At 44.5% G+C, this 144,179-nt stretch overlaps 2 protein-coding genes and 1 non-coding gene across 3 annotated transcripts; all 3 read left to right on the top strand.

Moving 5' to 3' along the window:
- The first annotated feature begins 3,489 nt into the window (after positions 1 to 3,489).
- LOC137571731 (5-hydroxytryptamine receptor 3A-like) lies at positions 3,490 to 31,059 on the top strand. The gene is made up of 7 exons (XM_068281296.1): positions 3,490 to 3,529; positions 7,095 to 7,204; positions 19,405 to 19,574; positions 25,556 to 25,716; positions 27,194 to 27,404; positions 29,669 to 29,944; positions 30,702 to 31,059. The coding sequence occupies exons 1-7, from the start codon at positions 3,527 to 3,529 to the stop codon at positions 30,968 to 30,970; spliced, it is 1,200 nt and encodes a 399-aa protein (XP_068137397.1). The 5' UTR covers positions 3,490 to 3,526; the 3' UTR covers positions 30,971 to 31,059.
- A 21,912-nt stretch (positions 31,060 to 52,971) lies between these two features.
- EIF2B5 (eukaryotic translation initiation factor 2B subunit epsilon) lies at positions 52,972 to 121,357 on the top strand. Its single transcript, XM_068281299.1, has 16 exons — positions 52,972 to 53,143; positions 69,013 to 69,137; positions 70,062 to 70,247; positions 70,339 to 70,516; positions 75,396 to 75,476; positions 75,599 to 75,676; positions 86,667 to 86,979; positions 88,572 to 88,717; positions 90,244 to 90,382; positions 96,450 to 96,566; positions 101,494 to 101,601; positions 101,748 to 101,838; positions 107,477 to 107,600; positions 110,878 to 111,003; positions 119,175 to 119,285; positions 120,695 to 121,357. Exons 1-16 carry the CDS (start codon positions 53,021 to 53,023, stop codon positions 120,752 to 120,754), a joined length of 2,106 nt encoding a protein of 701 aa, XP_068137400.1. The 5' UTR covers positions 52,972 to 53,020; the 3' UTR covers positions 120,755 to 121,357.
- On the top strand, positions 90,418 to 90,549 carry LOC137505458 (small nucleolar RNA SNORA71). Its single transcript, XR_011020071.1, has one exon. It is a non-coding gene; the product is annotated as a small nucleolar RNA SNORA71 (small nucleolar RNA).
- Positions 121,358 to 144,179: the final 22,822 nt, after the last annotated feature.

Raw genomic sequence — 144,179 nt, forward strand, 5'->3', positions numbered from 1 at the left:
AGACTTCAGGCACCAATGCACTGATAAGCAAACAGCTCATCTCCAGAGCCAGTTGGACTGCAAATTCTAATGTTATTCACAAATTGAGATATATATATATATATATATATATATATATATATATATATATATACACACACACCCTGTGCCTGGTATGGAATGCTAAATTTGTAGTTTTATTATTATTTTTAATTCAGTATTTATATAGATCCAACATCTTCTGCAGCGCTGTACAGAGTATATAGTCTTGTCACTTTACTGTCCCTCAGAGGGGCTCACAATCTATTCCTTACCATAGTCATATGTCTATGTATGTATCAAATAGTGTGTGTATCATAGTCTCCGGCCAATTATAGGGGGAAGTCAATGAACCTATCTGTATGTTTTTGGGATGTGGGATGTGCCCGGAGGAAACCCACGCAGACACGGGGAGAACTTACAAACTCCATGCAGATAGTGCTCTGGCTGGGATTCTATCCACAGACCTAGCACTGCAAAGTGAGAGTGCTAACCAATATGCCACCATGGCCGTGCTGCCCAGTCAGATTCTTCACAGGTTACCTGCTACAGCATAAAAATACGGTATTCATGAAACGTACAGTCACCACTGGATAATGTCAAGCCTGCAACTCTGTAACAGTGATTACTAGCTGGTTAGAACACAAATCTCTGTAGGTAGAGGTTGCTGCACCAGATAACAGTAGTAGCAACTACAGATGGAGCTCTCTAGCTGCTTTAAATCTCTATTTGTGATGTTGCCCATCCTAAGGAAAAACACTGCCATGTGCTTATGTCACCTTGTGGAAAACACAAGTGTTGTCCATTTGAACTGCTGTATTCATTTTAGGCATAGAACTGTTATTTCCTGGGCCATATGCTGTGGAATCCTGAGTTCCAACTCTGAAATGAACACCTAGTGTTTTTACACCCATACACACATACTGTACAGCAATAAATTATTACATTAAAACTACTGACAGGTAAAGTGAATAGTAGCAAAAGATTGACGATACAGGCACTTGCATACACTCAAGTGGATGTAACCGATAACAACCAGCTGCCAGAGGATTTAACTTCCACAAATTGTATGAAGCAAATTCCGAAAGTTCATTAACACTAATGTAGTATACAACCAGAATTCAGTCTACCTGTAGCCTCCCAGTGTTTAAAGGTACATAGAGTCTCAGGTGTCTGTCACCATACAGTCAAATGGCACCAGATACTGGTCATAAAGTCAATTTCTAAAACATTGAAAAGTTCCCGTAATAAAACACACATAGTGGGTCTTTGCAACCAGGACCCTTTTGCATAAAATCACATTTTAGTATATTGCACAACCAAAGTGCTGTATACAGATAGCAGATACACTTGCCCACTCTCCAACTCGACCAGCATTCGCCCTTCCGCCATCAACAGGGGTAATAGACTTTGGTGTCTTCACAGCAATATGCTGAGATGTTACACAAAAATACAAGAGAGTTATTTTCTGTAGAGCTATAAGAAAAAGAAAACATGTTTTAGAGATTTCATTTTGCAGAATAAAACTAGTATTATGTGATTTGATGAAGAGAAATAGAATATCATTTACTTATTCACATTTAGTTATAAAAAATAAAACATGTTTAAATGCAATTTGTAATGTTTTTTTTTATTTTTCAGCTTTTGGTCCATAGTAAAGAGTTTAATTACCAGTTGCTAAGACTAGAGATTTTTTTTTCTGTTAAGTTAGAAACGTGTTCACTGCAAATAGAGGTGATATACTGTGTATACTCTTTTATCCTGATGTTGTAGTCACCTAGCAGTCAGCACTGCTACATCTATCAGCAGTGCTGTCTTTCTGGTCCTTACCTAAAACCACACTATAAGGCCATTTCAAGCCATCATCCCAGGCAAGAAATCCTGTGTCAATCCCCACTGTACCTAAAGAAAAACAACAGTATACAAGTTCCGACATCATGTCCCTACAGAACAGTTTCAGATATCTTGTCCTTCACACTGCAAGATTAGATTATCAAGCAAGACAGTCTTAATTTCAGAATACTTTTTCACAAACATTATGGGCTATGCAAATATGGTACCGCCTGTTAGGATAGATGTGGACTGGATTGGGTATATCATGACATTGAAGGGCTGACATAGTGAGATGATACAATAGTTTAGAGATGTATAAACCTTAATGTGCCTGATCTTTAAATTACCTTGGGAGACACCTGTACTTCACTAGATTCTTGGCCGACTGCCATAGCTAAATTCTGTAACGCATTTACAAGACTAAAAGTATACCATAGGGGAACAAAAATTCTCCCCTTCACAGTGCCTTCTGGTTCAAGTTGGAACAGTGAGTTAGTGCTGTCCACTCCCTGTGGACTCTTGGAACATGGCCTCGAAAGGCTGTACACAGCAGACACAGCTCAGAGCATCCTTGGCATGGGCAGTTGGAAAACATTCGTAACCACGTATGCCCAATACGCTCCCAGCGGTAGTGGCTACACACAGCCATGAAGGAGTTTGCAGAAAGAGGGTGTGGGGAGTGAAAATAATATGTGCTATGGTGGGGCAGGGCAGGGAGGCCAGTGACAAGAAGGGGCCACAAATTATCTGATGATATAAAGAATATACACAGTTCTCACATTTTACTTTAAGAGCTTTAGAAGATGACTTTCCCATGCGGAATGCCTGCTATGCAATGCAACATTTCCACAAGCCCCCGGGCAGCGACATTTACTTTCACTGCTGCTAACCAGTGTCATCCGGGCACCAAAATTTACCTTGCTTGCCGCATATCGTGGCTTTGCTGCAGTGGGAGAGGGTTAAGATTTAGAACAGGGAGTAGGTTCAGGCACCCCGGGGGGAGGGGGGGGGAAGGACATTAGGCACCGGGGGGAGGAAGCTTAGAGTTAGGCACCACCAGGGAGGGTCATAGGGTTAGGCACCACCAGGGTAGGGGTTGGGCATCGGTAGAGGGAGGGTTCTGTGCGAGAGTAGGGGTTAGATATAGTCACAGTAAAATATCGGTAAACATTAACAATATTCTACTAGCGGTAATCCCCTGCGCCCTTTTTTCCAGGCGCCTTTTTTTCATGTATGCAATAAACATACTTGTCAAAAATGTTTAATAATAGATCAGTAATTTTTTTGTAGAAAGTTTATTTTTTATTACTTTTTATTTATTATTATTTTTGTTGTTGTTGTCTTCCACTTGTTATAATAGTTGCATCAGAAAGTGCTGAACTGCCGTGTTCAGGACCTGAATCTGGTCCTTCTTATGAATCCCTGCAAAATGTGTTTGACAAGAAGTCATTCCGTCCAACCTTGAATTACAGCCGACCGACTAGTGTGAACATATCATTTACACTATATGCAGTGCTTGGAGTGGTAAGACATGATGGAGAGGAAAATATGGAACAAACTATTTGCATTTCTGACAACTTCAAAGTTATTAAAGTTTTATCATTTCGCTTAAACTCTCATTTTCTGCCTTCAGAATGAAAAAACTCAGATTCTCACCACCTTTCTTTGGCTACGTATGGTATGTGGCATCATTTCTTTGTCCACTTTTACATAGCAATTAAAGAACTAGTTAGGTATTTTTATGTCTCTAAGAACTGCTTCATGTTTGAGCCACAGGTACATTTGGTTCATGCAGGTAATAGCTACATACACATAAAACTGAAATACAACTTTATTCAGAAGATTATTTACTAATTAGAGCCCAGTCAGCAAGAAAACATTTTTTTGTGATCTGTGCATTTCCTAATATGTTTTATTATTGTACAATCTGTTGTTGTTATGTTGCAAGAGTATTGCTGGACTGTTTTTGTTTTTTTAAGAAGTATAGTTTAGCACTCTCAACATATTGTGTAGCTGGTACAGTGTGTGTACAATCATACTAGCCTACATCACCTTTAACATAGACAGCTGGCCATGTACTGGTCGATGTGGCCCAACAGATAGATCCCTCTCAGATCATTATCTGATCAGAGAAGGATCTATCTGATTGAACCCCTCCACACACAAAACACAGTTTTTCAGTAGTTTTCAGCATTAAATATATTGAATGAAGATCTGTGTGCACCGCCTGATGGGTCCCCAGGTCTCCTTGAAGTCCCACCCAGGAAACAGAGACATTTTGCCTTTGTGTGCGATTTTCATTTCTGCTTTCTCTCTGTGGTTGAAACATCGGACAACCATTGTTTATTTCTGCATACATCACACATTTCAAATTTTATTGTATTTTGCAGCAACCCCCCAAAAAAACATTAGCAGAAACCCCAAATGAAAATGTGATTGTAGAGGGAAGAGACGGACCACCAACTCTGCTCATAGGATTTATTGTGACAATACAGGCATACCAGAAGAGAGTACAGGCAAAGATACCGGCCTTACAGCTGTTTCACGGCAACCACCGCTTCCTCAGAGACCACAACGGTATGATACCTTTGTGGTCGCTGAGGATACCTTTGTGGTCTCTGAGGAAGCGGTGGTTGCCACAAAACGGCTGTAAGGCTGGTATCTTTGCCTGTACTCTCTTCTGGTATGCCTGTATTGTCACAATAAATCCTATGAGCAGAGTTGCCCCTCTGTCTCTTCCCTCTACAAGCTGTATTGAATTGATCTTCATGAGCACAACTCCTATTGGTGTGACATACAGAGCCCTCCTGCAGCCAGCATCTAGTGCCAACCTTCCTGTCCTCTAATTACGTTATGAAAATGTGATTGTACAGCAACCAAAAGCCTGACAATATTTGCCACTACTCTCACCTTTTTTTTGTAACTCCCAAACTTTTGTTTGTAACTTTTACTGAGTGATTGCTGCTACCTGCAATAACAGCAATCATTCATTGTTAAGCGGATGTATGAGTGTTAGCAAAGGGTGCACACATGTGCTCTTGCAGGAGCATGCATGCACATGTGGGAGTGCGCTGCGGCAGCTTTCATCGATGGACCTTAAGTTACCATCCAGGAACCTGAGGTGGTGAAGCATGCTTCAGTATACCATCAGGTCCATAAATATTGGGAAATCGTCACAATTCTAACATTTTTGGCTCTATATACAAGCATAATGGATTTGAAATAAAACCAACATGATGTGCTTTAACTGCAGACTGTCAGCTTTAATTTGAGGGTATTTACATCCAAATCAGATGAACGGTGTAGGTATTACAACAGTTTGTATATGTGCCTCCCTCTTGTTAAAGTGAATGGGAACCGCATTTTTTAGAAAATGAAGCAAATACTTACCTAAGGAGAGGGAAGGCTCTGGGTCGTATAGAGCCTTCCGTCTCCTTTCTCGCTGCTCTCTAGCCTGTGCTGGCCCCCCGTTTCAATCCCCTGCCGAAAGGGTGTTTGGAAGTCTTCGGGAGCCGTGTCCTCCCGAAGACGTGCGGCTCCATACTGCACAGGCGTGAGCGTGCAAGAGAGCGTGCTTGCGCAGGTGCAGTACAGGGCTGCCCTTCTTCAGGAGCACTCGGGCTCCCTGAAGACTTCTGAAGCCTCCTTCGACCGGGTAAAGCAGTATTTGACTAAATTAGTCAAATACTGCTACCGGGCGATCCAGCACTGGAACGAGGGGACCAGGAGAGGAGCGGGAAGGCTCTATAGGACCCAGAGCCTTTCCTCTCCTTGGGTAAGTATCTGTCTCATTTTTTTAAATGCGGTTCCCATTCACTTTAAAGCCCCAAGGACAAGCAGGAACTGAAGACAGTTGCAGTAGAAACCAGGCAGAGGATCACCATAGATGAAACCCAGCGTCTGCTGCTGTCTATGTGTTCCAGACTTCAGGCTGTAATTGACTGCAAACAATTTGCAACCAAGTATTTAAAAGTGAAAGTTATATTTATGAATGTATTATGTAATAAATGTTGGTCCTTTAATAAAAGGGAGGCACATATGCAAACTGTTGTAAGCCCTACACCGTTCACCTGATTTGGATGTAAATACCCTCAAATTAAAGCTGACAGTCTGCAGTTAAAGCACATGTTTGTTTCATTTCAAATCCATTGAGGTTGTGTAAAGAGCCAAAAATGTTAGAATTGTGTCAATGTCCCAATATTTATGGACCTGACTGTAAGTACAACAACATTTTAAGGGTGCTTTAAAACACTAGCATGTACAGGTTCAGGAAAGAACATCAAATGTATTTGGGGTCATACAGAGATAAGATCTTAGAGGTTGTACTCTTCTTATTTATTATTAGAAGTTGTCACTGAAATGCAAATAATTCTGATTCGTTTGCAAATTTTATGTAAACTGCATGCAGCTTAAAATTGGACTCAATGCACTGTTGATTTTGGTTGGCCCAGGTAAATGTAGATCATTAGAACTGTGGGAGTCTATTTAACTGAATAGTAATGGATCCGACTAGCAGGTGTGTTCCTTTATTGGACAACCTGTTCATAGCAGAACAACCACAATTTATTATAGAAAATAATCTCACTGCACGTTTGCGCATGCAACTGTAGTTTCACATTTTTTGTTTTACTAAATTTAACAAGCCTTCTGATCTGCACAGCAGGTTAACCACTTCCGTACCAGAAGTCTCTGGACCCTTAAGGACCACCAGAGACTGCTGGTACGAAAAACCGCAGCATACCAACGCATCACCGCACAATCCCGCCGCTCTCGACGGTCACGATGCTGTCCCATCGTCGCAAGCCCCTCTCTCTGCCGTCTCTCTGACGGAAAAGCTCTGTCAGCTGGTCAGGAGCCGCTTTCATTGGCTCTTGACGCTGTCTATCAATGTGAGCCAATGTGCTTGGCTCTCCATGATCATGTTAGGAGCCAGTGAAAGCGGCTCCTGACCTGCTCACAGAGCTCTGCCGTCTTATAGACAGCAGAGCAAGCGAACTGCGGCATAGATAGAGCGGCGAGATCGGTGTAGTGATGGGGATGTGGAATACCAAAGCAGTAGAATTTACATCCAGTCAGAGCCGCAGTACCACCTGCTGGACGTAGATTCGTACTGCTTCGGTCCAGAATCAGTTAAAAAGTGTTTAGTAAACAAAGTCCCCACAGAGAAAGAAAAGTAAAGTATGTATTCCATAGCACGCAATAATAACAACCCTAGTTTTGCTTTTGTTTGGTTTTTTTTACAGTTTTGGCAGCATGAGTTCCTTACTTGGACACCAGCAAAATGTGGAGCTGTGGAAAAAATTTCTCTTCCAGTAGAAAATATCTGGACACCTGACATAATTGTCTACGAGTTGTACGTAACAAATACCTTCTAAATAAGATATCACGTAGGTTAAAAACAGGGAACATGATCAATACCTGCCAATTGGAGAAATTATAAATAACATAATAGTGTCTTCTGTTTCCTGTACATGATTTGTCTTCTATAGAAATCATGTAGGAAAACTGATCTTTCTATTATAAAGTATGTTAAAGTGTATAATATGTAAATAAAACATATGGGGCCTGATGCATGGAAGGCTGGTAACTCTATTATGGCCACGTGCATTGTCGGAATAACAGGCATGTTGCTATGGTAACTTGCATGGTGCTACTAGAGTAATGGGTGATGCTCCCCCGGTGTTAAAGCGGATCCGAGATGAAAAACTAGATATAATAAGTGACTTGTCTATATATCTTATCTAAAGTTTAGAAAGTTTACACAGCAAATCTATCTTCAAACAGCTTCAACAGTATATTAATATTTTTTCCTGTGATACAATGGGAGCAGACATGTTTTCTGCTTGTCACTATTACACAATTAGACAACCAAGAAAGGAATTTCCCTTAGAAAACCGCACCACTCAGACCATAATGAATGCAACTCAACTTTATTCAAACAAGCAATAAAAACACTTAAAAACAAATAGGCTGGCTGCCATGACAAATTCATATGAACAATGAATTCCCATGCATACAATAAGTGTAATAAAATACAACAATGTCAAATAACAATTATGTATATATATATATAATCACATGTAAACATGCAGGGAATCCTAATGCGATAATAAGTCCCTTCAGGTCCGTTTGCCTGGTAGGTTACAGTACTCAGCAAATCAATAATATAATAAAGTGCATGACAGGTAGTGTAACACAATTGGTGCTAAGAATAATGAATGAGGGAAACAAATCCCAAGCAGATATAAAGTGACAAGTGCAAGATTCACCAAGGTGAGATAAGGTGCAAAGTGTGCCAAAAAGAGTGAGATAAAAGAGAGCACCGAGCACTTACCAAGACAAACACCTAGATTAACAAGTCATGGCTTGCAGCCGTGGGGCCATCGCGATTCGCCGCTCTGCGCTATGGCGGCTTCCTCTGGGCATATACTACCTCTGGTGTCTGCGGCTAATAAATGCTCCGGCCAGGAGCGACCGGATATAAAGGGGCGTGGCCTAACGTAATGTGCGCGGCCGCGCACAATGGGGGAAGAGAGCTGCAGCGTAGTATAACGCTGCATCACTTCCCCTTCCTGGCACTAAGGAGCATGGGAGTTGTAGTATGCCGCAATAAGACTAAAAGTCAGAATAAAGGTCAGGAGTAATTGCTGGCTAAAGAAGCCAAAATTCAAGTAAAAAACGCACTAATGATAAATTATTAAATGAGAACAAACCTTGCTGCTCTCAAACAGCAACAATCTAACATACATCACTGTTTACAAACACGGAGCTAGAACATAATGAAATATCGCCATCATGTGGTGAAAATTTATAATCATTATCCACACTATTACTGAAACAAGAGCTGAAAAATGCATATGAACTGTCACAGATGTCCAGTGATCTTCAATTAGTGCTCTGAAGCTTCATCGCATGGATCGGGATACAGTATTGCCTTCTGCAAACGGATCTCAAAGTACATGGTCACCTAGGTTAGGGTCAACTATAAGAACAAACAAACATATAAAATTAAAATCAATGACCAATCAAGTCTCCCCCGACACATCATGAACCATACATATATATTAATATATACCCATAAATCCATATCAATATAAGAATAGGATTATCTCACTATATTGGAGCATAAACATGGATGCTAATAGTAAACCAAGAAGTTCTCAACATAAATAACCCTGTATAGTACAGATGAGATAAGTGTGTGCAGAGAGAAACTCACAATTCCCCCTGTACTACAGATGTTATGGCCCCAACAAGAACATGTATACATGTAGATAATATGACACTACAGCGGCAAAGTTAATAAAAACAGTGGACTACTCACTTAATCCACTGTGGTAGAATGTCGCAATATAATATCATACAATGTCACAATGTCACAAGCTGTGCCCATCACCACACAGCAAAACAAAATCCCCACACAGAACATGTGCACAGATGAACAAATGAGCCCTCAGGAACCCCTTACTATTACACAATTACACACACAGGCAAGCTTATCTGTATCTAGGCATGCTAATCTGCATATTCTGTGAAAACTCCACTCTTATCTCCTCCATTACACAGGCAACTGATCTGTATCTGCACTGCAGCTCTCAGATTGTGAAAACTCTGCCTCTGAAATTTATAGCTAGTAACACCTTTTTCATCTGACCAGACTGAAATCCCACAATCCCTTGCAAGCGCCAAGGCACTCTGGAGAAGCTGTGGGTGTGGCTTGTTTAGTTTATAGGAAATTAGGGTATTAAAACAAAACAAAACAAGTATTTTGCTTAAGGAATGCCCTATAAACTATATGTAAGGAACACAATTATGCAAGGAGTAAAAGTTCATCTTTAAGACCAGTAAAATTGCAAAGCGCCACCTGCGCACAGCAACATTTCTGGCCTTTCATGCATCAGGCCCAAAATCTGTAAAGGTGGCAATAATGGTACAATTTCACGGCTGATTAATTGTTTCCACTAGCCAATTTGATCATGTGAATGGAATGGATCCAATTTTGGAACCCACCGATCCAACTGTTAAGCGGTAATTCAGCCGTTAATGGGCGTGTTTCCAATCAATTACCACGGTGATCAGAATTGATCAATCAGCGGTGAAATTGTACCATTAATAGGCACCATCTCAGGAGCCAGGAGATCAAATTAATAAGGCCACCTGTGGAGAATTTAACATGACAAACCTCTACTGTACCCAGTAGTCTGTGGCAGCTTTACTGTGGTCAATATGGTCCTAGTACTCCTATACTGTGTCCCATCTGTTTTGCAAAGTGTGGCCCTGCTCTGCAGAACCACCAATGCCTCTTTTTTGGCAGAGACTCCTGTATTGTTTTCCTGTCTTAGGGCTCTTTTCCACTATGAAATGCGATCGCGATCGCAATCGCGTTTCAATTTCCACCATGCGATTGCGATTGAGCTACTATACTCATTATAGTCTAGCTCAATCGCATACAAAACGCGGCAGGACAACGATTGCGCTTTGACCAAAATCGCATCGCAATCGGATCGCACTAATGGAAATTGCTGCTGCAGTTTCCATTAGTTTAATGTACCTTGCGATTTACAATCAGAAGCAAATCGCAAATCGCAGGCTAGTGGAAAAAGGCCCTCAGGGCCCTTTTCCACTATGAAATGCGATCGCGATTGCGATCGCGATTGCAATCGCGTTTCAATTTCCACCATGCGATTGCGATTGCGATTGAGCTACTATACTCATTATAGTCCAGCTCAATCGCATACAAAACGCGTCAGGACGACGATTGCGCTTTGACCAAAATCGTATCGCAATCGGATCGCACTAATGGAAATTGCTGCTGCAGTTTCCATTAGTTTAATGTACCTTGCGATTTGCGATCAGAAGCAAATCGCAAATCGCAGGCTAGTGGAAAAAGGCCCTCATAGAGTTCATTAACCACAGAATGAGACTGGAACCACCTTTGACTGCTGATGGAGAATATGGTGCTGCACTATGACAACTATCACAGATCTTGAGGCAGTAACGTGGACTGTGACATTTAACAGATTTTGGGTGGAATAGTCACTGATGACAGATAGAAGACTGTGACTATACTGTGTCTATCGTGAGGTAACAGTAAACAACTCTGTCATGCTAGCCATCTTATGCCATTTACTGCAGTTTACCTCAAAGCCCCTGGGACTACATACCCAAGCATATCTGTTTAAGTTTCATATTGCAGAAATGTGCAGTGACCTAACATGCTCCCATAACATACAATAACATCATTTTACCAAAAATTCCAGGGACTTTAAAAGATACAAATATTTCACATGTTAGCATGCAAAATGACCTCACATATTACTAGAAAATGAGGTGACCTCACATGTTACCAAAAAAGCTCAACGATCTCATCTCATGTTACCAGAAGACACAATGACATTATGACTACTGACATTCACAGAGACTGTAAACACTCTGTGACTGATGACAGACAGTTACCATGGAAAGGAAAATACCAACAGGCAGATAACCCTGACAGGGCAGAATCCACTGATAGACAGACACTGATGGGCAGATACCAATGAGGGGGATTTTTGATAGACAGAGTTTAGTAGAAGCACATTCTAGTTATAGAGAAACATTCCAATGACAAGCAGACAAATGCTACATACATCTGTGGATAAATGTCACCTGAAAAACAATCCTTTGTGATTGCGTGGCGCAACATTTTACTCCGTTTACAGATCAAATGATTTCTATTGAGCTGTTTTATCCTGAGAAGCAGGGAGAGGGAAGGATGAATAATAAGCAGTTAGGTGCAGCTCCCAGCAGGAACTACAGTAGTGGTTGGATGAGGATATTTAGATTCAATAGATAAGCTGAAACGGAGAGAGCTAATGTTGGAGGCAATTGTATACATGGTAGATTGTCACTTGAAATTATATTGAAGAAAAATATTTCATGTATGTTGCTCACTTATAGACATATTCTACTGACAGGCTGACATTGGTAAGCAGATTTTTGATAGATTCCTTCTATTCAGCAACTGTCTCTCTCTGGTAGGGATTAGGTTGTGAGTCCTGTGAGGGACAGTTGAGTGACAAGACAATATACTCTGTACATCCCTGCAGAAGATGTGGGTTCTATACAAATAATAAATTATAACCACTGATATGCACTCACATAGACAAGTTTCAGTGATAGGGATTTTCAAGGGATATCAGTGACAGCCACATTCCATTGACAATCAGATTAAAGCAACATTGTAAAGTAGAAGAGACCTGCAAAACATTGGGGAACATTTATCAAAGCGCATGCACTGAATCACAAATACTTTCTTATCATAAATGTAGTGCTACGCGCATAGACCCTGCTTTTGCAATGGATTGCAGGGTGCTTGTAGCTGGCAGGTTCCCAATGATCTGCAGTGGATTTGCAATGAAAATGTGGACCAACAACAAGTACAGAAAATAAGTAGTTATGAGGCCCTTCTTATTTTTGCACAGCTACAAGAATGTGAGGTACATGTTTGAGATGTTTGTCACCAAACATAATATGTAAAGATAGGTTTGGGTGGCAGTTTGCTATTTGGCTCCCAACATCAGCTTCTTCTGCACTATGAAGCAGAAAAAAAGAGACATTGGACAAGGCAAGTATGTCTGTCCTGTCCATCTGTCCCAGCAGATTGTGGAACAGGAAACCAGCAATGTCAAGCAACACTTGTACTTGTCTCTGTCCAAAACAAGGATTGTTTGGGCTGAGAAAAATCTAAAATGTGTACTTATCATTACTATGCAGACTGCAATACACTGGATAACCCATCTTAATGCAGCATCACTTGCGGGAAGGTTTAACGTTTGTGTCAGCTGTAGTACTGACATAGAACAAGAGCAGTTGTAGAGACTATAGGAAGACCACCCATGGAGAATGAGCTATGGCAGGTGACAGAGCAGTGACACAGAAGAAGGAAGGAGGAAACTAGAGAAGGGCACACAGAGGAAGGAGAGACTGTGCCTAAAACTGAACTGTCTGACATGACAGGACTGAACAAGTCTGGGGTACCTGGCTGAAGTCTTCACTGGCACAAATGTTAACCACTGTGTCTCGTCAGAATCAAATTTCACAATTGTGCTTAAAGGGGCACTATGGCGAAAAATTTTAAAATTTAAAACGTGCTAACAAATACAAATTAGAAGTATATTTTTTTCCAGAGTAAAATGAGCCATAAATTACTTTTTCCTATGTTGTTGTCACTTACAGTAGGTAGTAGAAATCTGACAGAAGCGACAGGTTTTGGACTAGTCCATCTCTTCATGGGGGATTCTCAGGGATTCATTTATTTTCAAAAGCACTTAGTGAATGGCACTTGCTGTGTCCAAATGCCAAGAAACTGTGTAGAGAGCAGGAAAGCTGGCCAGCATCATTGTTTAAATCATTTTTACGGAATTTCTTTATAAAGAATAAAAGCCTTGCTGAGAATCCCCTATGACAGCGCTGTCCAACTGGCGGCCCGCGGACTGCATTCGGCCCGCCAGGCCTCCTGCTGCGGCCCGCTCTTCTCTCTGAGGTGCAGGCATGGCTTGCGCTATGGGCGCCATGCCTGCTCCCTCCTATAGTGGCCTTGTCCCCGCTGCCTGTGTCCCCACTGCCTGTGTCCCCGCTGCCGCTGCTTTACAGCTCAGACCTCAAAGATCGCGGCGACTGAAGCAAGGAGAGTACGCATGGTATCCGCATACACACGGAGTACGTCACATGCGGAAGTGACATCATTAGTCACTTCCGCATGTGAAGTTCAGCCGCGCGGGTGCCATGCGCACTCTCCTTGCTTCAGTCGCCGCGATCTGTGAGGTCTGAGCTGTGAGGCAGTGGGGACACAGGAGAAGGCATTGGCGGGCAGCACACGGCAGAGGTAACGGCAGGGTAGGAGGCGCTGGACACCTCTCGCTATCTAACGTTGGGGGGGGGGTACCTGTCACTATCTAACTAGGGGGGGCACCTGTCACTATCTAACTAGGGGGGCACCTGTCACTATCTAACTAGGGGGGCACCTGTCACTATCTAACTGGGGGGGGCACCTGTTACTATCTAACTAGGGGGGCACCTGTCACTATCTAACGAAGGGGGCACCTGTCACTATCTAACTAGGGGGGCACCTGTTACTATCTAACTAGGGGGGCACCTGTCACTATCTAACTAGGGGGGCACCTGTCACTATATAACTATGGGCACATGTCACTATCTAACTGGGGGGGCACCTGTCACTATCTAACTAGGGGGGCACCTGTCACTATCTAACTAGGGGGGCACCTGTTACTATCTAACTGGGGGGGCACCCGTCACTATCTAACTCAGGGGGCACCTGTCACTATCTAACTGGGGGGACACCTGTCACTATCTAACTGGGGGGGCACCTGTCACTATCTAACTAGGGAGGCACCTGTCACTATCTAACTGGGGAGGCACCTGTCACTATCTAACTAGGGGGGCACCTGTCACTATCTAACTAGGGGGGCACCTGTCACTATCTAACTGGGGGGGGTACCTGTCACTATCTAACTGGGGGGGCACCTGTCACTATCTAACTGGGTGGGCACCTGTCACTACCTCAACTGGGGGGGGGGGGCACCTGTCACTACCTCATCTGGCCACAACAGAGCATCACCGCCAACCCGGCCACAGCATCACCGCCAGCCCGGCCACAGCATCACTGCAAGGCCTTTCAGCCCACACATCATCCCCAATCCGGCCAAAAACAGTATTGCCAGGCGCAGGAGCCCGTAGAGGAGAATTTAGAAGCCAGGTGAGAGGTGTCTACCATTTTAAAGGGGCATTCTGCCTATTTATGTGAAATGCTGTCTATTTATGTGCCTCATGACTGCTGAATTTGTCGTGTTGGGAGCCTCATGATTGCTGAATTTGTCTTGTTGGTGGGCCTCATGATTTGTTGGGGGCATCATGATTGCTGAATTTGTCTTGTTGGCGCCTCAAGATTGCTGAATATGTCTTGTTGGGAGCCTCATGATTTGTTGGGGGCCTCAGGATTGCTAAATTTGTCTTGTTGGGGGCATCATGATTGCTGAATGTGTCTTGTTGGGGGCATCATGATTGCTGAATGTGTCCTGTTGGGGGCCTCATGATTTGTTTGAGGCCTCATGATTGCTGAATTTGTCTTGTTGGGGGTCACATGATTGCTAACTGCGAGACTATGGGAAAAGCTGAATCATCATCATATGAGACAATATCATTAAACCTACTTTTTTAGCTTTTTAAAACGAAAAATAAAACTGGGAGGTTCTAAAAAAAAATACATTTTTCAGGAGTAGGATGGATGAAATAGTTTATCTTCACAGTTTATTTTCAACGTGGATTTTCCATAATGTTCATGTATGAGTTAAAACGTTTGTATGTAGTTTAAATTGCTGTTGCCACTTTGCAATAGAATCTATCGGATAGATAGATAAAGTGACTTTTGGGTTGCAGTTTGGGCACTCGGCCTCCAAAAGGTTCGCCACCACTGTCCTAATCTAATGTCCCACATTGCTAAGTTCATGTAAATTTGTCTCCACCCGTGGCCACACCCACATTCTGGTCCATGGCCACACCCATTTTTCGGCACGGCGCGGTACGCACAACGGAACCCTCATGTTTTTCACACAACTTCACCGAAATCTTGAATTGCATTTTGTGGAAAGTGCTGCCAATCTAATTGTCCTTTAATTGCATTTTTTCCTTTTGGGGGGGGGGGGGGGGGGGGCTGCGGCTCTAGCAAGAACCTTCGGCCCTCCACCATGGGGTCTGAAAAAAAATGGCCCTCCATGCACGTGAAGTTGGACAGCACTGCTTTATGATGAGATGGACTAGTCCAAAACCTGTCGCTTCTGTCAGATTTCTACTACCTACTGTAAGTGCCAGCAACATAGGAGAAAAGTATTTTATGGCTCGTTTTACTCTGGAAAAATTTACTTCTTATTTGTCCATGTTTGCACATATTTTAAATTTTACAATTTACATCATAAAAAACATAAACCAACATAAAACAAGAAGAAACTTAACATTTTGAAAGCTTGCAATAAACCATGTACAGTTAGTCATGAAAGGTATCACCAGAATCAATGTTTGTTGGTCTGATTTCTGCTCCTCGACTAACACCGGACAACACTAAACTTGCAAAACAACCTTGTGAAACCTTTAACTTTTTTTTATATTTTTTATGAATGTGACCTAAAACTTCATCTGATTTTCAGACAAGTATTAAAAGTAGATGAAGAAAACCTAGTTAAACAGATTAAACAAAATGCATTTGGACATGTTTTTACTGTTTTTTTGCACGTGGTAAGTAAATTAATCATACTCTCAGTAGTTTCTGAGACCTGCTGCTTGTGCAATACCATTATTTGATTTCATCTTCAAATTATATTCCCTTTCTTCTGCCACCCACAGATATGTTATTAAATTATTTTAAATAATATAAAAGTGTTGTTTCATTTGTTTAACTAGGTTTTCTTCATCTACTTTTAGGACTTGTATAAAAATCAGATGATGTTTTAGGTCACCGTCACATAAAAATATAACACTGATTTTTCAAGCTTTCCATGAAGATGACCTGTCTGCACCACTGAATGCTTCTTAAGCTGCAGTTGATGAACAACAGGAGCTGTACTTACCTATGGTGCATCGGCTCGCACTTTAGGTTAAAGAGGAACTGTTGCAAAAATCTTAAAATTTAAATCAAATACAAATAAGAAGTACATTTCTTCCAGAGTAAAAATAGCCATAAATTACTTTCCTCCTATGTTGCTGTCACTTACAGTAGGTAGTAGAAATCTGACATTACCGACAAGTTTTGGGTTAGTCCATCTCTCCATAGGGGATTCTTAGCAAGGCTTTTATTCTTTAAAAAGACACTCCCTGAAAAAGATTTATACAAAGATGCTGGCCAGCCTTCCTGCTCACTGCGCACTTTTTTTGGCAGCTGCCATTCACTAAGTGCTTTCAAAAAAAAAAAAGAAAACCCTAAGAACCGCCCATGAGAAGATGGGCTAGTTTAAAATCTGTCGGTAATGTCAGATTTCTACTACTTAAGCTGGCCATACACTAGGCCGATTCTCCGCCGATCGACAGCAGACATCGTTCACGCTACACGCTAAATTTCAATCTAGTTCGTTACGAAATAGATCGATCCCGTCGATCGCTCCGTGCAGGAAATTACCGTCGATCGCCCACGGGTAGGGAGCACATCGCTAGCGGCGTTCGAGTGCCCGACGACCGACGCAATAGAGTGGCAATACATTACCTGCTCCGCCGGCGCGACTCACCCCGGTCACCGCTGCTCCGTCTCCGCTCTGGTCTGGTCTCCGGGTCCGGCATGCTTCACTTCTTCTAGCCCGGCAGGAAGTTTAAACAGTAGAGGGCGCTCTACTGTTTAAACTTCCTGCCGGGCAGGAAGAAGTGACGCTTGCCGGACCCGGAGACCAGACCAGAGCGAAGAAGACAGCGGAGACCTGGGGACTGGAGTCGCGCTGGCCGGAGCAGGTAATGTATGCAGGCGGGGGGAGCGGCAGCAGCACCACCACCACAGATTGTGAACGGTTTCAGGCTGAAATCGGTTCACAATCTGTTTGCAGTAAAGGCAGCCATCTGATCCCTCTCTGATCAGATTCGATCAGAGAGGGATCTATCTGTTGGTCGAATATGATGGCAAATCGACCAGTGTATGGCTACCTTTACTGTTAAGGTAGCCATACACTGAGCAGTATTAAAAAACAAATTGTCAAATGAACCTCCCCCTATCAGAGGTTCATAAACTGTGCACACTGTGGGGAATAAATCAGGCATTTACTTACCTAGGGAGGCTGCTCTGTAGCCCCCTATCTTCTCTCTCCCCTGCCACACAATCTGCAAATTCCATTGGGTTATCTGTATGTTCCCTGTTGTGCAATGCATGCCGGGGACGCGCGATGCATGCTGGCAGATGTAGTTTCCATTGATGTGGTTACAGCTTCGATAAGAGCAAAGCAGCTCCCCTAGGGGACGGGAGCGCACAATGCATGATGGCAGATGTAGTTCCTATTGATAAGGTTATAGCTCCGGTGTTCCAACATTTTAGCATACCCGACAGAATAGCATACAAATGCTACTGAGCATGTGCAAAGTCATGCAGGGCAGACATTAACCCCATAATACCCATCAGCAGCATTAACCTTTTCAACCCCGGTTAGCTGCCTGTGTGCTGATGTGCAATCTCCACTATCCAAATGGACATAGAGTTAGAATAAAAAGTTGTCCGAGCGAAGCGAGGACCGAGCCCGCAGCCCAGCGAGCGAAGCGAGCGGGCAAGGGGACACTGATTCTACTAACAAGGGGTATATCACTTTAAATGTATGCTATTCTGTCAATGTATGCTAGTTAGTTGGAACACCGGTATGGGTGAAGCAGCCCACCTAGGTAAGTAAATGCCTGCTTTATCCCCCACATAGGATACAGTGGCACAGTTTATGCCTTAGGGGAAGGTTCGTTTTTGTAGAAGGGGGGGGGGGGGGCATGCTGCATTATTTTTAAAGTACTGCTCAAATCCCTTTAACATTAAATATCCTGGTTTCAGCATCAGAAACACTTCCTACAGCTATATATTGCTGTATAATGGTGTGTAAGCCACCCTCCCATGGAGGCTTAGCCTAAGCTTTTTATTATGCAGAATTATCCTCCTTACAGAGCATCCTGGGAGACCAGAGATCTTTTCTACTGGCTTTAGAACTCTTAGTAAACAAACATTCCGTAGAGATCACCTGCCAGTACTATAGATGTTGCCGTCTGTGATAAATTTCAGAAAGTAAATCAGAGAAAAGAAAGATTTTACAATGGGCAAACACTGACTAAATCATTCATGAATAAATATTGTAAAAAAAATAAGCAATTTTATCAGTTATGTTATTTTGACTTTTTCCTCTCTAACATAGCAATATACTGTATATTGTTGGGAATATTAAAGTATTATTTAATTTTTTCACAGGTATCCTATGACCATCTGCTTCCCCCACTACTACTTTGCTTTCATTCACTAGTATATAGAGCAGGGCATTGAACACTATGGTGCACTCTATAGTCAGTAGTAGTGTTAGGGAGTCTAGCCCAAGGACTCCTTACTGAATATGTGCTGGCTTACTGAAGAGGAAAAGCTGAGATTCAATCCCAGGTCTCCTGTATCAGAGACTAACTAACTGACTGGCTGCTAATGATAATTACCCTAATACTATGGGAAAGGGTCAACAGCTAACTCCACGGTATTGCAAATCAATGAGGGCCAGTGTAATTCTGGGGTCTGACTTTGGGGGCGACGAGAGGTTTGAATCCAGACACCCCTTGCTAAATATACCCATGAGTTGCGAAAATGCTTACAGGGATCTGAGCACTTCCTGTTCTTCTCTCAGTTTTGTTATATATGATGTTACATTAAGGGAAATTTTACAGGGGGGAAAAATCTCATTTTCTTTTCTCACAATGCAGTTTGACAGTTCAACTATATAAACTATCTGTGTGTTAAATATCACTTTACTTAGTTTGGCACATAAATTATATTATGTGATTTGCCTTCTTCAGTATAGATGAGGACAAATCGCAGCGTACCCCGTTTGTTTATGTGAATCACACAGGACGTGTGCGGTATGACAGAATGCTTCGAGTGGTCAGCTCATGCAATCTGGGGATTTTCAATTTCCCATTTGATGTTCAGAACTGCTCACTGACTTTCGGCTCCTATATGCACACAGGTAAGCACAAATATATCATGTTATGCAAACATAACAATCTACCAATGCATTTTCATACAGTCCTGTTGTATTCACTATGATATATTTCCATTTCTTTTAAAGTACACCAGAGATGTTTAAATAAGCAGCGTTTATACTTAACTGGGGGTTCCTCCAGCCCCATGCCAGCCGTGGGCTCTACCGCCGTTTTTCTGGGCCCCTCCATTCCATGTATAGCTCAGTCGCGGCTAGTCATGGGTCACCGCACATGGCCCGGCGGCAGTGCGCGTTTAGACTAGCTCAGCACCACTCTGCAGTTCTCACTGATGCCAACCACAGTTTTTTTTAGACTACTAGTGCGCAGATTTGTACTTTTTACCACCCAAGGCCCACTATCAGAGGCATCCAGCAAAACTGCAGAGGCTACAACTTCGGAGAGGGAGGTGGAGGAGGGTGAAGACGCACCTGGCCAGTTGTAAGCAGCACAATTTAGTAAATGACAGGCATAAGTGCCTGTGATCACAGTGCTGCACTGACCCTTTCTTCCCCCTGCCAGACTCAGCCATCTGTAGCCGCCCGCTGCGATGTACAAAGGCTGAAGCAGGGCGGCCGCGGGATCAGGTCTGGCTTCTATTATTATGTGAGTGTCTGTGGATCCCATGCATATTCGGCAGGTTACCTGCCATTGCAACCCGCAGTCTGCCCCTTGCTCTTTGACGCCCTAGGTCATGACCTTGGAGGCCTTGCTAGAAAAAAAGGCATAGAGGTGCGTGTAATCTGACAGGCATCCTTCTACTCTACTGTAATGTACTTACATTGGCCCTGACCCCCACAGAAAAACACAACATAGCACATGTTCAGGTGGTTGCCACCTAATGTTGCCTTCTGGGAGCTTGGACCGCTGGAAGTAGACAGGGTTGGGCTGTCATTAAGACACCCCCCCAACACACAACACCGCACCTCCAGGTGGTCACAGTATGGCTAAGCTCATGCTTGAAGAGGAGCATGGTCGGGAACTTGGAATCCAACAAGAGCTTCACAGATTCCTTTGGGGGCAGGGGCGTAGCAATAGGGGTTGCAGAGGTAGCGACCGCATCGGGGCCCTTGAGCCAGAGGGGCCCCGGAGGGCCCTCCCTTAACTACAGTATTAGTTCTTTATTGGTCCTGTGCTCATAATAATCACTTCTATAGATTCTTTGAATAGTGGTAATCAGTAACAAACTGTTTCCCATCCCCTTCTTGCTCCTCTGACACCGTAGTTGCCATTGGCAGGTTTTGGTGCGCTGTTCCAATTTTTATGTATAGAGTGCTTGGGGGGGGGGGGGGGCATTGTAAAACTTGCATTGGGGCCCACAGCTCCTTAGCTACGCCACTGTTTGGGGGATCTGCCCTCACCAACGGTAGACAGGAAGATGTCATGGGAAGCCTTTACAGGATTCAGAGGCTTCCCTCTTCTTAGGTAAATATTTGACCCAAGGTTTGGTTGATGATAGTTTGTTTTGTTTTTCTCACTGGTTGGTTATTACTATACAGTTTATCCTATCCTACACTGGAATACTCCTTAAAGGGAAACTAAACTGAGAAGGATATGGAATTTCCTTTTAAAATAATACCAGTTGCCTGACTCTCCTGCTGATCCTGTGTCTCTAATACCTTTAGCCACAGCCCCTGAACAAGCATGCAGATCAGATGCTCTGACTGAAGTCAGACTGGATTACCTGTATGCTTGTTTCAGGTGTGTGATTCAACTACCACTGCAGCCAAAGAGATCAGCAGGCCTGCCAGGCAACTAGTATTGTTTAAAAGGAAACATCCATTTCCCTCTCAGTGTAGGTTCCCATTAATGATTAATGTTTGAAAATAACAGTTCAAATATAATTTCAGTACAGACGTATCAGTTAATTCTAGCACCACATGATCTTGGCACCAGGGCTCAGTTGAATGCTGTTTCTGGTGACAATAAGTGATTTTGGCATCAGTTGTTTATCTACTGCATACCCCAAGCACCCAGCATTAACTCCCCTGGCGGTATAATTCCCGCGGCTACGCAGCCGCGGGAGGGTTTTTTTCACTTTTTTTTTTAGCATGTAGCTAACCTAGCGCTAGCTACATGCTTCCCCCCCTCCCCGCGGCGTCCGCCCGTCCCCTCCGGTCGCCGCCGGCGCCGCTTGCCCATAAGGAAATCCCGTTCTGAACGGGATTTCCTTGAGGGCTTCCCCCGTCGCCATGGCAACGAACGGAGTGATGTCATCGACATCATAGGGAGTCCCGATCCACCCCATAGCGCAGCCTGGCGCCGATTGGCCAGGCTGCGCAAGGGGTATGCGGGGGGGGGGGCTGTTTCCGCGGCGGGTAGCGGCGCATCGGCGGCGGGCGGCGGCGATCAGACCAAACACGCAGCTAGAAAAAAAAATTATGTAAATCAGCTCAGCAGGGCCTGAGCGGCACCCTCCGGCGGCTTACCCCGTGTCACACACGGGGTTACCGCTAAGGAGGTTAAAGGGACCCTGAGTAGTAGGTAAAATAAAAAATGTCACTTACCTGGGGCTTCCTCCAGCCCACCCTAGGCCGCAAGGTCCCCTGGGGTCCTCCTGGCTCCTCTCCGGGTCCTGCTGGCAGCTCAGTTACCGGCGACACCCAGGCTGGATCTGGACTCTCTGCGCCATCATGCCGGCCACTGCGTGTCATCACGGTGGCCGGCGTGACAGTCCTGCACCTGCACGGTTTTCTAGCTCTGAACCGCGCATGCGCAGGACTGTCATGTGGCCGGCGTGAAGACGCAGAGCGTCCAGATCCAGGAAGTGTCAGCCCGACACCCAGCCCGGGTGTCGCCGGTAACGGAGCTGCCAGTGGGACCCAGAGAGGAGCCAGGAGGACGCTGGGGAACCTTGCGGCCTACGGTGGGCTGGAGGAAGCCCCAGGTAAGTGAATTTTTTTATTTTATCTAATGTTCAGGGTCACTTTAAAAAAAAAATGAAATGTAAGCATCTGTAAAGTTTGGGTTGGGCATGGATTAAGAGAGCTGGACCTAATAAAATAAAAAATAAAAAACACAGTCTACAGGTGCCCATTAAAGGGAATCTGAAGTAAAGATAAACTAAAGATAATACAAAAAATGAGATAATTTATTGTATGTGTAGTACACCTAAAAAATAGAACATTAATAGTAAAGAAACAAGTCATATATTGTTTCCAGTACAGGAAGAGTTAAGAAACTTCAGTTGTTATCTATGTAAAAGAGCTTCTCTGAGCTCCACCTCCCAAATTGGATTCCTGTTTTCTGGAGCACAATACATCAAATGACAGACAGCTTCAGAGAAGACTCATTTCTTTACTGCTAATGTTCTATTTCTTATCCGTACTACACATACAATTCATCATATCATACGTTTTTTTTTTCGCTTCAGTGTGTCACTTTAACAATGTGAATTTTACCAAAAGTTCTTAATTTTAATTAGATTATTTGGATTCAAAGAAAAGATCATATTTGATTGCAACAGTTTGACAGAAATTGTAAAGAAAAAGGTTCATTGACCACAGCAATACAGAATCTAACTTGCAATCGTATCTAAACCAGCTACGATGGAATAGATGATAAAATCCACCATGCCAGTCGACCATTTCTTTAAGAAAGAAATCAAAAATGCAATCATGCAATCATTAAAGATCAACTGGGCCCACCAGCTTCTCTGTTGCCATTGAATACGATCGTAAAGTAATCGGAAATAAGATTGTTCACTAAAAATAGTATCATTAATGGGCACCTTTAGTGGCAGGCCCTATTGTTTATTAAGATTTAACATTTATTTAACAGTCTCAAATTGACAATGTGTCAGACAGAAATATGAATGTGCAACAACCTTTTCCCTTAATAAACGATATAAAAGTATATACCTGCTCTGCTCATGCACATTTAGCAAGTGCATTTTTGAAGCATACTAAATGCACATGAGCAGGTGCCCTTATGAAAAACAACAATAAGCTTGAGCGATTTCTTCTGCCTTGATAAAACTATTTTTCACTACTGCATCATTTTTGGCAATAGCTTTAGTTAAAGCCTCATTCCCATGCGGCGATACTTGCTGCGATGTTTCCCGACATCGGGGAACATCGTTTAACATAAGCATGCATCGTGAAGTGACGGACACGGCGGATCGGCTGCTTAAGATCCCCGACGACTCCATGCAAAGTATCGAGCTCGCTAACTTCCCACTCGTGCCCGTCGTGTGAAAAGGTGTCGCTTAACGACCGTCGTCAAGGGGATGCCGCTGGACCTGTCAGGTAGTGAGTACATAGCTTAAAGAGAACCCGAGGTGGGGTTCTGACAATGCTATCTGCACACAGAGGCTGGGTCTGCCTATACAGCCCAGCCTCTGTTGCTATCCCAATCCCCCCTAAGTTCCCCCTGCACTCTGCTGGCCCCAATAAATCACAGCCGCGCTGTTGACACGCAGCAGGCTGTGTTTACCTCTTTACTGTCACTCTCGCCACTCCCCCGCCTCCTGCATAGCTCCGGTCCCCACCCGCGTCCCTTCCCTCTAATCAGCGGGGAGGGAAGGGACGCGGGTGGGGACCGGAGCTATGCAGGAGGCGGGGGGAGCGGCGAGAGTGACAGTAAAGAGGTAAACACAGCCCGCTGCGACACACTGCGTGTCGACAGCGCGGCTGTGATTTATGGGGGACAGCAGAGCGCAGGGGGAACTTAGGGGGGATTGGGATAGCAACGGAGGCTGGGCTGTATAGGCAGACCCAGCCTCTGTGTGCAGATATCATTCTTAGAACCCCACCTCGAGTTCTCTCTTAACACTTCATGCTGCAATTGCAGTCTGAATTTTAATTCTTGGACTATTTGATGTTGTGTTGTCAAAATACCAATGTATATTGTACTCTTTCACCACTGACACAAAACATTGTGTTTGTGTTTCTTGAAGCACAGGCACATATTCTTTCCAGCTTTCATTAAATTGCCTTCCTTCAGCATCAACTTTTCTCTTCGACATTTTGGGATTGTTTGATATTTCTAACCACCACTTATTGTAAAATTACTTGAGAAACTTGAAAGTAGCACAGACTTTATCAGACTCAATCATTTAAAGCTCTCATGAGCCCCATAAAATGATGAGGTCGGCCTTGAGTTTTATTTGAACAATAAAATCTAACAAAAATCTATTGGTTCATGTCTTGTCGTTCAGACAGTGATCAAGGAAGGATACTCTCCATTAGATGTAGGCAGGAGGAGTGTGCATGGGGAATGGGCAGGCAAGAGAGCAAGGCTCCATATTTTTGTACTTCACTGAGCAGTGCAATGATAGCAGCTGTAAAGGGGTGACACACAGAAAGGCACAGCGAAGTTAAGCACACAGAAAGGCACAGCAAATGATATCAGGCAGATATTGATTGTTCAAATATTGATTGTTCACCATGTTTTAAAAGTGTATGCCTGGCTTTAGGCATCAGACTTAAAGCGGACCTAAACTCAGAGATTCCTCTCTGCTCTAACAGCAACAGCATAATATCCTTTAAAGAAAAACATTTCTTTGTTACAACTTACAGAACTCCCGCAAACATTGAATATAATCTGCAGTGTGTCTACTTCCTGCTTTCATGGATGCAGACAAAGGGTTAACATCCCATGTTTACATATTAGCTGTGTCTGTTGAGGCTGCCAAATTTCTGTGCTGACACAGCTGAGAGATCAAATTACACTTGTGATTATTTACAGATGGAGGGGATTTAGACAGGCTCTTCTCTCTAAAAACAACCAGGGTGCATTTCTCTCTTGTGTTCTGTGCAAGAGTTCAGGTCCACTTTAACATTAATGGAAGAGGTATATATCTAGGCATCAAGAAAACTTCAAGGTAGGAGGTTAGTATTAGGCAAAGGGAAGCAATTAAAGTTGAGAGGAAGGTTCAGGTTAAATATGGGGGAAGTGTTAAAAAGGAATATTCTTACCGTTTTTTGCCATAGTAAGTATAAACATTTACCGTACATTTTTCATGTAGTGCGTGATGTGCGACTTGGATTGGCTCTTCCTGTAGAACAGATTCTACAGAACTCTCTACAGTACTTGGAGACCAGTGGAGAGTGGGAGTTGCTAAGGATTGAAGGAACCCCTGATATCCTGAGATTTGGCATTGATGAATGGGATATCATCACATTCTGGGTGAGGAAGGATTTAAAGCAAGCCTGAACAGAAAATAAACTTTAGAGATAATTAATTGTATGTGTAGTATGGTATATAGATTTTTCCTGATTTCATATTCTTTTATTTTCAGTTTAGGGGTTAAATATTTACTCTGACAAATGTGCAACAGCCATGTAAACGTGACATGAAATTTGTTTTACTTAGCTCCCAACAAATAGAAACAATTAGCTTTTAAAGAGAATCTGTATTGTTAAAATCGCACAAAAGTAAACATACCAGTGCGTTAGGGGACATCTCCTATTCCCCTCTGTCACAATTTCGCCGCTCCTCGCCGCATTAAAAGTGGTTAAAAACAGTTTTAAAAAGTTTGTTTATAAACAAACAAAATGGCCACCAAAACAGGAAGTAGGTTGATGTACAGTATGTCCACACATAGAAAATACATCCATACACAAGCAGGCTGTATACAGCCTTCCTTTTGAATCTCAAGAGATCATTTGTGTGTTTCTTTCCCCCCTGAGGGGGCAGTTCATAGCAGAACCACAACACTGAAGAACTTGGCAGCCTTCCAGACACAGGCTGACAAGTCTGACAGGGGAAAGATACATTGATTTATTACAGAGACTGTGATAGTACAAAGTGCTGCAGTAAGCCAGAACACATTAGAATAGCTTTTGGAACTTGTAGGATGATAAAAAACAGGATGCAATTTTTGTTACGGAGTCTCTTTAAGGTTTTTATCACTATTTTGTTCATAGGGTTGTTCGCTCAGCCTGAAACTTTTGGCTTCTGTTTACTTTTCCGTAGAGCTGCTGCTGCATGCAATTGCAGCTTGTCTCATTTGCATGCATAAAGCACTGGGTTTATTAATACTTTAAATCAAATAAGTGGACATAATCAAGTTCTGACTAGGCTTGATACTATATTATTATTGATTTATAAAGCGCCAACATATTCCGTGGCGCTGTACAAAGTAAGAAACAAACATGGGGTACATAATACAGACAATGGTGTACACTAATATACAAGATACATAATTAGTGACAAAATACAAAAAATGATACAGCATACAGAATACAAAATACAGAAGTGGTAATGACAGTGATAAAAATAACATGATGAATAAAATGTATAATGATATCCAAGACACAAAAGGGGAGAGAGCTCTGCCCTTGCGAGCTTACAATCTAAAGGATGCAATATGTTTATCTCATCATGTTACACATCAGTCCAGGTACACTTTAAAATTGAGTTACGGTAATTACTATACTTAGCATTTTAATTTAATTTGCTTGAGTCTGAATACTGTGTTCTACATCCAAAGATTAAAATCCATGCATTCACTTATTATACTGTATGTCTTTGGTTGTATAAATGCAGAAGAAATGTGGGCAAAAGTTTGCAAGAAGTTGTTAGAAAAGGTTCAGTGATAAATGTATATAGGGATACTTTCTCCATGACAACTTTTTTGCCCATATTAATATTTATAATATAGGTGGTGATCAGACGGCGCCCACTCCTGTACGTGGTGAATCTTCTCATTCCTAGCGCCTTTCTTATGCTGATTGACATCTTGAGCTTCTTCCTACCACCACATAGCACTGATAGAGCCTCCTTTAAGATGACTTTGCTATTGGGATACACTGTGTTCCTGCTGATTATGAATGACTTGCTACCCAGTACAGCCAATGGGACACCTCTGATTGGTAAGAGTCTTGTTAATGTACATGAAGCCTTACACTGATGCTAGAAAATCACTGCAGTGGTTTTCTTATTAGAAATCACTTGAGGTACTTGCATGCTTACATTTCAGCACCCTTCATTGAAGTGATACTTTAATGTCGGCCATAACAGAACATACATTACATAAAAAGCATAAATAACATTTCTGCAGTAATTCAAATGAAATATATATATATATATATATATATATATATATATATATATATATATATATATATATATATATATATATATGTATAGGTCAGGTCTAGTTGTAAAGAAATTACATTGGATACTAAATAAATAAATACACCTTTGTGGGCATCAAAAATAGCCCATCAATGGTTGAACCCGGGTTCAGTAAAGTGCAATAGTGAAAAAGCATGTATTCACTAACAGAGTTTTGGAACTTGGATCTTTGACTCTGCCTAAATTGGACTTGGACCCTTTAAGGATGGAACATACCCATGGACTGTTCGCTTGCTTGAACTGTGGCCCTTTAACCCAATTGAAATGTAACCTTGTTTGCTTATTTGCCCCTTTAGATATATGTTGGCTGTTTCTGAAATCTGGTACTAACACACAGATATATATGTGTTTCAGAGGCAGGATGTGGTCTTTATGCCCTAAAATTCAAATTACTATTGCAGTATATGGTTATTGTACATGTTTATATGTCTACTTGTATTGCAGGCATGTGTTGTTTGGGGCTCCTTTTATCTCTCCCTCTTCCCTTCCTTTGGTTGCGGTTCGCGTGCGCTTTCTGCTCTGTACACATTCATTCTCTGCGCGATTACTCACCTATTGGTTCTTCTCTATGCGCTCCAGCGTGGTACTCACTTCCTGGTCTCCTGGTCTTCCTCCCATACGCTGAGTTGCATTGTTTCCGCCTCCGTGACGTCACTTCCGTCTGGCGCATGATGGTTCCTGGGCTGCTGCCCGCCCTCCAGCTGCATTTAAACGCCGATCTGGCGTTGTACATCTCACAGGTCCTCTCCTCCTTTCAAAGCGGGGTGACGCCCGCGGAGCTGCTGGGAATGTTCTGAGGGGACCCCTTTCCCATCTTCAGCTGCACTGCCTGGTCCTTCTTTCATTGCTCCCTGGGCTAAGTATCTTCCTTGCGCACATCCTCTCATGCACTTTAGATATAGGCTGCTCCTAGATATATATAATTGTTTAAATTGTTTTGCAGCCATTTGGCATTTTTCACCTGTGTTTTGCATCATGCACTTTGTGGTATATGTAGTTCATGTGATCTAATTTTTGTACAATACATGCTTTTTCACTATTGCACTTTACTGAACCCAGGTTCAACCATTGATGGGCTCTTTTTGATGCCCACAAAGGTGTATTTATTTATTTAGTATCCAATGTAATTTCTTTACAACTAGACCTGACCTATACATATATGTGATTCAATGGTTTATACACATATAAATACATGTATGCACCCCATTGTATAGGTTATTCATCTATTTGGCAGGATTGGTTGCAGCTGTTAAGAATGGGAATATGTGGTCTGTTTTTAGTGTTTTTATTTATTTGAATATTCAATAAATTTCCTATAGAGATTGTAATCATGTATCAATAAAATTTGTTTACCCTTGAGCGGTGCTGTTGTTGTGGGCTCTCTTTCTCTCTCTTTTTCAATATTGTCCTTTTGGGCCCTAGCACGCTCATTATCTTTATATATTGCCTAGTGTTGCGGACAGTATTTTTCTTGTCAGTCAGATTAGATGGACAGCGTTTGTGAACAGCAGTTTTCAGATCTTGCCACAGATTCTCGATTGGATTTAGATCTGGACTTTGGCCGGGCCATTCTAACACTTGGATATGTTTTGTTTTTAACCATTCCATTGTTGCCCTGGATTTATGTTTAGGGTCGTTGTCCTGCTGGAAGGTGAACCTCCGCCCCAGTCTCAAGTCTTTTGCAGACTCCAAGAGGTTTTCTTCCAAGATTGCCCTGTATTTGGCTCCGTCCATCTTCCCATCAACTCTGACCAGCTTCCCTGTCCCTCCTGAAGAGAAGCACCCACAGAGCATGATGCTGCTATTAATTAGTAAATAATATATGTAAACATCTATGAAATGTTTATTAATGCAGATACAGTAATGCCACCATTTTTTAAAATATTTTTCTAAATGATCATGAATATCAGAAAGTTACACAGGCATCACAAGTCTATGGGACAATAATGAGAGCCTACCTAATGTCTAGATGGTTATGCATGGTTTGTCTTTCCTACAGGTATTTATTTCTCAGTTTGCCTGGCTCTTCTTGTACTTAGCTTATTGGAGACAGTGATTATTACTCATGTACTACATCGTGGGACACTACGCGGTGGCTCTGTACCTTGCTGGATTCGACGCTTTGTCCTGGGTTTTCTAGCCCAAGTAGTCTGTTATGATGTATCTGTTAGTGATGATAACCCTGCCACTAACAATCAGGTCCAGCCACCCAACAATGGAAATGTACTACCAAGACCACCACCAAGTCCTTGCCATGAGAAAGTCAGCAACACAGGTAATGTCTACACACAATAGATTACATAACGTACCTACTTTTCTAGGTTCAGGGAAAGCTGGTGAAAGTGGGGAATACATTCCACTGTGTACTTTGCACATTATACAAGAAGGGGACACCAGTAACTACAGGCCCGATGCAGGGGAGCTGGGAGAGATGCTTAGCTGTGTACTCTGCATTGGCCTGAGTATAAACTAAGATTTTAATTCATTTACAAGTGCATTTTGCTGTGATTACGGGTGTGATCAGCAAACTAAAGCCCATAGACATTATATATTCTATGAACATGCATAAATTAATGCTAGCACATGTATTACATATTCAATGAGCCTGCATAAATATTTCTAGTGCATTTATTCATGGGCAAATAATCTCATCATATCACATATCACATCAGATATGCTTTAAAGATGTATACAGTATATGAGCATCTACCAGGCAATGTATAAAGTATTTTTACCTTCTGATGTACTTTCTGCTGTAAATGTTTTTCATCACTATCGATAAGTGGAAGTGCAGCTCAGGCTTATGTATAGGACTTTTGACAGTTCAATGCTGAATATTTGATGAGCAGAGATACTCATCTGAGTGAAGTGACATGAAACACTGGCGCATGTTCCTAAGTCTGCAGCATCTGCTGTCCTAGGGAAATTCTACATAACAAGACTTGACACTTTGATACATGAGGTTGTAAATGGCTTGCTACAGTAATCAAGGACACAAATATTGCCCTCATCTATCTATTCTTTGTTTTCAGAGAACAGGGAATTCTTACCACCTGTTTTAAAGCTGCTCACCCCCGAAGAACTGTGCCCAAGTGCCGAAAGACATCTGGCACTTATCAGCCAAAACCTTCGTATGGTGAGAGACATGTTAGAAAGCAGGCAACAACTGCAAGTAAAAGAAGAAGAATGGGTACAGGTCGGCTACGTCTTGGATTCACTGCTCTATCGTCTGTACCTGATCTTTATGGGGTCATATGCTATTATTATCATTAGTGTGTGGTGTGTCTGGTATAATATATAATAGTACAAAAGAAACAAAAATGCATGTAACCTCAAAGGAGGTGAAAGGAGAAATATACTTTACTAGCCAACCCGCGTCGTAGCATACACCGCATCTATCTATCTAATAGAGTACGTGCCTCAACCTTGAAGCAAGAAGAAGTATGCTTTCCATGAGAAAATGTATGCGTGCTCAAACACCAAGTTTAACCCTAGCAAGTCTGGCTTTGTAAATCCGGCCTAATTGGCTATTCATGAGGCAATGCTCATGCAAATATACATTTGCTTTTGCATGCCAAACTATGCAGGGTCAAAAAAACCAATACTGCAAAGTGCTCTCTCGTTGCCTGGGAACCACAGCGGCACCCCGGAGTGGGAGGCTGGGTGGCGCAGTTGCCCCCCCCCCCCAACGTGGCCAGCGCTGGGGAGAGCCGTCCGCACCCACCTCCTAATATTAAAAACAGCCACTTACCTTAACGTCCATTGGGTTCTGCTACATGCGCATTAATTTTCTCATGGAAAGCATTTTGTGCAGTTTGTATCCTTTGGAGGCAGGTGGTGGATGGCTTGCTCCGGTGGTGTGAACCCTGGAGTGAGTGCGCCTGTCCTCCCCCCCCCCCCCTCTGGAGTGCTGTATGTGAGCCAGCCCTGAGCTCAGCGGCGTAGAAATCGCTATAGCAACCATAGCGTTGCTATAGGGCCCGCGGCAACCCTACGTCACAGGGGGCCCGCCGCCCTCAGCTAATAGAGGACTTTTTTTTTTATTATAATAATGCCGGCGCTCCGGCCCGGGCCCCCCCCTCCCTGTCTCACCTCGGGGCCCCCCTCCTCCTAATATGAGCGGCGCGGGAGAGCGGCATATAGAGCAGGCTCCGGCGGGAGGTCCAGCAGGCTCAGACGCTAGAGGTCCAGCTGCCTCCGGGCTACGGCGTCTCCTCTGTATGCTGCTCGAATGCGAGCAGCATACAGAGAGAGGAGACGGCGTAGCCCGGAGGCAGCTGGACCTCTAGCGTCTGAGCCTGCTGGAACTCCCGCCGGAGCCTGCTCTATATGCCGCTCTCCCGCGCCGCTCATAATAGGAGGAGGGGGGCCCCGAGGTAAGGCAGGGAGGGAGGGAGGCCCTACCCCACTAAGCCACTCGTCTGCCCACTCACCCACCCGCCCCGGCTACCTAACTGTCCACCCACCCGCCCCGGCTACCAAACTGTCCACATACCTGGCTACCTAACTGTCCACCCGGCTACCTGGCTACCTAACTATCCACCCACCCGGCTACCTGGCTACCTAACTATCCACCCACCTACCCGACTACCTACCTGTCCACCCACCTGGCTACCTAACTGTCCACCCACCCACCCGGCTACCTGGCTACCTAACTGTCCACCCACCCACCCAGCTACCTGGCTACCTAACTGTCCACCCACCCACCCGGCTACCTGGCTACCTAACTGTTCACCCACCCACCCGGCTACCTGGCTACCTAACTGTCCACATACCTGGCTACCTAACTGTCCACCTACCCGGCTACCTAACTGTCCATCCACCTACCTGGCTACCTAACCGTCCACCCACCTGGCCACCCAGCTACCTGGCTACCTAACTGTCCACTTGACTACCTGGCTACCGAACTGTCCACCCGGCTACCTAACTGTCCACCCACCCGGCTACCTACCCGCCCACCTGGCTACCTAACTGTCCACTCACCCACCCGGCTACCTAACTGTCCACCCACCCGGCTACCTACCCGCCCACCTGGCTACCTAACTGCCTACCCGGCTACCTAACTGCCTACCCTCCCACCCGGCTACCTAACTGACCACCTGGCTACCTATATGCCTTCCCTCCCATCCGTCTACCTATCTGCCTACCCTGCCCGCCCGTCTACCTATCTGCCTACCCTGTGGGGAAATCTGCTGACAATCTGGTTGCAATTTGTGGGGAAATCTGCCACCAATCTCGTTGCAATTTGTGGGGAAATCTGCCACCAATCTCGTTGCAATTTGTGGGGAAATCTGCCACCAATCTCATTGCAATTTGTGGGGAAATCTGCCACCAATCTGGTTACATTTTATTGGGAAATCTGCCCACAATCTGGTTGCAATTTGTGGGGAAATCTGCCAACAATCTGGTTGCATATTGTGGGGAAATCTGGCAACAATCTGGTTGCATATTGTGAGGAAATCTGGCAACAATCTGGTTGCATATTGTGGGGAAATCTGGCAACAATCTGGTTGCATATTGTGGGGAAATCTGCCAACAATCTGGTTGCATATTGGGGAAATCTGCCAACAATCTGGTTGGATATTGTAGGGAAATCTGCCAGCAATCTGGTTGCATTTTGTGGGGAAATCTGCCGACAATCTGGTTGCATATTGTAGGGAAATCTGCCAGCAATCTGGTTGCATATTGTGGGGAAATCTGCCGACAATCTAGGTGCATTTTGTGGGGAAATCTGCCGCCAAACTGGGTGCATTTTGTGGGGAAATCTGCCGACAATCTGGGTGCATATTGTAGGGAAATCTGCCGACAATCTAGGTGCATATTGTGGGGAAATCTGCTGCCAATCTGGGTGCATTTTGTGGGGAAATCAGATTTCTCCACAAAATGTTTGGGTGGGAGGTCTGAGGTCCGTGGGGTTGGAAGGTTGTGGGGGGGGGGGGGGCATAATTTTTTTTTTGCTATGGGGCCCAGTCATTTCTAGCTACGCCCCTGCCTGAGCTCTAAAGCTCGGGGTGACCCATGCTTCTCTCCTTTCTCATGTGGTGCCCCCAAATTAATGCGCATGTAGCAGAACGCAATGGACGTTAAGGTAAGTGCCTGTTTTTAATATTGGGAGGTGGGTGCAGACGGCTCTCCCCGGCGCTGGCCACACTTGGGGGGGGGGGGGGGTCGTCCACGCCACCCAGCCTCCCCCTCCGGGGTGCCGCTGTGGTTTCCAGGCAGTGAGAGAGTCCTGTGGTCCCCCCAGTTGTATAAAAAGGGGGCATTGGGAATCCTCCCCGTGGCGCTCCTGGAGGCCTGGAGCACACCAAAAACTGCTAGCAGATCCGCAAAATGCTAGCAGATTTTGAAACGCTTTTTCTTATTTTTCTGTAGCATTTCACCTAGCATTTTGCGGTTTTGTAAAGCGTTTTTGGTGTAGTAGATTTCATATATTGTTACAGTAAAGCTGTTACTGAACAGCTTCTGTAACAAAAACGCCTGCAAAACCGCTCTGAACTGCCGTTTTTCAGAGCGGTTTGCGTTTTTCCTATACTTTACATTGGAGGCAGAAACGCCTCCGCAATCCAAAAAATGCCTCACCTCGGGAGTATGCGTTTCAGCAAAACGCCTCCCGCTCTGGTGTGCACCAGCCCATTGAAATACATTACCCAAGCGTATCCGCAGCCGCAAGTGGATCGCAAAACGCTGCCGAACCGCTCTGGTGTGCACTAAGCCGGATAGTGCTAATGTAGCATGTAGCAGGGTGACTGCTTTGTGGTATTGGTTTGTGCATGCATTTGCATGAGCATTGCCTCATGAATAGCCAATTAGGCCAGATTTGCAATGTCAGACTTGCTAGGGTAAGGCCTCTTTTCCATGGACTGTGAATAGGCAGTGAAATGGCTCTCAAACTCTCACAACTGCTCACTGTTGCCTGGTAACTGCTCACTGCTGCCTGGTAACTGCTTGCTGCTGCCTGGTAACTGCTTGCTGCTGCCTGGTAACTGCTTGCTGCTGCCTGGTAACTGCTCGCTGCTGCCTGGTAACTGCTTGTTGCTGCCTGGTATCTGCTCACTGCTGCCTGGTAACTGCTTGCTGCTGCCTGATAACTGCTTGTTGCTGCCTGGTATCTGCTCACTGCTGCCTGGTAACTGCTTGCTGCTGCCTGGTAACTGCTTGTTGCTGCCTGGTATCTGCTCACTGCTGCCTGGTAACTGCTTGCTGCTGCCTGGTAATGGTTGTTGCTGCCTGGTATCTGCTCACTGCTGCCTGGTAACTGCTTGCTGAGCACACAGCTCAACAGTCCGTGGAAAAGAGGCCTTAAACTTGGTGTTTGAGCACGCATAAATTTTCTCATGCAAAGTACTTCTTCTTCTTGTTTGAAGGTTGAGGCACTTGGTCTATTATATATATAGATGTTTTCTGTTATGTAGATTTTTTTTAAACATGTTCAATATTTCTATCTGGTTATTTTTGCATCTCATGACACCAAAATATTAAACCTGATCTGCAAGCAAAAATTGTATTTTGTCACTTGAAGGACACCCGAGGCGAAAATAAACTAATGAAATAAACAATTGTATCTATCTTCCTTCTCCTAAAATGACTTTGTAAGATATTCCACAGGTTTATTTTATGTTTAAATCTACTTTTTACGTTTTAACAGTTTTATTGTGTTTCCTCAATGACACATTAATTGAAGTATGCCAGAGCTAAAATCTATGAACTGTTTACCTTTTTTTATCTCTTTCCTGCTCTCAGAAGCCATTTTCTGCTAGTAAAGTGTTTTATAGTTAGAATTTCTTATCAGTGAGAGTCACAATGTAGTCACTTCCTGTCTGAGTCAGGACTGAGTCAGCCACTTACATACCTGATATTTAACTATTTCAGGCAGAGAAAGAAAAAAAAGGAACACAGCATAGTTATTTGTGCCAGGCACTGTACAATACATAACCATGTCTATCTATTCATGTCACATCGGGTATCCTTTAAAGCAAGAACTCAGTTTCATGTACTCTGTATCTATTGAGGAGGATGAGTCTATTGGGATTAAGAGACTGCAACCATGAGGTATCAGCTGTGCTACATTGAAGTGTCTTGTACCCTCCCAGAGAGTATGCTTTAGCACAGTACATCGGTGTCCTAACAAGGTGTGAGTACAGGGACTGCACTAGGCCCTTGGCCTAACACTTTGATACAATGTGCTAATGCACTCATTATCACATTATGCCAATTAGTTGTGAAAAGTCTGGATAAATGTAAGGGATCCAATTATTACTAATTGGAAAAAAACAACAACAACAACCAAATTCATATAATCAAGTAAAGCAGAATACTGTTTTATTGGATTAATTAATAAAAAAGATTAACATTTACAATGTATACATTTCATTTGTTTCCGTCCTTCAGAAGTTCCTAGCTGGGGAGAGTTTTTCTTTATATTTTCCAAACTATCTCCCTAGTCATTTGCCTGACTACCCTGGGTACATTGTCAGGTCTCCTCAACTGCCTGACTGAATTCTTTAAACACAGTGTGATGGGTAGGTTCATGGTCTGAACTCTAAAAAAACAGAAAAGGCGTGTTCTACAAAGAAATTGTTTAACATTGTTTCTTCTATACAGGACTTGAGTGAAACTGTGTTTTTGTGCTCTGCCATACTAACCATACCAGCCCACATAGTACATGATATGGGGTGGGGTTCTCTAAGAGAGTGGAGACAAAACCTCGCCCTCTTCTATAGATCCCTTGTCCATATCATGAACAAAGGTCTCTTTCCCACCTTTTGAGCCCTAGAGGAGGTGGGGTGGATAGGTGCCAGGGGACTTATATTGGAATCTAGGAGCTCCCTTTAACCACTTTCCTACCCTGGGGTTTTCCCCCTTAAAAACCAGAGCAATTTTCTACATTTCACACTCCCCCCATTCATTAGGCAATAACTTTATCACTACATATCACACATAAATGAGCTATACCTTGTTTTTTTCGCCACCAATTATGCTTTCTTTGGGTGGTACTTTTTTCTAAGAAATATATTATTTTGTATGTAATTTAAAGGTAATAAGCAGTAAAAAATGAAAAAAAAAGACAATTTCTCTGTTTTCAGCCATTATATTTTAAAAATAAAAGGTGCTACTGTAAATTAAACCCACACTGTAAAGATCGGTGTAGCAACACAGATGTCTGATTATGTGTGATCTGCAGAATCACCAATAATACAGACACTATACCTAATTATATGGTGATCTGCAGAATCACCAATAATGCAAGTATAGCTAACAGGATAATGCAATAGTGTATAGTGCTTGGTGCAACAGTAAAAGAGTACAATAATTAGGCCTCACCAGAGGAGCTGGTGGGCACTATTAGAACACAGTATCGGATAGATAGAACCTCACCAGAGGAGCTGGTGGGTACTATAGAACACAGTTACTTGACTAGTTAGGCAGAACTTCACCAGAGGAGCTGGTGGGCACTGTTAGAACACATTAACTGACTAGTTTGGCAGAACCTCACCAGAGGAGCTGGTGAGTACTATTAGAACACAGTTACTGACTAGTTTGGCAGAACCTCACCAGAGGAGCTGGTGGGTACTGTTAGAACACAGTAACTGACTAGTTTGGCAGAACCTCACCAGAGGAGCTAGTGGGAACTGTTGGAACACCTCACCAGTGGCAAGGGCCCACTGGTGAGTAGAGAGGTCAGACAGGCTGGGTTCGGCAACTGAGAGACAGATACAGTACCGAATCAGTAAGCAAGAGAGTAGTAAGTATTCAGGCAGTGTTTCAGCAACTAGATCAGATGGGCAGAGGTACAGAATCAATAAGCAAGACCAGAGTCAGAGATAGCCAGAGTCATACACAGAGTATCAAATATACAGTAATAATAATAATCCTAGTCTTGTGTGAAATCCCTCGTTTCCTCCCAGATCAAAGCACACCGGATACTAGTCTAAGGTCTGAGCCCAGCCAATCCCGAGCGGCGGTCGCGTCCTATGACGACACGCGACCCGTGGGTCAGGTGACGCGCCTCCTCGCGGCATAGAGGTCGCCCCACTGAGTGCACGCACACGCTAGGCCGACATGACGAAAAACAGAAAGATCCGTCCTCTGCGAGCTAGACGCCCGAGGTACGGGAGTGTGACTGGACCGAGAGGCAGAGGCAGCTGTGGCGGCGGCACCGTTCGCCGCAGCTGCCCTAGTGATATTTATTACACACACATTTTATTTGCACATTTGTCCTGGTCATTACAAAATTACGATCCTAGTACAATGTATGTCGACAATAAATTATTTGGAAATAAAGTTGCATTTTTTCATTTTTGTCCAATCTTCCCCCCCCCCCCTCTGTATTATTTCCCCCCGCCCCCAGTTAGCCATATGTGCTTCTACATATTGCCCCCTCCCCCATAGTTGGTCAGATGTGCTCCTGTAACTCCCCCACCCCCCCAGCTAGCCAGATGTGCCTTTGTACCCCTCCCAGCCAGATGTGCCTCTTTATCCCCCCAAAGTTGGCTAGATGTGGCTCCTTAGCCCCCCAGCCCCCATGGATAGCCAGGTCTGTGCCCCGTTATCTCCCTCCCCATCATGGATAGCCAGTGTGTGTGCTGCTGCTCCCCGCCCCCCCCCCCCCCAGTAGATCGCTAGGTGGTCTTGCTCCCCCTCCCCCCCCCTTTCACTGCAGAGATGTACAGGGAAGCATTGTAAAGAGAACTCTCTCACCTATTCTTGTTCCTGCGGCGGTCGATCGGGCTCCCATCCATTCAGTACCACTGTCAGCCTCATTATGCCGAATGGATCGGGTCCCGGCTTAATGGCTGTCAGTGGTACTAAATAGAGGGGAGCCCGATCGCCGCCGCAGTAACAAGATTAGGTGAGAGTTCTACTTACTACATAATCCTCCATGCTGCCCGATTGCAGCATGGAAGGGGGGGGGATTGGACACCTGGGAGGGGATCCCTCAATAGTGTAGTTAAAGGGAGGGGTTGATGAGCCCAGGCGCGCTGTGCTCATTTAAAGAGGGCAACTTATATTAACGTCGTGTGGCTTTCAGGAGCCACTTGCAATGACGTGAATATACTTTAGGTAGGATGTTAAGTGGTTAATAAGGGGACACCCAGATGACCGGCTCCTTCTAGGTAAATAGGTATAGAGAGTCACTTTTGACCCTATACCTATTTAATGTTAAAAAATAGAATAATAAACGTTATTAGGTTAAAAAAATTGTTCTTCAGTATTCTTCTGTTTTTCCTCTGTCACTTCTTTTTCCTTCTTTTACTTCTTGCTTCATTTTTCATCTATATATATCTTGATTGAAGAATCTTCTTTGACTGCATCACTTCAGCCCCAGGCTCCCCAGGGCTCATCCAAGGCACGCCACTGCATGCCAAGCTCTCCTGGCACCGTCACTTTGCACTGCCTCGCTGGACCTGCTGTGACCATCGCTGCTGCCCTTCTCTCGCACAAATCTCCCTGGGGATCAGCAGTGCAGTGGTGCTGAAGGACAGCACAGATATTTCACTCCCTATCACTTGGCATACAGGAGCATCACTCCTGTATGACAAATAGCTACTATTCGCCTGAGTTATGCTCTTTCCACTCTGACATCACTCAAGTAAAGCTGGCAATTGATTTTGAAGAAAATGTCAGGTGATAAGAAGCTCACACGCTACAAGTTTCTTATCACCTCAAATTCCATATAAGTTCTAGCTGCGCCTCTTCCATGTCTCCTGGTAACTGCCGTCACACCTCCAAAAGATAAACAGAAGCCTCCAATAGCATAAAGAAATACCCTTTATTTCCAGGTAAAAAAAAATCCACACAGAAATACAAGCAATGTCGATGCACTAGGCTAGGTGCAGTCATGTTCATGTTTAAGAAGGACCTGTACTCATATTGATGATTACCAGGTACAGTTAAAAATGTTGGCTGAAAGATTTGCTGAAAAGGGGCATGAGAGAGAAAATGTGGTAATTTTATCTAGGCACAGTAAACAGTTCCATTTCATGACAGACAGGCTATAAAAGACACTACAGACAGGTGGAGCAAATCTGTAGGTAGCATTGGGGAATATTGAAGAAAGACCCTATTTTGGGGAGACATATTCCTCATGGGTCAAAATGTATACAGCATCCCAGAAAAGGGAATACACCTCTCACCTTTGTAAATATTTTATTTTATCTGTTCATGGGACAACACTGAAGATATGACACTTTGGTACAATGTAGTCAGCTTGTATAGCTTGTATAACATTGTAAATGTTCTGTCCCATCAAAATAACAAAACACACAGTCATTCATGTCTAAATCGCTAGCATCAAAAGTGAGTACATATCTAAGTAAAGAATGTCAAAATTCTGCCCAATTACTGTAGATGGTTATCTTCCCAGAGTTCATGTTAGTTGTTTTACAAGGTCTTAGGTGTGAATGAGGAGCAGGTGTGTTTAATTGGAAGTTCAACACTGCACTTTATGGCAGAGAACTCTCTGAAGATCTTAAGAAACGAATTGTTGCTCTTCATAAAGATGGCCTAGGTTATGAGAAGATTGTCAACACCCTGAAACTGAGCTGCAGCATGGTGGCCAAGACCATACAGCGGTCTAACAAGTCAGAATCAACTCAGAACGGGACTCGACCAAAGAAGTTTAGTGCACATGCTCTGCATCACGTCCAGAGGTTGTCTTTTGGAAATAAACGTTTGAGTCCTGGCAGCATTGCTGCAGAGGTTGAAGGGGTAGGGGGTAAGCCTGTCAATGCGCAGTCTACAAACTGCATACTGCATCAAATTGGTCTGCATGGCTGTTGTCCCAGAAGGAAGATACTTCTAAAGATGATGCACAATAATTCTACATCAGCTGAGAATTATTTGCATCTCACTGACGATCCCTACTGGAGATGAACAAGCAGGCAGTTAAAGTATGTACACAGGTTAGGCTAGTGACATGGTCTGTTTCTATAGAGTGGGGCGGAGGGCAGCGCCGTGCAGAGGGTCCTTAAGTGGGGGGTGCTTAAATTTAAAAAAGGGGCCTGGTAACACGCCTTCCCTCGCATGTCCCCCCCCTCCTCGTTTCTGGCTGGGGGGGGGGTACTGGCTGTCATGTGGGTGCTGAATGCAGATGCTGGATGCCATGTAGGTTCTGGGTGTAAGTGCTGAGTTTCATGTGGGTTCTGGCTATGGTTGGGTATCGAGTGTCATGCGGGTGTTGATTGCAAGTACTTAGTGCCATGTGAGTTCTGGGTGTAAGTGCTGAGTTTCATGTGGGCTCTGGCTATGGTTGGGTATCGAGTGTCATGCGGGTGTTGATTTTAAGTACTTAGTGCCATGTAAAATCTGGGTGCATGTACTGGATGTCATGTGGGTGCTGATTGCATGTACTGGATGTGACATGGGTGCGAATACTTGGCACCATGCTAGGTGCTGGCTATGGGTGGGCTTTGGGCATCACATGGGTTTTGAATGCAGGTAATTTGGGTGTGGGTACGGGTTAAGTGGGTGCTTGGTGCAGTTAGTGGGGGCCATGTAGAAGCTGTGTGCAAGTGTGAGTACTGGGTGCAATGTTAGGCCTGGGTGTAGATACTTGGTGTCATGTGAGTGTGAGTACTGGGTGCCAGCTATGAGGGGAAGGGGTGGCTGATGGGAAAAGTAGAGGTCAGTGTGGGTGCTGCAGGAAGAGGCAGGGCCGTGCAGAGGATCCTCAAGGGGGTGGTGCTCAAATTTGAAATCAATAAATTGTGATAAATTGTGCAGTGTTCTCCCCAGATTTTTTCCCCAGCTGGGTGGCATGAAAAAGTAGCCGGGTAATGTGTATATAATACCCCCTCTCCAGAAAGCATAAAGAAGTCTGGATGTGTGCCATGGGAGATTACTGAGTCTCATATGGTTTTGGACCAAGGATGGGTGCTGGGCACTATTTGGGTGCTGGCCATGGACGGGTACTAGGTGCATAAAATGGCTTTGGAACTTGGTGACGTTGCGAGTACTGTGCCATGTGGGTGTTGATTATGGGGGTATGTGGGTCTTAGGTGCAAATACTGAGTGCCAAGTGGGTACTGGGAGTGAGTACATGGTGACATATGGGTGATGGGTGCTGGCTAGTGGGGTATTTGTTGTCATGTGGGTGCTAAAGGCAGATGCTGGGTGCCATGTGGCTGTTGGTTGCTGGCACAGGGTGTCATATAGATTTTGGCAGTATGGGTGTGTATCAACCATCATGTAGGTGTTGATTGCAGGTACTCAGTCCCTTGTGAGTTCTGGGTGCAAGTACTGGATCTCATATGTGAGTGCTTGGTGTTTGTACTGGGCACCAAGTGGAGGCTTAGTGCAACTGGAACTACTGCAGATGAAGCATGTGGGTGTTGGGTGCAGGTACTGGGTATCACATAGGTGTGAATACTTGGTGCCATGCCTGCACTGGGTGCTAGCTATGGGTGGGCATTGTGTGTTATGTGGGTTCCGAGTGCAGGTCTTTCGGGTGCTAGTACTGGTTATGTGAGTGCAGATAGTGGGTGCCATGGGGAGGCTGTGTGTGCAGGTGTAAGTAGTGAGTGCCATGTTGGGGCTGGGTGCAAGTACTGTGTCATGTGGGTGTGAGTACTGGGTGGCAGCTATAGGGTGAATGGTGCAGGTACTGGGTGTCATGTGGCTGTTTGATGCAAGTACTAAGTGCCATATTGAGGCCGCAAGTGAGTATTGGGTGCAAGGTGCTTGATGCAAGCACTGGGTGTTTGCTATAGTGGGGGTTACTGGTTCAGTGTAATGTGGGTGCTGAATATTGGTGGGATTGTTGTGGGAGCAGGGGGTGGGAGATCACTGTGGGTACTGCTATGAATGGCATAGTTGCTGCTAGGGGAGGTAGAGGTCAGTGTGGTTGCTGTGGAAGGTAGAGGTCAGTGTGGGTGCTGGGGGAAGGGTAGGTCACTGTGGGTGCTGGGGGGGGGGGGAGAGAAGTAACTGTGGGTGCTGTGGAAGGTAGAGGTCAGTATGGGTGCTGGAGGAAAGTGAGGTCACTGTGGGTCCTTTGGGGGAGGTCACTCTGGGTCTTGGGGGAGGTATAGGTCATTATGGGTGCTGGAGGAAGCGGAGGTCACTATGGGTGCTGTTATGAATGGCATAGTTGCTGCTAAGGGAGGTAGAGGTCAGTGTGGATGCTGGGGGAAGGGTAGGTCACTGTGGGTGCTGTGGAAGGAAGAGCTCAGTATGGGTGCTGGAGGAAAGGAAGGTCACTGTGGGTGCTGAGAGAAGTCAGTGTGGTTACTGGAGGAGGGAGTGGATGCTGGGTGTTGGGAGAGGCCACTGTGGGCGCTGGCAATGGGAGAGGTCACTGTAGGTGCTGCTTTTGGGATGGGAGGTCCCTGTGGGTGCTGCAGGGGACAGGATGGTAGCCACTGGGGAGGGAAAGATCACTGTGGGTGCTGGGGGAGGGATAGGTGAGTGTGGGTGCTGAGGTAGGCAGGATCACAGCTAGAGTTGGGGAGGGGGAGGTCACTGTGGGTGCTAGGTGGAGGGAGAGGTCACTGTGGGTGCTGGGGGAGGGAGAGGTCACTGTGGGTGCTAGGTGGAGGGAGAGGTCACTGTGGGTGCTAGATGGAGGGAAAGGTCACTGTGGGTGCTGGGTAAGGGAGAGGTCACTGTGGGTGCTAGGTGGAGGGAGGGGTCACTGTAGGTACTAGGTGGAGGGATTTGTCACTGTGGGTACTGGGGAGGGAGAGGTCAGTATGGGTCCTAGGTGGAGGAAGAAGTCACTGTGGGTGCTATGTGGATGGAGAGGTCACTGTGGGTGCTAGGGAAGGGAGTGGTCACTGTGGGTACTAGGTGGAGGGAGAGGTAACTATGGGTGCTGGGGGAGGTAGAAGTCAGTATGGGTCCTAGGTGAAGGGAGAGGTCAGTATGCCACACTAGGATTCCTGTCTGGGCCTCTTCACTTGAAAGTGTCCCAGGTGGAGCTTCCCTCGGGTGGGCGGGGCTTATCACGGTCAGGGGCGGAGCTTATTTTGCACGGCGAGAGGGGCCTTTTTTGAAGATTTTAAAAAGGGGGGGGGGTGCCTGGGCACCCAGAGCACCCCCCTCTGCACGTGCCTGGCGGAGGGCTGATGGTGCAGAACAATGCCCTTAGCATGCACTCAGCCTCCGCTCATTCCTCGTCATTGCATAAAGGGGGTTTAACCACCCACCATGGCCAAGAACCATCTAGAATGTGTGCAAGACTTTAGTAGATGGACAATAAGATAGAAATAATTGTGAGTTGATGTAAATTGTGCAAATATATGCCACAATTTGCATAAAATGAATGGCTCTGAAACATTTCTATGTTATTGACCATCTTAGTAGTTAGCTAATTATGGAAATTTGGAAATGTTTGGACGGAAGGGGGAAATAGGGCAGTATCTGTAGAAATCTGTGCAATCTAGGGACTATTTTTTCATAAAACTCATGAAAAATATATTTGTCTGTGTGAAGGCTGGGATCCACAAGGGTATTTTTGGCAGTGTTTTGGGATCGGCGACAATTCCCAAAAACACTTTGCCAATGAAAGTGGCTGATGGGGAACCCACTAGTGCGATTGCGATTATAGGTTATCGCAATCGCAGGACATGCAGCATTTTGAGTGCTCAATGCTGTATATAGAAGCACTGCAAAATTGCTTTGAAAACCGATTTTGCAGCGATTTGGGAGGGGGGGGGGGGAGCAATTGTAAATTTAAATAAAGATATTTATATTTACCAGGTGTTCGTATTGCCAGCTTCCGTCCATAGCCCTGACCCCTAGAAGAAGAGGTCACAGTGCAGGTTGTGGCAGGGTCAGACTTGGGGATTCGCATGTGTTTATCTACAATGCAAAAATGCATGTAATGATTTTATATTGAGATTTGCAGACACAATAGTGCAATGAACTTTTTACTGCTGCAGGGAAAAAATATTGCCTCTGTGTAATTCCCTATTGCCGACAGTCCGCAACTGTCAGCTAAGTGTGCCGAGACTGCAAAAAAAATGTTTGTAAAAAAATGCAACAGTTTTCTGCAGACTCAAGTGCGATCCCTGCCTGTATCTTTTTTTGTAATTTTACAGACAAATTGGAGAGGTTTCCTAAAAATGTAGCAGGCCCATCGGAAAGCATTACTTGCATTTTGTTGCGGTTTTGCACTGCAGCAAAACAGCTAGGGTTTGAACAAGTTTAATCATTTGGGGACCGGCCGCCTAACCCCCCTTAAGCACCAGGCGTTTTTGCATGGGGGAGGCGCGTTTGGGGGGTCAAGCAGCCGGATCCCCAGTTCTGTGTGCTGGGCTGTGTGTCCCCATGGTGGCCAGGTGTCCCCCCTGTGCGCAGCAGCCTTCCCTCGCCTTCCAGGCTCCGGCGATGAGCTGTTGTGGACTCCTCTGCTCCGGCCGGCATCTCTGCTCCTATTGCCGCTCAGTTCCGGGTCGCGGCTTGATGGCGTCATCAAGCCAGGACCCGGCGCTGACGTTAGAGGGAGCAGAGAAGCTGGATGGGGAGCGCTGCTCGTCGCCGGAACAGCAGGGAGGTGAGTGGATCCTCCTTTCCCCCCCTACACTGCAGCCGTAACTGGTGATCACTACGATCCTCCGGGCGATCATAGTGATCACGCAGTGATCACGTGATCAGCACGTGATGGTTGCTGATCACTGAGGGGAGATGTCAGCTGTCAGACGACAGCTTAATCTCCCCTCTCATGTGTGCATGATCGTGTCAGGGAGCTGTAATGGCGGGCGGCGTAGATCCTACGCCTCATCAAGCTAGAACAGCCACAAGTAAGTGCGGCGTAGGATCTCATATAGGCGGTCCGGAAAAGGTTAAAGAAAACCTGAGGTGAATTGAAAAAAAAAAGATTCATATATACATTGGACTTCCTCCAGCCTCCTTCGGCCTGATTGCTCCCCCACTGTCCTCTTCCACCTCCTGGATCCTCCGTTATAGCTCCGGTAACTTCGGGAGTCGGGGTTTACTGCGCCAGCGCAGAACATTCCTGGCTGTGGGACCGCGACAAAGGAGCACTGCGCCTGCGCCAACTAGCCGAAGTTTCCAGGAGCTATAACGAAGGATCCAGGAGGTGGAAGAGGATGGCAGGGGAGCGACACATCCAAAGTTTTGCAGGGGGGGGGGGGGGGGGGGGCCAGTGATTTCTAGATACGCCCCTGTGTCATTTATCTCCGGTACACTTTGATGCTAGTGGTGGCAGCTGGATCATACCCAAAGTGTTAAATCTGCACTCTATTGATATGGAGCCCCAAAACAGATTAAGACAGCTGCAGTATCAGAGAGGTGTAATCAGAGTAAGGAAACAGTTTGTTAACCTATTTTGGTTCCTGGACGTAGAAACTACGTCCAGGAACCATGCGCGCTACTGCGCACTCCCGCGGCCGATCGCGCGCGTGCACGCGCACTCCCGGCTGCGGATTCGGTAGCCAAGGAATCAATGTATCGGGCTATGGTGCCCGATCACTGATTCCTCTCCCCCGCTGAAAAAGCGACAGCTTCTCTCGGAAGCTGCGCCTTTTCTGGCCGTTCCCTTCCCGATGAGTCACTCTAAGCGTGAGTTACGCTTAGAGTGACGTCATGTAAACAAACTCATCTTGTGGCCAAAAAGTAAAACTACAACTAAAATTAAAAAAAAGTTAAACATAACACACAATTACATTTTAAAACTATACTTTACATCCCACCCTACCAAAAATACCCAAATAAAATGTTTAATATAAAAAAAAAAACATTACAATAAAAAAAACCAAACATGTAAATATTTACCTAAGGGTCTAAACTTTTTAAATATCAATGTAAAGATGAAATATTTCTATATTTTTTTTATTTTAAACTTGTTAATAGTGATGGATGCAAAACGGAAAAAATGCACCTTTATTTCCAAATAAAATATTGTCGCCATACATTGTGATAGGGACATAATTTTAATGGTGTAATAACCGGGACATATGGGCAAATACAAAACGTGAGTTTTAATTATGGAGGCATGTATTATTTTAAAACTATAATGGCTGAAAACTGAGAAATAATGATTTTTTTCCGTTTTTTTCTTATTCTTCCTGTTAAAATGCATTTACAGTAAAGTGGCTCTTAGCAAAATGTACCCCCCAAAGAAAGCCTAATTGGTGGCGGAAAAAACAAGATATAGATCAGTTCATTGTGATAAGTAGTGATGAAGTTATAGGCTAATGAATGGGAGGTGAACATTTCTCAAGTGAAAACGACGGAACCTGAATGGGTTAAAGAGAACCCGAGGTGGGTTCTAAAAATCCTAATTGCACACAGATGCTGGGTCTGCATATAATACCCAGCCTCTGTTGCTATACAGTCCCCCCACAGGCCCCCCTGCTCTCTGCTGTGACCCCATAAATTGTACGCTGCGCTAAGCGTCACGCAGCGTGTCGATAGCCGGCTGTTTATGTCTGTACTGTCAGTCTCGCGGCTCCCCCGCCTCCTCTATGTCGCCGCTCCCCGCCCGCATCCCTTCCCTCCCCGCTGACTGGAGAGAAGGGACGCAGGCGAGGAGCGGCGACATAGAGGAGGCGGGGGAGCCGCGAGACTGACAGTATAGACATAAACAGCCGGCTATCGACACGCTGCGTAACGCTTAGCACGACACATGATTTATGGGGTCACAGCAGAGCGCAGGGGGGCCTGTATAGCAACAGAGGCTGGGTATTATATGCAGACCCAGCATCTGTGTGCAATTAGGATTTTTAGAACCCACCTCGGGTTGTATTCAATGCACATATAGAGGTATTCATTACCAGCATAGCACCAATGCAACGCTAATAAGATGGATGAAGAAGGGCCCCTCTTGTCCAGGCCAGGGGCCCCGGTGTGGTCACAACTTCTGCATCCCCTATTGCTACACCACTGTGTGAACTAACTCATTTCCTGACAAGAAAAAAAATCAAGGAAAATCGGGGCAACAGACAGGTGATTTGGCTATTATTTTAAAATGCTGAGGAAGCTGTATACGTCGTTTATAGGTGTATACTGATAATACTATAATACCATGGTGTTGTAGTGGTTAGCGCTCTTGCCTTGCAGTGTGGGGTTTAGAGTGACCATACGTCCCGGATTACCCGGGACGTGTCCCGGATTCGGGGTCCGCTGTCCCAGGCAGCATGAGGTCCCGGGAAACGTCCCGCTTTCAGCAGCGAGATGTCCCGGCCTCGGGACTCTGGCCACTCTCTCCTCATGAACTGGCAGCGGCGTCTATAGAAGCCGTGCCAGTTCATTACCTGCAGCCCCGCTCCAGCCTCCTCTTCCATTGTCTGTTCCGACACCGGCAGGCGAGCAGGGCTACGGCAAGATGGCTGCCGGAGCCCTGTACTGGAGACTATTTGTGTCTCCAGTACAGGGCTTCGGGCGCCATCTTGCCGTAGCCCTGTCAGCGCGGGAGAGAAGATCAGCAGCAAGATGGTCCCAGGAGCAGCGCGCCAGAGGCGGGAGACTTATGCCAGGTGAGTAAATGCTTTCTTTTCCAGGTGTAATGTTTGCCCGCATTGGCCTCGATTCATAAAAGTGCTGTCGGGAAGGTAACGTCGAGCGGGGAAACACCGCTGTCGGTATTTCCGCCTTCAGGGTGGTAATTCATAAAAATTTTGCTACTTGTGACAGGCGTGCGGAGATATTCCGCTGTAGGCAGGCGTTAGGCTGTCGGGAGACATGCGGAAACAGGAGAAGCAGGCGGAATCCCTCCGTGCGGTGTTCTCTCTGCAGCTGCTTGGGAGGTCTGTCCCATTCACTGCACTGTATTCCGCACGCTTCTCGCCACATCAGAGGTAGCGGTAATACCCGTCCGCATACCGTTACCTCTAATCTTTATGAATTGACATTTGTTACTTTTGCTATGATAATCACCGCGCAAGGCGGTGATTGATCACTCTGCTCGCGAATGTCGGCTTTTCATGCGGAAAAAGCCTTTATGAATACATATTTTGCTGTGTGGTCGGTAAAGTGAGCGGTTTTCTGCATTTCCGAATGCGGGAATGCTTTATGAATCGAGGCCATTGTGCTTCTTTTCCAGGGGAAATGTTTGCCAGCATTGCGTTTCTTTTCTGGTAAAAATATTTGCCCGCATTGTGTTTCTTTTGCAGGTGAAATGTTTGCCCGCATTGCGTTTCTTTTCCAGGTAAAATGTTTGCCCGCATTGCGTTTCTTTTCCAGGTGAAATGTTTGCCCGCATTGCGTTTCTTTTCCAGGTAAAATGTTTGCCCGCATTGCGTTTCTTTTCCAGGTGAAATGTTTGCCCGCATTGCGTTTCTTTTCTGGTGAAATGTTTGCCCGCATTGCGTTTCTTTTCTGGTGAAATGTTTGCCCGCATTGCGTTTCTTTTCTGGTGAAATGTTTGCCCGCATTGCGTTTCTTTTCTGGTGAAATGTTTGCCCGCATTGCGTTTCTTTTCTGGTGAAATGTTTGCCCGCATTGCGTTTCTTTTCTGGTGAAATGTTTGCCCGCATTGCGTTTCTTTTCTGGTAAAATGTTTGCCTGCATTGCGTTTCTTTTCTGGTGAAATGTTTGCTCGCATTGCGTTTCTTTTCTGGTGAAATGTTTGCCCGCATTGCATTTCTTTTTCAGGTGAAATGTTTGCCCGCATTGCGTTTCTTTTTCAGGTGAAATATTTGCCCGCATTGCGTTTCTTTTTCAGGTGAAATGTTTGCCCGCATTGCGTTTCTTTTCTGGTGAAATGTTTGCCCGCATTGCATTTCTTTTCCAGGTGAAATGTTTGCCCGCATTGCGTTTCTTTTCTGGTGTAATGTTTGCCCGCATTGTGTTTCTTTTCCAGGTGAAATGTTTGCCCGCATTGCGTTTCTTTTTCAGGTGAAATGTTTGCCCGCATTGCGTTTCTTTTCTGGTGAAATGTTTGCCCGCATTGCATTTCTTTTCCAGGTGAAATGTTTGCCCGCATTGCGTTTCTTTTCTGGTGTAATGTTTGCCCGCATTGTGTTTCTTTTCCAGGTGAAATGTTTGCCCGCATTGCGTTTCTTTTCTGGTGAAATGTTTGCCCGCATTGTGTTTCTTTTCCAGGTGAAATGTTTGCCCGCATTGCGTTTCTTTTCCAGGTGAAATGTTTGCCCGCATTGCGTTTCTTTTCCAGGTGAAATGTTTGCCCGCATTGCGTTTCTTTTCTGGTGAAATGTTTGCCCGCATTGCGTTTCTTTTCTGGTGAAATGTTTGCCCGCATTGCGTTTCTTTTCTGGTGAAATGTTTGCTTGCATTGCGTTTCTTTTCTGGTAAAATGTTTGCCCGCATTGCGTTTCTTTTCTGGTGAAATGTTTGCCAGCATTGCGTTTCTTTTCTGGTGAAATGTTTGCCCGCATTGCGTTTCTTTTTCAGGTGAAATGTTTGCTCGCATTGCGTTTCTTTTCTGGTGAAATGTTTGCCCGCATTGCGTTTCTTTTCTGGTGAAATGTTTGCCCGCATTGCGTTTACTTTCTAGTGAAATGTTTGCCCGCATTGCGTTTCTTTTCTGGTAAAATGTTTGCCTGCATTGCGTTTCTTTTCTGGTGAAATGTTTGCTCGCATTGCGTTTCTTTTCTGGTGAAATGTTTGCCCGCATTGCATTTCTTTTTCAGGTGAAATGTTTGCCCGCATTGCGTTTCTTTTTCAGGTGAAATATTTGCCCGCATTGCGTTTCTTTTTCAGGTGAAATGTTTGCCCGCATTGCGTTTCTTTTCTGGTGAAATGTTTGCCCGCATTGCGTTTCTTTTTCAGGTGAAATGTTTGCCCGCATTGCGTTTCTTTTCTGGTGAAATGTTTGCCCGCATTGCATTTCTTTTCCAGGTGAAATGTTTGCCCGCATTGCGTTTCTTTTCTGGTGTAATGTTTGCCCGCATTGGGCTCTATTCTCAATGAGTTTCCGCATGCGGTAAAGTACATGCGGGAAGTTTGCACCCAAAATACCGGCAAGTTGGGATTCTCAAAATGTTCCGCATGTTTTTTCCGCATGCGGAAAAAGTGTGATAAAAGTGCGGGATTCATGCGGTAAAATTTCCGCAAAAGTCGGTATTTTCCGCAATAAAAGATCAATTCTCAAAGATGTTCAGGCGCATCATTTCTTCGTTAATTACCGAATTTTTATCACCTACAAGTAGTAGGTGATATATTCCGCATCCCATTGACTTTAATGAAGTGTGGAGGCTTAAGGGCTGTGCTTGGTGGACTTTAACTTTTTTTTTTTAAACACTTTTTAATGCGACCTTTTTACCGCATGATTCCCGCATGAATAATGCCTGTTTCCGCATCTTTTTTCCCGCATGCGGAAAACATGCGGAAAATGTTAGTGAATGCTGAAAAAATGCGGAGTTTACCGCTGGCGGGAATTTAGCGCTAAAATTTTGCGGTACTTTTGGCTCTTTGAGAATAGAGCCCAATGTGTTTCTTTTCCAGGTGAAATGTTTGCCCGCATTGCGTTTCTTTTTCAGGTGAAATGTTTGCCCGCATTGCGTTTCTTTTCTGGTGAAATGTTTGCCCGCATTGCATTTCTTTTCCAGGTGAAATGTTTGCCCGCATTGCGTTTCTTTTCTGGTGTAATGTTTGCCCGCATTGTGTTTCTTTTCCAGGTGAAATGTTTGCCCGCATTGCGTTTCTTTTCTGGTGAAATGTTTGCCCGCATTGTGGTTCTTTTCCAGGTGAAATGTTTGCCCGCATTGCGTTTCTTTTCCAGGTGAAATGTTTGCCCGCATTGCGTTTCTTTTCCAGGTGAAATGTTTGCCCGCATTGCGTTTCTTTTCTGGTGAAATGTTTGCCCGCATTGCGTTTCTTTTCTGGTGAAATGTTTGCCCGCATTGCGTTTCTTTTCTGGTAAAATGTTTGCCCGCATTGCGTTTCTTTTCTGGTGAAATGTTTGCCAGCATTGCGTTTCTTTTCTGGTGAAATGTTTGCCCGCATTGCGTTTCTTTTTCAGGTGAAATGTTTGCCCGCATTGCGTTTCTTTTCTGGTGAAATGTTTGCCCGCATTGCGTTTCTTTTCTGGTGAAATGTTTGCCCGCATTGCGTTTACTTTCTAGTGAAATGTTTGCCCGCATTGCGTTTCTTTTCTGGGGAAATGTTTGCCCGCATTGCGTTTCTTTTCTGGGGAAATGTTTGCCCGCATTGCGTTCATTTTCTGGTGAAATGTTTGCCCGCATTGCAGTAATTTTCTGGTGAAATGTTTGCCCGCATTGCGTTTATTTTGTACTGACATGTTGCCCGCATTGCGTTTATTTTGTACTGACATGTTTGCCCACATTGCGTTTTTATTTTGTACTGACATGTTGCCCGCATTGCGTTTATTTTGTACTGACATGGTTGCCCGCATTGCGTTTATTTTGTACTGACATGTTTGCCCGCATTGCGTTTATTTGTACTGACATGTTGCCCGCATTGCGTTTATTTTGTACTGACATGTTTGCCCGCATTGCGTTTATTTTGTACTGACATGTTGCCTGCATTGCATTTATTTTATACTGACATGTTGCCCGCACTGCGTTTATTTTGTGCTGACATGTTGCCCATTGCATTTAGTTTCTGGTGTCCGTGGTAACTGTTACTGCATTTATTATTTAATGGTCATAGATGGCTATGTTTGCTGCTTTGTGGTTACGGTATACTATTAGCATCACACAGTTTCTGCACACCCATGACCCATCGTTTGTCCACATCATGGCGTAAACACTGCTTTCTTATGCCTCGCTGTTACATCATTACATTAGATCCGCCCATACAATGTCATGGCCACGCCCATTTTTCGCTGTGACGCGCACGCCCCCCCCCCCCCCCCCCCCCCAGGTTGGACCCACAAAAATCTGGTGTTTGAATCCCAGCCAGATCAACATCTGCAAGGAGTTTGTTAGTTTTCCCAATGTCTGCATGGGTTCCTGTGGGCACTCTGGTTCCCCATCCCAAAAACATAAAGATAAGTTAATTGACTTCCCCCTAATTTGGCCCTAGACTATGACACATGCCACATAATACATAGACATATGACTATGGTAGGGACTAGATTGTGAGCCGCTCTGAGGGACAGTTAGTGACAAGACAATATACTCTATACAGCGCTCTGTAATGTCAGTGCTCTAAAAAAACTGAAATAAATACCACATAAAAGTAAACATAACAAAATGCTTTAGTATGAAAACCGTAGTGCAGTTTTCGTACTAAAACGAAAAAAAAAATATTTTTTATAATTACAATGATCCTTTTATCACGTACGAAAGTATGTACAAATTAAGATTAATCTAGCTTTCTCGACGGAGGTGTAGCAAGATGGCGGTGTTCAGTTCCGCGATGGAAACATCGCATCTGAGTTTGGTGCTTGTGAGACACCGTAGAGGGCGCTCAGTGACAGTGCATACGGTGGCCGGGGCGGCTATCTAGAAGCGCGACAGATATGGCTGCCCGGGTGGGGAAGCGAGGTACGGGGAATGATGAAGAGCTTCCTCCGTTGCAGGCAGTGCTTATAGCGGACAGCTTCAACAGAAGATTTTACCCCATCACTAAGGACCGGCCACGGGTAAGAAAGTTGCCGTTTATGAATCATTAGTGGAGGGTGAAGGCTACCAGATGTGACATGTGTCTGCCTCATGACAACTCTATGAACTCTGCATAGCACAGCTCTCCCAAGAGGTTCGAGAAATCACTTGGACATATTTGGCTAGGCATTAATAAAACAGCGAATAATAACATGCAACGTTTATGTTTTTTTTAAATGTAGTATTTGTGCTGATTAGAGTGTCTTTCAGGATGAACTTTGTAATTTCTATATGGTGCTGTTATTACAATAGACATGGTGGCTCTCAGTTACTTTCGGTTAGGTGAGCTTTTAATTTGACTTTCCTGCAGATATTTGATCCACAGGGGCAAGAATAAACTGGAACTATGCACAGGTTAAAGCGCACCCAAACCAAACATTTTTTTTTAATAAAAAAACTTTAGTTGCACCACTCTGACACATACAAAGATAAATAAACACTCCTTCAAGCCTATGAGCATTTCAGTGCATGCTTTTCACCCTTCTCTTTGCATAACTAGGGTTATACAGGTGGCAGCCATTAGTAATTCCTCCTTTGCCGGACACCTTCTACTCCACCAGTTTGCCGGATTCAGTCCTGGCAATATGAAAGGAAGGGAGGGGTTCTTCCCAATAAATGTAAAATATTTTATATTTGTCATCATGAAGCTGAAAAAGGCTGCTATTTATTATTATAAATTTAGAAAATAGATTTTATTTCTGAAATCTTGTATTTTTAATTTGAGTCCACTTTAATGACATTTGGGAGTGAATTATTAGTGTGTCCCATTGGGCTGTTTCAAAACCTAACATGGACCTTTAAAGAGAATCTGTATTGTTAAAATCGCACAAAAGTAAACATACCAGTGCGTTAGGGGACATCTCCTTTTACCCTCTGTCACAATTTTGCAGCTCCTCGCCGCATTAAAAGTGGTTAAAAACAGTTTTAAAAAGTTGGTTTATAAACAAACAAACAAAATGGCCACCAAAACAGGAAGTAGGTTGATGTACAGTATGTCCACACATAGAAAATACATCCATGCACAAGCAGACTGTATACACTCTTCCTTTTGAATCTCAAGAGATCATTTGTGTGTTTCTTTCCCCCTGCAGTTCTCATGCACTGAAGTTTCAGGCTGCTCATCCTGCAAACAGCTTTGCCCTTGTCTGCAATTCCTCAGTATGTGAAAGCCCAGCCAGCTCAGAGGACGATTTATCCAGCTTGTAAAAGATAAGAGAGAAGCTGCCCTAATCTAAATAATACATAGGCAGTGTGCATAGAGGGGCCTGGGAGGGGGAGTTCATAGCAGAACCACAACACTGAAGAACTTGGCAGCCTTCCAGACACAGGCCGACAAGTCTGACAGGGGAAAGATACATTGATGTATTACAGAGACTGTGCTAGTAGAAAGTGCTGCAGTAAGCCAGAACACATTAGAATAGCTTTTGGAACTTGTAGGATGATAAAAACAAGATGCAATTTTTGTTACGGAGTCTCTTTAACAATGGCTGAGTGCATTGTTCTCCTCCTTACCCTAGCTACTGGAAGCTGCTTCTGTCGGATTGTTGTTGCTCCTCACCTACCCATAGCAACAATGTGTTTTGCTCATCTGTAGTGTAAGGAAGCATCTGCAATGGTACAGGTGTGTACTCGCACACAATTGTTGTCGTACAAAATGATTGGGGCTTTTTAACGCGGGCAACAGTTCCAGCACTTGGTGTGGAACAGACTGTGCAGAGCAAAGTGTATTCTATGTGGAAGCCTGGAAGGAAACAAGGCGATAGTCTAGTTTAGGAGACCCAGCAGGAAACCTCATTGGGAACAGTTAAACAATCACAGCATCCTCTTCAGCAGGAAGCGTTGTAATTGGCTGAATAATGTGGGTGTAGTTTACTACAACCTAGCTGAAATTTAGCAGTTCAAGAGGGTGCTGTCCACCCAATCACATTAGCAAAAATTCCCTGTGAGATTTCCTGTTGGGCCCCCTAAACTGCATACATTTGAAACCAGCGCCGGTAGACTTGGGCGCAGGATACAGCTGGTATATGGCTGATCCTGCTTCTGCACAAGTCCCGGCCGTGTTAATTACTATTCCCTCTCCAGGCCGCCATGGATAGTGGGGGAATTATATAATTCGGCTTCCAGCGATTGCTGGAGGCCGCATTATTGTGTTTTTTAAGCAACTTCGGCTCCGTCTTTTGACAGCGCCGACGTTACTCACTGAGCGCTGTGTGATGTGATTCCTATTATAGCCTATGGTTGCACCGGCTGCGCCCAAATCTAGCAGTACTAAAAAGCACTGTTCCGCCCTAAATTAGACTAGCAGCAGAAACGATACACTCGAGGGCTGCTTTCCTGAGCCTTCTGAATCCTTTTTTTTTTTTTGCTCTCTTTAAGGATCTTATTCAGTCACTGCTAATTACAGTAAATGTAGAGCAAAATAAAACAAATAAGTGAAATTTCACATCTTTAGTGCTGAAGAGACAGTGAGAGAGCAGCACACTCAAAGTGATTTATGACACAGTACCAACTGAGGAGAATTTAGTTGTCTGTGCAGGATTAAGGTAACCGTAACATGATTCCAGACATTTTTCCTATCCATAAATCATTTACATGTATTATTTAATAAAATTATCTTTTAGGGGACAAGTTCCCTTAAAGGGGAACTGAAGAGAGAGGTATATAGAGGCTGTCATGTTTATTTCCTTTTAATCAATACCAGTTGCCTGGCAGCCCTGCTGGTCTATTTCTCTGCAGTAGTATCTGATGAAAACCAGAAACAAGCATGCAGCTAGTCTTGTCAGATCAGACTTATAAGTCTGAACCACTGAAACACCTGATCTGCTGCATGCTTGTTCAGGGGCTACGGCTAATAGTATTAGAGGCAGAGGATCAGCAGGGCTGCCAGGCAACTGGTGTTGTCTAAAAGGAAATAAACATGACAGCCTCCATATACCTCTCTCTTCAGTTCCCCTTTAAAGGGACTCCGAGCTCAGAAAAAAAAGGAAAGTTGTACTCACCAGGGGCTTTCTCCAGCCCAGTGCTGGTCGGGAGGTCCCACGCCGGCGTCCTGGCTCCTCTCCTTTTCCCCGCTCCGGAATGGCTGGCAGGCCGCAGCCTGGGCGACACTCTCCCGAGTGTCGGGCTGCTTCTTCCGCATATGACGCGGATTACGTCACACGCCGGCCGCCTCGCGTCATCACGGCGGCCGGCGTGAAAGTACTGCGCATGCGCGAACAAAGCGCGCATGCGCAGTACTTTCACGCCGGCCGCCGTGATGACGCGAGGCGGCCGGCTTGTGACGTAATCCGCGTCATATGTGGAAGAAGCAGCCCGACACTCGGGAGAGTGTCGCCCGGGCTGCGGCCTGCCAGCCATTCCGGAGCGGGGAGAAGGAGAGGAGCCAGGACGCCGGCGTGGGACCTCCCGACCAGCACTGGGCTGGAGAAAGCCCCTGGTGAGTACAACTTTCCTTTTTTTTTCTGAGCTCGGAGTCCCTTTAAAGCAGTAGGATCAGCCATACTATTCCAGGGAAAAAAAACACATATAGAAGTAGATAAATACTTGATCTACTTACATAACACATGTATTATACTGTCCACATTTTGATTTCAGTGAATGTTATATAGTAAATGACGAGAATTCTGTTCCTGGTGGGGGCCATGTCTTTTGCCCACAGTAAAGGCTAACTCATGATGTCATTTCTGCCTTTTACTTTTTTCCTTGTCTCCTCCAATCACTGAGTCACCTCAGCCTTGCTTGTAAACACAAGTGAGTAAGGGATCAGGTTTCAGATAAGCAGCAGACAGGGAAATAAAGGGAAGAGGAGGAATATATTATAGATAAAAATAACCCCCAGCATGCAATTCTTTGGCACCGACTACTAAAGAGCCAGTGCTCCTTAAGTATCAGATAACTCAAAATCATAACAGCAGACAATTTTTTGAAAGTTTTGAATGCAGGATTAGCATCTTTATCACTTAATACACTCAGACCAGTTGCTGTTGAAATTTGATTTTTATGGTGACGATACCGCTTGAATGGGAACCTGAGGTGCGAGGGATACGGAGGCTAACATGTTTATTTCCTTGTAAATAATGCTCATTGCCTGGCTGTCCTACTGAACCTCTGTATCTAATACTTAAAGCCATAGATCCCGAACAAGCATGCAGATCAGATGTCTATGATAAATCTGACAAGGTTAGCTGCATGCTTGTGTCAGGTGTGTTTTTTAGACCCTACTGACCAGAAAAATCAGCAGCACTGCCAGGCAACTGGTATTCAAAAGGGAAAAAAATGCAAATTACATAGGTCTCGACTCGAGTTCCTTTTTTAAAGGGAACCTGATGTGAACTGGCTATAGAAGGTGCCATATTTATTTCAGTTTAAACAGTACTAGTTGCCTGGCAGTCCTGCTAATCTTTTGGCATTAATGGTGTCTGAATTGCACACCTGAAACAAGCATGTGACTGATCCAGTCTGACTTCAGTCAGAAACATCTGATCTGCATGCTTGTTCAGGATCTATGGTTATAAATATTAGAGCCGCAGGGCCAGCCAGGTAATTTGCATTGTTTAAAAGGAAACAAATGTCAGCCTTCATTTCCCTCTCACTTCTAGCAGGTGTTCTGGTGTCTCCCCAACATCGCATCAAAATCCAGCACACCAGGGGCTTGATTCACTAAACCGTGATAATATCACGGCCGTTAGCGCATTATCGTGAATTATCGAGCACAATTGTGGCTTTTTGTATGAAAACGATATTATTTTCACGTGAAAATTTGTGATTGCAAGCGATAATTCGCGATCGCACGAAAACAGTCATGATATTATCCCGGTTTAGTGAATCAAGCCCCAAATGTTTAGCAACAGCCATACCTGACTGTACTTTTCTTCTCCATACCCTGGAAGCTCCATATTCCATTCCTCCCCCTGAACATTCAACCAAAGAAAGGATCAAACTCGATCCTGACAGGCAACATTTAATATGTGTATGGTGCTTGAAGAAAAAGTGACACCCATGCTAACCTAGAAATAAAAAACACATATATACGTAGATAAATACTAGTTCTACTTACATAACAGATGCATTGCACTGTCCACGTTATGATTCCTGTGAATTTTATAAAGGAGAAGCAGAGAATACTATTCTAGGCCGTTTCCATCTTTGTTAGCTTTAAATGAAGCTAATCCTGATATTGTTTCCTCCCTCACTTTTTTTTTTTCCCCTCTTGCTAATTATTACTTGGGATGTCGCTTAGCATCCAAGGTCATGCACCCAAAATAATCACCAGGACAAGTGTGCCTCTCTGCATCTTCTCTACCTATCTTGCTAATTATGTATTTGTTACCCACCCTCCTCCCAGAGTCTTCAGACACTCCCACTGAGGTCTATACTAGGAAGTGCACTGCCTTATGTCATTAGAAGGAGGGGAAATACAGGGAAGAGGAGGAATATATTATAGATAAAAAGTTCCCCCCAGCATGCTACTGTTTTTCCAGCCGATGGCAATTAACCACTTGCCGACTGCCCACTACCAATAGGCGGTGGCAAAGTGGCACCCCCAGGGCCGTGTAACGCCGATCGGTGGCGGCACCTGGGGGACCAATTAACCGGGGATCGCGCGCATGGATGCGCACGCATCCACCGGCATTAGGCTCCGCCCACCCACGACATCAACCCACCGGCCAATTAGCAGCGCCGGCGGGTTGTTAACCCCCAATCTGCCGCATACAAAGTGTATAATACACTTTGTAATGTATACAAAGTGTATTATACAGGCTGCCTCTTCCCCTGGTGGTCCCAGTGATTGAGGGACCACCAGGGCAGGAGGCAGCCCTTCTAGTGAACACACACACACACACACACACACACACACACACACACACACACACACACACACACACACACACACACACACACACACACACACACACACACACACACACACACACACACACACACACACACACACACACACACACACACACACACACACACACACACATATCCTGCCCCCTGATCGCCCACAGCACCCCTCAAACCCCCCCTGATCATGCCCTCAGACCACTGTTTGCACCCAATCACCCCCCCTAATCACCCATCAATCACCCCCTGTCACTATCTGTCAACGCTATATTTTACTTTTAGATTAGTTCCTAAACTGCCCCCTGGGGGCTCCTGATCACCCCCCCCTTGTGTACTGGATACATCTATTCTCCCTTCACCTGTCAATCACCCCCTCTCACTGCCACCCATCAGATCAGACCCTAACCTGCCCCTTGCGGGCACCTGATCTCCCGCCCACACCATCAGATCGCCCGCAGACCCGCTCTCAGATCACCTCCCAAGTGCATTGTTTACATCTGTTCTCCCCTCTAATCGCCCACTGATCACCCATCAATCACCCCCTGTCACCACCTGTCACTGCTACCCATCATACCAGAACCTCATCTGCCCCTTGGGGGCATCCAATTACCCGCCCACACCCTCAGATCGCCTCCCCAGTGCATTGCTTGCATCTATTCCCCCCTCTAATCACACCCTGAGACACCCATCAATCACCTCCTGTCACCCCCTAGCACATCTACCCATCAGATCAGGCCCTAATTTGCCCCGTGTGGGCTCCTGATCACTCGGCCAAACCCTCAGATCCCCCTCAGACCCCCTTCCAATCACCTCCCCAGTGCATTGATTGCATCTATTCTCCCCTCTAATCACCCCCTGAGACACTCATCAATCACCTCCTGTCACCCCCTAGCACACCTACCCATCAGATCAGGCCCTAATATGCCCCCTGCGGGCTTCTGATCACCCGGCCAAACCCTCACCCGCCCCACCGCAGTGACAGAATTTTTTTTTTTCTGATCACTGCAAAAAACACTGGACAATAACTGTGGCGCTGTAAAGATCAGTTTTTATTTATTTTTATTTTTTATCAAAACTCAGTGACTACAGCTTTCAACTCAGTGACCACAGCTTTCAACTTCATAAGTACTCCCTTTTGCTAGGTAGGTGCTCTTTTTCCTGGGTAGTCTCAGAGGAATACCCCCTAAATTTAGCAGTCTAGAGCTAGAGCCAGGCGTACCACACCCCATGTCACTGGACCGCAGGATCAGACTCAAGGGCAGCAGAGTGGTGCTAGCGCTGATCCGAGTTTTCTTGGTGAGGGATGCACCAGAAGTGTAGCATCTCCTGGACCTAGCACCAGTACTACCATAGACCCTGGTGAAGTGGCGAGCACCAGCATGGTAGTAGAAACTGGTTCGGTGGCACGTGAATTAAGACCCGAGTCGCAGCCACCATCAAAACGGTCCCGTACTACCCATAGTCTCCCAGAGGTGATGGCAAATCTCAATTGGCAATCCCCTGGTTCCGCCGCACCCGTACTGCCCCCTTTCACCGCCCAGTCTGGACTCCAAGTGGAGACAGATAATCTAGGATTGGCCCTAGACTTTTTTTTCATCTGTTCTGCACCGTGGATCTCTATGACTTAATTGTGGCTGAGACCAACAGTTATGCCACACAATACACTACCGCCAATCCGAGAGGCTACCATGCCCAGCCTTTTCGGTAGAAACCACTCCAAGTTTCCAAAACTTAACATTTTTTGGGGCCTTCTCCTTAAAGTGACTCTGTAACAAAAATTACGTTTTTTCTACCATCCTACAAGTTCCTAAACCTATTCTAATGTGATCTGGCTTGCTGCAGCTCTTTCTACTATAACCATCTCTGTAATAAATCAATGTATCTTTCCCCTGTCAGACTTGTCGGCCTGTGTCTGGAAGGCTGCCAAGTTCTTCAGTGTTGAACTGTTCCTCTATGCACACTCCAGTGTGTGTTTTATTTACATAAGCCAGCAGCTTCTCTGCTATCTTATCAGTGATAGAAGAGAGCTGGATAAAAATCCTCCTCTGGAGGCTGTGAAAGGAGCTGGTCTGTCACATACTAAGGAATTAACAACATAGGCAGAGCTGTCTGCAGGAAGCCTGTAATGTTCAGTGCATGAGAGAAGCTGGGGACAGAAGGTAAACACACACAAGTGATCTTTTGAGATTCAGAAGTAAGGCTGTATACAGCCTGCTTGTGTATGGATGTATTTTCTATGTGTGGACATGCTGTACATCAACCTACTTCCTGTTTTGGTGGCCATTTTGTTTGTTTATAAACAAACTTTTTAAAACAGTTTTTGACTACTTTTAATGCGGCGGGGAGCGGTGAAATTGTGACAGAGGGTAATAGATGTCCCCTAACGCACTGGTATGTTTACTTTTGTGCGATTTTAACAATACAGATTCTCTTTAACATGGGTCTAGTCAAAAAGAATGAATTGCGGTCTTATTGGTCTACGCACCCAATACATCACATGCCCATGTTCTCTGCTGCCATGTCCAGGTCACGATTTGAGAACATCCTGCACTTCAGTGCCAATACAACCTGCCCTCTAAGAGGCCACCCTGCTTATGACCGTTTTCACAAAATTCGTCCCCTCATAGACCACCTGTCAGGAAAATTTGCGGATGCTTATACTCCTGAACAGTCATTTTGAGGCATTTGGTTTCCATACTACTCCTCACGGTTTTGGGCCCCTAAAATGCCAGGACAGTATAGGAACCCCAAAAGTGACCCCTTTTTAGAAAGACACCCCAAGGTATTCCGTTAGGTGTATGATAAGTTCATAGAAGATTTTATTTTTTGTCAGAAGTTAGTGGTAAATGACACTTTGTGAAAAAAAAACAAAAAAAAAAACGGTAAAAATCAATTTCCGCTAACTTGTGACAAAAAAAAAATCTTCTATGAACTCTCCATACTCCTAACGGAATACCTTGGGGTGTCACTTGTGGGGTTCCTATACTGCCCTAGCATTGGTCCCTAAACGGTGAGGAGTAGTCTAGAAATCAAATGCCTCAAAACGACCTGTGAAATTCTAAAGGTACTCATAGGACGTTGGGCCCCTTAGCGCACCTAGGCTGCAAAAAAGTGTCACACGTGGTATCGCCGTACTCAGGAGAAATAGTATAATGTGTTTTGGGGTGTATTTTTACACATACCCATGCTGGGTGGGAAAAAAAAATCAAAAAATTCTCATTTACAGAGATTTCTCCCACCCAGCATGGGTGTGTGTAAAAATACACCCCAAAACACATTATACTATTTCTCCTGAGTACGGCGATACCACGTGTGAAACTTTTTTGCAGCCTAAGTGCGCTAAGGGGCCCAACGTCCTATGAGCACCTTTAGGCTTTACAGGGGTGCTTACAATTTAGCACCCCCAAAATGCCAGGACAGTAAACACACCCCACAAATGACCCCATTTTGGAAAGTAGACACCCCAAAGTATTCTGAGAGGGGCATGGTGAGTCCGTGTCAGATTTCATTTTTTTTGTCACAAGTTAGCAGAAATGGAAACTTTTTATTTTATTTTTTTGGGGTCACAAAGTGTCATTTTCCGCTAACTTGTGACAAAAGATAAAATCTTCTATGAACTTAGTGAATATTTTGGGATGTCTTCTTTCCAAAATGGGGTCATTTGGGGGGTTTATACTATCCTGGAATTCTAGCACCTCATGAAACATGACAGGTGCTCAGAAAAGTCACAGACTTCAAACTGGAGAAATTCCCTTTTTGCACCATAGCTTGTAAACACTATAACTTTTACCCAAACAAAAAAAAATCCAATAAGTGTCTATTGATCAGACATGTAGCACAATAAATTTAGACATAAATGTATATAGAAATTTTACTTTTTGAAAAATGTCAGCACAGAAAGCTAAAAAAAAATAAATCATTTTTTGGACAAAATTCATGTCTTTTTTGATGAATATAATAAAAAGTAAAAATCACAGCAGCAATGAAATAGCACCAAAAGAAAGCTGTATTAGTGACAAGAAAAGGAGGTAAAATTCATTTAGATAGTAGGTTGTATGACCGAGCAATAAACCGTTAAAGCTGCAGTGGTCTGAATGGAAAAAAAGTGTCTGGTCCTTAAAGAGACTCTGAAGCGAGAATAAATCTCGCTTTAGAGCTCATAGTTAGCAGGGGCATGTGTGCCCCTGCTAAAACGCCGCTATCCCTTGGCTAAACGGGGGTCCCTTCACCCCCAAATCCCCCCTTGCAAAATCCACGACTAACATGGTCCTGGATTTTGCTCCTCCTGGAGGCAGGGCTAACGGCTGCAGCCCTGCCTCTCAGCGCGTCTATCAGCGGTGCATCGCCGCCTCTCCCCCGCCCCTCTCAGTGAAGGAAGACTGAGAGGGGCGGGGGAGAGGGGGAGGTACGCGTCTGATAGATGCGCGTGAGGCAGGGCTGCGGCGGTTAGCCCTGCCTCAATGCGGAAGAGATCCCCGGCGAGGACGGAGGGGATTTGGGGGTAAGGGACCCCCGTTAAGCCACGGGATAGCGGCGTTTTAGCAGTGGCACACATGCCCCTGCTATCTATGAGGTCTGAAGCGAGATTTATTCTCGCTTCAGGCTCTCTTTAAAGGATTTACGAGCCCAAATAGGTAAAAAAAGAGAAGTACCTTAATCACTTTTAAATGCACGGAGAACGCCATCCGCGCCCTCCGTGCAGTTCCGTCGGGTCCCCGCAGTGTGATAGCCCCCCGTGCCGCTCCCGACCCCACAGACTGGGTCGGGCTCCCCTTCCTCTCCTAAGATGGCCGCCGGAGCTGGCCGCGTTGCGCAGTCCGCATACACGTTAGTGCGGCTGCGCAGCTCTAGGGCCCTCCCCCCCGATCCACGCACAGTAGCGTGGATTGAGGGGGGAGGCCCTAGAGCTGCGCAGCCGCACTAATGTGTATGCGGACTGCGCGGCCAGCTCCGGCGGCCATCTTAGGAGAGGAAGGGGAGCCCGACCCCGTCCGTGGGGCCGGGAGCGGCACGGGGGGCTATCACACTGCGGGGACCCGGCGGAACTGCATGGAGGGCGCGGATGGCGTCCTCCATGCATCTAAAAGTGATTAAGGTACTTCTCTTTTTTTACCTATTTGGGCTTGTAAGTCCTTTAAGGGGGTTTTAAGAAATGAAATCTATTTTCTAAATTATAATAATAAATAGCAGCCTTTTTTCAGCTGCATGATGACAAATAAATATAACATATTTTACATTTATTGGAGGAACCCCTCCCTTCTTTTCATGTTGCCGGGACTGAATCCGGCAAACTGGTGGAGTAGAAGGTGTCCGGCAAAGGAGGAATTACTAATGGCTGCCACCTGTATAACCCTACTTATGAAAAGAGAAGGGTGAAAAGCATGCATTGAAATGCTCATAGGCTTGAAGGAGTGTTTATTTATATTTGTATGTGTCAGTGGTACAACTAAATATTTTGAGTTAAAAAAAATGTTCGGTTTGGATCCGCTTCAGTGTTCTCCCCAGGCTCTTTTAGCCGGGTGCTCCACCCGGCTAGTTTTGGTGAGCACCCAGCTGTCATCGGCTCACCTCCTCCTATGCTGTAAGCAGAAATGTGCAGAGAAGCACCGCCCTGCATTCTTTCATCTCTCCCCACCTGGCTACTTTTCCATGCCACCCAGCTGGAAAAAAATTCTGGGGAGAACACTGCGCTTTAAGTGGTTAAAGGGCCAGTGCTCCTAAGGTATGTGATAACTCCAAACCATAACAGAAAATGTTTTGAGTCCAGGATTAGCATCTTTATCTCTTAATGCACTCAGACCAGTTGCTTTTGACATTTTTTTATGGTGACAATCCCACTTTATTACTAATGCTTCATACACACTTGAGATAAAAGTCTTTGGAAAATGCAAGATCACAGACCAATTTTACCCCCTTCCATGTAGTATGAGATCCATACTCTGCACAGTCTATTCTATGGAGCTGCACTCCCCATCAGATAAAATCTTTGCAAGATGCTGCACACAAAGATGCCCGTACACACTCAAAAGATCATTATCTGCAAAAATCAGTTCCTGCAAAAAAATCCATTCCTGCAAAATGCATTCATAGTCTATGAGATCTGCAGATCCTCATACACACTTGGTTTAACAGACTTCATCTGCATATCTGGCAATCATCTGCAGATCTGAAAATCCATCCTGGTGGATCTGATCTGCAGATGATTGTCTGTTAAACCAAGTGTGTATGAGGATCTGCAGATCTCATAGACTATGAATGCATTTTGCAGGAATGGATCTTTTGCAGGAACAGATCTTTTGCAGATAATGATCTTTTGAGTGTGTACGGGCATCTTTGTGTGCAGCATCTTGCAAAGATTTTATCTGATGGGGAGTGCAGCTCCATAGAATAGACTGTGTAGGTATGGCTCTCATACTACATGGAAGGGGGTAAAATTGGTCTGATATCTTTCATTTATCTTTCAAGTGTGTACACACCATTAGAACCAGGTTGTAGTATTTGTTAGTTTCAATGGACATTTAAACTAATTGGAATTCCCTTGCCTCCCCACACAGTACCCACTCCTCAAATTTTAGAGGCCTGTACCTTGTTGATACGCAACTAGGGAAGTATCCCTATCAATGCTCTAACTATTGCTAAATGTTCGATAGTTAGAGCCGTGGGAATCATTGCAGAGATGCATTGGGTTCCGTGGAGGGATTTTTTTTCTCTCTACCAGTGCTACAAAAGCATGGGAAACATAGAACTAGATTTTCTCCACTCTACAAATGTTCTTTTATACGTAATCACCGCTATCCTTAAAAAATTTCCTTAACGCTTCTACACATACTGGTCCCAGTGATCGCAATAATTGCTTTTATGGAGTTGCTAGAAATCTGCAATTTTTGATCCAAACATAACTTGTATGCATGGAGAACTTACCTGGTTAGTTGTTGGGAGGGTTATCCTCCTTTTCAGAATGCTGACTTGGTGCCTTAATTGTGGATTTAACAAACATATTAGGTGCAATTGCACAAGAACATTTGGCAGTTCATCCTACAATTGGCAGGGCCAGCATAGGTTAGACTGTGTGTGATTGCAGGGAAATGTGCAGTGTTTTTTTTCCCAGATGGTTGTGAGAACATCTATCATGTCATTGTTGTTAGGGGATTGTTTTTTATGGGGAAAATGTAAAAATGGGTGGTATAGGGTCTATTTCTATAAAGTGTCAAAAAGATTTAGGCTGGTTTCACAGTGGGACGTTACAGGCGCACGTTAAAGCAGCCTGTAACGCACCCCCACCGCACAGCAATGAAAAATCAATGGGCTGTTCACAGTGCCCACGTTGCGTTACATTGTAACGCAGCACGTCTACATAACGTACTGCATGCAGTACTTTAAAGGCGGCTAAGCCGCGTTAGACTGTTTGCACATGCTCAGTAGGGGTTTTTTTTTTTTCATTTTATGGGCGGAGAGGAGGCGGGAAGAGGCCGCTACGTAGCCAGGCACATGGCTACTTATTATTCACTGCACTTGCAGTGTTAACATCCTGGAGCGGCCGCGGATTGGCTGGTGCGACCGCGTGATGTGGAGAGCTCAGCTCACGTGGTCTTAGCAGTGCCTCCGACAGAGCAGGCGCACTAAGAGCTGCTTGTAACGCGGCTCTTGGCAGCGTCCTGCTCCAACAGACGTTGCGTTAGGGGCACGTTATGCGACCATAACGTCCCCTAAAACGCAACGTCCCATTGTGAAACCAGCCTTAATGGGGAGACTGATCTTGACCGTTATTTGTGATATTTGCCATATATAGTAGCTTTAGTTTTTCTATGTGTGATCAGTATAGGGTGTCACCTATAACAGTGTTCTCCCCAGAAATTTTTTCCAGCCGGGTGGCATGAAAAAGTAGCCGGGTGGCGTGCGAGGGAGGAATGCAACTCTGCTTACAGAATAAAAAGAGGATGAGGAGGCAAACCGATGTACCTGCTAAGTACACACAATGCAATTTCCGGACAGATTTACTGTCAGTTCGACAATTTTCAACATGCCTGATCTGATTTCCGATTTTCTGTTCACTTCTATAGGAAATCGTGCAGAAATCAGATAGGACATGTTGGGAATAATCGATCTGACAGTAGATCTGTCAGAAAATTGCATTGTATGTACCTAGCAGATTGTTTCAGATTAAGGTGCTCAGGTCCCTTTTTAAGCAGACCTGAACAGACAACCTCCTCTCTGCTCTAAAAGATGCACAACAGCATAACCTTTAAAGGACAACTGTAGTGAGAAGAATATGGAGACTGCCATATTTATTTCTTCTTAAACAATACCAGTTGCCTGGCAGCCCTGCTGATCTATTTGGCTGCAGTAGTGTCTGAATCACACCAGAAACTAGCATGCAGCTAATCTTGTCAGATCTGTCAATATGATCAGAAACATCTGATATGCTGCATGCTTGTTCAGAGGCTAGGGTAAAGGTATTAGAGGCAGGGGATCAGCAGGACAGCCAGGCAACTGGCATTGCTTATAAGTAAATAATTATGGCAGCTTCCATATCAGTTTCACTTCAGTTGTCCTTTAAAGAAAAACATTTGTTACAGCTGATACAAATGCTGCAATAAATCTGCAGTGTGTCCACTTCCTGCTTTCTTGGAAGCAGATATGTTAACATTCAGGGCTTTTCAAATGAGCTTATCTGCAGTCATGTGACACAGAAAGAGATCAAATTATACAGGCTAAACTGTGTAAATACAGGGTGCATTTCTCTGCTTTCCTTCTGTCCTGTGCAAGAGTTCAGCTCCACTAAATTTCCCCAGTGTGCAGGGGGAGGGGCAGCACTACAGATACAAAGCTGGGGCCAGCGAGAAACACACACAGCAGGAGACAAGTGCACAGGGGGCTGCCTACAGACAGCCTGTCATTCAACATGCTCTGCATGGCTGTGTCTCCTCTGCTTACCCCCCCCCCCCCCCCCAAAGTAAATAAACATGCAGAGGCCTGAAGGGGCATCACTTCTCCTGATCTCCGTGTCTCCCTCCAGCTGGATTAAACGTGCAGCTGCCGTTTTCAACTACTCAGGCATGTTGTTTAGCTGCAGTCTGGAGGAGAAGGAGAGACTATGTGAGCCGCTCTGAGGCTGTCCCGGAGACTCACGTGGCTCTCATCTCACTCCTGGAAGCTGCTGCTGTGTGGGCGTTTTTTTTTTTTTTTGCTTTACTGCTCTCTCCGGTTTCATTAACGAGAGTGAGAGGCACCGTAATAAAACAGATCCTATCACTTGGAGAGCAGTAGGAAGAATCGGAGCAGGAGTCCCGCCCCTTACAACCCGCCCAGCCAATCCCTCCCTGTCTCACCAGAACACTTGAGCTGACAGGCAGAGGAGCGCTCCTTCAGTGTACAGCATCAGCCTTTGCTATTGTGCGAGGCTGGCGCTGACTGAAAGCAGGCAATGGAGCGCTCCTAAGTGAAGTTTACTAGAAGCCCCAGGCGAGCACATGACAACAGGCGGGCGGGGCTTCAAATCAGCCGGGCGGCCCGCCCACCTAATTAGCCCTGGGGAGAACACTGTATAAGATAATGTGCTTAGAGTTCAAAATTTAATATTTACGTAGTACTTATTGTATTGGACATACTAATAGCTTGTCTGATGTCCCTTTGTATTTTTTTTCCCATTTATTTTGAGTAAACAGAAGCAAAACAATTGTATCTGGCTCTGCAAACATTGTCTCCAGCTCACAGCTGATTATTTATTTGTTACGAGCTGAATGAACCAGATTTTGAGTCCCACTGACTTGGCTGCTTTTGATTTCATTATCAAAATATGACCTTTGGAAATGAACATTATCATGTGAGACATCAGGAACAGTTCTTTCTGCTATTTCTAATACACATACAATTTTATCTCCAGAGTTTATTTGAAGTTCAGGATTGCTAATAAATATTTCCTTGCAAGTGTAGCTGAACAATAAAAGACTTGGATGCACAATCTGTAAATACATTACCACTTCTTTACTTTGTGTTGTTACAGGCTCTTTTGCCACTTGCAAATGTGGCTTTAATAGATTATACACTGGAATTCCTCACCGCCACTGGGGTTAAAGAAACCTATGTTTTTTGCTGCTGGATGGCAAATGACATAAAAGAACACCTGAGGTAAGGACCTTGCACTGCATGTTGTTGAAGCACCATTGGGGTATTGGGTCTGGAAGAGCACTTGTTGCCTGTGTTGTGGTCCTGAGCTGCTGTGGTCGCGCCCCACCCACCTACTTTTTCATGCCACCCGGCTCAAAGGGGAGAACACTGTAAGTTGTTGCTGCTCATGGTGATTTTACAATCTATTTAATTATAGGTTATAACGTATTTGCTGCTGTATAAGTCTCTAGAATATAAGAAGCACCTAGGTTTAGAGGGCAAAAACCAGGGGAAAAAAAAAAAAAATATATATATATTAAACTTGGTGTGGCCATATTCCAGGAGCATCTTGTAGATGTTCTCCCCCAGTGATTGTGTCCTCCTGAGTACCCATGTGTTCCCTTCTGTCCGCAGTGTGTCCCGCTGTACTGCTCTGCTTCCTTTACTCCAGCATGTTCCTCTGCTTCCACTGTATGAGTATGGATAAGTGGCAGCAGCAGCTCACCAGCTACCGCAGCGACAGCAGACCTCTCATCCATCCGTGTGGCTACCCCTAGTAACGTCTTCTGCTGATTGCACCATCAGCAGAAGCCTTCACTGGGGGAGCCGCATGGAAGGATGAGAGGTCTGCTTTCGCCATGGGAGCTGTGGAGGAGGTGACCCCGCTGCTGCCGCTCGTCCATGCTCCTACAAGGGAGGCAGAGGAACATGCAGGAGTCACGGGGGAGAGGGGGAGGCTTGGGGGCAGAACACATAGGGGACAATGCAGGAGTTCCCGACGTGTCGCTGGTTCGTATCAACGCTTAGAATTTAAAACTGTTATACTTTCTCATTCTCATGACTGTATTAATAAACATCATACTGAATACAGTTAAAACAATTGTATAAAAGCCCCTTTGCACTATACATGTAGCTACCTGTCTATCTTATTTCATTCTCTTGCAGGAATTCTAAATGGTGCCGACCTACAAGCTCTAATGTAGTCCGTGTAGTAACATCTGAGCTATACCGCTCACTTGGAGATGTCCTCAGAGATGTAGATGCCAAAACCTTAGTCCGATCAGACTTCGTGTTAGTCACTGGAGATGTAGTATCTAACATAAACATTGAGGCAGCACTAGAGGAGCATAGGTAATAAACTGCAGACTTTTTTTGTAAATTCTTTATTTCAATTCAGACTTATTCTTTATGCTGCTAAATTCTTTTGTATCGTACCTTGTAGGACACGACGGAAACTAGAGAAGAATGTTTCAGTTATGACTATGATCCTCAAAGAGTCCTCTCCAGGTCATCGCACAAGGTGTCAGGAGGATGATGTTATAATTGCTATGGATAGCAAAACCAAACGAATCCTACTCTATCAAAAAAGCCAAGATCTAAAGCGATACCACTTTCCAATGGTGAATGTCAATCAATCAAGTCTGGTGAACGCCAAAAGTTAAAGGACACCTGAAGTGAGAGGCTGCCATAGTTATTTCCTTTTTAAGCAATACCAGTTGCCTGGCATCCTGTTGATCCTCTGCCTATAATACTTTTAGCCATAGACCCTGAACAAGCATGCAGCAGATCAGTTGTTTGACATTATTGTCAGACCTGACAAGGTTAGCTGCATGTATATGTTACGGCCAGAACCCGAAGTGTGGCCACTTCTAGTTCTGGCCGGCCACTTCGGGTTCTGGCCGGCCAATGTGCGAAGTGGCCGCAGCGCAGCGGCCTATGTTAGAAATGGAATGTTTCCTTTTATTATTAATGTAGTTTTCCGGCCAAATGTAGCAAACCAGTTAATTTAATGAAATGAAGCTGGTGGCTCCGCCTCCTCTCCTCCGCCCCTGCCTCTCTCTCTCTTCTTCGGGCAGCCGGCGGGGACACGCGTGTCCCCGAGAGTCGTTCGTGGCGCCAGGAAAGCAGAGCGGGGAGGCTGCAGACATTGCTTCTGCCAGCACCCGCTCTGCAGGGACGAACGACAGGATTGCCTGCCGCGACGAACGACTCTGGGGACACACGCATGTCCCCCGCTGCCAGTATCGGGGAGGAGAGAGAGGCAGGGGCGGAGGAGAGGAGGCGGAGCGGAAGCCGGGCGGCTTCATCCTTCTACATTGCCGCCAGCTTCATTTAATTAAATTAACTGTTTTGCTACATTTGGCCAGAGACGGCCGGAAAACTACATTAATAATAAAAGGAAACATTCCATTTCTAACATTGGCCGCTGCTCTGCAGCCACTTCGCACATTGGCCGGCCAGAACCCGAAGTGGCCGGCCAGAACTAGAAGTGGCCACACTTCGGGTTCTGGCCGTAACATATATAGAGTTGAGGCAGCGCAGGGTATTGCATTTTATACATAAATCACTTTAATTGGTATAAAAAAGGGATAATATACAATAAAAATAAAACCATATGTCATCAATAAATATATTTTGATGACATATGGTTTGATTTGTATTGTCATCTACTGTGTATTATCCCTTTTTGATACCAATTCAAGTGATATGTGTATAAATGTGATACCCTGCGCTAGGCCTGAAAGATAAATCGAATTTAAATCGAAATCGCGATCACCAAGATCACAATTTCAGAATCGTCAAAGTGGCGAATATTGCAATCATGTCATTTCCACATGAGGAAGTCTGAACAAGCGCCTTCAAACTTTCCCAAAGTCCCGGTGCTTGCGGCCCACAGCGTTGGACATACTTTCCCTCCTCTATCGCCCTCTGCCGACTCTTGTGCTTGGCAAAACTCTGGGTTCCTGTATGTCACATGACATACAGGAAGTATTCTGTGCATTAGAGCCTGCAGGAGGCTAAGTGGATAGACGGGCATCCCTGGACTTGTGCTGGAAGCTATGTTCAGAACTGATGCAGCTTGGGGGACAGAGGAGGCAGAGAGATGTAGAGAGACACAGAGTGGGCACAGAGACTGACACAGGAGACACAGAGGGAACACAAAGAGAGACACAGAGGGGGCACAGAGACACAAAGGGGGCAAGAGAGAGACCCAGAGGAGGCATGAAGAAGAAAAAGGGAACAAGGTAAGACAGCTTGATTTGAAGGAAATCGTGAATCGAATAAAAATCGCAATTTCGAACAGAAATAGCTCAATTCAATTTTGTTCAGGCCTACCCTGCGCTGCCTCAACTCTACATCGACATCCAGCTTTTTATCAGGGGATCTTGGGTACCACTGCTTTGTAGTCAGCAGTGGGTAAAATACATTTTTACCAATACTGGTTTCTATTCTTTCCCGGAGCGCCAAGATTAGCTGCATGCTGGTTTCTGGTGTTATTCAGACACTACTGCAGCCAAATAGATCAGCACGGCTGCCAGGCAGCTGGTATTATTTAACATCCCTGGCGTTCAATTGCAAACGCAACATCCGCGGGAGGGAAATTTTTGTTTTTAAATTTGTTTTAAATAGTGTAGCTAGCACTAGGCTAGCTACACATGTGCCTCAAGTCCCCCGGCTTGCTCTGATTTCCCCCCCCCCCCCCCCCCGATCGCCGCCGGCTATATTTACCTAGCCGCGATCCCGTGAGAACCCCAACTTCCCTGAACAGCTTCTGTGTTCGCAATGGCAACGATCGGACATGACGTCATGCGCAGTCCCGATCCTCCCCATAGCGACTCCTGGAGGCTATTGGAGGGGCTGCGCCATCGCGGGTTTCGGGGGGAGGTATGTATAAGGGTGGCGATCGGGGGGATCAGAGGGTGCCGGCAGCGATCGGGGGACGCGTGTAGCTAGCCAAGTGCTAGCTACATGATCTAAAACAATTTTTATTTAAAAAAATAAACCCACCCGGGGCCATGCGATCCCCTGCGGCGTTATGGACGAGCTGAGCTCTTCCAAACCGCTCAGGTGGTTAACAGAAAATAAGTACAGCAGCCTCCATATACTTATCACTTCAGGTTACCTTCAACTCTTGAGTTTGGATAATTGACCCCACTTATTTCTAAAAGTTACTTTTATATTTAATTCCTGGGATACTGTTGTAGCCCACTAACAACTTTTTATTTTCTTTAGTTTATTTGCCCACTGACGTAAAGCTATACCCTACATCAGTATACATGTCTTACGGCCTTTTTTTCCACTACACACGGATTCTGGATGCATAAAACTGACTCTAGTGGATGCCTATGGGCCTGTTTCCACTAAATGCAATATTTCTGATGCAGATTTCCTATAGGAATTCATTGGAGTCAGTTTTCTGCATTCAGAATTCGCATGTAGTGGAAGTAGGCCCTTAGGGCTTGTTTCCCATACACGCGGATTCCGGATGCAGAAAAACTGACTCCAATGAATGCGTACGGGCCTGTTTCCACTAAATGTGATTCTTCGGATGCAGAAAAATTATGGATGGCATGTTGCAGATTTCTGCATCAGATTCTGGATGCAGAAAAACTGACTCCAATGAATGTCTATGGGCCTGTTTCCACCAACGTGTTTATTGAATGGGAAACGATGCATGATGCAGAAATCTGCAAATCGCATTTAGTGGAAACAGGCCCATAGGCATTCATTGGAGTCAGTTTTTCTGCATCCAGAATACGCGTGTAGTGGAAACAGGAGCTAAATAGCCACATCCAGAAATCTGAATGCAGAAAAACTTATGCAGAACTAGTGGAATTAGGCCCTTACAGTTTATTAAATTGTTGTACTACTATGCATGAATATATTTGCAATCTTGTATGCCAGTGAGGGGTAATCAGAATTGTTTACTATTGTTTACCTTTACTGAAAGGAATATTTGAGAAATATTGGAATACTGTATTATCATGCACTAATTAGACTGTGTAGTTTAAAATGTTAAGCCTCATACACATAGAAGACATAATAGCTCCTCGGCCAATAATCCATTGTGAGTTCTGCTGCCTCCTGACTTTGTTTAGAGATCTGGTATGCTGGAATTTTTTAAAAATGACAGTGACAGATGAGTTTCCCTCCCTACAAAGGGCGCCTCTCCATCTTTTTCCCTGCACAGACATTCCTCATTCCTTCTCCCCCTCCATAGCATCAGTATACGTTGCTCCACTGTAGCTAGGCAACATGATCTCATGCCCAGATCTGTCGCCCAAGGGTTCAGGTCCCAATCGTTATGGGCGATAGTTATTGTGCATGTGTGTACATACCTTCTGAGGCATTGGATAAACTCCTTGTTGTCTAAGAATCTTCAATGTGCTTTATAAGTCTCAATGCCTAACACAAATTTTGTTTAGTTCTGTGTAGACATGGCCAGGTTTGTTGCTATCTGTCTATATGCTCCTTGATTACCTGTTGTCAAATGCATTACTGTTAAAGTGCCCTGTCAGGAACCCTTCCACTATCCACTTCCTGCTTCAAAGGCTACTGGAGCTGGAGACTGCATTGTGTTAGACAACTTTTTCTGTATCCCACTTCCTTATAGTCTGAATAGCATTATCATGCCCAACCCAAAGCCTAAAGCAGCCTCACCCACCCAGAGACCCTGCTATTAACTCTTACTTACATGTGACCTGATCTGCGTAATTGAAGGGGATTTTGCAACAAGACTCATTTGATTTAAAAGATGACATTTGGAAACGAAGGATGCCTATACATTTGATACTTGATTTTCTGCATTGATATCTGGTGGATTTGATAATAATTATTGAATCTGGCAGATATTTGACAGACTGCCCCCCCCCCCCCCCCCCATGGGCTTGGTGAGTGTTTGAAGGCTGTCATGCTGGCACGACTGCTTGCCTCCTCCATTTTCCGACATCTTTTGATTTGTCACTGCGACAATTGAAGTCACTACATGTGACGTCATGTGGTTAAGGTGCCCGCGGTGACCCCAGACAATAGAGGAGGTGAGGATTTGTGCTGGCATGACAGGTGAACCTTTAAGACTCACTGTAGGCATGGGGTAGAGTGACACATACACTTAGTGGAGGGGGGGAGGGGTTGGCTGTGCTAGGACGACTTCCTATATATTGCATGATGGAATATATTGGACATCTGTCTGCAGTGTGTGGGCAGACAATATATCCAATATATCCCTCTCTGACCAGTTTCCATCAGGAAAGGAGCTGTCTGATGGCAGATCTGCAGGTTTATAGCCACCTTCACTGTATGAAGAGATGGACTTTAAACCCTGCTTATAAGTTATGTTACTGGAAATGCAAAGCAAATCAATCTTGATCATTTTCTGCAGACATGAGATTAGTCTATTGTAATTTAATGTGAATGTTTTTGGTACCTTAGATGTTCTAGAACCCTGGCAATACTTTTGAGCAAATGATTATACTATTATATTATACACACTTTTAGGGTATCTTCCAGAGCAACATTGATGAAGTAGAGCTGCGTCATGATTTGCTGGATTGTCATATTAGCATCTGTTCCCCGCAGGTAGGTAGTGATTTCTTCCAGTACAATTGTCTTTATAGATACAGATCATATTGAACTTGTAATTCTTTTTTTTTTGGACGCTATCTTTTAAGGGGTTTTTCTTCTCACTTTCAACCTTCTAGGTAGCAGAACTATTCACAGACAACTTTGACTACCAAACTAGGGATGACTTTGTCCGCGGTATTCTTGTTAATGAAGAGGTAAGGTTTTTCCACTGTAATTAAGTATGTTGTGTGGTGGTGGTTTACATAGCTTAGGCAAAGTAGTAGCTCATTGGTTAGCAGTCTCTGCTGGGAACACTAGCGTTCAGTTCCTGGCCAGGACACTTTCTTCGTAAAATGTTTGTTCTCCCCATAGTTACTGCAGTTTTATTTGGATACAGTTTTCTTTCCACATTCCAAAGAGATTCCAGTAAATGAACTTCTTGCGGACCACACAGCCTCTGGCCCCTTTAAGGACCTGAGGATTTTTGTTTTTCTTTTCATCTCTTGCTGATCACTGGGTTTGGCTCACAGTTATCAGGAGGTCACTGCTCCTGAACAATACACGGAACTAAAGACAGCGGAGCTCTGTGGTGGTAGGGATGTGCCCAAATGCTTGGGAGGCACTAGCGTTAAAACTATGCAGCATCAGGCCTAGGCAGCCACAAGTGCGACATAGTTTTAACTATCTGCGGTCCCACACTGGTTAATTTGTTTCCCCCCAAATTATCCATAGGCTACAGGTAGGTAGACTAGGTCTATGGTAGGTACTAAAGATGATCAGTGAACTGCTTTTATTTATTTATTTTTATTATTATTCTGAATTTGGGTGTTCATTTATGTACAGCTGGGAACTGGACCAATGAATTGCCCTTGATGCATATTTGAATTTTCCCATTCTCAAGCTTGGTCAAAATTCCAACCAAATTTGGATGAGCTCGAAAAACTGGCATCTCTCTGGCTATTTGTAGTAGTGACATTAGGCTGTGAGCTACTTTCAGGAACAGTGTTGCAATAGAGCTCTAGGGATGATCAATGAGATGCAAATTGTTCTGAAATTATGCAAATGGATGCAGTTTGAAATGGACCAAACCCGGGTTTATATTGATTGGTCCATTTTCAAGCTGCATATACAGTGATGTGAAAAACTATTTGCCCCCTTCCTGATTTCTTATTCTTTTGCATGTTTGTCACACTTAAAGGGACTCCGAGCAGTGCAGAAACTATGGAAAGATGCACATCATTTTAAAGCTCTCTTTCTCCTCTTTCCAATGATATATAAACCGCCACCCTACGCCTTTTAGTTTTCGCTATTTTTGCAATTGAAATTGCCGCGGCCGCGATTTCGATCGCGAAAATAGAGAAAACTAAAAGGCGTAGGGCAACGATTTAGGTGTCGTCAGAAAGAGGAGAGAGAGAGAGCTTTAAAATGATATCCATCAAGCCATAGTTATATTGTATTACACAGGGCGACTTTTTGTCAAAGTCAGCAGCTGCATTCAGCAGAATGGAGCTGCTGACACTGGGGAAAGTGTCGGCCTGTGTAATACAATATAACTATGGCTTGATGGATATCATTTTAAAGCTCTCTCTCTCCTCTTTCTGACGACACCTAAATCCTTGCCCTACGCCTTTTAGTTTTCTCTATTTTCGCGATCGAAATCGCGGCCGCGGCAATTTCAATCGCGAAAATAGCGAAAACTAAAAGACGTAGGGCGGTGGTTTATATATCATTGGAAAGAGGAGAAAGAGAGCTTTAAAATGATTTGCATCTTTCCATAGTTTTTGCACTGCTCGGAGTCCCTTTAAATGTTTCTGCTCATCAAAAACCGTTAACTATTAGTCAAAGATAACATAATTGAACACAAAATGCAGTTTTAAATGATGGTTTTTATTATTTAGTGAGAAAAAAAACCTCCAAATCTACATGGCCCTGTGTGAAAAAGTGATTGCCCCCCTTGTTAAAAAATAACTTAAAGAGAACCCGAGGTGGGTTTGGAGAATATTATCTGCATACAGAGGCTGGATCTGCCTATACAGCCCAGCCTCTGTTGCTATCCCAAACCCCCCTAAGTTCCCCCTGCACTCTGCAATCCCTCATAAATCACAGCCATGCTGCTGACAAACAGCTTGTCAGAGCTGGCTGTGTTTATCTCTATAGTGTCAGTCTGCTGCTCTCCCCGCCTCCTGCAGAACTCCGGTCCCCGCCTGCATCCTTTCCCTCCCTGCTGATTGGAGGGAAGGGACGGGGGCAGGGACCGGAGCTATGCAGGAGGCGGGGGAGCAGCTGAGACTGACACTACAGATGTAAACACAGCCTCACAGCATGGCAGTGATTTATGAGGGATTGCAGAGTGCAGGGGGACCTTAGTGGGGTTTGGGATAGCAGCAGAGGCTGGGCTGTATAGGCAGATCCAGCCTCTGTATGCAGATAACATTCTTTAAACACACCTCGGGTTCTCTTTAACTGTGGCTTATCACACCTGAGTTCAATTTCTGTAGTCACCCCCAGGCCTGATTACTGCCACACCTGTTTCAATCAAGAAATCACTTAAATAGGAGCTATCTGACACAGAGAAGTAGACCAAAAGCACCTCAAAAGCTAGACATCATGCCAAGATCCAAAGAAATTCAGGAACAAATGAGAACAAAGGTAATTGAAATCTATCAGTCTGGTAAAGGTTATAAAGCCATTTCTAAAGCTTTTGGACTCCAACGAACCACAGTGAGAGCCATTATCCACAAATGGCAAAAACATGGAACAGTGATGAAACTTCCCAGGAGTGGCCGGCCGACCAAAATTACCCCAAGAGCGCAGAGAAAACTCATCCGAGAGGCCACAAAAGACCCCAGGACAACCTCTAAAGAACTGCAGGCCTCACTTGCCTCAATTAAGGTCAGTGTTCACGACTCCACCATAAGAAAGAGACTGGGAAAAAACGGCCTGCATGGCAGATATCCAAGGCGCAAACCACTTTTAAGCAAAAAGAACATTAAGGCTTGTCTCAATTTTGCTAAAAACATCTCAATGATTGCTAAGACTTTTGGGAAAATACCTTGAGGACCGACAAGACAAAAGTTGAACTTTTTGGAAGGTGCGTGTCCCGTTACATCTGGCGTAGAAGTAACACAGCATTTCAGCAAAAGAACATCATACCAACAGTAAAATATGGTGGTGGTAGTGTGATGGTCTGGGGTTGTTTTGCTGCTTCAGGACCTGGAAGGCTTTCTGTGATAGATGGAACCATGAATTCTACTGTCTACCAAAAAATCCTGAAGGAGAATGTCCGGCCATCTGTTCGTCAACTCAAGCTGAAGCGATCTTGGGTGCTGCAGCAGGACAATGACCCAAAAAACACCAGCAAATCCACCTCTGAATGGCTGAAGAAAAACAAAATGAAGACTTTGGAGTGGCCGAGTCAAAGTCCTGACCTGAATCCTATTGAGATGTTGTGGCATGACCTTAAAAAGGCGGTTCATGCTAGAAAACCCTCAAATAAAGCTGAATTACAACAATTCTGCAAAGATGAGTGGGCCAAAATTCCTCCAGAGCGCTGTAAAAGACTCGTTGCAAGTTATCGCAAACGCTTGATTGCAGTTATTGCTGCTAAGGGTGGTCCAACCAGTTATTAGGTTCAGGGGGCAATTTCTTTTTCACACAGGGCCATGTAGGTTTTGAGTTATTTTTCTCACTAAATAATAAAAACCATAATTTAAAACTGCATTTTGTGTTCAATTATGTTATCTTTGACTAATAGTTAACGGTTTTTGATGAGCAGAAACATTTAAAGAGTAACTGTTAGCCCCCAAATTGAAATTTAAATCTCTATTGCAATGTTTTATTTAGTATTTAAGTGAGCCAAAAAGCCAATGCAGAACTTAAAAATCAATCTAATTTTTTTACTATGTAATCTTTTCCCCCAGCTCCGGACGCAAAGCCACATTTCTCTCATCATCCTCCAGGACAGCTCCTCCTGAGATTATCATTGATCCCCTCCCCTATGGAAACACATGCAAATGTCAATTAATTAAACAAATTAGCTCCCACTACATAGCCAGTTACCTCCTGTGCTTCCCCAGTTCTTCATTGTTTCCAGCTCACCCATGGCTCACTGCAGTTTGTTTGTTGTTTTTGACTATAGGGGAGCTTGTTTGCACCTATAGTGGAAAGATAGGATATATTTTCCTCATGTGGGGGCAGTTCCTGCTTGGTATGCGGAGCGGACAGAGAGTGTGATATGACAGGTGTTTTTCATTCACTCCCGGTCGATCTAACATGCTCTGGAGTGAGTGTGTTCTATCCTCCCTCATGGCTGCCCCTGATATGGTGTCCTCTGAACACATGTAAGCGGCTGACAGCTTCTCCGCATGGCTGCCTAAGGTCGGCAGACGAAAGCTCCGCCAGTCCAGGGCGTCTATTGGTGGTGCCAGCAGGAAGGGTTCCTTTGACCGTAGGGGCGGCGCTGAGCACACGAGGACGGCATTTTAAGCCGTTGAGCACATGTGGGGCACCAGAGACTGTCAGAAGCAGATGGAGATGAAGCAGTCTGATTCCTCTACTGCGGACAGTGATAAGGTACAGGCTGCAGACCCTGAGTAAGCAAGCACTCAGCTACAGGTACCTCTCTATCTCCTGTCTCTCACTCAAATGTGTATTATGGTTGTGATGAACAGGATTTCTAAGCTGCACTATGTGTTATGCAGCGTAGCGTTTAAAAGGAGGTTCCCTTTTAAACAGTAAGATCAGGAGCATCCCTCTCGGGGGATCCCAGGCGACCGTCTCAGCTGTCAGGCAGCAGGTCTCCTGGCGGAGCTCCACTCCACCTTGGTGGTTGCGGAAGTTCATCCTCCTTGAAATGATTGCACTGATGCAAACTCATGGGGGCGTGTGTTCCATGGGAGCTCCCGGTGGAAGTCGCTACTCTGTAACTTCCGCTGGCTGTGCGGCGTCTATTCCAATAGACATACCGAGAGGCAGCAGCAGCTACTAGCAGCCCCAGGCTGACGCTGCTCCAGGATCTGCTGCTCCCTCTGCCATCATGGAGCTTTCCTCCTCTCAGGGTGTGAGCCCAGCCGCACAAGCCAGTACAAGCCAGAGCTACAGGCCTTCTATCCTGATAGATCTCAGTCTAGGCTGGTGGGATTTGCTTTGCAGTACCCTATCTGAAACCTTGATGTAATGCTTATACTTGTCAGGGGTAAAGCATGAAGGTGATAACAGGTTCAATGTTTGTCCAATTTTCAATGACCACTTTCTGGGAAGTATTTAATTTGTTAAAGAGCTTCCATTAGAGGTAATCCAGTCTAATCGGGCTGAGAGACCTCAGGTGTTTTATCATCCAATGGTTTCAGATTCCTCCTTGAGGGGAAACAGAGGCTGGGGGATGGGCACTCCCTATAGCTTTGCTAAAGGATTGCATGTAATGCATTTGGAACAAACAGTCAATTTTGAGATTGCTGGTTTGGGCCCCATCTGCGCTGTGCAGTTTTTTTGTGCGATGCAGTTTGATTCGATTTATTGGGTTGCATGGACCATAAATCCATGATTAACTTCATTGGAAATGAGTATAAAGTACTTGACAAGATAATGTCTTTAAATCTTTTCTAAAATTCCCTTTGAGGATACAGGAACCTTTATAGCAAGTAAGTGGTTGCTCAATGGAAATTATTACTCAATGTATTTCAAGTTTGACTACAGAGTTTCCTACTGAAGTACTGGTCACAGTACAGGGATTTATGAATCCTGTATTCCTGTGGATGGCAGGTCGGTCAGCTAGTTTACTTTTCAGTTTTATACGCATAATTTGTTTGCAATGCTAATCGTATGCAATGATTATATGCATAGATTTTCTGACACAGGAGTGCATCTCAGATAAGATTAGGTGCAGTGATTATGCACATTGATTTGCAATACTGCTTTTTCAGATACTTATATGCAAAGCTTATGCATTGGCATTTCTAATAGCAAGTTTGCTTTTCAGGAAAAGGGGCTGTAGCTAGTATGGTGATAAAGGCTTTGCCTCTGATTGGTGACTAGGGTTTACACCTCGGCTCTTCTTGTTCAGAGAGCCTGCACCTATTGTAGAAGTAGTTCTTGGGCAAGACTCCCTAAGGTTGCTACTGCCTAATGAGCATGCCCTAATGGTTGCAGCTCGGATGCCTTGAGTCTGGCTGGACAAAAGCGCATTAGAGTTTAAGCAGCAATCCAGATTCAATTCTGAATGCTTTAGCTGCAGTCTAAAGCGTTTCCTTTAGGGCTCCTCCACACGAGGACTTTGCGTTTGATGCATTATATTGCACTGCGTTGTGTCTTGCGGTGCGCCGTTTTCGTTGCATACTGGTAGAACGAAAATGGCGCATGCATCACATGTAAGAAACATTACTGAGCATGTGCAAATAGTCCAGTGTAGCTAATAACCAAGAGAACGCACAGCATGTAGCACTTTCTAAATGTTGCTGCACGTTACAACAACGCAACATGAGCACTGTGAATGTCACACATACGTTGGGGCCGTTCACATTACAAACGCGGACGGCCACGCATGCGGAACGCAACACATGCGAACGCACGCCATCCACGTTTGTATGCGTTGCGTGGCTGGTCCCAGCACTGAAAAGTGAATGGGACAGCCGCGCATTTTTGCAAAGACAGCGTGCGTTCCCAGACCGCACAGGTCCGGAACGCGTGCAGTGGGAACATCAGACAGTGCACTCTATGCACTGTCTGTCGTGCGTGTCTGCCTCCTGCACGCGTTTCCAAAATGCAGCTGGAAACGCGGGCAGTGTGAATGGGCCTTAGTCTGCGTTATTACTTTTTTATAACGTGCAACCTTAGTGTCGCACTGTGAAAGAGCCCTTATGGGTTACCTAGTGTTCCCAGGATCTGTATGAACGATCATGATAACAATAGCAGCCTTTTCTATCAATACAGAAGGTTTTTTTTTTTATATAGCCATTTTCTAGACCATCTTCTGATAAGCTGCAAAAAGGAAGGAAGCTCCTAAGATCATATTCAGTTTGTCTTACAACGCTGAAGCACTTTAAGGAAGATTTTGAATCTGCAGATATCTGAAATAGATTTCTGGGTAGGTCACTAGTTGTGACTCGATAGATCTCTGGTTGCCGATAAAGAATATGGATTCTCAAATCGAAGGTACACATACACTGCTGGGAGTAAAATCTGTCACAGTAAGACAAGATATGTGGCTCCTGGGAAGATGTTCATCCTGTATCCCAACTGTAGCTTGGGCAATATACAGAGTATTTTTCTACAGTGTGTGCATCAAGCACCAAGTTAAACCTGTCAAATCTGGCTTTGCAAATTTAGCCTAATTGGCTGATCACGAGGCATTGCTCATGCAAATATGGGAAGCCGACCTACTAACGCAGGGCGACCTGGTCCATCCAGACCCAGGTTTTCTCAATCTTACAGCCTGGATCCTGAGGGGCAACCCTTAAGTAATATAGGATTTGATTTTCAGACAGTCATAGCTACTTTGCTGAATTGTAGAAAGGTGAATACTAGAAAGATTTATAACCGGGTCGGGAAAACCCTTTGCTTACGGAAAGAAAGGGAAAATATTATTTCAAATGATATTCAATTTTATTTTGGAATTTTTGTAGCATGGTGTAGTTCTAGGTTTAGCAGTCAGCACCCTCATCATTCAGCATCATCAGTTTTTGAGTAGACAATTATCTACTGAACTGCATGTTTAAAAAAAAAAAAAAAAAAAACTTTTTTGAAATCTATGGCCTGATCCCAGCCGGTTTCCAGCAGGGTTGCTCCACCGTGGGATTTGTCACTAGTCCTAGATATTCTGATGTCACAATTTTTTTTTTTTTTTATTTATTTTTTAACCAGCAGAGGAAATGCTGATTAAGCTTTTGACCTTAAAGGTAGCTTTCCTGGTAGCCATTACAACGGCTAGAAGAGTGGGGGATATACAGGCACTGTCCATGGAGGACCCCTATATGATCATCCATCCTGATTGAATAGTCTTCAAACCTGATCCAACATATTACCCAAGGTAGATACAGCTTTCCATAAGTCTCAGGAAATCATTCTACCATTCTTTTCCACTAACCCTAAGAAAGAGGGAGAGCAAAGATTGGCCAGACTAGATGTAAGACGAGCAGTTATCTAGAGACAACTCGACACTGGAGAAGGTCAAGCCATCTTTTTCTGCTATTTGCAGGTAGTTGGAAGGGCCTACATGCTTCCAAGAACTTAATAGCTAGATGGATTAGGGAGGTGATTACGTTAAAATAACTCAGTAGGCAGTAATACACCCTCAGATATTAGAGCACACTCGACTAGATCCTTGGCAACCTCTTGGGCAGAGAGATCGGGAGCTTCACTAGACCAGATATGTAAAGCGGCAACAGGGTCAGGACACTCAACATTTGTGAAGCATTGCTGAGTCAAATTACTCTCCAGCCAGGATCAGGCATTTGGTCACAAAGTGCTCCAGGAAGTTATCCCACCCTAAGGTAACGGTTTCTCGCTGGTCTCAGGAGGAGCTGTCCTGGAGGATGATGAGAGAAAGGCCGAGCTACTTACTGGTAGTAGTGTTTCGGCGAATCCTCCAGGACAGCTGCCTTAGTTCCCAGCCCTATTTCCACTTAAGAGTTGTATATGTTTAAATGAATATAATAACATGCTATGAGAATAAGGGATGAGCTAAGTACTCTTTTTAGAACTGGGGAAGCACAGGAGGTAACTGGCTATGTAGTGGGAGCTAATTTGTTTAATTAATTGACATTTGCATGTGTTTCCATAGGGGAGGGGATCAATGATAATCTCAGGAGGAGCTGTCCTGGAGGATTCGCCGAAACACTACTACCAGTAAGTAGCTCGGCCTATCAGATACTGCTTAGCATGCAGAGCATGCCTATGTCTGGCCGACCCCCCCTCTCCCCCCCCAGGACCAGGTGCCAATATATTCTCCCCACCAAACAGCTGACCGTTCTGACACGGAGAGAGAGCGGGAGCACTTCCAGCGCCGCCACCGCAGAGCAGCCGCCGCCGTGCATCTCTCTCACATGTGAGAGAATCACATGTGACTCGGCGGCGGCTGCTCTGCGGTGGCGGCGCTGGAAGTGCTCCCGCTCTCTCTCCGTGTCAGAGCGGTCAGCTGTTTGGTGGGGAGAATATATTGGCACCTGGTCCTGGGGGGGGGAGAGGGGGGTCGGCCAGACATAGGCATGCTCTGCATGCTAAGCAGTATCTGATATGCGGCTTTGCGTCCGGAGCTGGGGGAAAAGAGTACATAGTAAAAAAATTAGATTGATTTTTAAGTTCTGCATTGGCTTTTTGACTCACTTAAATACTAAATAAAACATTGCAATAGAGATTTAAATTTCAATTTGGGGGCTAACAGTTGCTCTTTAAGTGTGACAAACATGCAAAAGAATAAGAAATCAGGAAGGGGGCAAATAGTTTTTCACATCACTGTATTTGCTTAAGAATTTGCATGAACTTGGAACAGTTTGCATTTCTGTGATCACCCGTAGTCGGCTTTATAAATGCTGAAATTTGCTCAAAAAAGAAAGACCTCTAGTTTTTAGTACATTATGTGACAAAAAAACTCTACACTACATTCCATGAATTACTTTTCTTTTCTTGGAGAATAGCCTATAACAGTGGTTCTCAAACTTTTCCATGTGAGGGCACCCTTGGTTACTGACATTTTTCAATACACCCCTTGGCACACAAAGTCCAAAAGTGGTATAGGTAGTTAGATGTGCCCCCAGTATTAGGCGGGTCCCCCCCCCCCCCCCCCGGTCTTAAGTTGCCCCCAAAGTATAATTAGTCAGATATGCCCAGAGTAGTTGGCCGGTTTCCTCTCATCTCAGTAAAGCTAGCCAGATATGCTTTCTGTATTAGGCAGCCCCCAACCCAGTATAGGTAGTCAGATGTTCCCCCTGTATTAGGCAGTTTCCTAACCCAATATAGGTAACCAGATGTTTCCCAAGTATTATTTAGGTTTCTCCTTTCCCCATTATAGGAGCCAAACGATCTCCCAGTTTAAGGCAGCCCCCCCCCCCCCATCACAGTATAGATAGCTGGATGTGCCCCCAGTATGGTTAGATATGCTTCCAATTAGGGCTGAACGATTTCGCGGTTTTAAACCGAAACCGCGGTTTCTGTTAAAACGATCTCGGGATCGTCAATAGCTGAGGTTTTCCCCTTTCCCTGCTATGCTGGTCCGTGCGGCTCCACCTACCGCTGCGCAGTCATACCACATAGATCCGGCTATTGGCAAAGTTGTGTGCCACTCTGGTTCCGCCCCCCCACCGCCCTCATACGTGATGAGAAGATCCAGGGAATGGGAGGAGCTGGGCTGCTCTCTATAGGAGCGCCTGCCACCGCCGTCACACCATCTAGATCCAACGATTGGTGAAGCCACTCTGGATCCTCTCACTCCACCACAGTCCGCACTGTCCCCAGCATCATCACGGAATCCGAGCAGCGACATCACAGGAGGCTTCACAGCCTTCATACATGCATTGCTCTGTGAAGCTCCGCTGTCTCGCACAGAGCACACAGACCCCGCTACCACTAGGCTCCGTCCCCCGCCCTCATACACTCCTGGTCCAGTCCAGAGTGTTTTAGCCCCCTGCCAGCAAGATCACAGACCCCACCCCCATACACTATCTCCGTTTGCCATGCAATTAATATAACATCACCCTGAAGGTGAAACTGTATTAAAATTACATGTATTATAATAAATGGTGGGGCCAGAGGACAGCGCAGTGCCTATGTATACTAAAGGGGTGATCTGGCTATATACACTAAAGGGGGTGGGGGGGGGATCTGGCTATATATACATACCTATACTGGAGGCACCTACCTAAATAACCTATACTGGAGGCGCCTACTGGGCTAAACTATACTGAGCGCATTGTGAATTAAGTGCTAAAGCTCAATTTAAAAAAATTGAAATTGCAATTTTTAAAAGAAGAATCGCAATTTCAATTTTTTCCTAAAATCGTGCAGCCCTACTTCCAATATTAGGTTGCCCACCTCATCCTATGCAATATACTTGGGTGAGTGTAGCAAAGGACGGAGAAGTGCATGGGATTATATCGTCTGGGTGGAAATCCCCAGCCCTGATGAAGAGTACTGTGTTGCCATGGCGCACCAGGATGTGGCACCCGGTTTGAGATGCACTGGTTTATATACTCATATAATTGTGTTTGTATACAGATCTTGGGAAATCAGATTCATCTTCATGTGACTCAAGACGAATATGGTGCACGTGTCTCCAACCTTTCCATGTATGAAGCTGTAACATCAGATGTCCTTTGTCGCTGGCTGTACCCAATAACTCCAGAAACTAACTTCACTGACCAGGAGTCGCAGAATTATACACACTCTCGTCACAATATTTACAGAGGGTCAGAGGTCAGCCGAGGGCATGGCAGTGTTCTGCGTGAAAATGTTTTGATTGGTTGTGGCACAACAATTGGGGCAGAATGTAACATCAGCAACACCAGTATTGGAAGGAACTGCAGAATTGGTGAGACCTGATTTAAGCTTGATGTAATATAATGGGAGAGGGGGTCTAAAGGAAACCTGACGTGCAAGGCTTACGGAGGTTGCCATATTGATTTCTTTTTAAATAGTATCAGTTGCTTGACATCCTGCTAATCTCTTTGGCTGCAGTAGTATCCGACCCACATACCTGAAACAAGCATGTCTAGTCAGACTTCAGTCAGAGTGGGTGTTCTGCACCTCAGGTTCCCTTTAAGAAGGAACAATGTTAATATTGATCAGTTTCTACTATAAGTACCCTCCTGGAGGTAGCGTACGATTAATTTCTGTTATCCTGACTGATCACAATTATGTGTTCACGTGTCAAGTCTGCTCCATGTGTAACCTAAAGCAGGAAGTAAAAGGGAAATTTGATCCCGATTGTGACCAGGCAGTTAGATTTGATGTAACCAGTCAAACTGATAGCATGCTTCTTCAAATATTCTCAAGGGGAAACTCTGTATCACCAGATTTCCTTTTTGCACTCCCATGGAGTTTGGTGGTTCCGACCAGAAAGTTAAAATCGCGTAAACCTACAATCTCCATTAACCGACAATTGTTTCAGGGCCTCGTAGGGTCCACCTTTATCAAGGTATCTCAGACAGAAATAATAACATTGTGTATTGTCACAAAAATATGTACCGTATATACTCTATTATAAGCCGACCCCCAACTTTTATCATAAAACAGTAAAAAAAAAAATTTAACCCGAGTATAAGCCGGGGGTAAAAAAAAATGCAGCAGCTAAAAATATGTATGAAGTGTCACTTGGGCATTGTTATGGCTTGAATATAAGCCGAGACCCCCACCTTTGGGACCATTTTTTTTGGTCCACAAAAATCTGCTTATATTCGAGTATATATACTCCATACATCCCCAGGTGCACCATGGTAAGAAATTACTCCCCTCCCGAGAGTGTGATGTAGCCACGCCCATACACCAGTGTCAAGCAATTAACAACTTTGTGTGCAGCCGCGAACAACAAACATTGTGAAAGTGTGTTCAAAAAAGGAAGGCGGGAATGTACGGGAGGACCCATTTGGGAAAAAAAATATTGCTTGTGCATTCCTAGGTATACACAGTACATTTTGGCTAACTGTGTGTGCGCGTGCATGCACCCACAGGCAAATTTGGTCAAACGGCCATTTACTTGTACGTTTAGAACAAAATTTTGTAATGCATTCTGACAGTAAAAGTTTAAATGTGGTCAAATTAGTAGTTGTTTCTTGCTCTTTGCCAGCACCTGCTGTAATTTGAAACTTCAAAGACTGTTCTTGATTATCATTTCATTTCTATTTTAGAGAATAGCTGCAACATATTTTTTTGCTTTTTACCAAAGTATTTTAGGTGTAATCGTAAAGACTAGATGAAGCCTGACTGTAAAAATGTAATTGTAAAAGAAATGTGATTAATCCCTCTTTTGTACTTGATGGCGCTGTTTAGCTGTCAGTGGTCTCTGGCCCACTTTAGATCTTCTATGTTCAGTTGAGCAGTACTCTAGCTATGTTTTTATGTTTTGCACTTATGCACATGTTTAATGTGGTAATTCACCTCATCATTTCTCTGTTCTTTTGCCAGGTGATAGAGTAGTGCTGGAGGATGTGTACATTTGGGATGGTGTTCATATTGAAGATGACGTCACTGTCAGAAAATCTATAATTTGCAATAATGTTTTTGTGAAGAAAAGAGTGCACATTAATCCACATTGTGTCTTGACTTCAAAGGTAATGGAAAGGGGGACGAGTAATGAGCCCGGATAGGTTTTACACAAAGAGGGATGAAGGCAGTCATACAGTGCATCCTACTAGTGTAGACTTTTATTTCCTCTGTCAAGAAGGCTACCATATTCTCACCATATCATTCTGTATGAATTTGTGTAATACTAAAATGTATAAGGCCAGTTTACTTAGAGTACTACTTGAGGCATTTATGCCGTGCACATAGGAAAATGGCATAGCAATCTATTATTATTATTTAAGTATTGATATAGCACCGACATCTCCACAACGCTTTACAGAGTATATTGTCTTGTCGCTTAACTCTCCCTCAGACAGGCTCACAATCTAATCCCTACCATTAGTCATATGCTATGCTGAGTTCTTAATGTCATATTCATATTATTCAAACATGCCCTCTTTAAACCAACAAAAGTTGATTCAGGTAATACCTTTAATAACCAACTGTACTTACCGGTAGTTTTATAGTTTTATTGCAAGCTTTCAAAGCTTCAAGTGTCTTCTTCAGGTGTAGTACATTGCTGGATCAGAACCAATTAAAACGGATGTTATGTTATATGCTTTTTCATGTGATTTTGTAGGTGGCTTCAGCAATCTGACATTAACATTATTCAGTCTCATAGATTATCTCCTTTGAAATGTGAAAGACTATCATAAGTGTCTAGATCTATTCAACAATAAAAGCATTTGCCTGCGAAGTTAAAGTGGCCATACGTTAACCGATAAGCCCAATAGATGGATCCCACTTTGATCCAAATCTACTCTATTCCTGCCACACACTTTAAATAGATTTCAGCTTGAGCTGTATTAAATATCCATGAGACCGCCACTATTGCTGTAGAAAGTATGGTGCCCTAGAGCCAGCTGACGGGTCACCCATGTCTTGCCCCAATTAATAATGCTCTTCCAGAGTACTTGCGGCAGGGGTGCGCTCTTGATTGTCCAAACCGGTGTGCTCCTTCTAGTCTGTGTCCTTTTATCTCCATCCCCGAACTCCGCCTTTTCTGTGTCCTGGTGGACATGGTAAAGTCAACCACAGTATACCGATTGAACAATTAGCGGGAGCTGCAAACCAAGGAACCGGAATTACATTCCAACACCAATGTTTTAATGCAAATTTATATTCCTTGATATGTGTTTCCTACCAATTTAACACCCTTATCTGTACGGATTTGTTGTGGTTTGTCAGTGTCTTTTTCAAATCCTTGTGTCTTTTTTTTTTTTTTTTTGTATCCGCGCATACTTAGGCAATGGCAGTCTGACATGTGTAGAGCTCCAGACCTCAATTATGAGTCTGTCAGGATACAGTCATTAATAATATCAGGCATAAGTATTATCAGTATAAGATTGCTGAAAAGCTATACAAAATCATTTCAACTTCTATTAATGTGACATTGGCAGATCTGCTCCATGACCAACACTGAACCACAGAACTTATATTATTCAGTGCATAATTATTAATGTGACTAAACTCTGAAGTTCTACTCAGTAATTTGTTTTATATTCATCTGTAGGTCATTGTTGGTCCAGATTTAAATCTGCCAGAAAACACTGTTATTTCACTACATCATCCAGATGAGGATGAAGAGGATGATGATGAATTTAGTGATGATGCTTCCACTAAAAAAGAGGAGGAGAGATCAAAAGTCAAAGGTGATAGTAATGTTGACACCTTAAAACAATTGTAAACCTGCATCGAAAGTGATTGTGGTACTGCCTGTGTCCCAGTCATCGATACTGCAGGAATAACATCATGTGAAGACCTTTCCCGTGTTTGGAGTCTGATCATTCTAGCTACCAAACCCTGTAGCCTTCACACACTTGGATCCTATCACTGCCATGGGCGTAACAATAGGGCCTGCAGCCCATGCGCCGGCAGGGGGACCGGGCCCCCCCTGGGGCCCGCTCAGGGCTGTTTTGGGGGGCTGAAGGGGTCGCAGCATGAGTGGAAAGCTATGGCCACACTTGGTGGGGAGGGGGGACAGTCCTCCCCCCTTCCTCACCTCAGGCTCTCCCCTCAGGCTCTCCCCTCCAGCTTAAATAACTATATATGTGCACCGCTGGGCAGCGGCAGCTACATACCTTACGTGCGCTCCAGCGTGGACGCTTCTCTCTCTAGCCTCTGACGCGACTTCCTGTATAAACGGGATGTCGCGTCAGACACTAGAGAGAGAAACGTCTGCGCTGGAGCGCGTGGAAGGTATGTAGCTGCCGCTGCACCTATGATTATTGAAGCTGGAGGGGAGTGCAGGGGGGGTCGTCCCCGCCGAGTGTGGCCATAGCTTTCCCCTCATGGTGAGACCCCTCCAGCCCCCCCAAAACGGCCCTGAGCAGGTCCGTGGGGGGGGTCCGCTTAAAATTTCTGCAGGGGGGCCCGGTGAGTAATAGTTATGCCCCTGATCACTGCATATTCATTGGTTGAGTGGAAGGGCTTCTGAGTTGTTGTGGTGCATAAGCTGATAAGATGTATGGTTTCATCATTAAAGTGAACCTCCAGACTAAAAATCGACTTAGCAGAACTGAAAAGGCTTGGTGTTTCATTAACAGTTTCACAGCATCAGAACTTTGTTTCTCTTATAAAAGCCTTATTTTTAGCCTCACAGAAGAAAACTGCCCGGGCATTTTTCCCTTGATGCTGTACAAAGCATGACGGGATTTCTGATGTTGTTGTTCTCATTCTGCTGTTTTGGTGCAATTTTTTTATTTTATTTATTTTATTTTTTTTTTTTTCATTTTGAATTTGTACATTTGAAGCCTAGCGCATGCAGCTGGGAGGGGTAATCAGGACACAGGACAGTTGGAACTGTCTTATGCTCCCTGTCACCTCCTTTCAACCAAAAAGATGGCTGCCCCCATGACAAAGATGGCAGCCCCCATGAATCACAAACATTTGCATGTTCTTTTAAAACAGGGTGGGTAAAAAATTATATTACCAATCTATTCTAATTAACATAACTAATGTAACTTAACCACCTTGGCTGTATGGACGAGCTCAGCTCGTCCATTACCGCCAGAGGGTGCCGCTCAGGCCCTGCTGGGCCGATTTTGATGAAATAAAAAGCAGCACACGCAGCCAGCACTTTGCCAGCCGCGTGTGCTGCCTGATCGCCGCCGCAAGCAGCGGTGAAAGAGGGTCCCCCCAGCCGCCTGAGCCCTGCGCAGCCGGAACAAATAGTTCCGGCCAGCGCTAAGGGCTGGATCGGAGGCGGCAGACGTCAGGACGTCGGCTGACGTCACTGACGTCACTCCGCTCGTCGCCATGGCGACGAGGAAAGCCGAGCAGCCTTCCTTGTTACTTATGCTTGCCGGAGGCGATCGGAAGAACGCCTCCGGAGCGCTCTCTAGTGGGCTTTCATGCAGCCAACTGTCAGTTGGCTGCATGAAATAGTTTTTTTTTTAATTAAAAAAAAACCCTCCCGCAGCCGCCCTGGCGATCTCAATAGAACGCCAGGGTGGTTAATGACAGTATGTTTGTTTAGGCTGAAGTTCCCCTTTAATACTGCATTGGGTTTCATATTTGTAGTGAAGTTTTTATTTTGAATTGGTGTGTGGTTTTGTCAGTGGTGTACTATGTATAAATTATTTTACGTTTCAATAATTTTTAAGGAAAATAAAAATTCAAAGGCTGGGTGCACATGCTAGATTACACTCATCCAAGGTGGTCATTAACCTGCCTGGCGTTCTGATTCCCGCAGCCGTTTTTTCCAATTTTTTTTTTAAATATATCATGTAGCTAGCCTAGCGCTAGCTACATGATTCCCCCCTTCCTGCGGCGTCCCTCCCACCCCTCCGATCCCCGCCGGCGCAATCACCCATCCGGAAATCCCGTTCTGAACGGGATTTCCAGGAGGGCTTCCCCCGTCGCCATGACGACGCACGTCGTGACGTCATTGACGTCGTGACGTCATAGGGAGACCCGATCCACCCCTCAGCGCTGCCTGGCACTGATTGGCCAGGCAGCGCACGGGGTCTCGTCTGGGGGGGCCCTGCATCGCGGTGGGTAGCGGCGGATCTGCAGCGGGCGGCGGCGATCTGACACAACACGCAGCAAGCAAAGTGCTTGCTGCGTTTTTTTTTTTTGTTTGTTTTTTTTTTAAATATTCAAATCGGCCCAACGGGGCCTGAGCGGTGACCTCCGGTGTCTCTGGACGAGCCTAGCTCGTCCAGAACGCTAGGGAGGTTAAAGCGATCTGGGCAGTATGCTAAAAACATTTTTCAAACGAACCTCTTCCAAGGGGAGGTCCTTAAAGAGACTCTGTAACAAACTTTTCAGCCTTAGTTCTTCTATGCTATAAGTTCCTTTGCCTGTCCTAATGTGCTCTGGCTTACTGCAGCTTTTCCTAATTGCACAGTGGCTGTGTTATCTCTGTTATATGATCTAATCTGTTTCCTTCTGTCAGCACAATCGGGCTAAAGCTGGAATGTGCAGGGCTGCTTGTGATTGGTAGAAGCTATACACACCCCCTCCAGGCCCCCTGCAGGCTCTGTATGACTCACACACTCAGGCTCACATAAGCAATCAGAAGCTGGTTAGTTTGTTTGTAAACACTGCCTAAAACTGTTACAAGCCAGGTTTACAGCAGAGAGTGGCAGAAACAGCACAGAGTGGCCCAGGAGAACATAATGAATAGAATGGTATGCTTTTTGCTGTAAAAATGTTAGAATACAGATTCTCTTTAAACTGTCCGCATTGCGCGCTATAAAACAAGCATTTACTTAGGTGGGCAGCTCTGTAGCTCCCTGTGCCCATAATGAAGCCTCCATCTTCTCTTTCTCCTTCCCCTGCCGGATAGCTGCAGGTTCCCGCTGGTTATTTGTATGTCCCCTGCAATGCATGCTGGGTTTTGTAGTTCCCATTGATGTGGTTACATTATCAAAGTGTTACATTTAATCAGAATGCTTCAGCTAGTTGTCCCAGATGCTCTGTTGCTGACCCTACTGTTTATTTCCATTTACTATGGGAATGCCCCACCATTTTTCAGTATTTTCTGTAAGTCACAAAATATATGCATGACGAAATGGGTTGGAAATGGACCCAAAGTTGTGCCTTCTGGGGGCCTTTCTAATGAGTCAATGCAGAAATACACTAAAATATTTATCACTAAATCTGATATTCTATAAATCTTTATTCTGTGGTAGGCAGGAAATAGCACTTAAAGAGAATCTGTATTGTTAAAATCGCACTAAAGTAAACATACCAGTGCGTTAGGGGACATCTCCTATTACCCTCTGTCACAATTTCGCCGCTCCCCGCCGCATTAAAAGTGGTTAAAAACAGTTTAAAAAGTTTATTTATAAACAAACAAAATGGCCACCAAAACAGGAAGTAGGTTGATGTACAGTATGTCCACACATAGAAAATACATCCATACACAAGCAGGCTGTATACACCATTCCTTTTGAATCTCAAGAGATCATTTGTGTGTTTCTTTCCCCCTGCATCTCTCATGCACTGAAGTTTCAGGCTGCTCTTTTCTTCCTGCAAACAGCTTTGCCCTTGTCTGAATTTCCTCAGTATGTGAAAGCCCAGCCAGCTCAGAGGACGATTTATCCAGCTTGAAAAAGATAAGAGAGAAGAGAGAAGCTGCCCTAATCTAAATAATACACAGGCAGTGTGCATAGAGGGGCCTGGAAGGGGGAGTTCATAGCAGAACCACAACACTGAATAACTTGGCAGCCTTCCAGACACAGGCCGACAAGTCTGACAGGGGAAAGATACATTGATTTATTACAGAGACTGTCATAGTAGAAAGTGCTGCAGTAAGCCAGAACACATTAGAGTAGCTTTTGGAACTTGTAGGATGATAAAAAACAGGATGCAATTTTTGTTACGGAGTCTCTAAGTGGCTGTCCCCTGACTTTTACACTGTTGCAAAGTGGAAAGAAGAATGAATAACTCACTTTCATTTAAAAAGGTTGTGTGCACTCGCTGGAAGGTCGTGCATAAAATCTTTTTTTGCTATGGGATTGGGATAGATTTCTAGACTAGTACCTATTACACTTTACCTATGGTAATCTTGGGATGTTGGGCCCCATGTTGCACCACACAATATAAATATTATGTGGGTGCATTTGGAGTGCCCCTGCCGCACAATTTTTTTCTTACTAGGTTTACTGTATTTTTCGGACCAAAAGTGGTAAGAAAAAGTAAGTTCGTCTTAAGGTCCGATTGCACTCATATCCTCCACACAATCCTGTGGCAGTCCACCATGTCACACGATTCCCATGTTACAGAGATCCCCATGCCACAAAGATCTCATGACACACTGCAACCCTATGGCGGAGGCCCCTATTTGCAGAGCGCAGCGGAAGCCTTCTTACCTCTCCAGCTGGCGTGAGTTCTCCATCTCCTCCTCCTCCTCCTTCAGCACAATCAGACGCTGCACCGACCCACTAGGAGTCCTGTGTTCTGTTGCTATACCTCCTGGTCTAGCATCTGTACAGCAACGCCCCCTCCTGGATTGGCCCTGATAGCCACTGAAAGTGAGAAAATATCTCTTTATCTAAAGAGGCCAAATAGGCATATGGAAGGCAGAAGGTCTATTGGGATATCTAGTGCGTTTGCCAGAGAGAGTGAGTATCCCAGAATTGCCTAATGACTGGACAATTCCATATTATCTGCCATAAATCAGAAACTGTATTGTTGCATCCCATACAGTAAGAATGTCCAGTGCTATTTATAGCTGGCAATGCCAGGTCATGTGATTTTAGGATATGTCCCAAAACTCCTCCTGCATGTCTGGAATCCGACTGAACCATTTTTCTTTTAATGGTAACTGAAAGCAGTTAGCTTTTAACTTATATCAAATGTGGTCTGGCCTAATGATACAAAGATTGAACTCTTTGGTGTGAATGCCAGGCATCATGTTTGGAGGATACCAGGCACCGCTCAGCACCAGGCCAATACCATCCCTACAGTAAAGCATGGTGGTGGCAGCAGCATCATGCGGTGGGGATGTTTTTTAGCAGCAGGAATTGAGATACTAGTCAGGATAAAGGGAAATATGACTTCAACAATGTGCAAAGACATCTTGGATGAAAACTTGATCCAGAGCGCTCTTGAACTCAGACTGGTTGACTGTTAATCTTTCAGCAGGACAACGACCCTAAACACACAGCCAAGATATCAAGGAGTGGCTTCAGGACAACTCTGTGAATGTCCCTGAGTGGCCTAGCCAGAGCCCAGACTTGAATTCGGTTGAACATCTCTAGAGAGATTTTAAAATGGCTCTGCACTGATGCTTCCAATCCAACTTGATTGAGCTTGAGAGGTGCTGCAAAGAGGAATGTGCAAAACTAGCCAGGGAGATCTGTTGCCAAGCTTGTGGCATCATATTCAAAAAGACTTGAGACTGTAATTGTTGCCAAAGGCGCATCAGCAAATTATTGAGCAATGGCTGTGAATACTTACAGTATGTACATGTGATTTCTCTTTTTTTTTTTTTTTTTTTTTTTCAATAATTTTGCCAAAACCTCAAACTCTTTTTTTTCACATTGTCATCATGGGGTGTTGTGTGTAGAACTCTGCAGGAAAAATGATTTTAATCCGTTGTGGAATAAGGCTGTAACATAACAAAATGTTGATGTGCTGTGAATACTGTCCGGATGCACTGTAAGCAACCCTTTTTTGTGAACTTTATTTCAAGTGTAATTGAGTATTCTTTTAAGGTAAGCATTTAATTACTGTAAGCATTTTATTATCTTTGTTCTCTTTTTACAGCATATAACAAGTTGGAGGTTGGATCAGAAGGCGAGGGCTATATATGGAAATCTTCAGGGATCTCTGATGAAAATGCAGAGGATGAGCAAGAAGAGGAGTTGCAGAGAAGCCTTTGGGGTGAGCATGCAAATTGATGAGTTAAAGCTCCTTAAAGTGACCCTGTCGGTCTTGACCAATTGGTCCCTTAGGGTAAGTTTGTGGTAGATAGCCTTACTATCCATGCTGCAGTGCTTGTTTAACCAATTCAACTTCAGCGCTGCATAGTCCTTCACAGTATTAATCCATCACCAACACCCTTCAAAGTGCAGGCTTACCGGCTTCCAAACAGACCCAAGTCATAAGGTCTGTGTATTAAATCTCCACAACGATCAAGGCCTCTCCAAGCTCTCCTCAAACTTCAGATGCACCAGTTGTCATCCTTCATATGGCACAAATACTCCCATTATATGTGTAATACCAGAAAAAAAACAGATCTAAGTGCTCTCCGTTTTGAAAGACAAGCACCTTTAATTATAAATATAAAAAGTTTTCCAGATACTCGCATAAGGGCCCTTGTGACAGGGACCATCAGCAGAAATAGCGCGTCACATAAAATTGTCAGTGGGGTGCCGCTCTCCCATCTGCCATCCTTTCGCCCGACCTAGGTTTCGCTATTTTCGTCCTGGCACGTTCATGCAGCACTTATGTAGGGTCTTACCCTCAAACGCCGCTGCCAATGCGTAATTCGGCGTGTATTCAATTGAGCAACATCACTTCCGTTAAGTCACATCCAGAATTCCGTTGAATGGAGCGCACGGAAGGTAATGTATGTTAACCAGTCTAGCCTCACTCTCGGAGACCCAGCTTGGAACGCACGGAAGGTATGTATACATTAAGACACCACCACGTGGAATTGTTAATGTATACATACCTTACGTGCATTCCAAGCTAGGTCTCCAAGACATGGGGACATAGGCAGTCATCGGGGGACAGAGGAGGTCATATGGGGGGCAAAGGAGGACCCAGGAGGAACAGAGAATGACGCAAGAAGTACAAAGAAGGCACAGGGTGGATAAAAGGGGGGCATTATAATGGGGTGAGGGAGGGGAGAAGATCCACAAGATGTCCCTGCACCATGGACATCTGGATTTTTTACCCTGGTTTTTGTCCTCTAAACCTAGGTGCGTCTTATGGTCAGGAACGTCTTATTGTCCGAAAAATACGGTACTTTATATTGTGGGAGAAGTTGTTGCTCCCTGATGCATGTAAGCTTTACCTTTTTATTTAGAGGTTAACCATTTAAGTACCAGCAGTCTCTGCCCCCTTAAGGACCAGAAACTACTGGTACAAGAAACGGCGAAATAGCAATGGATACCGACGAATTGCCGCACATACCCGCCGCTATCATTGGCTCCTGACGCTGCCTATCAACGTAAGCCAATGGGAGTTGCTTACGTTTATAGACAGGGTCAGGAGCCAGTGAAATTGGCTGCTGACCCGCTCACAGGGCTCTGCCATTGGAGAGACAGCAGAGTAGATGAGCTGCGGCGGGGAGACAGTGGCGAGATCATTGGGAGTAACGAAAGCGGCGAGAACGCGGTGTCGGATTGAAAATCTACAGCCAGGTAGCCATCAAAACAGGTCGTGGATTTCAATCATTAGGGTCCCTAAGTAGTTAAGAACCCAAATAACAGCCATACAATTTTGGTTCAGACACATGAAGTTTCTGCTGGCATATTGATTGGCATAGGATGGAGTATGGACCAATGCGGAGCTGTGAACTTTGTCCATGTGAATTGGCTTGAGACAAAACACTCCAGTTTTACTTGGAGACTAATGCCCTCAGTTTTTAGCATCTTTAGTGTTGTTTTTTTTTATTCACTGTCTTTGTCATGGCTTTTTTTTTTTATTTTTTTTTTTGGCCACATTTATTAGCACTTGGTCTTCCCCTGTCCCCCCCTAAGGCTAAGAGCACACATGCACGTATTTTGTGTGTACAACATAATTACACTCGGTCAAATTTGCATGTACACTCATGCACTTTGCATGCATGTAGACATTTAGTGTCTACTCCATTATCTCTTGTTTCTTAGAATGACTGGGGAAAAACTAGAAATGTGTTTTAAACTTTGTAAGCTGAGGCCGATTGGTGCTGTGCAACATGCAAGTTGTTAGGCTGAGTACAAGGGTTAGGCCTGTTGACCCAGCTGTAGGTGGTTGGCATGAGCTCTCCCAGGGCGTGGAGTCTTAGGTGGCCACAGGTCTTCACCAGAGCATCCTGCAAGGGATGATGTACTAGGGGCAACAGACTTCTTTGCTGCTTGGTGGCCACCAGGTCATGACCCCTAGGATTGCCCCACCAGTAGCCAAGGAGAACAGATGAGGGATAGAAGCGGTAGTCGAGTCACAAGCCAAAGGTTGGTAAAAAGCAACAAGTCAGGAACAAGATAACATTTTGGGGCAGGCAGAGTTTGAGCTGTAATCGGGTCACAAGCCAAGGGTCGGTGCAGGCGGAAGTCAGGTCACAAGCCAAGGGTCAACACATGGGTATCTGGTAATCAAAGTTTAAAAAACCTTAACCTTAGCAAGGTTCACCGGACAGGCTAGCCTAAGCTGTCAGAACAACAAACAGCACTGTCCGTTGGAGAGGAATGCCTTAAATAGCCCTGCCCTTTGAAATTGGCTCCAAGGGCACCGCGCACCCGTATTCGTGAACACCACCTAATGCGCATGCTCGTACAATTCTACGTGTGCGAACGTACGTGTGCAAGGCAGAATCAGGGCTGGCCATCACGATAAAACCACAGGAGTTCCTGCGCGGCCTAGGGCCGGTTTCCACTACTAAATGATGCGAATGCGGCTACCTAGCTGCATCGCATCACTTCCGCCGCCAGCCGCATCACTTCCGCATCTCCCGATGCAGAAGTCAATGGAGGAGATGGGACTCGGCTGCGGGCGGATCGTTCCGCACAACATGCACGCAGTGGAAACTCTTCCATTGCTGTGCATGTGTTTCAGCACACCTGCGGTGCAATGCAGCTATGTAGCCGCATTGCACCGCTCCTAGTGGAAACGGGCCCATAGAGTTTCCGATCATTTTTATCATAATTGGGGAAAAATTTAACATAGGTGTGTGGTACATTGGTCAGATTTTTGAAATGTTACAATCAGTCAGAGAAATTGATTGCAGTTCTTGAATTAAACAGATATTTAAAAAATGGTATGGTGTGTGGCCACCTTTAGCCTAAGGGCCCGTTTCCACTAGAGCGAATCTGTATGCGTTTTCTGCATGCAGATTAGCATAACCAGTAATGGTTAATGGGCCGGTTACTACTTGTCAGGCATACTGAGCGTTTTACTGTGCAGGACAAATCTGCACAGCAGAGCCATTTGAATTCGCACACCGCAAGCTAGTGTGCGATTCACATATAATGTAATTAATAGGAAATTTGCATGCGTTTTCGCTATGCAATTTGTCTATGCAAATTTGCGTACGTTTTCTCTTAAAAACAATGTAAAAGCACACAGGCATTGACATAGTTCAATTCGCATACTTACAGGTGCAAATTTTAATGCGTTTCCATACAAATTCGCATCTGCATGGCAATTCGTTTTTGCGGTTTACGTAACGAAATAGCACCACACTAGTGGAGACTGGCCGTGACACAAAAGGAAGCAGCATGGTTATTTAATAGTTGCACATATGGCATACCTGTTACATGGCATTAGCTCATGGAAACTAGTCAAGGGCACATGGGACCTGAACTGGATTGTAGACATGCAAGTTGTTTGTTGGCTTGTTGTACAAGTGCATTCACTGAACTTGGCTAAAATGACAGAGCACTCAGTGTGATTAGACTGTTTAATAAACCTACTTCCTTTATGTAATCATACTGTTAGATTTGAAGAGGGGAGCTTCATTTGTGCGAAATCTTTGCTCTCCCTGGGTGACTTAAACATGTGAATCTTTACCCTTAATTCGAAAAACACTTCATGCTGGGAATACACGGCTCGGTTCTGAGCCATATAGATGGCTCGATAGGTAATTTCCACATGTCCGATCTCCCGCCTGATAATTTCCAAACTCGATTCCGCATTGACGACAATGGAAAAAGATAAGAAAAACAAGCGGAAGATAAGAGAATCGCCTGCGGAATCGATCGGGCGGGAGAATCGAGCGGCAAAATCGAGCCGTGTATGCCCAGCATAAGATATACAGGTTAGGTTTTCAGCCAGCCTTGCTTTAGCCTTCTGAAATGACAAGAAATTCATGTCACTTTCTAAAACCTTATGGGGTTTTTTTCACATTGTTGTAGGTGTAAGCCAAATTGACTATTTGGAATACAGCTGTTTTATTTTAATTGACATTAGTTGACTTTTTTATCTGTTCAGCAGAACTTATTAAAGCAACACCAATGCCAATAATAAACCATAAAGTATGTGGTAGTGTTAACAAAGTAAACGTTTTGCCTTTATAAAATGGAAGGTATTTGCAGATTTTCTTTCATGCATCTAAAAAAAAGACAATTGACCAATTTAGGGCAGACTGCAGTGTTTGCGCATTTGTATGCCAGGCCACAACTTTTTGCTTTATAGCACACTTACTTATATTTACAGAATCATGTAATCCAACTTGCATGTATCTGTTTCTGGTGGGATGGATTTTCAACAGTGTAAGATATAGATGTGTTGTGATATTGTACATCGGCAGCCAGGGAGAGGTACTTTATGCGTATAACGTGAATTTATGGTAAGCCTACCATAGATACTCTGACATTAAAGCAATAGCAGTTCTTTATGTCTACTTTGCTTACAAATGCAAGTAGGATTGATTTGTAGGGTTCTACTCTTCGTTCTGAAGAAATGGGCTGTGAATGTTGTTTATGATTGTGTGGTATTCAGGCCTGCAAATACCTTCTGTTTTAGGAGAGTATTGCACTACTTAGCAGTTCTTGTAAGTTGTATTATAAAATATTTTCTGGTTCATCTTTTTAACTGGGGACCTGATAGGAAAGTTTTAGGTATATATCTTCCATGCCTTGATTTTGTTTTTCTGACTTCTCAGGCCTCACCATTACCAATGAGGAAGACAGTGACAGTGAGAGTGGAAAGAGTGCAACTTCAGAGCAGATGGACAGTCGTCCAGCATCCCCCCTTCTGGATGACATTAAAGGTGAATAATGATATGTAGTTTTAGACATAAGGGTGGTTTTGATTTTATATGAAAGGATTATTCTAATGCAAAAGCTTTGCTAAAATATTATATAAGGTACTGATCTCCCATTGGATCTACTGACTGAAATGCTTTTTCCTATGCAGTTTTCCAGAATGAGGTTTTGGGAACACTACAAAGAGGTGTAGAGGAAAATATATCATGTGATAATCTTGTTCTAGAAATCAACTCTCTCAAGTAAGTTCTAAATGTTATTTAAATTGTGACAATCGCTTAAACCAAGCATGTCCAAAGTCCAGCCCGGGGCCTTATTGTAGCCCACTGAGCCTTTTCTGGTGGCCGCTAAAGCTCTCTACAGTTGTTAATTCCACACAGCCCTCTGGCCATAGCTGCAGTGCTACATGCAGGGGCCACCTTGTGTCAAAGCTCTGCTTCCTCCTTTGTTTGCCTGTAGGTTATCAGTAGAGATGGCTCAAACCTCCGATCTTAGGTTCGCGAACCTAGAACGCAAGCTTCCGCAAAAGTTAGCGAACTTTGCGAACCGCAATGGACTTCAATGGGCAGGCGAACTTTCAAAACTACAAACACTAGCTATGGCCACAAAAGTGATGGAAAAGATGTTTCAAGGGGTCTAACACCTGTAGGGGGGCATGGCAGAGTGGGATTCACGCACAGCAGGGTTTTAAGGGCAGAAATCACATTGCATGCTAAATTGGTGGCATAAAGTGCTTTAAAACATCTTGCATGTGTATACATCAATCAGGTAGTGTAATTAGTGTACTGCTTCACACTGACAAACCAAACTCACTGTGTAACGCACTGTAAACAGCTGTTTGTGTAGTGACGGCCGTGCTGGACTGGTGCGCACCATGGCGAGAGTGCAGGCGATGGCGGTTTTCAAGCCCATATGGTCGCCGGGCTGAGGTAGCTCAATGATAGAACAACAGTAACTGTCCAGCTGATCGAATTTGGTCTTTCCACAATGAAGCAACAACCTTATTATCTTGGGTGTGCCCTCCAACACACTCATATAGCCGGCGGTTATTGCTTCTTTGTGATACGCAAGCCCCTTCACCGCGGCAAGGTAACGATCATGAAGGGGAATTGACACATGTACATGCCTTTTGTTTTGTTGTTGCAGCTGCAGTGCAGCCAGAACAATTAGGCAGGCATGTACACGCACCAGAAAACAATTATTATAATTGTTAGCTGCTAGCAGCGGCCTTAAAAATTCAGGAATCCACCTGGAGTCCTGGACCCTGTTTGGTGGTGGCGGAGAAGGCAGTCAAGCGGCCTGCAGGCAGAGATGCTGTGTGGGGACCGACTTAGTGGGGCAGGCAGTCACACAGCGTGCAGGCAGAGATGCTGTGTGTGGGGACTGACTTAGTCTTCGGGCAGGCCTGACCGTGCTTTGCAGATCAGGCATCCGTGGTCAGGTGAACCCTTGACCCAACGCTGTGTGCCAGAGATGACACCACTTGCCTTTCAACATCACGGTACAGTTTGGGTATCGCCTTTTTTGAGAAATAATTGCGGCCTGGTATCTTCCACTGCGGTGTGTGGCTTTGCTTTTGTGTGCTGCTTTTCCTCAGGTGGTCATGCCATTGCAGTTTGTGCTTTGTCATCTTGTGCCTCCGTAAGGAAGTTGTCCCTAAGCGGGTCTTGGGTCTTTCCACGGCTCAATTTTCGATGGCAGAGAGTACAGATGGCATTGCTCTCATCTGAGGCAGACACACAAAAAATGCCCACACCACTGAGCCCTGGGATGAGGGCACTTTGGTGGTGGCGGCAGGCTGAGTGTTAAGTGGGGTGCCAGAATCAGAGCAGGAGGAAGAAGATATGTCACTGTTCCGTGCAGAAGCTGAGGAAGATGAGGTGTTCTGTGTTAATTAGTCAACTATGTCCTGACAATCTTGGGGATTGATGGCACGTGCCTTCTGAACACTGTACTTTGGTTCAGGGCCGCACAAAATCACGACAGCACGACTGCGAACAGACCTGCCGGGTGGCCTGCCTGTGCCTGTTTTGTCCATATTGGGGGGGATGAAGTGAAAGGTATGCACTGACTTGACTAATGCAATGTGCAGTCATGCAGGTGCAGTGAAAGGTATACACTGACTGCTGGTATAAGTATGTGCAGTCACACAGGTGCAGTGAAAAGGTATGCAGTGACTGCTGGTATGGTATACCAATGTGCAGTCACACAGCTGCAGTGAAAAGGTATGCAGTGACTGGTATATAAAACTGTGTGCTGTCACACAGGTGCAGTGAACACAGGTATGCACGGACTGGTATTACAAATGTGCAGCTGTCACACACACAGGTACAGTGAACAGGTATGTAGTGACTGGTATATAAAACTGCGTGCTGTCACACAGGTGCAGTGAACACGGGTATGCACGGACTGTTATTACAAATGTGCAGCTGTCACACACACAGATACAGTGAACAGGTATGTAGTGACTGGTATATAAAACTGCGTGCTGTCACACAGGTGCAGTGAACACAGGTATTCACGGACTGGTATTACAAATGTGCAGATGTCACACACACAGATAGTGAACAGGTATGAAGTGACTGGTATATAAAACTGCGTGCTGTCACACAGGTGCAGTGAACACAGGTATGCACGGACTGGTATTACAAATGTGCAGCTGTCACACACACAGGTGCAGTGAAAAGGTAGGCACTGAATGTGCTGGGCCTGGCACAGTATAGCAATTAGCAAGGGCCAGCTGCAACAGACAGGGCTGTATATGCAAGTGTCAGTGGGCCACACAAAAAAAAAAAGCATCACAAGAACATTAGCTCTCAAAAGAGCTGTTTTGGGGTGCTTTTTAGCAATAAGTATCAGCAAGGAGCAAGCTAACAAGCATAACAAGAGCCTAACTAAGCTTTCCCTATCTCTTCTCCAATGTCTCTCCCTTCTCTCCCTAATAGCAGCAGACTGTGAGAAAATGGCCGACGCTGCTGCCTTTTATTAAGTGGGGGGGGGGGCTCCAGGAGGGAGTGCAGCTCGATTGGCTGCCATGTGTCTGCTGACTGTGATGTAGAGGGTCAAAGTTTAGCCCAGGGCTGCCCAAAAGGTCGACCGCGATTTACCGGTAGATCGCAACCGCTTGATTGGTAGATTGCGGCCTCATGGCCCAATGGCCGCGTCCTGTCAGATTCTGCTGCTGGTCGCGCGGCCAATCGGGAAGAGAGAGGCGCGGCTGAGAGGCCAGGGGCGGCTCTGCCATGACGCACTGAGTATAGGGCGGAAATGCTTACCAGCCTACTGCGGTGCCGTCCTGGTCTCTACCCCAGCCACAGCTGCCTGGAGGGCAGATAAGCAATTCGGCGGCTGAGGGAAGCTCCGGCGGGCAGCGTGCATTGAGGAGGAAGTTTTGCTTCCAGCCCCACGCTGGAAGCAAAACTTCCTCCTCAACGCACACTGCCCTGCCGGAGCCTCCCTCAGCCGCCGAATTGCATATCTGCCCTCCAGGCAGCTGCGGCTGAGGGGGTGAAGACCAGGACGGCACCGCAGGAGGCTGGTAAGCCTTTCCGCCCTATACTCAGGGCACATATACCCAGCTAACCTATTACTAAGGGCACATATACCCAGCTAACCTATACTAAGGTTGCAGGTGCATTTAAAATGTCGGTAGATTTCCTGACCTCGGCGAAATTTAAAGTAGCTCGCGAGCCGAAAAAGTGTGGGCGCCCCTGGTTTAGCCCAATGATGTAGTATAGGGGGCGGGTCGAACTCGCATAAAGTTCGCGGTTGATCGCAAACCACTGATGTTCGCGCGAATAAGTTCGCATGCGAACAGTTCGGGCCATCTCTAGTTATCAGCCACCACTGTAGCAGTATCGGCCACTGATTAGCAGCCTCCACCATACCAGCAGCAGTAACAGCCACTGAGTAGCAGCTTCTACTATGCCAGCATCAGTAACTGCCATTGATTGTCAGTTGACACTGTGCTAACTGCACACAGTATAAGGGTTATTTTCCTTGGAAATGTTGTATTTGCCAAAATGTCACAGGCATAGTGTACCTAAAGGCAATCAGCAGAAATTGTGTTTAATTCCGCTAGTTCGGACCCCTAGCACTCCCAAGAACAGTGATATGGCCTTTGGCCTAAAAAGTTTGGACACCCCCAGCTTATACACCTTTCCCTTTTTGTAAAGAAGGTATAATTTAAGGGAAAATTAGAATATTGTTTTACAATGGGATTCTGCTGAAACGATTACTTACAACCTATTAACAGTTTAGTTGTATATGCATTGGAACAGCAATTAAAACACAGTTTGTTTCTGACATAGTTTGTGCAGTGTAAGCACACTTTACACTTTTACATTGTGTTGAGTGAAGAGTGGCAAAGTATGCCTGGAAGAGCACAAAGTGAACATTTTTTTCCCTCCCTAATTCAGAGCCATCAGTCATGTTGAAAATTAGGAGTTGCTTCACCAGAAATATCCATTTAAATTATTCACTGTTACTAACAGGCCAAGACATGGACACATTGTTGAATATTTTCTATAATTACAGTGTAGTTACGTTATACAACTATAAAAATATCCAGTTAACCACAGTTCCACATATATAACAAAATGGCACATATACTTAGAAACCATAAATGAATCATCTAGTAGAGTTGGAGTTTGCATCACAAGCTTTCTATTTGCTCGATGTAGCTTTGAATTCACTGGGGTTATTATTTAAAGGGTGTGAGATCTCTTCCATCTGACCTACTTTCCAGAATTTCTCTGTTAACTTTGATTTTTTGTTGGAGCTGGACTCATCCAAATTTTGGCTTTCAGTGATCCCATTGCCACACATACAAACATATCCTACGTATTATCTTTAAAGGAGAAAATTGTTTGCCAGGGGTCCGACACTCCATCCTATGACAGAGATTTATACTTAATATGATGTATAGTCCAGAATTTAGTGACTGGCATGACTACCAGCAACGCAATTAGTTGGATTAACTGTCATATCCACATAAGAACAAATCGCTCTCGTTTTTTCTTTCTTGGTGTCAAATGTAAACCATGTTATTGGCATTGTTTACCTACAAACTATGCTTTGTACAATTTGGCTATAATCAGGGCTAAGGATTTCAGTTTTGTTCATTTCAAGCTGCAGAAAGCAGGAAGGACATGAAGCAGGAGATAGCTTTAGGACAGTTGAGGATATTAGTATAGCTAGATCAGCAGCGGTAAGAAAGATTTGGTTGTCATCAGCATATAGGTAATATTGAAAAGGAAAAGAGCTGAACAAGACCATAAGAATAGACGGAGAACAGAAAGGGGTCCAAGGATTCTGCTCCAACAGAGAGTGGACGGAAAGAGGAGGTGGTACCAAAATGTACAACTTTTGAAGGTTCTGTCTTTGAGTTGTGAAGAAAGCCAGGAGACAGAAGGAGCCTTCATGCTCAGGTGAGAGGATTTGGAGAATCAAGCATATGAGTACAGAGTAGGAACCTTCAGATTTAGCAGTCCATAAGTCATTATGGTAAATTTGAGAACGGCTGGTTCCTTTCTGTGAGTGGGGTAAAAGCCAGATTGGAAGTGACTGGTAGATGAAGAGGTTGTGGACATTTTTCCAGTTTATTACAGAGTAGGCATTCCATGAAGCACCAGTTGTTGAAGCTGGATGCATGGGGACATGAGTTCTATTAATAAGTAATAATAATGATGACATTGACAAATTTATATGCAGTTGTATTTCTGTTTTTTAATTATTGTTACTGCAGAGATGAAGACCTAAATAAATTATTTTGGTGTTCCCACTTGAACTACCAGGCATAGTTTGGTTATGAATAGTTTTAAAGTGAATCAGAGGAATGGTACAATGTTGGATTGTCTTCTCTGCTTGGCTCCCATCCAGGTACGCCTACAACATCTCTCTAGTGGAAGTAATGCAAGTACTATGCAAGGTGGTCTTGGAATTTCCATTGCAGCAGATGAATGGCATACTTGATGTTACTCCTTACTGTAGTGCTTTACTACCTGTAAGTACTTTTTTCTTAGGCTATTTTCTTCTTCTATTTAATTTGGTGATCTAGACATATTATGTAATTCCCACTAATAATGTCTTAATAATACTTGATAATATTGGCTTAATAAAGCTATTACTTATTCACTGCTGCATAATACATTAGTAAAGGGTGTTTATGATACTTGCAATATAAATATTCATATGACATTGGAGTGAATTAGAACCTCCCCTCTTTGTTGAAAAATCTATTCCCTTTCCTCTCTAGATAGTTTATTCACATGGTTCCTACCGCATCAGAGGGGTTCCAACAATTTAATACCAAAGGTCCAAACCATAAGGGTGCGTTTGTATTATGGAGCTGCCGGTGAGCTGGGAGCAGAGTGAGCCAAATAACGACTCGCCCTTCTGTCGCTCAAATCCCCCGCGACACTGAATACTATTTCCCCCCCCCCCCCGAGTTGTAGCAACTCAAAAGGAAGGTGTAATTCGGGGTCTAGCGATCGATGGATCCCCAAATTACTTTTGTGTGGGGTGCGCAGCATAGTACTAGTGCTATGACAGAGCTGAGCACCAAAGTAACCTGCTTCAGGATGGGTCACTATTGTTTCTGTTTTTAAAAAGTTGAGCTATACTGTACTGTGGGTGTCTAACACCTATTATTGCTTCTCTCATTTACATGTTAATTATTAAACAACATTCATTTTTGCACATAACCTTAAGGCCAGTACACATGCTTGAGTTGTCGTTATCAGCTGCCTCCGCTGATAATCCAGCATGTGTACAGTAGCCTCAGATGAGCGACCACCACCTGGCTAGTGATCCACCCGTGGATCAACTGAGCAAAGCGACGGCCGTTCAGTGTGCATACCGCTCACCCCGTCTGGCGAGTGACGTCTGCACTGCTTCATATGCACTCTGCCGCCCTGCATTGAAACAGAACGCGCCATCAGCTATACAGCTGACTCCGTGTCTGTACTGCATCAGCACAGCGATGTCATCTGAGGAATCTGGTCGTTATCCTAAACAGGCAACATCTGTCAGCACGTGTGTACAGACCGTTAGGCTGGTTTCCCACTAGAAACCAGCATTGGTGATGTGGTGCGTCGCATCGCATCGCACTCCTCAAAACAGGCCTTCAGGGAACACCACGCCTGTCTGGCCATGCAGGAAGTGGCTCGCGCTTGCCTTCACTTCCTGCTTCGAGTATGCGGGTATTGTTCTAATATATTTCCGTGCATGCGTGTCACAACGCCAACGTGTTTAAAGAAACACGCGTCGCCATAGACTAACATAATCGGGGACCCCAGAATCCACCCGGTAACGTAGTAGTTGGGGAATCGCCAAAAACGTCATGTTACGCCGTAACGTCGCATTGAGAATTTCTCCATAGACTTTCATTACCCGGCAGTGGAGTGCAGTAAAAATAACACAATGCACAACCTTTGTGTGAAAGGGCCCTTAGACTTCTCTTTGGTCAGGCACAAAGGAAGTGACCTTCTAGATGTGGCTGGGTACTCTTTCTGTAGTCCTAATGCAAAGACGTTTTCAACAGCTATAAGTCAAATTCACTATTTTAGGGATGTCGGAGAGGCGGTTTACAGCTGCACATTACTTTATCCTTCAACAATCATGCATTTTTTAAACTTCTAACATGTTTTTTCCCAGCAGAATTGTCCTTAGCTCCACATCCTTTATCATGTCTAAGTTTCTATTTGCTATTCTCTTATGCCCATAGCATCCTTGCTATGCATCCTAATGAACCGTACATTGTAGCTATACATACCTTATCTATGCCTTTCCTGAAATACTGTAGATCTTACTTGTCTATATTCTGTACCTCTTCAAATGTTATCTCTGGCTCATGGTGATTATAATCCATTTCCCTTTAAACTTTTATAACTTTAAACTCTACAAAGTGACCCTAATGGGATGTGTAAACTTATCTGATTCTAGCTAATGGTGCTTTTCAGTTATTTTTAAGCTATTGATTATGGTAGCACCTGTCTGCCTGTGTTAAGAAATTCAGGAGCCTGAGGTGAGAGACATATGGAGGCTGACATATATGTATTTTCTTTTAAACCATGCAAGTTGTATGGTTGCCCTGTGGAGCCCCTGCCTCTAATACTTTTAGCCATAGACCCAGAATAAGTATGCAGATCAGGTGCTCTCATTGAAGTGTGGCTACATTTGCCCCATACTTATTTCAGGTGTGTGATTTAAACACAAGTGACTAGAAAGATCAACAGGACTCCCAGGCAACTAATATTCTTTAAAACAAAATAAATATGGCAGGCGCCATATAACTCTCACCTCGTGTTCCTTTTAAGTCGGTTTCAAATTTATACTTGTTGTTTTTGTCTCATTACCAACCACAATGCAGACATCTATAAATTCATTAAAAAAAATTATTGAAAACTTTTAATTTAATTTACCTCCTCATTCTACCTTTCCATTACAGTTATTTAGGTATATATGCCACCACATTAAGTTTTCTGTTCAGTAATTCCTTTACAAATTGTTGTTCCCAATATTCCGTTTTTGGATCGTTTAGGTTGGGTGTGACTTTTGCACCTATTACCTATGTGCCCTTTTGCATTGGTAATGTGCGGACTTCCGGTGAAAATGCGCGTGCCCGCACCCGCTGGGTAAACGTCGTTCTATCACGTCGGGCGTTATAAGAGTCCTGCGCATGTGTGGGTCTCTAAAGCCGGTGTGATTACGCATCAGGGGCAAGCGGGCGACTTCACCCGAAGTTGGCGCATTAACTGAGCCTCCAGCGAGATCACGGAGGGGGCCAGGAGGATGCCAGGGGCCTCGTGGGCTACGATGGGCTGGCAGGCAAGTCCCGTTTTTCTCTTGCGTTGCGTAATGACACAATCTGGAGGAGCTGCCACTAGGGGGCTCCTCCTGATTGCGTCATTATGCAACGCAAGAGAAGCTGCCGAGGGAACAGTGAAGGGGGAGAGGATGGGCCGTGCAGTTTCTGGGCAGCACGATTAGACGTTTCACCATCGTGGAAAAGGTGAGACTGGTTCTCTGCACAAGGAATGGGGACACAACTGGACAAGAGGCACAAGGGAGACGCAATGCGGCATAAGGGAGACCAAGGAGACACGAGGGACAGAGTTGGCACAGTGTTCTGACTTAAGATCGGATTCAGGTTAAGAACGAACCTACAGTCTCTATCTTGTTTGTTAGCTGGGGACTACCTGTAATAAGACTGTATTTTGACAAAATAAAAATTGTGGCAACAACAAAAATATAAAATAATCTTTTTCATTATTTACAAGCTCTTGAAGAAATGGACTCCTGTTTTTAAGAACTACATAAAGCGGGCTTCAGACCACTTGTGCTGTCTTACAGCAATGGAAGAATTCTTTCTGGACCATGAGCCACTTTGGGCAGCCATTGCAAAGGTAAAGTAACAAGGAACTTGAGAAGAACGTGCTTGAAACATAAATATAATCCACCTAGAGGTTTCCTTATGATATTTATTGCTAAGTTGGTGCTCAAAGTTAACAGTGGTATAAAGTTATGTACAGACATAATTGTTCATAAGCCAAAATGATTGCCCCTGATCGACTCAACCAATGACCTGTTGTCAGCCTTTTAGCAGACAAAGCCCACTTGGCACAAACAAGCTTTATATACTGTCCTATGGGAAGGGGGGGGGGGGGGGGGATGTAGAAAGTTGAGACTTTCGAAATTGGATAATAAAGCAATTGCCTGAACGTTCTATAACAGCCCACTGCTAGTCACTGATTTTATGATTTATTTTCTTCACAAATTTGCGTTATATTTGAGACCTTTTGTTGGTTCACATAGATAGATATCCCCCCAAAAAATTATACACTGTTATATAATGCCGATGCAGCCCATTTGTTAATTTAATATTTAAATTTGCTCTTCTATGCAAGTATGTAGACACATAGAATTGCTTTCTCATGAGTTGAGCTACATAAAGACCATGAATGTTGCCGAAAAAGATTTGTTCAGGATACCATTAAGGAAGGATTGCTGTACAGATTTGCTGCTCAGCCATGTGTTATGTTCTATGGAGAAGGAAGGTGTGAGGAAAGGAGGAACGTACCTTGGTTTGGGAAGACAATAGAAGTTAACCACTTCACCTCAAAGCGGTTTTGTGCTTTTTTCAGTGTTCATTCCTTTCATTTGCCAATAGCTTAATCACTACTATTTACAATGAAATTATCTATATCTTGTTTTTTTTCACCTCAAATTGGGCTTTTTGGGGTTGATGTTTGTTTTCAGTAATTTCTATGCTTTTTTATTTATTTATTTATTTATTTATTTATTTTTTGAAAGCAAATCAAATCAAGTTTATTGATCAAAATAAGGCATACACGGACAGGATTCACACAGTATACATGTATAAAATATAAGTCAAGCCTGTAGAAGAGTATAACATTACAAACAGGATATTTACTTAACCAGATGTGTTTTCAGAGCTTATATCCCGAAATAACATTCAACATTAACAACAATAACATAGCCTGTTACATGAGATTAGGTATCAAGACCTATAAGGATAGTGGTTAAACCGGTGAGGGGGGGGCAGGAAGGAGGTCCAGGAGGGAAAGAACGCTCTTGTGGAGGCTATCAATTACAGAAAAAGAAAATATAGCCCACAGAAAGCGTACTTAACTATTTGACATTCCTGGACGTGAAACTCGCGTCCAGGAAGCCATGTGCGCTCCTGCGCGTTCCCGCGGCCGATAGCGCCCTTGCACGCGCGCTCCCGGCCCGAGGTTTGTTAGCCAGCGAATCAGTGAATCGGGCAGCGGTGCCCGTTCACTGATTCCTCTCCCCCGCAGAAAGAAAAAGCGACAGCTTCTCTCGGAAGCCTAGCTTTTTCTGCTTCCTATTTCCCCTACGTCGCTCTAAGCGTACGTGTTACGCTTAGAGTGACGTCACTGTAAACAAACTCATGGCTGCCATCTTGTGGCCAAAAAGTAAACTACAGCTAAATGTTAAATAAAAATACACATATTTACTAAAAAAAATACAATTTAAATCCCACCCTCCCAAAAATACCCACATAAAATTTTTAATTGAAAAAAAACCCAAAAAAACATTGCAATTAAAAAAAAAAAAAAACACAAATATTTACCTAAGGGTCTAAACTTTTTAAATATCTATGTAAAGAGGAAATATTTCAATTTTTTTTTATTATAAGCTTGTAAATAGTGATGGATGCAAAACGGAAAAAATGCACTTTTATTTCCAAATAAAATATTGTCGCCATACATTATGATAGGGACATAATTTAAACGGTGTAATAACCGGGACAAATGGGCATATACAATACGTGAGTTTTAATTATGGAGGCATGTTTTATTTTAAAACTATAATTGCCGAAAAGTGAGAAATAATGATTTTTTGCCATTTTTTTCTTATTCTTCCTTTTAAAATGCATTTACAGTAAAGTGGCTCTTAGCAAAATGTACCACCCAAAGAAAGCCTAATTGGTGGCGGAAAAAACAAGATATAGATCAGTTTATTGTGATAAGTAGTAATAAAGTTATAGGCTAATGAATGGGAGGTGAACATTGCTCGGATGCATAAAGTGAAAAACGACTGAATGCGAACTGGTTAATAAGATCATTGCAAGAACCCGGTGATTTACCCACGAGTGCGAGGAGAATCTATCCATGTCCTCCGAATATTATTAAATTTGGTTAGAGTACCTCTTTTTTCATAAATGGCCTTTCGGAGCGGGATAACTTTATTAACACAACTGATCCATTCAGAACGAGTAGGGATTGTAGGAAGTATCCACTATCGAGTAAGAAGCTTTCGGGCTATATGTAGGACTTCTAAAGTAAAACGTTGGGTATACTTATCAGAAAGTGTATTTGGAAGAATATGAAGTAAGCAAATCTTTGGATCACATGTAATCGGACAGCCCATGTAGTCATTTAAGAATTTGACAATTTATGTCCAGTATGCATTAACTTCTGGGCAGGACCAGACCATATGAAAGAAGATGCCTCTATCTGTCGTACATTTAGGGCAGTTCGGGGAGATACCAGGTTTAAATTTAGAAAGACGGACTGGGGTGAGAAATGCTCTATGGAGGATATATAAATAAATCAGCCTATCAGGAGCATGTGGGGACACCAACAACACCCTATCAAGAGTGTCTTCCCATTCCTGATCATTTATTGTACCGACATCCATTTCCCATAATATATTGGTAGGAGAACAGAGGCGCCAGAAGGATAAAAGTACATAAAATTTTTAAAAAATTGCTGGGAGGAAGTGGTGGACTCGCCTCCGTTAAAGCAGACACCAAGGACTGTAAATGTATACACATTTATTGAAAATACCCCAAAGATGCAACGCGTTTCGCGGGCACAGCCCACTTCTTCCGTCAATAAGCAGGGGATAAACAACAGCAATTCAGTTATAGCAAGCAGAGCACCTTCACAGAGGTTTAACACTAGCTTCTGGGGAGATAATTGCATTATACAGCATAGTTATTACATGCTTAGAGATATTGGGCTCAATTCTGGTAGTGTTTAGTAAATAATTACCTCATGGAATTGGGTTTACCTTATGAAGGAGATCAACTTTTGAATTCTGGTAGTTTAGGTAAAGTTTTACCTCATGTAATTTCATGAGGTAATTCATGTGGTAATTTTCTACTATAAATGTGTGGTATTTAGTAGTAAAATACCTCACACTTGAATTCTGAAGTGAAATAAGGTACGTGTTTGCATGTCTTTTACCTCACATAATTAGACCTACCTCTACCACATGATAAATGCAGTGCTGTGACAGAATTGTAATATCTGTCACATAACATGGAGCCTTTTCAGCTTGTTCTGTGTTCCAAACCACCCCCCCCCCCCCCCCCCACCCCCCTCCGATCCCAGCCTCTAATGGCCCATACTCACGGGCAACTTTTTGGCCTGTCGCCAGCACACGTGAGCGTGTGCGCGACAGGCCGGCGACAGCTCGTCGCCAGCTCCCTCTGCATACACACGGCGGAGGGACCTGGCAACTGATGCGGCGGAAGCTGTCGCTATTGCTCCTCCCCCCGCCGGAAGCCCAATGTATTCCTATCTTGTTGCGGCGGCGACTGTCGCCTGGCGACATCAGCGACGAGCAACAGTTCAGGGTGCGCGCCCGTGCAACGACACATACTCACGGGCGACAATTGTAGCCCGTGAGTATGGGCCATAAAAGTGCTCCGACCTACCACCCCCCACGACCCCCATCCTCTAAAACAGTGCTGTCCAACTTTTGCGGGCTCGGGGGGCCGTTTTTTTTCCAGACCACATGGTGGAGGGCCGGCCGCCCCCCACCCCAAAAAAATTTTGCAGCAGTTTCACCACAAAATGCAATTAGAGTGATAGCAGATTCTCCAAAAAATGCAATCAGATTGGCAGCAGATATCCCCACAAATACAATCTTATTGGCAGCAGATTTCCCCACAAATGCGCCGAGATTGGCTGCAGATTTCCCCACAAATGTAACGAGATTGGCAGCAGATTTCCCCACAAATATAACGAGATTGGCAGCAGATTTCCCCACAAATATAACGGGATTGGCAGCAGATTTCCCCACAAATGTAACGAGATTGGCAGCAGATTTCCCCCCAAATGCAACGAGATTGGCAGCAGATTTCCCCACAAATGTAACGAGATTGGCAGCAGATTTCCCCACAAATGCGACAAGATTGGCAGCAGATTTCCCCACAAATGTAACGAGATTGGCAGCAGATTTCCCCTCAAATGTAACGAGATTGGCAGCAGATTTCCCCTCAAATGTAACGAGATTGGCAGCAAATTTCCCCACAAATATAACGAGATTGGCAGCAGATTTCCCCACAAATGCGACAAGATTGGCAGCAGATTTCCCCACAAATGTAACGAGATTGGCAGCAGATTTCCCCACAAATGCGACAAGATTGGCAGCAGATTTCCCCACAAATATAACGAGATTGGCAGCAGATTTCCCTTCAAATGTAACGAGATTGGCAGCAGATTTCCCCACAAATATAACGAGATTGGCAGCAGATTTCCCAACAAATGCGACAAGATTGGCAGCAGATTTCCCCACAAATGTAACGAGATTGGCAGCAGATTTCCCCACAAATGTAACGAGATTGGCAGCAGATTTCCCCACAAATGCAACGAGATTGGCGGCAGATATCCCCAGTTAGTGGGGGTCCCAGAGCTGAGGAGGGGGGCACAGCGCAGGGAGGGGGGAAATTGTGCAGAGCAGCGGGGAGGGGGGGAAGCCTCCCCCCCCCCTCCCTCACCTTAGAGGCCCCCCCCTTCCGCGCTCCCCCTCCCTCACCTTAGGGGCTCCCCCTTCCTCCCTCCCTCCAAAGGTGCAGCCAGCCAGCGGCAGCAGCGACTCGGCGAGGAATCACTCACCGGCAGGATCATAGCAATAGCGCTGTGTGCCGCTGGGCTCCGTCTCCTCCACTGACCTATCACGCTCTCTCAGGAAGTACTGCGAGAGCGTGATAGGTCAGTGGAGGAGACGGAGCCCAGCGGCACACAGCGCTATTGCTATGATCCTGCCGGTGAGTGATTCCTCGCCGAGTCGCTGCTGCCGCTGGCTGGCTGCACCTTTGGAGGGAGGGAGGAAGGGGGAGCCCCTAAGGTGAGGGAGGGAGGGGGAGCGCGGAAGGGGGGGGGCCTCTAAGGGGGGGGAGGCTTCCCCCCCTCCCCGCTGCTCTGCACAATTTCCCCCCTTCCTGCGCTGTGCCCCCCCTCCTCAGCTCTGGGATCCTCAGGAGGCGGGCTGGCTGGTGCTTCTTTCAGCAGTCGGGAAAATACCTCACAGGTTTCCCCCTGCATGTCGCTAATTTAGCGACCATAAGCAGCAGGTGGGAAAATGTACCAGAATTAAGAAAATTAAAAAAAAAATAACGTGTGAGGTATTTTCCCGACTGCTGATTACTTCCCCTCGCACAGCTACCAGAATTGAGCCCATTGTCACCTAATATGTCATAAATAATTGAATCTTTTAATTCTGTTGGGATAAGGTCAAATTGTTTGTAAAGAGCATGAGTTAATTGCATATATTTATAAAAAGCGGTACTTTGCAAATGAAATTCCTCAGCCACCTGAGCAAACGACTTGACCATGTTACCCTGCATCAATTGAAGAAGAAACTTTATCCCCCTATTGACCCAATAGATATTGCCAGTAAGCTTACAAAATTCCTTTAAGCATTGATTTTCCCAGAGCGGGAGATGTTTAATTGTAATAACATGCAGCGATTTTTGATGTGCCTTATCCCAAACAATAAACATTTGTTTAAGCGTTGGAGGGAGCCTTCGAAAGTGAGGAATACCCCTTCTAACGGTGGCTGGATGGTGTAATTGTTAAGGGCTCTGCCTCTGACACAGGAGACCAGGGTTCGAATCTCGGCTCTGCCTGTTCTGTAAGCCAGCACTAATTCAGTAGGAGACCTTTGGCATGTCTACCTTACACTGCTACTGCCTATAGAGCGCGCCCTAGTGGCTGCTGCTCTGGCGCTTTGAGTCCGCCAGGAGAAAAGCGCGATATAAATGTTATTTGTCTTGTCTTCTACCCTTTAACAGATTGTACAGCGGGTCAGTATATTGCACCCCTAATTCATCAAAAAGTAGAGACTGTAGGGTCTCCTTGCCCTCCCTAAATCCAATCATAAAGCAATGACAATTGAGCTGCTAGATAATACGAGTGACAATCAGGTAACGCTATTCCACCCAGGGCCGGCCCTAGACTTTTTGCCGCCTGAGGCAAATTTAGGAGAAAATTGCTGCCTTAAGTTTCGCAAATTTAGCTGGTGGGAGGTACTCAGGAGAATGCCAGGTAACATACAGTACCTTAGGTAGCAGTACCATTTTGAATAGATTGGCACGACCCAAAGTTGATAGTGGTCATTTTTCCCATGCCCGGAGTTTTGCAATCACAAATTGTAGTAAAGGGGTAAGGTTAAGGTCATCATATTCTGTTATTGAACGTGATATATTTATACCAAGGTAGCGAAACACACTGACCCACTGCAAAGGGGACTCCAGCTGAACTTCCGTAGGAGCAAATGTATCCACTGGTAGGATGGAAGATTTGGTCCAATTTATATGTAACCCTGAGAAAAGACCAAAAGTAGATATGACAGCAAGAGACACCCTCCGGGACTCACCCGGATCTGATAAATACAAAAGCATGTCATCTGCAATTTCTATGCATTTTAAAGGGAAAAAATACACTATTTCTCCACTTTAATCCCTTATAGTTTTCATATAAACACTGCTACTGTACATAAAACCCACACATTGTATCTGCCAATTTGTCCTGGTTATCACAACATTTCAATTATGTCCCCAGTACAAAGTATGGTGACAATATATTATTTGGAAATAAAGGTGTATTTTTTTAATGGAGTTTTTTTTTTTTTTATCATTAATCTCACGTGCACGCTTGCTGGAACGCACGTGCGGGAGTGCGCATGGGGGCACGTGCATAGCGGCAGCAGCACTGTTTGACTTGTAAAAACATCCTGGAGCTCTTAAGAGGCTCTAGCAGGATGTTTTTATAAGTCTGCTTGTCATTAAGTGGTTAAGATTGCAAAGATCCAGGCTCTGGTAAGGCTCTGTTCCCACTCTGTTCCCAGGCAATCGGAGCGGACATTATACTGTCCGCTCCCTCTGGTCCACTTCAAGTAGGAACCGAGCCTTGAAGTTGCTGATGAAGAGGCCAGAAATGCTGAAGGGGACCAGTACTAACATTTTTACCTGAAACTTATCAGGAATAGTCATCACGGGCAATGAAAATCTGCATGTGTATGTAGCGTAGACCAGGGCTGTGGAGTCGGTACAAAAATCATCCCACTCCTCAGTTTGTGAAAGCACTGACTCAGACTCCAGGTACCCAAAATTGCTCCGAATCTGACTCCTTGACTAAGACTTCAACTCCACAGCCCGCTTTAACCTCTAGTTGTATCAATGGTTAAATATAGTACTCTTTGTCTGGCCCAATTTATGTTTGCATAGAAGGAATTGTGCATGTTCTAAAAAAGACTTTTTAGAATCACTTTAGTGTGTCCTCTCCTTTCTAGATTCCTTTTCTACATCTTATGTGCCTACGTACACGTGTATAAGGACTAGTGGTGATCGGGACTCCATACCTTAGGCAACAGTTCAGGGCCTAGTCTATACAGATGCGTTGCTAGTCTGTAGGCTAGCAAAGCATTGGTTGCTACGGAGGGAGGAGGAGGGCTGATGGAATGGAACGTTCAGAGTTAGGAGAGCAATGTTCTCCGTCTTCACTCAGCTGAGACGATCCGCCGGGCACATTGCTGATGCACTGAGGAGGATCGGGGGCTGCTGTAGACATACTAGATTCTTGGCAGAGATCCATCTGCCTATCCATTAACCAACAAAGTAATTCATCATCAGTAGCTTCTATTTGCTAGCACAGCTTCCGCTTTCCAGGTATATGAAGAAGTAAAATGTTCCTCTCATCCCCAGTGACTTGTAACTTTCTTTCTTGTTCATGTCGGTATTTAATACCTTTATAATAAGTGTGCATTTTATATTTATCTCTATCATATTTCTTTCCAGGTTTTGATGGGATTTTACCAGCAAGATGTATTAGCAGAAGAGATGATTCTGCGTTGGTTCTCCCAAACAGACATAACTGATAAGGGACGACAGCTGCGTAAAAAGCAAGCAGTACGTGTGCAGCGCCGCTTTTGTTTGTGCAAATCTGAAGCTACGAATAAAGATACTAGTGTAAAGGGAAGCCTCTGGATGCTTCACAGGCTTCCACGATCCTTCACAACCCATCTTCCCTCAGCAGGGTCCCATCTTATTTGCAGCCGCACTCCCCTTTTTGTAAGAACATGGCTACACTGTGCAGGTGTCAGTAGGGTCCATGCCTGCGCAGCCGCATGGAGCATTTTGTACATGGAGGAAGAAATCCATCCAGGAGCAGCTCCATGCCACTGCGCAGGTGCAGGCCGTACACAGATGGGAGTGCAGCCGCAAGCAATATTTAACATTGATTGTCCTAGCATAGGAATGATGGGCCGTAGGAAGACTGGGGAAGCCTCTGGACTATCCAAAGGCTTTGGGGCCCTTTACCACTAGCAATCACAATCGCTAAACGCCAAAGATTGCTATTTTGCATTAATTTCGTTAATCGATTGCGATTTTACATGCAAAATCGCTCTCGGAATCGCTCAAGAAAGCGATTACACTTTGTAAAAAATCGAATCACAGTAGTGGAAAATACCTATTGCGATTCCTATGTTGAAGCAGCAACCCTAGCGATTTAAGAATCAATAGCTACAAAGTTAAGAAAAGGTGGGGGGAAAGGCTGCATGTCTCTAAACACATGCTGCAATTGAATGGTTAATCGCACAGGCATACACCGCCTCTGCTAGACTGAAAAATGCATGCCCTGCATCCAAGACAAGTGCTAACATTTATTAAACTAGGAGGAACTTTAGCTTCCAATACTAGACACTTGCACCACGGTGAGGCAAACCTCCAGGCAAGTGACCTAACCTAAATTTAAAACCTTGGCAGCAGCTAAGCAGAAAAAATGTGTAACTTACATTTGGTTGAACAGCGAGGAGAACGCCAGCGCATACCACTAAGGCTGCATCCGAAATGACCACCAGCTCAGTGTGCAGCACCTAAATAGATTTTCTGCACACTTTGCATTCAATTCAGATGCAAATCATATGCAAATCTGCTACTACTTATTATGCAAACAGGAAACTCAGGAGGAGGGGCTGGGAGCAGCTAACCTGACAGTTACATAGTTACAAAGTTCTCCTCGCTAAGAATCAATAGCATTTTGCTGAATCACAGTGCAGTGAAAAAAGGGCCCTTAGGCCTCTTGCACACTACATGCGATTCCAATTTTTTTTTTATCTGATCCAATATTTGATCCCGTACTGCATGCTGCTACGTTTTTTGATCAGAATTAAAAAAATCAGACATATAAAACATTGGAATCGCATGTAGTGTGCAAGAGGCCTTACTGAGATTTTTTTTTCCGCTTCAGGTACACTTAAACATTTGTGCCATATTTCATTTATCAAGCCTTTTAACTTCTTCGTATTAATTCACAGCTTCAGAAATTTATACAGTGGTTGGAAGAAGCAGAGGAAGAATCGTCAGATGATGAGTGATCCAAGAGTTTACACCTTTGCAAGTTTTAAAGCATTATGCTGGCTGGTACTGGTGGATTTTCTGACTCTGCCTTAGTTCCAGTGCCAGCATGCAGAAGAATGCATTGACAAGATGGTTACATTAACTTTCTATTCAGCGCTTGAATGGCACAGAATGAAACTGACTTCTTTCCTTGCCAAGATATGTTTATACCTTGTCATCCCCAAATGAGTGCATCGCCTAAAGGGCAATTTGAAGATGTAACATTACCATATTTGCTTTCTTGTCAATAAACTCTGATGAGTAAAATATGGTGATATGTAAAATATAGTACGTTATTCGTACTAATGCTATGGGCATTGCTGGTTTTAATTTTTTCTATAAACTACATTATGTTACTTGCTTCCAAATAAGGGGCAGCATTTATGATTAAAGGTAATTGATTGCCTTTAAAATATCATCTTTAAATATCATTTATCACCAAGGATCCATGGCAACCTCCAGACAATTTGCTACATGACCATCTCATGTCATCCCCCTCATGACAAAATTGAAATGCTTTGAGTGTTTGTGTGTGCAAGTATTTATTTCAGGGAACAAATAAAGACTATATGGATCTTGCATTTAGATTTTTTGTATTAATTGCCCAAGACAATTGCTTGATATCCATGAATGAATAGAAAATAAAAATAAACAAGGGAAAAGATATCCTGAGTTCAGAGAATCCTGCGTTCCCTATTACCTTTTCTTTTAAGTATGCACCAGTTAGAAACAAAAACAAGCAGTGTTATTTCAAAAGCCGGTACATATCCTGTATTACAGGATGAATGCTGTAAGGACAATACTCCTATTTTTTTCTTCCTTCTGTGAGAACACCTTAAAATGGAGGAACCCCATTAATCAATGGGAAAGCATCTTTGAATTTGCTAGCGGTGAGCACAGGTGATGACATAGGAGACGTCCAGGGTGTCAGAGCAGGGTGCTGTTGGTGCAATATATGTAGGCGGGGGGAGTCAGTCTGGCCTTACTAGTATAGAAAGCTTAAAGAGGGGGGGAACCCACATCATTTATTTTTATTAGTGCAAACAATAGCTATATTTGCTTATACAGCAGTATTGCAATCCCTGGCACTGCGTACTAGGTGATCACCAGGAAATTCCGGTTCTGGGTATATATGTACATTTTCACTTTAAACCGCAATTAAAACATTTATTTTAAATCTTAACTTTAAAATTGGTTTTCTCTAACTACAAAAGGCCCCCCCCCCCCCCTATTCTCACTTCTCTCCTTAAAGTGTACCAGAGACAGTACACTGGCACTTACTTTTAATTACTTGGGGCTTCCTCCAGCCCCCATGACCACCGTGGCTTCCCTCGCCGTCCTCCTCGGCCGCTTCGTTATAGCGATATGACTGCCGGTAATCTGGTCAGTCTCCTCCTGTCCCCTGGAGCCTTCTGCATAGGCGCAGAACGATCCAGGGCATGGGAGCACAATGAGGGGTGCGAGCGTGGCCTGGCTCGTGGATGTGCAGTAGGCCGCGAATGCCCGGAATACTGGGAATCATATCGGCTTAGTGGAGGGGCCGAGGAGGACGGCGAGGGAGGCCACAATGCTCATGGAGCTGGAGAAATCCCCAGGTGAGTATAAATAAACACTAGTGAATCATCTCTGGTTCTCTTCAACATGCCTAGCAAATTTTGTGACTTTAGCATCTATGGGACTTTGCTATTAACCACTAAAGTTGGCAGCATTTACTTCATTGCTATTCTGTAACAAATTTGCATTCACAACCTGAATGATTTGGACTTATTTGATCGAATGGCCAACTAAGACTATTGGCCCTGCCCTCCTAGCAATGCTTAGCCTAGGCTATGCAGATTTCTCCCAGAGCATGCTGGGGGACCAGGCATTATTTTCACTGGCTTTGGATTCCTAAGAAACAAACATTGCATTCTGGCCAGTATTCCATAGTGTTCCCGCTGTCCCACACTGTATAGTACCTCCAGTAGTATCTCTGTGGGAGGTCAGGGACTGCAGAAGCAGGGGCCGTCTGCCATGCACCAGAATTGTGTGCATCGCTGCTTCACTTTGCTACTCAGGGAGTGCTGTGCTTGGCCGCAATGAGGTCACATCCTATCAATGAACAGAGCAGCAGTGGGTGGATCTAAATCAGCACAGAGAGAGGGACGTTCCAGCTACTGCTTGCTACTGCTAAGGAAAAGCTGGCTGGGCTCTAATCAATTCAAACACCTGTGGCTGCCTAATAGCCCCCGGCAGCTAGCAGCGGTGCATACACTTCTGGTCTGCTGCAGACGTCCCCTGCTTTCGCATGACCCTGACCTTCCACAGAGAGACTATTGGAGGTACTATGGTGGTGCAGGAATGTGTGGACACGGATAAGGGGGCCAGAGGAGAACTAACAAAGACACTGGATAGATGAGGAGGCTGAAGGACAAAGGGTGACAGAGAAGGACATGGGACAGATGAGGACAACAAGTATGACAGTGGAAGATACAGGGGAGGACACGGGACAGAGGGGGGACACAAGACGTATATAATAATTTGAGGTGAAAGGTCTATAAGATTCCCTTGCACCATGGACGCACCAGGATTAGTATATTTTGTTTTTCCCTGTTTTTTGTCCTCAAGACCTAGATAGGTCTTATGGTCTGGAGTGTCTTATGGTCCCTCCCAAAAAATCAACCGGTAACAATCTTGTTGATTGAAAGTATTTGACTTAGAAAGCATTTCATCACTGCCAAAACTAAGGAATTTTAAAGCTATAATAAGATGGCATCTGCTTTTGGGAACAAAAAGCTCCTGACCAGGAAGCTGGCACCCTAGATTGTCCACCATCCTGGCCTGTCATTGCTAAAGCGAATGCCCTAGCATGTGGCTTGTTTAATAAGAAAAAGGCCTCTACCTTTTCTATATGTGATAGAGAAAAGGCCAGGGCCATTTTCTGCAATGGGGCAGATCTATTCTTCGGATCCCAGCTAATACGGAGATTCCAGTGAATCTTATTAGACAGACAACTTTTAAGTATTAGTGTACCTCTGGTTTATTTTTTGTTTTGTTTATGTACACCAGAGATGCATTTTAACTAAACTTAGAATATAGCTGTAGAGTAGTAGCTGTTAAATAGAAATCAAAACTAAGCATACTTGTAGAGGGACCAGACAGGAACAGAACATGGATCAGGCCCCTAGGCAATCTTACTGTGGATACATCATAACAGTGATGTGTAAGTGCTCTGCAAGGGAATAAGTAAGGGAATTCTTCCTCTATTACACATTCTTCATGCACGATCTGAACCAGGTTTATAGGCGATACACAACACCTGCGTTCGGTTGCATTCACAACATTCTTAGTGGATTAACTACAGCTCTGAGGGGGGGGGGGGGGAGGCGGGGGGGTTACATATGTAGAGTGTAACTTCATTTGTAGTCACCAAACCCAAATTTAACATATTAAATTGATTTCTTGAGCAATGGCATACATTTGCATACAAAATTTGCATAAATCTGCATGAACTCAGAAGTATTTGCATCATTGATCATCCCTATTAGTGACACAACTACACATCATGCTTTATTCTAACAGCAGAGATGTTATTTATTATGCAGCACGGTGGCGTAGTAGTTAGTGCTCTCGCAGCGCTGGGTCCCTGGTTCGAATACTAACCAGGTGAACATCTGCAAGGAGTTTGTATGTTCTCCCCGTGTCTGTGTGGGTTTCCTCCAGGCATTCCGATTTCATCCCACATCCCAAAAACATACAGATAAGTTAATTGGATTCCCCCTAAAAAATTGGCCCTAGACTACAATAAATACACTACACAATACATACATAGACCTATGACTATGGTAGGGATTAGATTGTGAGCTCCTCTGAGGGACAGTTAGAGACAAGACTATATTCTCTGTACAGTGCTGCATAAGATGTCGGCGCTGTATAAATACTAAATAATAATATATAAAAGATTCCTGTGTACACATCAGATATACAATCACTATCCGTATATGTATATCTAAATTTAGAAGTCCGTTGACTGCTTTACTGCAGCAGCACAAATAAAAGTTATTTATGATGACTATTATCTGAGAAATAAAAGGTTTTATATTTTATCTTTTAATTACAGTTTACATTTATTAAAGTGAACCAGAGACGAAGCATCCTCATGTATTTTACCATATATATCAGTGGGAACATTAGAGAAAACACCTACCCTGCTCTCTGTTTCATTATTTACTTTTCAGATTGCTTCTTATCAGCCCAGATAAAATCCCTGACAGGTACCCAAAAATTGCTCCGACGCCACAGCCCTGTCACCACCGGTGGTAAATTTCAGAATGTAAATTGGGGTGAGGAAAGATTTTACAATGGACAAACACTGACTAAATAATTTAAAAATGAATATTAAAAAAAAAAAATTGCTAATTTACTTTTAGACATGCAGTGGTCACTTAGATAATATGCTAGCGGCTAGTCCCTTCAGCTCTCTGTTCAGTTTTCTGCCATGAGTTTTCCTGCGGGTTTCCTTGCTTTGTGTTGTTTTTTTTGAGGGGTGTGTTTTTTTTATGCATTTGTATTATGCGGATTTTGTTTATTTCAAAAAGTTTTTATTGAAACAACAAGCAAGTAATAATGTAAAGATTATAGAGTCATACAGCAAAACAAAAAAATATATCAAAACAACTAGGAGTGAATTACCGCATAGCGGAACAAGATAGAATCATATACACATCAGTCACATCATAAATTGTCTTAAGAAACTGAATGATGATTAACCCACTCATTTTCTTCTTTAACCATATAAACCCCACCGGCGCCCCCCCCCCCCCAACCCACACACTCTCCCCCAGTGGCTCCAAGGATGTTCAAATATAATTCAATGAACCAAGCTTTAGTTCACTCTCCATCATACAACATACTTTTGCCTTCAGCTGATTCCTGGTAAATGTGCCACATTAGCCAAGAGTTTGTGTGGGACAACGGCCTTACATGAGATTCCTGAACAAATTCTTCCATGCGCTCAATATACTCAATTTTCCTAAGCCAATCTTTAATTGAAGGAGGGCTTTTGGACTTCCAAAACTTAGGGATTACTAATTGTGCCACTGTCAGAAAATGTCTTAACAGTGACTTTTTGAACTTCTTGATTGGCATAGGTAACTTAATAAGAGTATACATGCAGGTGTGTTTTCCACTCGGACCCCAGGCAATCCAAGGCTATCTTACATATCTTTGACCAGAAGGGCTGAATCAGAGAACAAGCATACCAAATATGTAACATCGTACCTTACCCATTCTCACAACGCTAACATAGCAAAGGGAACTCTGCATTCATTTTATGAAGTACCAAAGGAGTTCTATACCACCGAGAAAAAAAGTTTAAAAGCATTTTCCTTACCTCTACCACAAATAGAAGCCTTACTAGCAAAAAGAAATGCTTTGTCCCAATTTTCCCCTGAAAACTCAGTTTCCAGCTCCCGATGCCACTTAAGTACATAGGATGGTTTAGAGTCATAAACAATTCCAATGAGCATTTCATAATAAATGGAGAAAGATTTGCGATCTGGTGGCAATGAAAATATTTGTTTCTCTACATTATTTAGCTCCCTGAAACAGTATCCTTCCTTCAGACACTGCCTAAGAAAATGTGCCAATTGTAAGTATTGAAATTGAGGCAGGGCCGGATTTACCATAAGGCAATGTAGGCAGGTGCTTGATGATGGAAAGGAGGCTCACTTCCCTACCCACTTACCTCCTTTTTTATGCAAAGTCCTGATGAGAATGTAAAAAGGAGAGGCTACTCACCCAGCTCTCGGCATTCCACTGACAAGATCTCCCTTCAGTCAGGGGCACTTCTATCTACTCAATACTGAGGTTCCTCTACCTACCTACCTAATACTAAGGGGCACCTCTAGCTACCTATGATAGGCAGGGGAAGTAAGGGAGAGGTTACAGCTGGGACAGCACACTTGTGGTGCTGTTCGGTGGAGGCTTGTAGGTTCATGGAGGGCAAGGTCAAAGGTGCCAGGACATCTGTGCCTAGAGGCTCCTGTGAGGTAAATCCAGGCCTGAATTGAGGTAAAACTTGTGTGTGACTTCTGTCTAGAAGCTCTTGTCTAGAGGGAATCAGTTTTGAGTAAAGATCCTAAAGTCAGATCATCACCCAAAGCTCTACTCGCAGTAAAAGACGAATCAAAGCCAGGCGGGAACAAAAAATTATTCCACAATGGCATGAGGGGCTCATAATAAGATGAGACTCTATGTTGGCATAATAAACGATCCCACAACTGAAAAGTTGTACAGGAGATATATGGCCATTTTTTTACAAAACTGCTTTGTAACTGCATGGGGGACCCACAGCAATGATCTTAACCCTCTCTCAAGATATCATCTATGCAAACCCACTGTCTGACCCCCACCCCCCAATCTTTAATCCTATTCAGATGTACTGCAAGTTGGTATAATCTCGGATCTGGCAAAGCGAGGTCACACGAAATTTTAAGATTAAAATGTGTACTTCTAGGCAGTCTAGGCCTACAACCTCTCCATATAAATTTGAACCATATTGAGTTGCCCTTCTTAAAAAATGACGAACGGATAAATAAAGGCAGTGTCTGGAGGGGATAGAGTAGTCTCGGCATCAGATTCATTTTAACCACTTCCGGATTCTCGGAGCGTATATACACGCCCCTGAATCCTGAAGTGTATACCATGGAAACGGCCGCTCATAGTTCACGGAGGGTGTCTAGGTGAACACCCTGCGAGCCGATCGGCGGCTCGCAGGGTAAATGTAAAAACACGGGGAAGATCTTCCCCGGTGTTTACATGTATACGGCGCTGCTGCGCAGCAGCGCCGTAGAGGAGATCGGCGATCCCCGGCCTCTGATAGGCTAAAGCCTATCTCATCAGGCGCAGGACGGAAATCCGTCCTGCGCCGCTCACAGGGGGAGGGAGAGGGAGGGAAGGAGGCCAGGAAGCGCTGCGGAGGGGGGCTTTGAAGAGCCCCCCCCCCGCAAGCGCAAGCAGCCGGCGGCGATCAGACCCCCCCAGCAGGACATCCCCCTAGTGGGGAAAAAAGGGGGGAAGTCTGATCGCCCTGGCTGCTAGCTGATCTGTGCTGTGGGCTGGAGAGCCCACGCTGCACAGACCAGCATAAAATTTCATGGTGTGGAAGTGGTTAATAATGTTTATACGACCTGTCCACGAGTGAAGCATACCTTCGCGCCTTGACAAGTCCTCCTAGAACCTAGCCAACAATGTCAGAAAATTCTCTTTAAATAAGTAAAGAGGATTTTTTTGTAATCTTCAACCCCAAATAGGTAATTTTGTCCTCATGCCAGTTAAAGGGAAATGCTCTTTGTAAAGCTTAAGAAACGCTCATAAGCGATAGATTAAGCACTTCACACTTGGAAGCATTTACTTTGAAGTTACTCAGTCTGCCAAAGGATTACAAAACTGTTAGAACATTTGGCAGAGAAATGACTGGATCTGTAACAAATAATAATTCGTCATCAGCGGACAATGAGAACTTATAGTGATTTTTCCCTACCCACAATCCATGCATTTCTATATTGTTCCTTAGGGCAATTGCTAAATATTCCATAGAAATAATATATAATAGAGGGGATAGCAGGCAGCCCTGACAGGTTCCATTTCGAATATTCAAACGAACAGCTAGGATACCATTAATTTTAAGTTGAGCTACAGGATTATCATACAATGCAAGTACCATGTCGTAAAATCTAGAACCTGGCGGGAAACTCAGTTGAGTCAATGCTCCCTTCAAAAACTGCCAAGAAAGCCTATCAAAGGCCTTCTCTGCATCAACTGATAAGAGACGATCCGACGTTTTAGATAATTGAGCAAAATTTGAAAGGAGCAGCGTTTTAATCGTGTTGGTTCTCTGCCAGACACGAAACCAACCTGGTCAGGGTGAATAATCTCTGGGAAAATAGTTGGCAGATGGCTGCCTAGGATTTTAGAATAAATCTTGAGATCAACAATAATTAATGAGATTGGCCGATAATTTGTGCTAAGGGAGGGATCTTTACCCGGTTTTGCGATAACAGAAATGTAGGCCAACTTTGCATCAGCGGGGAGGGGTGCTCCTTCACCTATTTTATTAAAAGCATAAACAAATAGGGAGGCTAATGTTCCTTTAAACAATTTGAAGTATTCTGGAGAGAACCCGCTAGGGCCTGCCACTTTACCAGATTTTAATATTATGCGTTTTTAAAGAATATTCCTAGTCAAGTGAAAAAAATATTTTTCTCATCAAAAAGTCATGCAGATCGCATACATTTTTTTTATTTCCTGTAGGAAAGCATTGTGTGAGAAAAGTACAACCCATGCAGAAAAAAATGAACTTGCTGAGTTTTTTTTTTCACGCACCTAAAAACTCACATCATTGAGTTTTTTTTGTGCATCCCATAGCGTAACATTATGTGTGATTCTGCATGTGTTTACCACGCTGTGGAAAAACTAATGCGATTCTAATAAGTGTGACCCTAGCCTTAAGGCTGCCATCCGCTGGTCAATTGCCACCAGATCAACCAACAGATAGATCCCTCTCTGAAGGGGATCTAATGGCTGCCCATACACTGCACATAGATTTTGAGTCGATTTTCGCATGAGATCAATTCACAACCTGTGGAACTGCCTCGCCGCCTTTGCTCCCCCAGCCAGCCGCAACACATCACCTGTCCGACGCGCGAGTCTCTTCGGGTCCCCGCAATCTCTCACTTCTTCCAGCATACTCCTCCATCTACTCTTCACTTATGTCCCATCCTGTGACAAGCAGAAAGTTCAAACAGTAGAGTGCCCTCTACTGTTTGAACTTTGCCTTCTCACAGGACGGGACAGGAAGTGAAGAGAAGACGCTTGAAGAAGTGAGGGACTGCAGGGGACTCATGCCAGGCGGAGAGGCGATGCATTGACCCGCCGGCGATCGAGTTAAATTTTCCATCTGGACAGATCGACTGGAAAGCGATCGGTCAATATTTGCATTAACGATTTCACAGCAGATTCGATCACATTGATTGAATCTGCTGTATTTTGATGGGAAATCATTGCAGTGTATGGTTTCCTTTAGGCTACAAATGTAACCACACTTGTGCAGATGGCCAGGGCTGGGCTGAGGTGAGAGGTACTAGCTTTGGGTGCAGAGGTTGGGGCAGTGCATATCTGTATCATGTCCAGGGACAATTGCGTAGCAGACCTGCACCACTCTGTACTGCCCAATTTATTTTCTTTTTCCTCACTGTCGCTGTGCTGATCAGAATAAGCCACTGAGGCTGACAGGTATTGTCTATGCTAAGCCTTCACTGTCCACTTACTGATAGGACTTTGTCCTGACCTGGTAGATGTTTTGGCCCCCAGGTAGCAGCTGCTTCTTGGCGAAACCAAGTTCATGCAACTCAGCTGTTAGTACCAAAATGCAATGGAGGAAGTCTGCACCACAAGTAATGATGTTAGAATCCGAGTTAACAGTATGTTGCTGTGGAACCACAATATGCAGTTTTTGCAGATTCTATGATCTTCACTAGCTATAACCACAGGCCTGACTTTATTTAGTTAAGACCCTGGAGGGTTATCAATAGCTTATATTCCAACATTTCAAGTTACTTGGCCAGTGATACAATCCTTTTTGTCCAATCTTACCATTTCTATGTAATATAAATGACTTCCTAAAATATCTAAAGTATATTCACTTACCATATTTTTCGGCATATAAGATGCTCTGGATTATAAGACGTACCTAAGTTTAGAGGGCAAAAACCAGGGAAAAAATATATACTAAACCTGATGTGTCCATGGTCCAGGAGCGTCTTGTAGATGTTCTCCCCTAATTATTGTGTCCCAATGAGTCCTCTGCTCCCACGTGTGTTCTTCTCTGCTCCCAGGGTATAGTTACAAGCAGCAGCAGCTTGGCTCACCTGATTTAGCGGCAATTACAGACCTCTCCTTTCCCGCACTGTTCCCTAGTGCCAGCTTCTGTTGACGACACAATCAGCAGAAGCCTGCACTAGGGGAACTGTGAAGGACCGCTGGACCAGGTGTGCCGCTGCTGCCGCTGCTTGTAACTGTACCCTGGGAGTGAAGGGGACACATGGGCGAGCAAGTGAAGTGTGCTATTTATGTATCTCTCCAGCAGCCGCCGGATAGATGCATAGAGGGCACACATCTCTTGGGCAGACTGGCCACGACTGGAGGAAGTAACAGGACCCGGTACAGAAGACAGAGAAGACAGAGGAAGGCAGCGTGGGTGTGATCCAAGCGCATGGGGCTGGAGGAATATTCCCAAACAACCTGTTCTCTGTCCGCTACCATCTAAATTCACCTATTTGACAGGGCCAAGCACAGGCGTTCTGAATGCTTTATTTCACCTGTTATGTGTATGTGGGAGAGCATGGCAATTATGTGAGGCTGTAGGCACTTCCAACTCACCCTCTGTCCCAATACAAAGGGTGAGTACAGTGTCAGACTGGATGTGCGGTCACATGGGAGTAAGAGGTCAGGCCAGCACAGCACTTTAAGGGCTGGTTCACAGGGGTTTCTGCCCGGCTTCCAGAGGCGTCTCGTTCAGGCTTTCAGCTGCTTCCCATTGCAATCAGCGTTTTTCGGCCCCGCAGGGGGACACTATGACACAGCAGTGATCAACACTGGACACCGCATGTAGCGTGCAGGGTCGCCTCAAACGACGGAGAAAATTGGGATCGGAACACTGCGTTTGCGCAAATGCCAGTAAATGCCCGCCAAGCATCCGTGTGAACCAGCCCTTAGATGGCCATTTCTGAAGCATCAGTGTTTCTGGACCAGGAGAGTAACCACAACTGAATATTCAATTTAGGTAAGTATGTCTTGTTTTCCCGGGCTTTCCATGTGGTTTCTGGCACGTCAAAATTAATATGACAACAGTGCTGTGTGAAGATGTCATAACTGTTGTTAAAGAAAGGGATGAGAAAACAAGTGCTATGTCATTCTGCAGAAACCTCAGTGAGAAGAGAGAGTCTGCACTACAGAAGAGCCAGTGTGGATAACAATCAAGGAAAAATAAAATAGCTTGGCCTAGCACTTTTTCTGTTCTAGAAGACATTTTGTCACTCCTATATAGCGCCTTCTTCAGTTCTACTGAGTGCAGGTAATGAAATGGGAAAGAACTTCCAAGATAAACTCCACCTCTTATGGACAATTAAGTTCTATCCAGAAATTGGATGGCTCCTGTTTTTGCTGATTTATGCAGCACCGTGATTACCATGTAAATCGCAATGCTGTTTTTTCACTAGTGCGATTAGATTTTTCAGAATCACAATCGTTAGCCTGATGCATTTTTGCTGTGTTTGCACCCCCTGTACTATGTATAGGAGACTGAGTACAGGAAAATTGCATAGCAATTGCACCGCTATGCGACTTTCCCCGCAATTTGGCAATTCAAACTTTTACTGCAGAGTTTTTTTTCCTCCCATCAGAAATTGCAAGCGCAGCACAATCATGCCATACACCAGAGAGCGCAGCAAAATCACATTCCTGGAAAGGGGCCCTAAGGCCTTGATCACATTATGAATCGCCCAGTGCTATCGCAAGCGCTGAACGGTTTTGTGCGTGATATTTTTTTTTAGCGATGCCCAGCGTTTTCTCACCGTTGTGCAATTTTGTGCAAGCGCTTTTCTAAGCGCTTTTGAAGAGCGATTGAGATTTTCACTTCCTGACGTTAGTCAGGAAGTGAACTCTTTGACCCAAGAAAGAATACATACAATGTATTTATTCTTAAAAGCGTTCGGGAAATCGCTATACAAAGAGCTTTTTCAAGCACTTAGGCCTGGTTCACATTGGCGTTCGCCATCAGGATTTTCCGCACCGGATCCGGACCGTCTACTGTACAAATGGAACGGACGTTCGGCGATCCAATGTAACTCTATGGATCAGTACACACTTGTCCGTTCCTCACTGACCGGATCCTAACCGGATCTGGACTCTGGGCCACGGTCCGGATTTTTCCAACCTGCTCTATTTTTGCCGTACGTTTCATCCGGCCGCCGAACCTGGATCGGATCATGACTACACCATCCGCACAGCAGAAACCAATGAGAAACTGAAATGACACAACACACTGGCTATAAAATTCGGCCTATCTACCCCACTTCCGTAGCGTTTTCTATGGTGATAGCGGCCATTTTGGATGGTGACACATGGGCCAGCATTGGAGGATGGGGGAGGTGTGTTTAGAGGGGTCTGGGTGTTTTGTGGAGGGTGGGGGTGGTGTGTTTATCTAGGTATACAGGGGTGAGGTGTTGTGGGGGTGAGGGTGAGGTGTTTAGGGATGCTGGGGGTGGTGTGTTTAGGTCTGGATACTGACAGGGGTATGGACATCCGGGTATAGCTGTAGAACTTCTCTGGGTGTCGTCTAAGGTCCTGGTAGAGGGTCTGGAACTCTCCCTTCCTTTACCTTCTCATGAGTAGAGGGTGCACTCACCATCTCCTGCGAGGAGCACGCTTCCTTCTCACATAGTAGTAGGTAAAAATTAAAAAGGAGACAATTCCCAGGTAAAATTTGTAAAAATACAATGGATCCATGGTCCAAACTGCAGTCTCTCTTTCCAAGGATGGTCTCCACACGTCAGGCTGTCTCCAACAATGACTCCAGGGCTTCTGCAGACCTCCCAGACCCCAGTAATTTATATAGTCTTATCTCTTTAAAAAACGGATGAAAATCCGGATGCAAACGGACCGGATCCTGACCGGATCAGGATTGCAACCTGATGCTTCCGGACCGGATCTGGACGGAACGTATCAGGACATCTGGTCCGTTTTTGTAAAAAATGCAAATGTGAACCGGGCCTTAGCGGTTTTTCTATACCTTTCATAACGCTCAGAAAATGCTACAGGCACCGCTGTGGTCATTGGAAAGCAATCGAAACACGAAGATATGAACACTCTCATAGGGAATCATTGCACAAGCGCTTTCAGGGCGATTTTCAAAATTGCCGGCGCTTAAAAACCCCAGAAAACGCTCTAGGTGTGAACAAGCCCTAAGGGCACTAAAAGCAGTGCAGAGCAGTACTTTCCTGCTGCTGCCCAGGCTCTCTTCACTACACAGGTGTTGCTGCAATGTTATGTACAAAATGCATGTAGGCAAATTTTGGAGACTGCCTAGCCAACAGTTATGAGCACTGCTGCCAGTGTGAATGGGATATAAGTCAAAAATGCATGTTTATTAAAGTAAATCTGAAGAAAAATAAAAAAACAGATACATAAGGAGAGGGAAGGCTGGTCCTATAGAGCCTTCCTGTTCTCCTCACGGTCCCCATGTTCCAGCGCTGGCTCCACGGTACAAATCTGTATTGCGCACAAGGAAGTACGCAAGAGAGATGCACTTGTTTGGAAGACCGAGTGCTTCCAAAGACTCCTGAAGCCCACCAGAGGTGGAAGTCAGCAGTCTACAACCTATCTGTTGTAGGGGGAACGTGGGGACCATGAGGAGACTGGGAAGGCTCTATAGGACTCAGAGCCTTCCCTCTCCTTAGGTGAGTATCAGTTTTTTATTTTTATTTTAACTTCAGACTCCCTTTAAAGTTTGATACAACATATATTCTTAGCCTGAGTTCGTTTGCATCACATTGACATTTAGCAAGGCTGCAATCCTACCATTTACACAGCTGTTAACCCCATGAGTGTGCTATACAAGATTTCTTGACAGGTTTGCCTTACCCTTTTCTTATGAAGACGTAATACAAGTGGTTCTTTTAGCTGTATTAGGTTTTTTTATTGTGTTTTTGTTCAGTGGAGGTGTGAGATGGCAGCAGTAGCAGATGGGCAAAACTGGAAACTGAGTGAAGATATTTTGCCAGTGGAGTCTTTGATGTAAAAGAAGACGGTGTGTGAGCCAAGCTGGCTCCCACACAAATCTGGGAGTAGGGTCATTAAACTAGACGTTCTTTAGGATTTGAGATTGATGGGACTGTAGTGAGAACAAATGAATCTCAATATACAGTAGTAAACTCTGATATAAATATACAATGTATGATAAATCCTGACATAGTCAACTTCTTATATTGTAAACTGCTTGGCCAAATCCCATGGAGTTTACTATAAAGAGATACTACTGTATACAGATGAGTAGAGAAATGAATTGCTCCCTTCAAAGTGTTCAGATTTTATGACTTTGCAGTCTGAAATGAGGCTGGGAGAAATAATTTTCCTAGCCGTATTCACTCTATACCTAAGGACTGGTTCACACTGCAAGCGCTTTTCTCACACCTAGGGCGTTTTTGCCCTTTTTTTGAGAGCTGTCGATTTTCAAAATCACCCTTAAAACGCTTGAGCAATGATTCTCTATGAGAAAGTTCACATCTGAGCGGTTTGTTTCCAATCTGCTCATAAAAGCGGTGCCTGTACCATTTTTTGAGGCGATTTTGCCTCAATGGAAGGTATAGGAAAAACGCTCACAAAATTGCTTTGCGGAGCGATTGCGTTCGCGTTTTTAAGAATAAATACATTGTATTTATTATTATTTTCCGAGTCAAAGAGTTCACTTCTTGATCCGGGGAGGGAGTGAATTAAAAAATCGCTCTGAAAAAGCACTTAGAAAACCGCTTTAAAAAAAAACTGCAGCACACAGGCAAGCACCGGGAGATGCTAAAAAAAAAGCACACAAAATCGCAAAATGCTTGCATTTGCGATTTCGATTTTAGATCTGAACTAGGCCTTACTAAATTACTAATTTGGTGGTGTTTTAAATAAGATTTATCTTGGTTAAGTATATCAAGCCCGAGTACCCCCTGGAACTATCAGAAGTACCCCCTGGGGTATGCGTACCACACGTTGAGAACCTAGGTTCTACATAACCGTGGTTTCCAGGTCATCTCATCATCATTTCCATAATTTCCACCTATGTCATTATAGACACCCACTGACGCAGATTCATCTGGTGCTCCTTTATCCTCCATTAAGTCCTGAGCACATGGTCCCAGATAATCACCTTCTGCTTATTGCATTGTACTTTTGAGAGAGGTTTTGAATCAGGATGATACCATTTATTTATATATATATAATTTAAGTCCAGCGCACATCTCCTGTTTGCAATACAAATTAGTCCCAAATCAGATGTCCTTAATTATTCCTTCAGTCTTCTCTGATTCCACCAGAAATCACCAGTATAAAACGCACTCACCAGATACAGTGTGATCACTGTCAGACTGGTCAATCAGCGCACACCTCCAGGATACCCCAGCACTTCAGGTCCTGGTCCTTTTATACATGCATTCCCTGTCCAGGTTCACTTGTCCAGATTCATGTATCCCTAGTGTCTCAAACAAGAGCCTCTCATAGTGTAATATTGTTTTAAAACCACTAAAACTTTATTAAAATATTGCACTCACATGTCACCAAGTTGTAATCATGGCACAGAGTTTTATCATGGGCTCTCCCCCGTAGCCAAGCCGGACTAGATGATGCTTTCGCGTTTTGGCGTTCCAACCGCCGCTGCTTTCTTCCCAGTGCGTCCAACTCCCCGCTCGACTAGTTTCGTCACTGCCTCGTGACTCATCAGGAGCTATACGGAGAGTGACCGCGACTGATAGAGATCAGTGGGAACCAATCAGAAGTGACTGATTGGGGACCAATAGGAGTGGAGCAACCAAATCCAATAGGATGCAGCGGCGGACTTAAATATCCCAGTGCAGCGTCCAATCCCCATGCTCCTGATGAGTCAAGAGGCAGTGACGAAACTAGTCGAGCGGGGAGTTGGACGCACTGGGAAAAAAGCAGCGGCGGTTGGAATGCCAAAATGCGAAAGCATCATCTAGCCCGGCTTGGCTACGGGGGAGAGCCCGTGATAAAACTCTGTGCCATGATTACAACTTGGTGACATGTGAGTGCAATATTTTAATAAAGTTTTAGTGGTTTTAAAACAATATTACACTATGAGAGGCTCTTGTTTGAGACACTAGGGATACATGAATCTGGACAAGTGAACCTGGACAGGGAATACATGTATAAAAGGACCAGGACCTGAAGTGCTGGGGTATCCTGGAGGTGTGCGCTGATTGACCAGTCTGACAGTGGTCACACTGTATCTGGTGAGTGCGTTTTATACTGGTGATTTCTGGTGGTGGAATCGGAGAAGACTGAAGGAATAATTAAGGACATCTGATTTGGGACTAATTTGTATTGCAAACAGGAGATGTGCGCTGGACTTAAATTATAGATTTTTGTGGAGTATTGCTGTACTCAAGTTAAAGCGCACTCTGATGATAGTGTGAAACATATGCATTTAGTAACCAGTGCGCTTTGAATACTTAACAACTACTTGATACCATTTATTGGCTAAGTTAGTTTCTGAGTTAGCCAATAAATGGTATCATCCTGCTTCAAAATCTATTGGTTTTACTGATGGCTAACACAGTACAACACTCTACTGCTTCTACTTTTGAGAGATAAATCTTACAGCTCATCAAATAGGTAGAAGGAATTTGTGGAAAGTAAATCCAAATGTTGTAAGGGGTCAAGTGGTAGCGCCTCACAGTTCCTTGGTACTGCCTGCAGTAAAGCATGCTGATGATGTGCCCTGAGGGACCCATTCCACTATAGGCTCAGTATCACTTGACTGAATTAGCATGCCATGTCTGCCAGCGCCAAATACATAATGCAAGGTCCTGCCCTCTGTTTCTTAGACCATCTGCAAAACCTTCAGCTTTCGCACACACTTGGTCACCAGCATCTTCGGGCAGAAACTCTAAGTGGACGCAAAGGCACGACACTCACACCCATGGCCGGTTCTGGACTTTTTGCTGCATGAGGCAAACTTGTGAGGAAGCCCCCCCCCCCCTCCCCGATTTGGAATGATCGCACAGCACCCGAAAATTTTCACCCTCAGTATAGGTAGCCAGGTATACGTACCTCCTATATAGGGTAGCCAGGTAAAGTTGCCCCCAGTATAGGTAGCCAGTATAGTTGCCCCAGTATAGGTAGCTGGTGTACTTTCCCCCAGTATAGGTGGCTAGTATAGTTGCCCCAGTATAGGTAGCTAGTAGTGTTGCATCTCGCAACACTGAGACGCATACACAACATGGTGAAGAGCTTGGATCTCACGATCCAGACACTGGATGGAACCGTTGAAGATGAGGTGGGTGGAGTACAGTCGGACCAAGAAGCAGAGGTAGCCGCTAGTTGGGTCACAGTTAGAAGGGGTAGGGGAAAAAGTGTCAGGGAGGCTAGTCCCGAGTTGTCCCTCACTAATAAGTATGCTTGTTTGCGAAATATTGGGGAGGATGATTCTGGAGTAGCAATGCTGCAGCAGGATGTGCTCCTTAGCAACCAAGGGGTGGACTGCTGCAACGAGAAAGGGAATAGGAGTGCAGCTAAGGCTAGACAGGTACTGGTGGTAGGGGATTCAATTATTAGGCGCACAGATAGAGTAATCTGTCGAAGAAACCGTGAATGCCATACAGTCTGTTGCCTCCCGGGTGCTCGGGTTCGGCATGTAGCGGAAAGAATTGACAGATTACTGGGTGGGGCTAGGGAAGACCCGGCTGTCATGGTACACATTGGCACCAATGACAAAGTTAGTGGGAGATGGAAGGTCCTCAAAAATAATTTTCAGGTACTTGGAGATAAACTTAAAGCAAGGAGGTGTTCTCTGAAATACTGCCAGTGCCACATGCTACATCTGAGAGACAGAGGGAGCTTAGGGAGTTAAATAAATGGCTGAGAAATTGGTGTAGGAAGGAGGGGTTTGGGTTCCTGGAGAACTGGGCAGACTTTGCAGTCGGCTACAGGTTCTACAGCAGGGATGGGCTGCACCTTAATGGGGAGGGTGCAGCTGCATTGGGGGAGAAGATGGCTAAACGGTTGGAGGAGATTTATAAACTAGGATCTGGGGGAAGGCGGGAGGATAAAGTCTCAATACGTAGGCAAGATAAGGTAAAAAGACAGTGGGAGCCTAACTTTATGGGGGGTGGAGAGGGGGGATGGGACAGTGTAAAGATTAAGGAGGTTGGTAAAATTTCAAGTAGTCCATTTCATGTAAACAAAATTGGTAAATGTGTTGGTAAAAATATAAAGTGCATGGTAACCAATGCTCGGAGCCTTGCAAATAAAATAGACAAACTAGAGTTCATTCTGAATGACAAAGGCTATGACATTGTGGGAATAACCAAGACATGGATGGATGAAAGCCATGACTGGATAGCTAATTTAAAAGGATACAATGTGTTTAGGAAGGATAGAACAGGGAAAAAAGGTGTAGGGGTTTGTCTCTTTGTTAAGAATTCTTTTACAGCTGTCCTCAACGATGAGATGGAGGAAGATTGCGAAGATGTGGAGTCCGTTTGGGTAAATATTCATGGTGGAAATAAAAGTTGCCAATTGCTTATTGGGGTATGCTACAGGCCACCTCATATTAATGAAGCTGCAGAACTGCGATTACTACAGCAGACTGAAAAAGCTGCAAGTAAAAATGAGGTCATAGTTATGGTCGAATTCAACTTTCCAGACATTGACTGGAGTATTGAGTCTACGCATTCTGGTAAAAGCAGCAGATTTCTGGCAGCACTACAGGACAATTACTTGAATCAAATGGTAAAGGAACCAACTAGGGGGAATGCGTTACTGGATCTGATCATTTCTAATAGACCAGATAATGTATCAAATATGCAGGTTCAAGAACATTTGGGAAATAGTGATCACAACATGATAAGGTTTGATCTGGTGACTGATAGGCCACGGGGCAGCGGGACCACTAAAACTATGAATTTTAGAAAAGCAAAGTTCAAATTAGGCAGGCACTATGTTTGGTGAACTGGGATAATGTACTACAAGGGGAGGACACTGAAGGGAAATGGCAAGCTTTTAAACTTATACTCAATCAATATTGTAGTATGTATATCCCATATGGAAACAAAATATCTAGGAATAAAAAAAGGCCTCTATGGATGAATAGAAGGTTAAAGATAAAATGAAGAGGAAAAAGAATGCCTATAAGGTCCTAAAACAGGAGGGGACCGAGGCTGCACTAAGCAATTATAAGGAGTACAATAAAAATTGTAAAAAATAAATCAGGCTGGCAAGATCGAAGCTGAAAATAAAATCGCTAGGGATATCAAATCTAACCCAAAAAAGTTTTACAAGTGCATCAACTCTAAAAAAAGAAAGGTTGACTGTATAGGACTCCTAAAGGATGAGGGTGGGGACTCAATGGTGGATGACCAAGGTAAGGCAGAGTTATTAAATACTTTCTTTGCTTCTGTCTTCACAAAGGAAACAGCACTGTTGCAAATTACAAAGGCAGAGGAATCTCAATCTTCTAACTGTAATATTAAATACTTAACGCAGGAAGAAGTGAAGACAAGACTAAATAAATTAAAAATAGACAAGGCACCTGGCCCGGATGGCATGCACCCTCGGGTCCTAAGGGAATTAAGTTCAGTTATAGATAAACCCCTTTATATTATCTTTTGTGACTCTCTTTCAACTGGCAGAGTCCCAGTGGATTGGCGTAAAGCCCACGTTTTCCCATTATTTAAAGAGAACCCGAGGTGTGTTTAAAGAATGTTATCTGCATACAGAGGCTGGATCTGCCTATACAGCCCAGCCTCTGTTGCTATCCCAAACCCCACTAAGGTCCCCCTGCACTCTGCAATCCATCATAAATCACAGCCACGCTGCTGACAAACAGCTTGTCAGAGCTGGCTGTGTTTATCTCTATAGTGTCAGTCTGCTGCTCTCCCCGCATCCGCTGTGAGGCTGTGTTTACATCTGTAGTGTGAGTCTCAGCTGCTCCCCCGCCTCCTGCATAGCTCCGGTCCCTGCCCCCGTCCCTTCCCTCCAATCAGCAGGGAGGGAAGGGATGCAGGCGGGGACTGGAGTTCTGCAGGATGCGGGGAGAGCAGCAGACTGACACTATAGAGATAAACACAGCCAGCTCTGACAAGCTGTTTGTCAGCAGCGTGGCTGTGATTTATGATGGATTGCAGAGTGCAGGGGGACCTTAGGGGGGTTTGGGATAGCAACAGAGGCTGGGCTGTATAGGCAGATCCAGCCTCTGTATGCAGATAATATTCTTCAAACCCACCTCGGGTTCTCTTTAAGAAGGGCAAAAAATCAGATCCAAGAAATTATAGACCTGTAAGCTTAAAGGGAAGGTTCAGGGAAACCTTTAAAAAAATAAAAATCCGTATCCACTTACCTGGGGCTTCCTCCAGCCCTTGGCAGGCAGGAGGTGCCCTCGCCGCCACTCCAGAGGCCCCCGGTCGTCTTCGGTGGCCGACCCGACCTGGCCAGGCCGGCTGCCAGGTCGGGCTCTTCTGCGCTCCAAGGACGGGCTCTTCTGCGTCCCACGCGGGCGCGCTGACGTCATCGGACGTCCTCCGGGCTTTACTGCGCAGGCGCAGAACTACTACGCCTGCGCAGTACAGCCCGGAGGACGTCCGATGACGTCAGCGCGCCCACGTGGGACGCAGAAGAGCCCGTCCTTGGAGCGCAGAAGAGCCCGACCTGGCAGTCGGCCTGGCCAGGTCGGGTCGGCCACCGAAGACGACTGGAAGCCTCTGGAGCGGCGGCGAGGGCACCTCCTGCCTGCCACGGGCTGGAGGAAGCCCCAGGTAAGTGGATATGGATTTTTATTTTTTTTAAAGGTTACCCTGAACCTTCCCTTTAACATCAGTTGTATGCAAACTATTTGAGGGGTTACTAAGAGATACTATACACGACTTCATAGTAGAAAATAATCTTATTTCTCAGCATCAACATGGGTTTACTAAAGACAGGTCCTGTTTGACTAACATGCTCAGCTTTTATGAGGTTGTGAATGGTAATATGGATATTGGGAATGCTGTAGATGTGATATACTTGGACTTTGCAAAGGCCTTCGACACTGTTCCCCACAAAAGTCTGGTGCAAAAGTTGAGGATGCAAGGACTGGGGAAGAGTCTGTGTGCATGGATAGGGAACTGGCTAATGGACAGAAAACAAAAAGTTGTGGTCTATGGATCGTACTCAAAATGGGAGACTGTTAGCGGTGGGGTACCACAGGGGTCTGTTCTGGGTCCAGTGCTCTTCAATTTATTTATTAATGACCTAGTAGATGCAGTAGTGAGCAATGTTGCTATTTTTGCAGATGATACAAAATTGTGCAGAATCATCAACTCTCAGGAAGATAGTGTCATATTGCAACAGGATCTGAATAGGATGGCTATATGGGCACATACATGGCAGATGAAATTCAATGTTGAAAAATGTAAAGTCATGCATTTTGGTCGTACCAATGGTCTAGCACCATACAAAATAAATGGGATACAGTTGGGGACATCAAACTTGGAGAAGGACTTAGGAGTACTCATCGACAACAAGTTAAATAATCATACTCAAAGCCAAGCCGCTGCAGCTAAAGCTAACAAAATTTTGGGATGCATTAAAAGGGAAATAAAAACTTGAGGTGCTAGCATAATATTGCCCCTGTTTAACTCTCTAGTAAGGCCACATCTGGAATATGGAATTCAGTTCTGGGCACCACATTACAAAAAAGATATTGCAGTTTTAGAGCAGGTGCAGAGACGAGCAACAAAATTGATACGTGGGATGGAAGGTCTCACTTACCAAGAAAGGTTAGACGAACTGGGTTTATTTACTCTAGAGAAAAGACGCCTTAGAGGGGATCTAATTAACATGTATAAATAAATCAGAGGGCAATATAATAGCTTGGCGGATGAGCTTTTTGTCCCTAGGCCTTCTCAAAGGACTAGAGGACATGATCTGCTCATGGAGGAAAAATGTTTTAGCCATTTATTTAGGAAAGGGTTCTTTACAGTAAGAGTGATTAAGATGTGGAATGCATTGCCACAGGAAGTCGTTATGGCAAACTCTATACCTGCATTTAAAGGGGGCTTAGATGCTTTCCTTGCGTTGAAAGACATCCATGGCTACAATTACTAGGTAATGCCTAATGATGTTGATCCAGGGATTTTATCTGATTGCCATCTGGAGTCGGGAAGGAATTTTTCCCTTTTGGGGCTAATTGGATCATGCCTTGTAAAGGTTTTTTCGCCTTCCTCTGGATCATCAGGGATATGTGAGGGAGCAGGCTGGTGTTGTACTTTATACTGGTTGAACTCGATGGACGTATGTCTTTTTTCAACCAAAATAACTATGTAACTATGTATAGTTGCCCCAGTATAGGTAGATAATATAGTTTCCCCCAATATAGGTAGTATAGTTGCCCCGGTATAGGTAGCTAATATAGTTACCCCCAAAATAAGTGGTATAGTTGCCCCAGAGAGACTGATGATAGAGCTGAGCTCCGTCATTCAATTGGGGATGCGCACGCATCAACGCAAGGCATCCCCAACAAAACACGCCCCCAGGACTTCACGCCAATTGGGGTAACGCGGTCCTGGAGGAGCCGCCGTGTTCACACCAAGTGGCGTGAGGCGGTCGGCAACAAGTTAAAATATATTTAACAAGTGTACATTGCTGCAGCTCCTATGTTGGTATGCCCCTCTTGCAAACCTGCAGACTGGATATTTGGTGAAACTTATGAGCTTAAAGTTCTTCAAAAAGAAGAAGGCACTCAAATAGCGGTTTCAAACTTGTGTTTTATCAAATCATTTAGCAGTTACATGACATATTTCGGGGTAATCCCCTTCATCAAGTGAAGGGGATTACCCTGAAACATGTTGTGTAACTGCTAAATGATTCGATAAAACGCAAGTTTGAAAAAGCCATTTGAGTGCCTTCTCCTTTTTTGAAGAGTTTCCAAGTATTAGTGGAGTGGAGCATCGGCGACTAAGGCTAAGCTAGGCCTGAGGAGGTTGCCCAGGGACACGATCTTTATGAGCTTAAAGTTCACTATACTACATTTACAGAACTCAGATCCCTTTGTGTAGTGGCCCACATTGCAGGACTCCTCTTAGACTCGCCAGCTCGAGCAGCACCATGTTTCACTTTTGGTCTCCCTTTAAAGAGACTCCGAGCAGTAAAAAAAAACAAAATCTGAACTTACCAGGGACTTTCTCCAGCCCACCGTAGGTCGGGAGGTCCCTCAGTGTCCTCATGCGCAGTACTGTCACGCCGGCCTCCGTGAGGATGCGAGGCAGCCGGCGTGGTGACGACTGACGTCATCTTTCCAGAAGAGGGAGCCCGACACTTGGTCCCAGTGTAGCCGAGAGCCATTTCTGAGCAAGGCCTGGGAGAGGAGCCAGAAGGACGCCGAGGGACGTCACGGCCTACGGTGGGCTGGGGGAAGCCCCAGGTAAGTTCATATTTTGTTTTTATTTACAGGTCAGAGTCCCTTTAATTTCAAGTTTTACAGCTGTCCCACTCAGATGGCTCTCAACAGATACTATGTGGACTTGTATTTCTTGTAGAAACCACAACAACCTTATTGCAGTAGAAAAACGTCTTTATTTACTTTTATTGACACACAAAAACAAAACAAAA

The sequence above is a fragment of the Hyperolius riggenbachi genome, chromosome 4, assembly GCF_040937935.1.
Source record: "Hyperolius riggenbachi isolate aHypRig1 chromosome 4, aHypRig1.pri, whole genome shotgun sequence".
Classification (NCBI taxonomy): domain Eukaryota; kingdom Metazoa; phylum Chordata; class Amphibia; order Anura; family Hyperoliidae; genus Hyperolius; species Hyperolius riggenbachi.

Bases quoted from the DNA above. Each gene is read 5' to 3' on its own strand.
- LOC137571731 (XM_068281296.1), top strand. The intron at 7,205-19,404 runs GTACGTAACAAA...TGCCTTCTTCAG, and splicing joins GACATAATTGTCTACGAGTT to TATAGATGAGGACAAATCGC. The intron at 19,575-25,555 runs GTAAGCACAAAT...TTTTTCATGTAG, and splicing joins CGGCTCCTATATGCACACAG to TGCGTGATGTGCGACTTGGA.
- EIF2B5 (XM_068281299.1), top strand. From the start codon at position 53,021: ATGGCTGCCCGGGTGGGGAAGCGAGGTACGGGGAATGATGAAGAGCTT. The intron at 75,477-75,598 runs GTAGGTAGTGAT...TCAACCTTCTAG, and splicing joins TTAGCATCTGTTCCCCGCAG to GTAGCAGAACTATTCACAGA. The intron at 96,567-101,493 runs GTGAGCATGCAA...CTGACTTCTCAG, and splicing joins GTTGCAGAGAAGCCTTTGGG to GCCTCACCATTACCAATGAG.